At 40.5% G+C, this 121117-nt stretch overlaps 2 protein-coding genes across 5 annotated transcripts; both read left to right on the top strand.

The window, feature by feature from the left end:
• The first annotated feature begins 9474 nt into the window (after nucleotides 1–9474).
• AGL (amylo-alpha-1,6-glucosidase and 4-alpha-glucanotransferase) lies at nucleotides 9475–67363 on the top strand. Of its 4 annotated transcripts, none has more exons than XM_074961273.1 (34): nucleotides 9475–9524; nucleotides 9952–10101; nucleotides 13993–14203; nucleotides 15603–15769; nucleotides 16248–16451; nucleotides 20854–21035; nucleotides 21263–21374; nucleotides 22107–22227; nucleotides 22457–22559; nucleotides 22662–22759; nucleotides 24336–24475; nucleotides 27009–27196; nucleotides 29985–30108; nucleotides 30722–30885; nucleotides 31478–31579; nucleotides 31847–32002; nucleotides 32082–32232; nucleotides 34580–34704; nucleotides 34802–34914; nucleotides 35075–35209; nucleotides 36268–36398; nucleotides 37863–37999; nucleotides 41330–41463; nucleotides 42651–42826; nucleotides 45132–45234; nucleotides 47207–47432; nucleotides 48011–48122; nucleotides 48445–48580; nucleotides 53543–53655; nucleotides 59048–59259; nucleotides 59780–59877; nucleotides 60498–60585; nucleotides 60682–60815; nucleotides 62887–67362. In XM_074961273.1, exons 2-34 carry the CDS (start codon nucleotides 10020–10022, stop codon nucleotides 63002–63004), a joined length of 4596 nt encoding a protein of 1531 aa, XP_074817374.1. In that variant the 5' UTR covers nucleotides 9475–9524; nucleotides 9952–10019; the 3' UTR covers nucleotides 63005–67362. The 4 variants fall into 4 exon arrangements, with proteins under 4 accessions (XP_074817374.1, XP_074817375.1, XP_074817372.1 ...); XM_074961274.1 differs by lacking the exon at nucleotides 29985–30108 and adding an exon at nucleotides 29492–29615 and having other exon boundaries at nucleotides 9485–9606; nucleotides 62887–67363; XM_074961271.1 differs by having other exon boundaries at nucleotides 9485–9606.
• A 4945-nt stretch (nucleotides 67364–72308) lies between these two features.
• On the top strand, nucleotides 72309–110886 carry LOC141992327 (putative ferric-chelate reductase 1). Its single transcript, XM_074961270.1, has 16 exons — nucleotides 72309–72359; nucleotides 79110–79308; nucleotides 80265–80401; nucleotides 81826–81917; nucleotides 82363–82447; nucleotides 87653–87838; nucleotides 90334–90435; nucleotides 91964–92105; nucleotides 94818–94931; nucleotides 98732–98844; nucleotides 102096–102182; nucleotides 103536–103633; nucleotides 105830–105888; nucleotides 108320–108457; nucleotides 108556–108581; nucleotides 109610–110886. The coding sequence occupies exons 2-16, from the start codon at nucleotides 79110–79112 to the stop codon at nucleotides 109697–109699; spliced, it is 1668 nt and encodes a 555-aa protein (XP_074817371.1). The 5' UTR covers nucleotides 72309–72359; the 3' UTR covers nucleotides 109700–110886.
• Nucleotides 110887–121117: the final 10231 nt, after the last annotated feature.

The raw sequence follows: 121117 nt of genomic DNA, 5'->3' as shown, positions 1-121117 counted from the left end.
CTTTGCATTTGAAATGCCCAGTAAAGTTTGAGAAGAGAGTTAACACATAACTAAGATCAGCTGGCAATCAACAATTGAGAACCAGTTTCTCAAAAATACTCATAAGGGCAAGTTATTGAAGATAAGTGCATAAAAAAAAATTGGAGTTTCTACACCAAGCCATTCCTGGGACGTGAAGTTCTAACAAATGTTAAACCACAGTAACAAAAACCTTAGAATCATAGAATCATAGAATCATAGAATATCAGGGTTGGAAGGGACCCCAGAAGGTCATCTAGTCCAACCCCCTGCTCGAAGCAGGACCAATTCCCAATTAAATCATCCCAGCCAGGGCTTTGTCAAGCCTGACCTTAAAAACCTCTAAGGAAGGAGATTCTACCACCTCCCTAGGTAACGCATTCCAGTGTTTCACCACCCTCTTAGTGAAAAAGTTTTTCCTAATATCCAATCTAAACCTCCCCCATTGCAACTTGAGACCATTACTCCTCGTTCTGTCATCTGCTACCATTGAGAACAGTCTAGAGCCATCCTCTTTGGAACCCCCTTTCAGGTAGTTGAAAGCAGCTATCAAATCCCCCCTCATTCTTCTCTTCTGCAGACTAAACAATCCCAGCTCCCTCAGCCTCTCCTCATAAGTCATGTGCTCTAGACCCCTAATCATTTTTGTTGCCCTTCGCTGGACTCTCTCCAATTTATCCACATCCTTCTTGTAGTGTGGGGCCCAAAACTGGACACAGTACTCCAGATGAGGCCTCACCAGTGTCGAATAGAGGGGAACGATCACGTCCCTCGATCTGCTCGCTATGCCCCTACTTATACATCCCAAAATGCCATTGGCCTTCTTGGCAACAAGGGCACACTGCTGACTCATATCCAGCTTCTCGTCCACTGTCACCCCTAGGTCCTTTTCCGCAGAACTGCTGCCTAGCCATTCGGTCCTTCCATTCTTCAAATGTCTGAAACTCTATAAAGCACCTCACCCAACTCACTGAAAATTTAGCAATGTCAGTTCTTTAAAGGCATGATATCACAAGGGATTTGTTTTGAGGAAGTCAGATGAGGAAGAGGTCAAAACTGAGTTTATAATTTAAAGCTAGTTACATTCTTAACGATGTACAGCCTACTCTCCCACTACAACATATGCAATGTCCCATTTTTGGCACCCTGTAGATAGACTGTTCAAAATATTGTGGTCTGAATTCTGCCTGCATTGACACCCTCTACAACCTCATTGACTTCAGTCGGGCAGAATGTCATATATCAGGGCAGATTTTGCCCCTACCTGCACATGTTGTACTTTCTGGTGAACAATCATGTGTCCATAGGATAGAATAGTAGCAGGACTATTTAATTATTTAGTTTGTGAATTCCATTAAGAGCTACACAGATTAAATTAAAGGATCTTTTATTTTTATTGGCCATTTTTTTCACTATGTTTTTACCATAAATTGGCTCAGTGATCCTAAGGCTCTTGTAGAAATGTGATGGCAAAGCTACAAGAATCACTGGCATATTTTCAACATTTCTTTTGGAGGAAGAAGTTCATATGGCTAAAGTACAATTCAGTATAGTGAAATAATACCTGAATTCCTTCCAAAACAGGGCTTTTAAAAAATCTCAAGGATTGGCATATCTGACAAGTATGCATAGGAACCAAAAGAGCAGAAATTCTGGGAGAGGCCCTGAACATATTACATCAAAATACCATATTTCACTTTGTACGTGAAAACCGGTGCTGTATGATATGTAAATAAGAAAGAAAACAGGATAGTTTTTTGGCATTTTTACACTTTTTCAGTAAGTTAAATTGTGCAGGTAAGAATATCATGGATATATTTTAAAAGGTATCAACCCACACTTTTTAAAACTCTGTTTGCCATCCCACCACATTCCCCTAAGAATATCATAGCAAAATTAGTCAAACTGATGCTGTCAGCTGAAGCTCAAACAAATATGTCTTCAGCAAATGTGCTGAAAACTATAATAATTATACTTAGTATTTACTCATTACATGACCAAAGCTGAACAACCATAACCTAATTAAACTCCCAACTTCCTTGTGAAGTAATTATTCTCATCCAGATTTTATATGGAGAAACTGAAGCAAACAGGTAGCATGACTTGCCCAAAGCCACACAAACAATGGCAGAGCTGGGATTAGAAAAAGCCGCTTTGATCTAAATGTTTCTAACAACGTGTAAGGTTCAGATTTCAAAGGTCAAAGAGCTATTATCAGGTGCCCAGAGCAAAAGGCCCTTACTTGTATTAGCATACCATCACTCAGGATCCAGATCTCTACGTATCATCTGATAACTCACCTAAATGTATGCAGTGTTGTTGTAGCTCCCCTAAATGGCTTTTTTACACCATCAAACCATGACTCCTTGCCTGCATTATTAATTGTGCCTACCTGACTGTTTCAATCTACCTAGCTGTTTAGAAGGAAGCTGAAGATCTTTGTGACCCTTTTAGAACAATATAGGCTAGAGGGCATAACCCTGGTGTCCTGGACAACGATAGGTTTCAGAGTAGCAGCTGTTAGCCTTTATCCACAAAAAGAAAAGGAGTACTTGTGGCACCTTAGAGACTAACAAATTTATTTGAGCATAAGCTTTCGTGAACCAAGTACTCCTTTTCTTTCTTCTGGCCAATGATGTCTTTCTCAATTGTAGGTTCTGTCCAAAGGCTACTTGTGAACTTTCACTGAACAAATGACTGTCTAATGATGGCAGTGTTTGCTTTCAGCCACTGCACTGCTGGAATCTAACTCATTAGTTTGTAAAGTGATTTGAAGCAACTCAAGTATGAAGGTTCTGTTCTATGGAGAGTGCCCTGAGACACCACTTCTGTTTCACTGTACTTTAGATAATACTGAAATTCTTTTAAAACTAGTTTCAAATAAGTAAATCAAATGCCTATTTCTTGAAATAGTAAATCCCATATTAAATGTGAGTAAGTGTGATGGGGTGTATTCCTCACACTGGCCCTGAAAGGGTACATGAGGTCAGGCAGGCCTAATTAACCAATTAAGCAGCCAGTTGGGGAGAGATATAGGCTACAAAGAGGCCACTAATTAGAAACAGGCTGAGCTGCACAGGAACAGACAGTGCCCGTATAAAGCCCAGGAGCCACCAGTAGTGGGGGTTTTAGGAGAGGAGTCTGTCTCTTTTTCTTAAGAGGTAGGTGAGTGGAATAGCAAACCTAAAAAAGAAGGGGAGCTAGTTATGTAGGAAGATACCCAGGTGAATAGCAGCAAATGCTAAGATAGTACAGTCTTGGGATCCAGGGTAGGAACCCAGTGTAAAGGACGGGTCTCTGTTCCCCCTACCAGCCCCTGGGTAGTGGCACAGGGCATTGGAGATATCAGCCAGGCAGCTGCTCTGGAAGGACTGTGGTATCTCTGGAATGGAGGAACTTAGTGACCTGGCCAGAGGACCAAGACATTACACAGTCTTCATCTGAGAGGAAGCCATGAGACAGGAGGCTGATCAGGAGAATGAAAATGACATAGCAAATGTGGTTCAGGTGAATTTATTTGTTATGTACACATGACAAAATCTGCCATAGCATACAACCCTCTGTCTCACATATACAGGTACATGAGAGAGGGAGAGAGAGAGAGAGAGAGAGCGCGTGCGAGCAATGGGATTTAGTTTATGCACTTCAAAAGCTACCATATCAATGTGCTGTAATTAAAAGATCCAGCCTAGTTAGCTAAATTTTTCACCATTTTAGACTACCCTACATTAATATAAAGCTTAATTTTTATTTTCCCTTTATTTTGTATGCTAAATAAGCTTGATTTCTTTAGGATTGGAAGTGTTTACTGCAATGCTAAGGGATAATCACAGCAGAGATTAACAGTGAAGGTACTATGTTCTAGGTGCTCAATAAAGGCAAAGGAAACTTTGAGACCCTTGCCCCCAAAAACGTTGTAAACCAGTCAGGGTGTATGTGTGTGGCATGCAGAAGCTGCTATGGTTGACACCAGGAGAAACACTAGATATGTTGGTTGGCAAAGTATGTTGAAAGACTACATCCTGTAGATGCTGTGAAAGGTTTCAAGGGAATATGTCTTAACACCGATTAACTAGTAGCATGTATCAAAATAAGTCAAATTACATGCAATGTGAGTCTACATCAACCTCTACATAGACTCCACAAAAGGATTTCATTTCAGCCTAATTCTCATGGTAACCTGGACAATTAAGGCCAAATAATGTCTTTAGATACAAGCATGCAAGGGAGATTTTCTAATAGCCCAAGGCAGTGGCTCTCAACTGGGAGTATGTATAGTTTTACAACAGGCTACATAAAAAGCACTAGCGAAGTCACTAAAACTAAAATTTCATGTTGACAATGACTTGTCTATACTGCTCGATATACTACACAGTGAAATATAAGTACAATATTTATATTCCTATTTATAATATGATAAATGAAAAAGTAAGCAAGTTTTCAGTAACAAGTGCTGAGACACTTTTGCATTTTTATGTCTGATTTTGTAAGAAAGTAGTTTTTAAGTGAGGAGTGTTGTATGCAGGACAAATTAGACTCCTGAGAGGGGTACAGTAATCTGGAAAGGTTGAGAGCCACTGGCCTAAGGGATTTAGGAGAACAAATCCTGTAGATTTATTAATTTGTATTATTACAACACCTAAGAGCCCTAATCATGCATCAGGATCCTACTATACTAGATATCATACAAACCCAAACAGAGTTCCTTCCCTAAAGATCAGACAATTGCAAATATAAGATGAGATAACAGACTACTGGGGGTACACAGAGAAAAAAGAGACCGTATTTGTTGGCATGATTGTGGTCTCAACACTCCAGCATCATAACAGTTGTGGGCATCATGGTAAAGGAGTTTTAAGGAGGGATCTGAAAGAGAACAATAAAGTGGTTTTATAGATGATTACAGGGAGTACCTCCCAAACATGAAACACAGCGGGAGAGAGAGAGAGCACAAATGCTTGTTTGAAAATTTAATAAGTAGGTGATGGAGAATTGCATCATGAGCCAATCAGAAACATAAGTCAGCCTCTCTATATTGAAGGACTGATGATAGGTAGGATGGGGATAGGTCAAAAATGAATTAAGTAGCTTATGTTTGATATGGTAGAGAAGAGGGAGCCAGTGGACAGATGCAGACAGGGGTGTGATATGGTCAAAGCAATCGCTCAGAAGAATGATCTTTGCAGAAGCATTCTGAATGTGTATGAGCAGGGGAAGATTATATTTATCAAGGCCAGAGGGGAAGATGTTGCAGTAATCAAGACACAAGCTGATGAGAGCCTGGACAAGAGTTTTAGCTGTGTCGATGGATAGGAAATCTTCTTCTCTTATAGATGCAATGCAAAAAGAATCTGCACATAGGCGCCGACTTCCACTGGCACCGGTGGGTGCTCGACTGCTCCCCCCCCAGCCCCATCCTGACTGGACCCCTCCTGCTCCCATTCCAACCCCTTCCCCAAATCCCTGCCCCGGCCCCACCTCTTCCCCTGAGTGTGCTATGTTCCCGCTCCTCCCCCCTCCCTTCTGGAGCTTGCTACAGCTGTTTGGTGGTGGCAAGTGCTGGGAGGTAGGCTGAGGAGCGGGGATGCGGCATGCTCAGGGGAGGAGGTGGAGGAGGAGATGAGGTGTGGTGGGGCAGGGAGCTTGGCTGCTGGTGGGTGCAGAGCACCCACTAATTTTTCCCTGTGGGTGCTCCAGCACCCAAGCACCTATGGAGTCGGCTCCTATTGTTGGATCATATTAAAGAAGTTCTGTATTAAAATCACAAATGAGTTTGATTCCCCATAGTTTAAGTTCCAGGGTATTACTAATTAAGAGGTCTCTTGGTTTTTGGTACTGTTTCTCTCCCTCTGTGTGAAACTTGCAAGCTGCTAATTGTGTTAGTACATTCTAAGACAGAGTCTGTTCTCAAAGCAATTCTTTGTAACAACAACTACTCACACAGAGAGAGACTCAAAGCAATACTCTGTAACAATAGAAACAGCACCCAGAGACTCCCCGCCCTTTTGTTGTATTCATCTCGCTTTGTTAACATTTGTGATTAAAATAGAGATAGAGGATGTATGTGGATGGATGCTTGGTGTGGATAATAACTGAATGATCAGGGAGGTGCCAGCCTAAGAATCCAGTATCCATCGGCTGAAGAAGGCGTCAAGTGGAAATAACCAGAGGACCCCCCGGAGGGCAGACTGGAATCCACCCAACAGCCTCAAGAATGGGAAAACCAAAGAACAAGATAACATCTAGCAGCACGGAGCCGTCAGGAATGTGCCATCTGCTGATTGATTCAGCAACAGCATGATGAAGCAATTCCCATAGACTGGCATAGGAAGAAATTCCTATAAAAATGGACTCTGGAAAGTGAGAACTTTGGGGTCTGATTCTGCAAACCAACTTCCAGGAGCATCAGATGAGCATCTGACAAGGCCCTGCTCCCTCCTCATGTCCAGGCCACCTGACCAGTGGCTTGGCATGAGCAACTCTAAGGCTGGTAACTATGATAACAACCTTGCAGAACCTCTGTGTGTGTGTGTTTGTATGAATGAATGCGTAAATAAATATGAGATTGAATGGAATGTTATAGCTATAACTAACTGCTTACTATGATTCTTTCTGTATTCACAATAAATGTGGTATTTTGCCTTTTCCCCTTTAATAAGATCCTGCTGGTTTTTATTTGATTGGTATAACACTATGAATCTGCAAGAGTTAGACACAGTCTGGATATGAGAACTTGCAGACAAGTCTGTGCCAAAGAGGACACCCAGGTTATGGGCTTGAGTGACAGTCATGATGAGGTAGCGGGAAGGTTGGGGGGGGCGATATTTGGTGAGAGTACTGTTTTAGCCACATTGAACTTCAACTATTAGACATGCACTGGGAGATGTCAGAGAGGTCAAGATTTATAGTCCTAAGCCCCGTACAGGCTTGGAAAAATCTTCCCCAGCAATTCCTGTTGACTTCTAACGTGACAAAAGGTGTACCCAAGGGAAGAATCTGGTTCTGTATTATTCATGTAAGATTACAATCACTGGAATCTTGCATTAAGTAACTCCCACTTTATATTTGGATTTTATTTTAAATGTATTACGGATGTGGACTATGGGGGCCAATCTTGCAAAATGGATTTTGGAATTTGAGGATGGCCATCACCTTTCAGAAGATGCTTGTCATTTTTGCAGAATCAGACCCACAATGACTTTTGCTGTATGTCCAGTAATGGCTAGCTGCTTTGCCTTCTCTCATTCACTGAAAATGTGCTAGATGAACAGGGTAGTTTCTCCATCAGTATATCTTTCCAGATGCTGTATTACTAAGATTTTTTCAATTTGAAAAATGTGTTTGAAATCATAGAATATCAGGGTTGGAAGGGATCTCGGGAGGTCATCTAGTCCAACCCCCTGCTCGAAGAAGGACCAATCCCCAAATAAATCATCCCAGCCAGGGCTTTGTCAATACTGACCTTAAAAACCTCTAAGGAAGGAGATTCCACCACAAATGTGATCTGCTTATCTCTTAATCTTTTTGAGGATTCAAAATGTTTCTCCTATCCTCTTGTATGATTTCCTTCTGCTCTTTTAGGGGTGCTTATGTATGGAAAAAAGTTGCTCTAATAGTGGTTTTATAAATTAATAAAATCTTTAAAATACATTCATAATTTAAAAGCTTTTTAAGAGACTTTTTAAAAAAAATAAGGAAAAAATATTAAATATAATGTACAAACTTAGGAGTCTTTGTGAACTTTAGGAGAAAAGTTAAAAGATAAATATATTTAACTAATAGGATACCAGTTTTTAGTTTGTTACAAAAATAAACATTTGAATAATGGAATTAAGAATGTGAATGAATTCTAAAAATATGCTTATTTACACTCTCTCTCTCCCAACAGAGAAACCTTTACTTTCCTGTAGTGGTGAAAGCATGCATACACCACTCTAACTGCTTTAAATACTACAAAAACAGCTGATTGTTCTGCTGCTTTGTGTGTCTGTGAGGTACACAGTGGCTGTAGAAGAAGAGGAAGAAACCTTTCAACAAATATCTAAATTTTCTACTCTCACTAGCTTTTTTCTTATTGCTCACTTCACTCAGCAATATGCTGCCTGTGCAAACATAAAAAGCAATAAACAGCCAGACAGGGACTGTAAATTGAGAAGTAGGATTTTTTTATAGTACTAGGCAATGAAAATAGACTGACCTTCCCTAGCTGCAAGATTGACCTTTTCGGTGGTGTCAGTTAATGATGGATCAGTGGTGAGATGCTTGTAGCAACTGTTCTGACTATTTTGTTGTTGCAATATTAGGCTGCTAAGGCAGTGGTCAGAGAGGCTAGGTGACCATATTTCAGATTACAGTATTCTTCATAAGAAAACCAAGAAACTGAAGATATATACAGATCATAATACTGTAGAGTAATTGTCTTCACAGAAGAAGAGTTGTGCAGTTTCCAAAGGAAAGACTATGTATTGTACATGTAATAGACATTTTAAGGTTTCTTTCCTTCCTTACTTTTTGGCTCAATATTGATCCTTATACTTTAATCTTATTCATTGGTGGTATATACACCAGCTGACATATCACCTTTTTACAGTAGAGTATAGCAGAAGAATTGGAACCTATGGATGGTTTTGTCCACTGGAAGCATGGCACAGTGTGACTATTTACCACAGCTTCTTTCCACTGTCATCTTATCTGTGTGTATTGTATAATGCCCCTTTTTCTGCTGAAAGAGCTTGTGGAGAATTGGTGGTCCACAGACCATTGAATGATTAGGCCCGTGGTAAGAGACAACTCTGTGTCATGTGGTTTTGAAACAGGTTTAAAAAAATTGTCAATTTAAATGTGTCCATTTTGCTATTACAATGGACAGATAATATTACCAGAAACGTTTCTTTAATCACATCTCCTCCATAATCTGTGGTGAGTGCATTAATTAGTATATTATTCTTCCACCTAGAACAATATGTTAAATTCATTGCCACCGTAGCAGTTACCAGCGAAGTAGCCCTTCGAAAAACTGAACAACAGTAAAACTACCTACCCCCGATCTCTGAAAGCTTTTAGGGTACAGGGGGCTTGGAGGGAATTACGCAGGGTGGAAGAAGACAGAAACGTGGAATGGGTACAGCGGCTAGGGCAGACAGATGACTAGAACTGTAGGGTTGGGGTCACTTCTCCTGGAGCGGTGAGTGGAAGCTGAGGGGCCCTGGCTTGACCTGTGAGATCTCCTCCCTGCCGAACTGCTGGGCGCTGGCAGGACCGCCACAGGCCTTTGCTTTTAAATAAATACAGTAGCCGAGTGCGCAGCCTTTAAAATTCTCCCTTGCAAATGCCAGCAACGCTCCAGCCACCCCTGCCCCGTGCAACCCCCTCTCCTGCAGCCGCTGCTCCAGGCCTCTCGCGGGAGCTCCGCCGCCCCCTCGCCCCGTCAGCGTCAGGCCGCGGCGGAACCAATAAAGTTGTCGCGAGGCGGGCGGCGCTGGGCGGTGCGTGCCGCTGCCGGGGAGGTGAGTATCCGCCCGGCCCGTAGCAGCCGGAGAAGCCCCTGGTGCCTCCACCTGGCCAGGCTCTTGGCGCGGAGCAGCCGCCGTGAGTAGCCCCGCGCCCGGCAGCTATTTATATAGCCCCTGGGGTGGGACGCGCTGCCAGGCTGCGCCACCGCCCCCCGCGGGCCCGGGGCCCAGGGCGCATTGTTCGGGGAGACTGACAGGCGCAGCCGCCCCTCCGCCTGCGCGGGCGGCGCGTCCCGCGGCCGCCGCTGTCTGCTTGCGGCTCGGCCCTGCGCGGCGGGACTGGACTCCCAGCTCCCGGGGCTGCCTCCCCACGGGCGCTCTGCAGGCTGGGGCAATGTAAGTCTGGCTCCCGCGGGGCTGGGACTCCTTCCTGCTTTCCTGGCTGTTGACTTGTGGGGGGGTTGTTTGTTTGTTTTTGTAGGGGTCGCGCCTGTATTTCCGACAATAAGTGTCCCCCCTTGAAAGAGGGCAAGTCGCCAGGCAGCAAAAATGCCCCCCAGTAACCAGATTCGAGTTCTGCTTCTCAGCGCCATGGAAAAGCTGGAGAAGACCCTCTTCAGGCTTGAGCAAGGTCAGTGCTGACATGTAACGGGGCTGCTCTGCGCAGCGCTGGTTCGTAACTGAACCGAGAGTCTAGGCAGAGGGTAGGTAAGAGACCACCGAAATTCATTCATGAAAACGATCGTGGAGAGCTGTAGTTTTTTCTCTCACCCATCTCTCTCACACACTCACAGTGTGTTCAGGTTAGTTGCTGTCCTCTGCTATTGTAGTGCTCTTTTTATGTTGTTGATTGTTTGTATGGTGATAGCTTTAGAGACCACAATCATGGATCAGTGTGGATTGTAAAACACTTTCAGGCCAAAAGTCAAATTGCATAAAAAAAGCAAAATCACTATTCCAGTTAAATATGAGCCTAGTTTAAGACAGTACCTGAAGGATGGTATAACTATAGCACTCCCATATCCATTGCTGCTTCAGTCCCTGTCTTTGCTATTTATAAAAGTGTTCGCAATCCAACTTTTTTTGTGTAGTACTAAATCTGTTATGTACAAATCCCATATCTTAGTCGTAGGGATATGAACTATATTGATGTTGTCAATACTTTTTTGGGGTTACAGGTAAGATTTGGAAAGACATGTTTGTGTGCTAAATGTATTTCAGCAATGCTGTAATTTGCAATTATTTCTCATGTTCGTAAATACTTGGAACTATTTTTATTTTTAAGTATACCCATCAACCTGTGAAAGGTATATTTGGACCAGTATCCTCTTGGTCAGCAATCTCAGCCCATAAACTGTTCAAGATGAAAATGTTATCTGATATCTTTATTCTTTCTTGCATACTTTTTTTTTTTAAGGGGCAACCGTAAAAGTTTTAACTTTCACCAGGAAGATTTAAAAAATATTGTCCACGAATGGTTGATTTATGAATTTACAGTACTTTCAAAATACTTTCAGAACAGCACAACCTTTTTTACCCTTCTCTAAAACTAGAAGTCTGCTTAAATACTTTGATTTCAGAAATCATCCGATGAAGTGAGCTGTAGCTCACGAAAGCTCGTGCTCAAATAAATTGGTTAGTCTCTAAGGTGCCACAAGTACTCCTTTTCTTTTTGCGAATACAGACTAACACGGCTGTTACTCTGAAACCTTTGATTTCAGAATTTGCTGAATGATTAGTATGTGAATTTACCAGAAACTTTTATCATTAATGAAGAAAGTGCAGAGTCAGTTCTGACCTCCTTATTAATTTTTCTTCAGGCTATGTAAGCTTTGTTTGGAGGCTGCTGAATATTTGAAAACCATACATTTCAAATTGCCTAAATTGATAGCTACTCTCTCCCTCAACTAGCTAATTTAGGCAAAGCATTCCTGGTATCATTACTGTTACTATAGGGAATAAGATATCTAAGGCATATAACCCTGTAGCCTGATCTAATTTTAGCAGACTCAATAAGAAAATGTCAAGACTATAGTGGGGAGAAATTGCCTGAACTTTTTGAGGGCACGTCTTCACTAGCAATGTTAAAGCACTGCCGCGGCAGCTCTCCCAGCGCTATAAAAAACCACCTCTATGAGGGGAATAGCTACCAGTGCTGGGAGCACGGCTCCTAGTGCTGGTGCACTGTCTACGGTGGCACTTTACTGCACTGAAATGTGCAGCGCTCAGGGGGGTGTTTTTTCACACCCCTGAGCAAGAAAGTTGCAGCACTGTAAAATGCCAGTGTAGACAAGCCCTAAGAGTGATTTTTTTGTGTGCAATTTTTGCAACCAAGTTAGCTAGGTTTTTAATTGATAGGTACCCAAATCCTGAAACTATTGTTAAGCCTTTGCACTATTATGTGCTTGGAGGTGGGGTTTTTTTTTCTCTTTTATGTTTAGTGGATGATAGGGTAAGTAACATACTATAAACTTCATTGGCATGGGCTATTTAAATGTCCTTGGATAGCTGGAATCTGATATTTGGTCGTGCTAGCACAATTCCATTCGTTGAGCAACTTTTTTATTCAATCAGGATAGTGTATTCAGCTGTTTTAACTTTTTTACATGTTACAGCACAATTTTAAACTCTTTTTCTAATACATGGTTGGTTTATCTATTCTTTATACTACATGTAGAACTTTCTTACCAGGAAGACAAGACAGCCAAGAGTATTTTGCTTTTTAACTGAAGAATGGATAAAAAAGTCATGGATTCCAAGATTCTGATCCTGCAGTTGACTGTCCATTGAAGTCACTGTGGCCCTCCGGGGGTGCATGGCTGTGTGTGGGTGTAGGCAGTTGCAAGATTGAGGCCTCAATCAGTAATGGTTGTTGCCTTGCAAGCGCTTAAGTATCTGTCCAATTTTACTCGTGTGAGCAGACCAGGCTTTTAAGGCCCTGATACTACAATCCGATTCATTTAGGCACATACTTGCACTGAGACCTGTTGGCTTAAATGAAATTCCATGTGGACAAGTGTTCACCTGAGTGGATTAGATTTTAGGATTGGGGGACACATGTTTCCGTTGTAGGGTATTAAGGCTTCAATCTTGCAGTTTACAATTTGTGGATGAGCGCTGCACCCAGGCAGAGTCCAATGGAAGTCAGTGGGGTCCATGCAAATATAGCTGTCCAAGCTGTAAATTGCAGGAGTGGGGCCTCAGTCTGTAACTTCATTTATATCTTCAAACAATGTAAAGGTTTTTGGATTTGTTTAATTGAACATTCCATGAAATGTAAAAATAACTAAAATATTTTCATTTTCAAGTTTGGTCTTCTATTTTTCACAAATACCTATCTTCCCAATTCAATTAAATTTAAAAATATGAGTGTCAACTTAGAACCTCGTCAGTTTAGAAAAAAAAAAATGATAGAAAATAAATTCAGGTGCTACATATTCCCAAGTTCCTGTGCCAGTGTATGTGGTCTGAGAGTCATATTTTCCTGTTGTGCTTTTATATTTGAGAATTATTTTCTTTCTCTGTTGCTATGGGTATGTCTTCACTACCCGCCGGATCAGTGGGCAGCGATCGATCCAGCGGGGATCGATTTATCGCATCTAGTTTAGACATGATAAATCGATCCGCAAGCGCTCTCCCATCTACTCCTGTACTCGAGCGCCGCGAGAGGCGCAGGCAGAGTCAACGGGGGGAGCGGCAGCCGTCGACTCACCGCGGTGAAGACACCGCGGTAAGTCAATCTAAGTACGTCGACTTCAGCTACGTTATTAACTTAGCTGAAGTTGCGTAACTTAGATCAATTTCCCCCCTCCCGCCGCCCCATGTAGACCAGGGCTATGTGAAAGATTCACATAAATATGAGAAACTGACTAGGCAGCAAATGTTTCCAAGTGCACAGAGAGAAACAGACTAGAGAAAAATAGCATTCTTCCCCACTGTGTCAACTATAGTGTCATTTATAGTCTTTTCCCCCCATGTGTTAATTATAGTAATGTTGGGTGTTACACATAACAAAAATAGGTAAAATATGGGTTTTCAGTTGACATTTATATTAAATAAAAAATGTGTACCATCTCTATATATTATGTATTAAAAATGAGGTGACTGTTTAGATAGTAATACTCCTGTCACCTCACAATTCTTCTAAAACTGCAATAAATAAATTTTTCCAGGTATTTTTAGTTACTGTATTGTATTTGAACAGAAATAGAAATAAAGTGCTCTGAAGAGGGATACATAATTAGTTTCCCATTTCCTATTTCAGGGTTCTGGTTGGTTTTGAATGGTAACACTAGCAGAGACGTAGAAATAATTATTATAGCATCATTATCTGTTGATGAGAAATGCCAGTAAAATAAAAACATTCTCTTAACTTTACACCCAATGCACCTATTTAGAATTACAGTACCCATCTATTAACTTAATATCTTCATATTGTAAATCACAATAATAAACCAAAGATTTAGTCTTTAATTTTAATAAATGAGATTATTTTTTTAAACCCATTCTCTTTTCTGTTGAGGTTTTGAACTGCAATTCCGACTGGGCCCAACATTACAAGGCAAGCATGTTACAGTGTACACTAATTACCCAGCTTCTGGAGAATTATTCAATCGCCGCAAGTTCAGGGCACTATCATGGCACAACCCAACAGGAAGAGAAGATGATTCTGACAAATATTGTAAACTGGATCTCCAAATTTCTGGATCATACCAGTATTATTTCAGTCATGAGTAAGTGGAACTTTTTACATATGAAATACTACAATCTTCCCCTCACTACTCCATGTATCTCAGTCTTGACCTAGAAGGATAACTATGAGGTGTAAGACGATAATTCAGTTTCCATTTCAGTGCAGTCATTGGCTTCTGCAGAGGACTGCCCACAAAGGCTGCAAGATGTGGTTTTTGATGCTGCAGTGTTTTGGGGAGTACTCGGAACAAATTTAATCTTCTATTTGTTTATGAATTTTGGAAAGGCAATCCATGCCTGCAAGGTTTCAAAGTCATCAGCATTCTAATGGTAATTAATTAATAGACTTGGAAGGTTATGAGAGATCAGACATTAAAATAAGTAGTCTTTCTTGCATATCTTCATGTTTTGTTCCACTCAGTTCTGACATATAGCTGCTACCAGAGCTAGAAACCATTATGTTCAAAACCTATGTAATAACCCATTCATCTCTAACTTCAGTGATTTTTTTGTTTGAGGTCTTGAGACAGTGTAAGAATAAAAGTAAGATGGTAATAAGAATTCAGTTTTTTTTTATAAAGTCTAATGCAATCAATCAATCTGTAGTGTATTGTACCTCACCTATTACCGTTGTTTAAGAGCTGATAGTTTTGGGACCATTGTGGCTGGTCAGGACCATAAAAATCTTCCGGGTTCTCAGCCTGGACCAGTGATCAGAGGAAAAATTTTGATCCCAGTTTATAATTTTCACCATCAGCAATACTTCCTCTAAGGATCATGTTTTGAGAATACTTGTGTTCATTCTATTAAATTGCTTAGTAGAGGAATTTCTTGTAGATTATAGTCAGAGTACCTACAAAAACAATGGTAGCTGTTCTGATACATGCTTTTTAAAGTTTTATTATAAAACTTGCATTCTTACTTTTTTCCCATTTAATCATTAGCCTTGGTGTTGCACAAGAATAAGATTCAGGCACAGTTCTTCAAGGTGCTAAATTAAATCAATGTGGGGGTTAAGAATACTCAGCAACTCATAGGTTCAGTCACTGTTTTTTGACCCCAATTCTTCACTTCAATCCGTGCAGGCTGATTCTCATATCTGCACAAAGCCCCATTGAAATCCATGGGACTTCAACCAGTCCTAAAGGTCTACTTGCATGGATCCAACTGCAGGACTGAGGTCTTTTGTATGTTCTTTCTCCAGAAAAAGGCCTTGTTGTAAATTTCACAGGTAGAACATGAAGTAAATTTGAGTCTAAATGCATCCATAAATTGGGGAAATGGTGGGAACAACTCTGCGTTTGAAAGATCGATAACTGTTTTGTGGCTAAAATGGAATGATTTTAAACTACCAGATTGTGGATTGGCTTCTGGTGTTAGAAATGGCTGGTGCAATGGGCATTTGCTTTTCCAGTGGTTAATAGACTCAATTTATTCTAGAAATGAGAAAAGTGGTGGAGGTTACATAGTTGTGGACCCTATTTTGCGTGTTGGAGCTGATAATCATGTATTGCATTTGGACTGTGTTACGCTCCAGACATTCCTAGCTAAGTGTCTGGGACCATTTGAGGAATGGGAAGATCGTCTTAAAGTTGCAAAAGAATCAGGTAATAACCACATACTCTGTAAAGGTCACTTTTAAGGGACACAGCTTACATTTATACTGGTTAAGTTCTACTAGTATGTGTTACACCGTTCATATATCTTTTTTAGTTTGCATTTTAAGTTATGAAAATAGTTATGAAACTGAATTCAATGCTAAACATATAATAGCGCAAACCAGTCTGATTACTAAAATATTTGCTTTGAGAGACAAGTATTTGGGAATCACCTTTAAAAATGTGATATAAATTTTTAGATTGTTTTTGTTTCACATAGATGTGAAGTTTTGTAGACTTGATTAAAATGGGGGACAGGAGATGGGGATAGAGAATGGTTTAAATCTTACCCTAAAACTTTTCTTAGTTATTTGAAAAGTTTTGTTTTCAGTACATACTGTGATAAATGGTATAATCATAGAATTTCCTCATCTTCATTGTAACATTTTTCTTGTATTAACAAATGGTTTCCTTGTCATTTTTGTAGGTTACAACATGATTCATTTTACACCATTGCAAAAACTTGGATTATCTAGATCATGCTACTCTCTGGCTGATCAGTTAGAAGTAAATCCTGACTTTTCAAGCCCAAACAAAAAGTGTACTTGGAGCAATGTAGGAAATCTAGTGGAAAAAATGAAAAATGAATGGAATATGCTTTGTATAACAGATGTAGTCTACAATCATACTGGTATGATTTTTGTTACACTATCTTGATGCTTTCTGTTGCCAACTCAGTAATGCTGCCAAAGCTAATCTGGTTATTCCACTAGTCCATTTTTTTTTCTTGAATAGACCTTTTAAAAGGCTTTTTAAGGAGCTTCTTCTTCATCTGCCTTCTGAACCCTTTAAGTCTAGGGCATCTCTTGTGTCTGTCAGGGAGAGTTGTCTATTAAGATGGCAAAATGAGAATTCTTTATCTGTGCTTAAAGCACCAAAAATCTAAGGACATCCTCATAGAAACAATGTATCTATCGAACACCAATATGCATGTCTATATTTTCATACTAACTGTAATTATTTATACCGCAGGGCATTGCTCAGGCATAAATTCACTGGATTACACTGTGTAACAAGTGTGATGTTCTTCACTGTTTTAAAAAAAACACACCAACTTAAGGATACTATTATTAGAGGGAGGAAGAAAGGAAAGCGGTAGTGGGGGTGAATGGGGCTGATGGGAAGAGAAGGTATGGAACAGGTCCATATAATACTTTTAAAAGAAGAGAGGTTAAAGGAATATGTTCTCGACACTAGTAACAGGATCAATTTTGTATCCCAATAATTAAGTCTAATTGTTCCACATAATAGTGCAAAAATAGATCATATGTTCTCAGTCTTCCAGTTTCTTTTATAGTGTACTCTGTAGAGCTGCTATTCGTAGCTCAGTGCACCCCTCTATTTTTGGAACTTTTGATGCTTTTGGGTGTTGGAGTGCTATTTACTTAGACATCAAAGACGCTTTTAAAATCCATTTCTTTGACTCATTGAGCAATGATTTGAGGATTTCTCCTAACAAAAACAGATTAGGAATAAGATGGTTATTTAAAAGAGTAAGATGAATTCTATCATATACATTCTCCCAGATCCCATGAAAGACTGTACATTTCCACAATGTACCAAGGAAAACCCTTTACCCACACACCCACTCCTGTGCCCGTTTCCAAAGGTCATGTGTGTCCTTGGTACCAACTCTGTATATTTTATTTTTTGTAGGAGTCTAATATCTAAATACAGTTCAGCATGTAATATTTCTATGGTACTATTAGTGTGGCCTATGGTATTTTTATAGCTAAATAATAGATGGTCCCTACTTCAATGGCTGTAAAATGGAAGAGCTGAAGCCTGCAAACTTAGTCACATGATTAAGAGCTATTCACATGAACACGTGTTTGGAAAACAAGGACCCAAGTTTGGACATTACATAAGTCATAACAGCAAGCAGTGTAGGAGTGGTAGGCCAAGAAGAGGCAAGTGAGGACAGCCATTAAAAACTTTGCTTGGTTAGATATACATGCATTTTAAAAGGTTCCATGATTTTATTTTGTTTGCTGCTGATAAACTAATATAGGTGGTGGTTCTTTTTTTATTTAAGTTGGTGAAAAAGATTTCAGTTGGAATATTTTAATTCTAAGCCGCTTCTGGGAAGCGTCTTAATCGTTATTTGACTAATCAAAATAATTTGATAGAATATTTGGCCATTTGCATATTCAAAAAAAGCAGGCTTAGTTTTATGCAGTACTCTCAAACAACTGAATGTCTGATAACAGGATCAGCAATAAAATGATTAAACATGTTAGTGTCATAATCCTTTCTTTAAATGAAATGTAGCTCTGTGTAAAGCAAACAAAACTTGCAGTTTATTTCTTTTGAGCTAGCTAGCCTTGCAGACAAGCACTCCTGGCCTCGTCTGGTATTCTTGCTACAATAAGCTTTTTTACAAATATAGATTAAAAACTTGGGCTCTGAGTCTACAAATTCTCATGCATGTGTGTAACTTTACTCACATGAGTAAAGTTATGCATTTGTGTGTTTGCAGGGCTGGGGCCTTATAATGTCCCCACAACACCAGATGAGAATTTGCTATATTTTAACATCTGTAACTACAGTTCCTGCACCATTCTCTAGCTACCAGCCCTGCTTTATCTCTTCTGTCTTCTTTCTCTGCCCAGCGTGTATGTGCATTGCAGTTTAGGGAAATTTCTCCCATATCCCTATAGCCAGAACTATTTTAATCAGTCTTCAGTAGCACTTTAATTTATGTGGTAAATCAAACTAGTCATCAGAGTCAACACTTATTTGAGATGAAAGGGAAAAAGTCTGAGTGCTATTGTTTGTGCATCTGGCTGCACACTCAAAAAGACAACACTGCATTAATTTCAGTTCTGAATCTTCACAACAGAATGGGCTAGTAAACTTCTTCCTTCCTCTTTTCTTCCTTCCTTCCTTTTTTAAAATGAAGCTAATATTATGGTGAATATATTATTTGCTGAAAATCCCTACATCTGTGAATTTCTCTAATCAGATATACATATATTTTCAGTCTGTTGCATTTCACAAAGCAAGAACAGTTTGTCAAGCGTAATGCTGTGTGTCTAGTGTTTCTCTAGAAATAAGTTTCTCACTAAATTCCAATTATTGAGAGGATTAATCTTCAAAGCAATTCCTTTATCACAATGATTAGAAATATTTTCATCTCCTCTCTGTAGGCTAGAATGGCAATTTCTCAGAATCAAGTGAAAAGTTGTCATTTTGCTGCCTTATATTTTGTTGGAAAGAATCAATCAACCATTTCTGAGGCCAAAGGAGAAGTCTTTCTTAGAAGCATCTATCGTTCTTTTTGCTCATCTACGCAGAATAGGATAACTTTGCTTTTTAAAGAAAAAAATATTTTTCATACAGATGTCTGAGGTAGCATATGCATGTTGAATAATTCCCCATACAAAATATTTACAAGTGAAGCTTTTAAAAGCCCAAGGTAATGTTGCTTTGTTCCTTTCAGTTGAGCAGGCTGCTTTTAGTTGTGGATGGCAGAGTTCCATATTTATAAAGGTCGAACAGTCAAAGCCAAATTCTAAATGATATTGAGCTGCAATGGTAGAGGTCACTTTGAACAAGAGAGACCTATACATACTATAGGGTGAGCAGTAGTACTGTTTCTTTTCCTTTGATATAAAAGATCCCCCTCCACTCCCCTGCAAAAAACCCCAACAAACCCCCAAAAACAGTTGGTAGTTTTTATTAATCAGCCCATGTTGTTTGTGGTTCCATTGTGATGTAGGGGATTTTTGACTCTTTCTTAATATTTATTCCGCTGTTTTACCAAGGTTGGAAATTACTTGTGGATAGTAACTGACACAATCCTTTTTTCCTCTTTCTTTGAGTTAGGTACCACATTTGCTTTACTTCAGTCTCTCATGCCTCCGCTAAAACAATTCAGTGCTAAGAAAATGCACATCTAAAAGTTGTGTAAGAATTATATAGAGGTGAAACCAATAGTGTTGAATGAAATTGCTCCCAGAAAAACCCCATGGAATTTAATAGTGATCATTTTTGTTTGGTTGTTGAGCCATTCTGTAGCAGTTCTAATGCTCTATTATATTACATAGACTAGTTCAAAAGATCCCATGAAAATAATAATTTTCTATTAAACTCTGTCTACGACTTTTCCATGAGGAAAGAGAAATGAAGTAATGGGAGTTAGATGCTTTCTTGTCTTCTTTCATATTCCCCAAGTGATTTATAATCTCTTCCACCATTCAGGGGTACCCACTATTACTACAGGCATAGCCTTGTGTATAGTGCAGTGAGTTGCACTCAGTTTCTGTGATCAGGGCTCCTTGATTTCTGTATTGTGTTCATTTTTAATTTTATTTAAAACAAACATCAGTATTTTTCTCTGTGCTGCCACAGAATGCTACTGCATAGCTTTGTCTTAGGAAACAGGAGTGAAGATAAAAGGGGTCTTACGTGAACCGTCATTCAGCTTGCTGCATGCACCAGAGGGAAGGATGTGCTTATTACTCCGTATCAGGGCTTTGTAATGAAGATCTATGATTTGCCTCCCTTCCCATCACTACATCTGGTCCAGTGGGCTGATAAGTTTATTTACAGCATAGGGTCATATATAAATCCTCCACTCTGGGTTCACCTCTCCTCTACCCTCCCAGGCATCCAAATCACTGCTCTGAAAGGTTCTGTTTCTTTGGAACATTTTGTATCTTTAGGCCATTTTTAGCACCATACTTGGTGAGAAATGATATTCTTGACCGTAAACATATTAAGGGGCTATTCTGAGAGAAATAATGCCCAGCAACCAGTGTGTGTTGTTTTGCAACAAAAAATGTAAAATTCTCTCTGCTATACTAGAAGTGATACCTGTTTGTCTATTGACTTTCTATAGTCCTATCAAAGACGTTAGTGGAATGCAAGCTTTCACATGGCCTGATTCTGCATTGGCTGAAGTCAGCCCTTCCATTGGAAAAGGAACTGATTTTACCTCCTGTGCTATCCTAATGTTTTGGTCTTAAGATGTTTGTATAAAAGTTCAACTTGTTTAATTATTCTTTTTTTTTCTCCTCTTCTTAAATAAGCTGCTAACAGCGAATGGATTAGGGTGCATCCAGAATGTGGTTATAATCTTGTAAATTCTCCGCACCTGAAACCAGCCTGGATCTTAGACAGGGCTCTCTGGCATTTAAGCTGTAGTGTGGCTGAAGGGAAATACAGAGATAAGGGGCTGCCTCCTTCAATTGAAAATGACCATCACCTGAATGTAAGTAAATGAGAAATATAGCATTTCACTTTTGTAATAATAATCAGTGAAACTGGATGAAGAAATATTTAGTTATCTATACTGTGGTAGTGCCTAAAATGTGCTGATGTTTTTTAAACATATAGGAAGACAGTTCCTGCCCTGAAGAGCTTATTTTTTAATGTCAACATTTAATAGTTTTATAGGACTTGTGTATTGTAAAAGTAACTTTTCTTTCTTTTTTACAGAGTATCCGTAAAATAATTTGGGAGGATATTTATCCCAAGATAAAACTATGGGAATTTTTCCAAGTAGATGTTAACAAAGCTGTGCAGCAATTTAAAATCCTTCTGACTCAAGGTAAAAACATGCCTGTTAAACTGAAGTATAAGGATTACTTATGTGTATCTGCTGTTGGGCAAACCTTGTATGTAAACGATAAACACAGTGGGGTGAGGAGGAAAAAAACAATGTTGGAAGTCTTAACTTAGATGATGTGTTGAAGGCAGTAGTTTGCCCAGCTCATTCATCTACAAAAAAGTTTTTGGTAGAAAAGTAGCAATTGAAAAAGTTAATTCATGCTAGACCATGGAAAATTAGATATATAATTCTTCTGAAATATTTTTATTGTAATATGGAGAATATCTAAAATAGTACAACATATGAGACAGGTTAGTAGTAGTTAGTGGACAGTATTGCAAGAAACCCACAGAGTATAGTGGGTTTTGTTTTTGTTGGTGTGTGGGGGAGGTTTTTTGGTGGTCTGTTTGGTTTGCCTCTGAGCATGCATTCATCTTGAACACTATCAATTCTGACAAACTTTATTTTTGTATCTTTCATCAATATGCGCAATTTGCAAGTACTTTAAAAACTACTTTGTCTAAGAATTGAGCTAAAATCCTGACCCGGCTGAAGTCAATGGGTGTTTTTGCAATTAACTTGAGTAGACCTGATTTTTCTCCCTTATTGTCTATATTTCAGTTTCTAGGTAAACTGGAACAGCAAAAACTGTATTCTTTGTTTTTAAGATTTATTCTGTGTGGTTTTAAACTTCCACCCTACAACATTTTGTGTTTAAATGTTTTTCTTCAGGTAACAGGAAAACTAAATCTGATCCAAACCAACATCTTCAAATAATTCAGGATCCTGAATATAAGCGACTTGGCTGTACTGTAGATATGAATATTGCATTGGCAACATTCATACCACATAGGTACTGTAATATTGGGTTTGTACAAGAGAAACTGAACCTTAACTTTAAACTGAAAAATCTAGTCTGGTGGTATGTTCTGGGTGGGGGAGGGAATTAGAATTTTCATTCCTCAATATTTGAGTTACCTTTGATTATAAATATATATATTTTTTAAATTTAGGAGCTTTAGACAGGTGTATAATGATATCTGAACCTAATGGCTTTTAATTGCTGTTTTTCTCTTGTTTAGCAACGGGCCAGCTGCAATACAAGAATGCTGTAACTGGTTCCAAAAGAGAATTGAAGAATTAAATGCTGAGCAGTTCCGGCAAACTAACTACCATCAAGAGCAGGTCTTATTAATGCTGCATTTAAGTGTTGAATTCTTGCTTTCTGTTATAAATCATAATTTATTCTATTTTATTGAACTAACATTTATATTAATGTACTTCCAGGCAGTCACTTGTCTTCTGGAGACTGTGGTTTATGAGAGACTGGCTGACCATGGTCCTAAACAGGGTCCTGTTAGCAGAAAATACCCTTTAGTTACCAGGTATTATGCCTTTGTCTTCCTTTCAAAAACCCATTTAAAAATTTTCTTTGTTGGATTGACTAGAACTTCCAGATTTGATGTTACATACAATATTATCGGCCTGATTCTTATCATCTTTAAGGCCACGTCTATAAGGAACTGATCACTGACGTGAACTTCAGCAGTCCTGCTGAGCACCTTGCAAGATTGGACCTTTACACTGATATAAGTTAGGAGTAACTGCTCCTTAGGTCAGTGGAGTAACAACTGTGTAAGAAGAGAAGAATCAGGCCTTATATCTTAGAAACCAAACTATGTGGAACTTATTTTAATTGAGGAAGTATGAATTTGGAACTTCAGCTTTACTTCAGCGAGGGTTAGTGTTTCTTTTGTAAACTGCTTGTGTAAGTTGCACTTATGCCTATGGAGAAGAGACATCTCTGGTGAGGTGAATGCAAAATTCTGTAAAACTAAACTTCAAAATAAAGCTCACCTTCTTATCATAATAACATGGGATGCCTTCCTTATAGTAGTTGGCTTCATGGCTACTCTAATTTTAAGACTAAAATCTTCTGTTTTGAACTACTGGCCTGCAAAATTTCATTTTCACATTCTGAGCTACAGTGTAAGCCTTTGCAGCTCTTTCCCTATCTTTCTCCTCCTCCCTTACCCACACAGATGGACAAATGGTCACTTAGTAAGACTAAACACTGATAATGCTTTGTTAGCAACTTTGTTAGCAAAGACTGAACTTGATAAGAATTTTGGATAAAATCCTACCCCCAAAAAAGTGAACATCAGATGACTCTATAGAACACAGTATAGTGTTCAGGACTCTATTGAAATCCAAGGGATTTTGCATGGTGTTCATATAGTGCTCATCTTGGCGGAGCAGGAAAAATTATACCACGCTGCACTTGCCAGGTCAGCTGCATAGTGGAGTTTTGCAAGGGTGTGAAGTGCAGCCTGAGGGAAATCGGATGCGCAGGGGATCCTTTGTGTGGAACTGTTAGAATCTCTGCACTAGTGTGGAAGCAGTGCACTACTCAGTAAAGAGGATATGATGACCCAAAATCTCTACTTATTGAGCATAATTTGGAATATGGAATAAAACTTAAATGGAACTATTTATATGCATTAAAATTAAGGATATGCATGAGTGTTTGCAGGATTGGGATCTTAAACCCAGATTTTTTGAAAGGTATTCAGGCATTGCTGTGCTCAGTGGTGCAATCCATAACTGATTTAGGTATCTAAATCTAATTTTCAAAAGAGAGTTAGGCATTTAGGAGCCTAAATTCCATTGTAGGTGTTTACAGCCATACTTTTAAAAATGTGGGCCTTAGTCTTCAAAATATCAGTGAACTATCACATTTCAGCAGCTTATCTTGTCATCCCAAGTTATCCAGCTATGTTGCAAAACAGAAAACAGCCCTTCATTTATGTTCTAGCAATAGCAGATACTTTTTACAATGAATAAAAGCTAGGCGGTCTTGCAACTTATTGGTTGATATAAGGCAGGAGGTATTTCAATTGTCTTCAAAAATTAAGACAAACTAAAATGCACTTTAAAATTAAGTATTTGTGCAATCTTTAGATACTTTACTTACCCATTTAAAGAGATGACCTTGGAAGAGGAAGAATCTCTGATGCATCAGCCTGATAAAGCTTGTCATTTCTTGGCTCATAACGGTTGGGTAATGGGAGACGATCCTCTGAGAAACTTTGCTGAACCAGGTTTGTGAACTGAACTTCAAATCACTTTATAAACAAAGCAAAAAGGGCATTTTTCTGTGTCTATCTCAACACAGTTCCAAATTTTAATTGAAAATTGTGCCAGTATATAGTATTTGTGTTCCAATTCAGCATGCTAGTGACACTAAAAATACTTCAGGATTTAGAGAGAGAGTCTTTCAATGTAGATAACTTTTCATTCTCTGAGTGCTGTTGACTGTTATCTTTCCATGTTTATAGCAACCACTGGTAGTACCTACTATAGTTTAAGCTGTAAAACACTTTGCTTTCTGAATAAGTAAAAATGGACTTACGTTGTGATCATGATTTTTCTGAGACATTCACTTTTTTTAAATGAAATTTTCTATGTTTAGTCTCTCTCTACTTGAAGGGATGCAATTTAAGTTTAAATGCATCTTTCCTGGCGTTTGAGTTAGGAGAACTGAACATAATATTTTTCCCTGCTTTTTTATTCTGACTGCATTTTTCTATATAGATAGCTCAAATACATCTGAAGTCTGAGGGCCAGATCCTCAATTTTGCCTTTAAGGTACCCCCACCCCACGATTGTCTTAAATTCTCAGATCACCTATAGCTTTTATTTTATTTGGGGAAAACTCAGAGCAGTGGAAGTTTTGTCTAGTGTGATGGAGTTTTAATTCCAATTCAGGAACCAAACTGTATCTTCACCTGCACAGCCTGGTCTCTGGTCTTGGATTTTCTTATTCCATACCCCCTCTAGACTGGAAGTTTTGCTAATGACTAAACTGAGAACATTCATGTTGTTGGTAAAGGAAGAGAAGGGAAGCTCCGTAAATCTAGCCTGTGGACAACATCACAGCATCTGTTCGCTCATAAAGTGAGACTCATAAATTTACTGAAAACCTGTCAGAGCTCTGCCAATAGGTACTTTCAGTATGTGGCTCTTAATTGTTGCAGAATAATTGACTTCCATTTTTTCTGTATATATTCTCTTTAAGTAAAAGTCAAGGCATAGCTGAAGATAATACATGTTTGCCCAGTGTGGAATTAATTCTTTTTTAGTCATCCTTCAGTTGGCTGACCTTTCGTGTTGGCAAATATACATGTATTTGGCTAGTGCAGTTGTCTCCCATTGTCTAGTTTTCACTAAATGGGTGAAATCTTGGCCCCATTTGAAATCAGTAGGAGTTTTAACATTGAATTTGGTGCCAGGATTTCACCCGGGTGTTTGAAGACACTTGTATCTCAATATATGACAGTCCTTTGTATTCTCCATTTAAATCAGTTTGCCTTAAGGGGCCACTAACCACATGACTTGCACACTTCCATTGATCAAACATTGTGTGGTGATGCACAGGTAACTGCGATGCAGGCTACCAGTGTGTCGTAGCTCTCCTTTTTCTGTGATCGCAGTGAACAGGTGTTCACAACTTGCCAAGGCCCAAATGTTTGGAGTGAAAAATAGCAGGAGAGGTTTGAAGTCATGCAGGATTAGTTTCTCAAGTGTGTGCAGAAAGTTTTCCTTATGTTTCATGATTCAACCTTTTTTACTTCGCTAACTGAGTAGAACGGTGAGAATAAGAAGACGTCATTGTAGAATCAAAGCAATCATCAGACCATCAGAAAGCCTTATTTCAAATGACTCTGCATTTGACGAGCAATATGTTCCTTAGGCATGATTGTAAGCAATTACCAACTGTGGCTTGACAGCCGATGCTGAAAATCGAAGTAGCTTCTGCAGCCTTCTTGGATGTCTTCAATAGATCATAAACACCTTTTTCCTGGTCTGACTCTGACAAAATACTTTTAATAAAATCTTCCAGGGCTGTGCCTTGTTAAAATAGTAGAAAATCTCATGTTTTGTGGTGCAGTGGAGTGGAGCATCATTTGCAGATAAATTGTGATTTTAAAATTTATACGGATCACCTCTAAAAGACTGCAGTAAGTGAATAAATGAAACAAACAGATTAGGAGTACAATTTTCAGAGTCAACTCAGTGACTTAGGTGCTTTTTCAAAATGTAACCCTAGATTAATAGGAATAGAAACTGCTGCTAAAATTGATTAAATTTTAAAATTGAGGCTGTTTATATTATACACATAGATGCCAGTACGAACCTGTTCACTATGAATATTTTCTGTCAGTATTTGAATTATTGTTTTGTAGATAACTGAAAACATGGAAAAGATTGTAGAGAAAGGGAGACCTTTCATTGAGTTTGAAGTGCTGTTAATTTTAATGCATAGTACACTGTTTTCTTTTATTCCATTCTTTCATTCAGCCATTGTTGTACCTTATTTGAGATTTAAAATACAAATTGGTTTACTGATATTAATATAGTTCTATAAACAGAGATCTTAAATACACCTTTAGAATAATCTGATATGGGGAACTGTAATTTAGCATACAGTACATAATTTGGGAGTTGATATGGTATAGTTAGGAATCTTGTTTTAATCTTTTTTTTTTAACTTCTTTAGTCATAAACTCAATGTGTCACATGCACTTGCTCCCAGTGGTGTATTGTAGCTAAATGAATTTCTTTTCTTTACAGGTTCAAATGTTTACCTAAGAAGAGAACTTATTTGCTGGGGAGACAGTGCCAAACTGCGCTATGGAAATAAACCAGAAGACTGCCCTTACCTGTGGGCACATATGAAAAAATACACTGAAATTACTGCCAAATATTTCCATGGAGTACGTCTTGACAACTGTCACTCAACTCCTCTTCATGTAGCTGAGGTGGGGAAAAAATAGGCATTTTTTATGATAAAGTTGTTTTTGTCTGTGAAATAAGATTTACAGTGCTGTTTGTGATGGAAGCCTGTGTATGTCCGCATAGCAAAAGTTGCTCATGCATTAGCCTATCCGAGCTAGTTTGAACCCAGGTAATGCAGATAATAATAGCAGTGAAGGCCAGCACAGGATTCACAACAGGCTAGTGAACTGAGTGCTAGGCTTGAACTACCTGTGCTGAAGCCTGTGCTTGTATTGTCTTCGCTGTTGTTGTTCATTGTGCTAGCTGGGTTCAAGTGTTGTAGAGCTATACCCTGTGTATCTCCTGTCACAGAGCTTTGTCAGAGAATATTGTTTTAGGTGTGGTATGAAATTCCTTGAATGTTAAGTCTATTTTTTTTCTACTTTCCGATGAGTGCCTTCTCTCCTCAAGACAAAATCACTCTTAAACAATATAGGCTACTCATATCTAACTCATTGCAATTGGTGTCGTCCTTTGTGAATTAATATTTTGGGCATTTGCATCTAATTTTGTTTTAGATTACTATGGAAAATATTTTTTTCAAAGCTCTGTCTGATCAAGCATAGTGTGAGTGACTATCCAACTAGCTCTCCAAGATACATCTTTTTTTTCCAATTTAAGTCCAGTTAATGAATATTTACACAATAGTTATTTTTCTGATGACTGTATCAAATCAACTTATAATTGCAGATCTATAAGTGTTTTCTGCATTGGGGAAACAAAATATTGATTCACTTAAACCAGTTCTAAACGCCCTGGGAGCCATAGTGCAGACAAGCTTCCCACAGCTAGACCTGCTGTTACTACCATTTTAATTAGATCCGCTTTTCAGCAGGTTTAACTGAACTGCTCATAAAAGAGGGCATAGCCATGAGACTCTTGTCTAAGGGTATGTCTACACTTAAAATACTACAATGGCACGGCTGCGCCACTGTAGCATTCCTCTGTAGACACTGCCTACATCAACAGGAGGGTTCTCCCATCAGTGTAGTTAAGCCACCTCCAAGAGGCAGTAGCTAGGTCAACAGGAGAAGTCTTCCGTCACCTAGTGCTATCTAGTCAGAGTATTAGGTTGAGTTAACAGCACCGCTCAGGGATGTGAAATTTTTCACACCCCTGAGCAATATAGTTACACTGAACTAATTTTTCTAGCATAGACCACGCCTAACTCTGGTTTAGCTGAAATGGCAGTAGAACTGATGAGAATGTGTTTGTTTTTGTTTTTGGTTTTGTTTTTTTTTTTTTGCACATTTCCCCAGAGTAGACATGGATATATCAAGACCAGGTCTGAGTGTCACAAATATCATTTTTCATCAACATCACCAGCAACAGTGGGTGTAAATGACCGTGAATTTGTTTTCAGCAGCTTTTCATAGTTACTATATTATTGATAATGCTAATGTTTCCTATAATGTAAACTCTTGTTGCCGACCTAAACTGTGTTTCATCATAGCCTTTCACAACTGGTAAAGTATAACCTACAACAGTATAGTTTGAAAGGGTTATTTTTAAGTGTTCTGCTTGTTTTTTCTTTTTTACCTTAGGACTTTTCTACACAAACAGCTGCATCAATATAACAAAATTAGTTTCTAAATCAATTTAGTTAAGCAGATGCAACCCCTTTGTGTGACATGCTTAGATCTTAATGCAGTTTCTTATTAAATTAAGCAAAACTAATATGAGGCCCTCTTAAACTGATTTCAGAGTATCCAAAGACAGGTGTTGCACAGATTTAAATCAGTTTTTAGAAATTATTTTAATCAGTACAGTTTCTAGCTGTAGACTGGGCCTTAGAAATATGAAGTCTCATTTTCTCTGCTTTTGGTTCTTGAAGGTGCAGAGGACTAGAATGGGAACTTTCTCACCCTTAATTTAAGTATTGGTGTTGTGTCTTAAACAGAGATCTTTCTTCCCAACTGTTCGTTCATGCAGTTGAGTTTAAAAGGTATTGACAAAAACAAGCAAAAAAACCCCAAAGTTTGAAGTAGTTTGACTAAAAATCCTGTGAGTTTTTTCAAATTATTCAGGAGGCTTTCCAAATAATCTTTATCAAAACCATACCAGATCTTGTAAATGTTCACAAGCACACCGTGGTGGTCTAGCTTTTTTGCGATAAGTTCTGTATATTTATTGAATTCAGTATATTTTTGTTTTCTTGAACAAAATTGTTTAATAACTCAATTATTTGGTTAGCATGCATAATAATATATTATGGTATATGCCTAGGTTTCAAGGGGTTTTTGATGAAGATAATTAAAAACAATTATTATGATCTATAGGAGATGCTAGCAGCAGCTAGGTCAGTCAGACCTAATCTTTATGTGATAGCTGAACTCTTCACGGGGAGTGAGCATATTGACAATGTCTTTGTCAACCGCCTGGGAATTACCAGTCTTATTAGAGGTACTATAGACACCTGAAAGCCATATAGGATTGCTATATATGGTTCAAAGTTTTTTAATGTGAAACTAACATTGGTTTGTTTTTTATTCTTCTTGTATCTTTGTCCTTTGCAAATTCAAACATCTTTCCCGCTTCCTTTTTCTTTTAACTCCTCCATCTGTTGTATCCTTCTATTCCTGATTTGGCTTTTTCAATTTGTTAACTTTTGTATAATTGAACTTGTTTGGATTCTTCGTATTTTGGCTTTCCATTTTGTCTCTGCTGCATGGCACTTCCCTGCTGCCCAATCCATGCCTAGCCTTGTATCCTTTCTTTTTTTCTGTTCTGCCTTTTCCTTTTCTGTGGCTTCCTTGGCTGTGCTTTTTGCAGTACATGCTGGACACAGCTAGAAAACTGCGTGCAGATTTGTATGTAGTGGCTGAGCTGTTCACAGGAAGTGAGGAGTTGGACAATATTTTTGTGACTAGATTGGGCCTTAGCTCCTTAATAAGAGGTAGGCTTGCTATGTGTGTGGTTCCCCATCACCTCTCTGACACTGCATGTATGGTGTGCCATTTATGAAGAAAATGTCATATATTAGAACTGCACAATTTATCATATTTCATATATTTAACAAGTGCTCAAAGATGCATTTAATAGTATGGTTTGTTTTATATTTATCTATTTAAGTATGTTGTTGCATCTTAGATGGAGAGATGCATCCTAGGTGTAAGGTGTCTAAAAAGAATGGTTATATGTCAGTCCGGAGGGGTGGGAGTATTTGTGGCATAGCTTTCCCGTACTTCCTGCCGATTGGTTTTGTTTTTTTTAAGTAGTTGATCACCTCCTCTGAAGCCTGGTAGACCTTGAAAAGGGGATCCTAACATTTTAAATGTTTTTCCCCTCTTCCACCCTAACACATGATGATAAACTACATAGTGGATGCCCTCAAATTATGGACACGCTGCCTATAATTAAAGTTTCATGTTCTATTAATATTATTCATTAATATCTTTGATTATTTAACATGCCAAATGTAAAACCATTTATTATAGTCTCCCTATTGGATAACCTTTAGTTATGGTAGTAATTCTCCTATAAACACTCATGTAAGTTTTGTTCTGTAGAGGCAATGAGTGCATATAACAGTCATGAAGAGGGAAGATTAGTTTACCGCTTTGGAGGAGAACCAGTTGGGTCTTTTGTTCAGCCACGTTTGAGACCTTTAATGCCAGCTATTGCACATGCACTGTTTATGGATGTTACACATGATAATGAATGTCCTATTCAGGTGAGCACTTAAATTATGTTAGATTTTCATGTTAAATACATATTTTTTGTACTGTGATTCAGTCATGCCAATTCATAAGGATTATGTAAAATGGAATTACTTTTGAATGGTGTTTCGGAAAGTCATGATGGTAGTTAAAAGGTTGCATGAAATAAGTGGAATTGTACAGTAGTTCCCACTGCCTTTCAACCCTCTGTCCCTTTTGGGAGAGAAGCATAAAAGCTACTAAATATGTCCTGTTTTTACTCTTGCATGTCCAGCTATTATGAACCTAGTAATGTTTGCCTGTTCTCTCAAACTTACCCACTCTATCCTTCCCAGGATAATAATGGGAGGATCAGAGGAAGATTGGTGGGGGTTGGGATGACATTGTTAGGAGCTCTGCTCTTTTAAGCTTTGTGATGATTTTGTTTGCTTGTTTATCTTAAATAAAAGCCTGTAGAAGTTTTAATCTGTGATTACGGTGTGATAAGCACATCAATAAACAATGAGTTCTTCTGTAAAACAGGTATTTCTATGTATCTAAGTGTTTGGAAGGAAATAAGATGATGAGAGACTAGGTTCATTTGTCTGTTTTTATTCTTCTCAATAGCACCGATCTGAGTATGATGCTCTTCCCAGCTCAGTGATTGTTTCCATGGCATGCTGTGCTACCGGAAGCACCAAAGGCTATGATGAGCTAGTACCACACCAGGTCTGTCTCTCCTCTTTAAAACTTCAGTTGACTCAGTTAAAAATAAAAAAATCACTACTATAATACTGGAACACACATTAAAGTGTATACAATAACTTGGGTGATTTACTCATTTAAAATTCCAAGTAGATAGCTTATTAGCTATTTCACTATATCAGTGAATAATAAATTTGTAATATCGGATAAGTGTGTGTGTAAGTAAAATATGGCATTTCCAATTATTTTTCAGAATAGTTCATGTATGGCTAAAGTTCAATTTATTTGCAGATTTCTGTAGTCTCTGAAGAGAGGTTTTATGCCAAATGGAATCCAGCAGCGACACCCTCCACTCCTGGTGAAGTTAATTTCCAAACTGGAATTATAGCAGGAAGGCTGGCCATGAACAGGCTACACCAAGAGCTGGGAGCCAAAGGCTTCATTCAGGCAAGAAATTGAAGTAAAATGTTTCACTCGTTTAAATTTTTTTCAGAATAAGAATGTGTGTTTAATTTGTGTTTTGTAGGTGTATGTGGATCAAGTTGATGAGGATATAGTAGCAGTGACTAGGCATTGTCCTAACACACACCAATCTGTAGTGGCTGTGTCTCGTACTGCTTTCAGAGATCCTAAAACTTCCTCCTACAGCAAAGAAGTGCCTCAAATGTGCATCCCAGGTATTCAAACCTGTTTTTGAAGAGTTGACCATATCAAGGAAATTAAAGCTTAAAGCTGAAACTGAGTGATTGACAGAGTCCATACTCGCCATGTTGATTCTAATTTCTTGAAGGTTATGTGATTAGTATGCAACATTAGGTACCTTTTATATGCTTTAATATCTATGCATCACAACTAGTTAAAGGGACGCCAACTGAAAATAACTTTTGACTTTAAAAAAAAAATACAGTAACTCCTCACTTAATGTTGTAGTTATGTTCCTGAAAAATGCGACTTTAAGCGAAAAGATGTTAAGCGAATCCAATTTCCCCATAAGAATTAATGTGAATGGGGGGGTTAGGTTCCAGGGAAACTTTTTTCACCAGACAAAAAACTATACACATACAGTATAAGTTTTAAACAAACAATTTAATACTGTACACAGCAATGATGATTCTGAAGTTTGGTTGAGGTGGTGAAGTAAGAGGGTAGGATATTTCCTAGGGAATGCCTTACTGCTAAATGATGAACTAGCATTCGGCTGAGCCCTCAAGGGTTAACACATTGTTGTTAATGTAGCCTCACTCTACAAGGCAGCACGAATGGGAGCATGGCAGACAGCATGGCAGACAGAGAGAGAGAGATGTGGATTGCCCCTTTAAGTACACTGACACCATTCTAAGTACATTACCTTTAAAAAGATCAGGAAGTTGAGACAGCAGCTGCAGAGAGCTTGGGCCAGCAAGCTCTCTCCGTCCTGAGCCCTGTCCTGTCTCCACCCTGCTCTATATGGAGAAGGGGTAACAGGGAGCGGGGGGAGGGGGATACCCTGACATTAGCCCCCTCCTTGCCCTCCTCCCCTGCACAGCAAGCAGAAGGATCTGGGGAGCAGCTCCAAGGCAGAGGGCAGGAGCAGCATATGGCAGTGCGGGGGAGGGACAGCTGAACTGCCAGCAACTGATAGCCTGCTGGGCAGCTGCTGTCCAGGGAACTTAGAGGAGCAGGGAGCTGATGGGGGGGCTGTCGGTCCACCCTGGTTCCAAGCCCCCACCAGCTCGCTCCAACGGTCTGCTCTTCCTGCAAGCAGTGGACAAAGCAGGCAGCTGCCAAACATCGTTATAAGGGAGCATTGCGCAACTTTAAACGACCATGTTCCTTAATTGATCAGCAACGAAACAACGTTAACCGGGATGACTTTAAGTGAGGAGTTACTGTATGTCATCTGCCCCAATATCCCCATGGAAATACTGTGGTTTCATTTCCTCTCTTGCTGTTTGCGAATGAGCCACATAAATGGGAAGCTAATTAACTCTAGCAGAACACCACTGGAAGTGACTGTATGAAAAGTGTCTGTTTTTCTTTTTTGTCCGTATACAGCAATCTTAATATCTTATTTTACAGTATTCTTAAGTGTTACTAGTAGTTATAGGTAAAGAATTTCAGATGTGTGGGTTTAAGTTGGTTGAGAGTGATAGTTTAAAAAGAAGCATCAAAGTGAGAGAGAACTGGCACAATAAATTGTACATATGTATTTTTGCAGGGCCATAAGACTGACAGTGTAGACATCATTAGATAATTGAGCATTCTGCATTGAAGTCAATATTTGATCTGAGTTGGCTGTAACATTTCTGAAGAAGCCATTGCAATTTTTTGTATTAACCTTTAGTAAGGACCCAAGCCTGCAAACATTTCTTCACTTGCTTGACTTTTCTCACATGGTAGTCCCACTGAAGTCAATGGAACTGCTAAAATGCTTAAAGTTAAGCACATGTCTAAGTGGTTGCAGCATTGAGGGCTTAGTTTTTAGATCATTGGATGGATAGAGCAAATAAGGTCTTGAATGTCAATGTGGTTGCTCTGGTATTTAAAAACTGATGTGCTCCGTTTAAAATAAGATCTGTGACTGCTGTTTGGGAAGTGGTGCAGAGCTTTGCCTAATTCAGAGCCCCCAAATAGTCACATCTAGCAAGTCACCTGTTGGGTTTAATGGTGCAGGGTCAAGCCCTTATTTGTAATCCATGACTGATATCCCCATAACTCATTGTGAGTTAGGAAAGTTCTATCTTAGATTACACCATGGCCAATAAGTGTGTAGTAAACATGTTGTTTAATCAATCAAGATTGAGTGACTGTAATGTATAGAACAGTAAAATATAGATAAATTCCCTTTCAGATCTGTCAAATGTATTTAGTAATTTAACTGTGCAATTGACATGCATTTTCTATAGTTAAACTCAAATCTTGTTTAATTTGTGTTTCAAGCAAGATTTAAACTTATTTTAAAACCAAGAATGCCATATATATTCGCTATCAATATTTTTGTGTGTATGTATTTTGAGTTATGATGTGTGATTTAACTGTTTATAGGCAAAATTGAAGAGGTAGTGCTTGAGGCTAGAACTATTGAGAGAAATGTTAGTCCTTATAAAAAAGATGAGCATTTTATCAACGGATTACCTAATTACACAGTAGAGATCAGAGAACACATCCAGGTAACTACAATCTTTTCTCTATACTAGCAGATGCAACAATTTATCAGAGAAGGAAAACTGAATTCATTATAGTTTCAACTATTTCTTCTTTTCTAAGATCAGAGAAAGTAAAATTATAAAGCAAGCTGGAACTGCCGTAAAAGGTCCCAATGAATTTGTTCAAGAAATAGAATTTGAAAACTTAACACCGGGAAGCGTGATAATATTCAGGTATATGATGATGATGATCAACTCACTAAATGTGTGTCAATTGGCTGCACTAGATTAAAGGCAATGGAGGGGTGGGTTTTTTCAGTCTGTTAGTTCCGTTACTTCAAAAAATAGTAGGTGGAGGTGTTAACTTCTACAATTTGTGCATTGATATTTATAGAGTTAGTCTCGACCCAAAGGCACGAGAGGCTGTCGGTGTACTCCGTAATCACCTGATCCAGTTCAGTCCTCATTTTAAATCTGGAAGTCTTCCTGATGACCATTCAGCACCTATATTAAAAAATCTTTTTTCTTCGTAAGTATACCTTGTTAGAGTACATACAGTAGAGAGAGGGCTGGATTAGAGGCAGAGATCAGCCTGCAAATGCTAACGAGTGACAATTCTTTGCCAAATTCTGGGTCTGTCTTGGTTAATGTATGAACAACTATGTTTAGCCATCTTATTGCTTTATACAGAAAATAGTGGTTCAGACTTTAAAAGCTGCTCACCTCTTTCACATGAGTAGTTCTCAGAGTAGCAGCCGTGTTAGTCTGTATTCGCAAAAAGAAAAGGAGGACTTGTGGCACCTTAGAGACTAACCAATTTATTTGAGCATAAGCTTTCGTGAGCTACAGCTCACTTCATCGGATGCATTTGATGAAGTGAGCTGTAGCTCACGAAAGCTTATGCTCAAATAAATTGGTTAGTCTCTAAGGTGCCACAAGTACTCCTTTTCTTTTTATGAGTAGTTCTGTGGGTTTGCTGCTGGCAGTAGATTTTATGCCAGGAAATTTTACATCCTGCAGCAAGGTGTTCAGATGACTTTGTTGTCAACATACTATGTAGGTTACCAGTTCCATCTAAATGACTTTCTTAAAAGAAACTCACATAGCAATCCAAAAACCAGTGGATACTACATTATGCTTTTGTGGAGAAAAGATGTATCACTTTTAGTTGAATAATGTTGAAATCTGTGATCATTTACTTAGTATTTTCTGTACTTATCTGCAATGATAAAAAGAGATCTCGTGTATAGTTAACATTGTGGAAAGAAATAAGCTAATTTTAAATCTTGTACAAGAAGGGAGGTTTTTTGTTTTTGTTTTTTTCTTTTTAAAGGGAGCCCATAGTTACTCTTAAATCTATTCCATGGTTCCTAAATAAGTGGCCAGATTTTTAAAGTCAGTGATAGCTGCAAGGTGCATGGCACCCTTGAAAATCAGGCCCTGTTTTCAGGAGCCTAAACATGGAGTCTAACTGTAAGCATCCCTTTTTAAAAATAGCTTGGCCTAGACCAAAACCAGAATTCTTCATGAAATTGATGTCCGTTATATAGTTAGTTATCAATGTTGGGGTTTTTTTCCCTTTCCCAGTATTGCATCTAAATTAACCTTGGCTGATTTGAATCAAATACTGTATCGGTGTGATGCTGAGGAACAAGAGGATGGTGGAGGATGTTACAACATACCAAACTGGTCGCCCCTTAAATATGCAGGCTTGCAAGGTAACAATTCATGCGTGCTTTTTTGGGTGGAGGGAAAAAAGGAGAATGGATCATCTCAATCTAGATCTAAAACAGAGGTGGGCAAACTATGGCCCGCGGGCCACATCCAGCCCATGGCACCCTCCTGCCCAGCCCCTGATCTCCTGGCCCGGGAGGCTAGCCGCTGGCCCCTGCCCTGCTGTTTCCCCCTCTCCCGCAGCCTCAGCACACAGTGCCACCAGCACAATGCTCTGGGCAGCCGGGCAGTGTAGCTGCAGAGCTGCGGCCTGACCCAGTGCAGCGGTAGCACCACCAGCCACCAATGCTCCAGGCAGTGCAGTAAGGGAGCAGGGGGTGTTGGATGGAGGGCAGGGGAGTTGGGGGGTGGGAGGGGAGTGGTCAGGGGATGGGGGTGTGGATAGGGGTCGGGGCGGTCAGAGGGCAGGGTACAGGGAGGTTGGATGGGGCAAGGGTCCCAGGGGGCAAGTCAGGAATGGGATGGGGGGTTGGATGGAGCAACAGGAGGTAGTCAGGGGTGGGGTGGCCAGGGGCCTGGGAGCTCAGGGTGGTGGATGGGGTAGGAGTTCTGGGGGGGCCGTCAGGGGCTGGGGAGGGGGGTTGGATGAGGGCAGGAGTCCCCGGGGAGCTGTCGGGGGGCAAGAAGCGGTGGGATCGGATAGGAGGCAGGGGCTGGGCCACACCTGGCTATTTGGGGAGACACAGCCTCCCCAACCGGCCCTCCATACAATTTTGGAAACCTGATGTGGCCCTCAGGCCAAAAGGTTTGCCCGCCCCTGATCTCAAATAGTGTTAGATTTTGTGCACTGTTTGCTTTTCAAATAGAAGAGAACAAGTTGCTTCTGCTTGGTCTATACAGTATGTGCTTGAAAGAGAGTAGCAAGCAAATGGAGGCAAGATACTGAATCAAGAAACATCTCTTAATATTGGGGTAGAGGATGAGTTTAAATATTTAATTTTACATTAAAACTGTGGTAATCTGACCTTTGGGAATACTTTAAAACATGTTTAAATAAGTACACCTCCAGTCACAAATGACCTTACCTAAAACCCACAAATATTACCTGTTACATGAAGTGTCAGTAATAGCTGTCATTTTAACATCTGAATGCCATTGTGTGACGTATTTTATAACTATCTGAGTTGGATTTTAAACCGTAAAGAAGCATGGACTCAGTGATTACACAGTATTTGTCTCAAACTTACTGTAAGTCCACTGAGCCATAGCAGGTGGGTTGGGTCCCTTCTCATTGTACAATCAAGCTAGAGCTTTAGCCTTTAGAAAGGCTCTCTAGCCTTTAGAACACACGAAGAAAAGTTACATCAGGTTAAAAAATGTATAACTGGTCCAGCTCTGGTTCATAATTTTTCAGATCTGCAGTGTTGGATTTACTCCTGGAAACTGGAATTGCAGGTTGTGATAATCATGTGGCCAGTAATATAGTGTGCTGTTTGTTTTATTTTCAGGATTAATGTCAGTGATGGCAGACATTAGACCAAAGAATGATTTGGGTCATCCTTTTTGTGGTAATTTGAGATCTGGGGATTGGATGATTGACTACGTCAGTGACCGTCTAATTTCACGTTCAGGAGCCTGTGCAGAAGTAAGTAAATCTATTAAGTGTTTATCATCTATAAGGATGGAACCTTTTGGTCTACTTCACAAACCTCTGCCACTTGAGCACATGGAATAACTAATAGCAGTAGTAGGTTGTCATCCTCTTTATTGCCCAACACTAGAGGGGGTGAAAAACACACTCTGCCAGTGGGTTTCACAGATACTCGAGGACCGCAGAGGAATGATGAGCCCCAAGAATTTTGGGTTCCAGTCCAGGCTCTAGAAAAGAGCATGCTCTTGTGGTGACAGCCCCTTCTGCACCACTACAAGATTGACTCGTCCCGATCCCTCCCCCTTCTGACCCATCCCCTCCAATCTTTCCCCATCCTAGCCTTAGTCTCTCTTTGCCTACCCAATCCTAGTCTCCAACCCTCAGGTTTCTTGTGCCAGTCTATTTCCCCTTGCATTCCCGGCCCTTCATCCGATGTGTCTCTCCTCTGCCCCACCACACTGACTCCCAATCCCAGGCTTCTCACCCAATTAGGCCCAGTCTCTTTGCTCAGTCAGTCCAGTTCTCTCCTCAAACCCCAGCTCCTTGTCAGATTTGTTTCCCCATTACTCTGACCTTGATCCTCCCCGCAGCTCATTCACCAATCTGAGTTTCCTCTCCTGAACGCTATTTCCCTGACTGGCTCTCGTTGGTGTCCTTGACCAATCAGCCCCCCCCAGTCACAGTTTCTCTCCTCCCTCCCAGTCTTCAGTCCCAGTTCCACCAGGCTGCTTGTCCCAATCTACTCCCTTTGGCTCTTCCCCCAGTTCGTTTCTTGTCCCCTCTGCATTTGATTCAGTCAGCGTCTTCCTCTGCCATGTTGCCTGGGCACCAGCAGGTGGATCATAGAAGTGAAGGACTGGAAGAGACCTCAGTAGGTCATCTAGTCCAGTCCCCTGCACTCAAGGCAGGACTACGTAATAACAAGACAATTCCTGACAGTTGTGTCTGACCTGTTCTTAAAAACCTCAAATGATGGAGATTCCACAACCTCCCTCGGCAATTTGTGCTAAAGTATACAGACAGGAAGCTTTTTCTAATGTCCAACCTAACCCTCCCTTGCTGCAATTTAAATCCATTGCTTCTTGTCCTATCCTCAGAGGTTAAGGAGAACAATTTTTCACCGTTTTCCTTGTAACAACCTTTTATGTACTTGAAAACTGTTGTATCCCCCCCTCAGTCTTCTCTTCTCTTTAGACTAAACCCAACTTTTTCAATCTTTCCTCATAGGCATAGGCGCCAACTTTTCCTGGTGCCGGTGGGTGCTTGCCCCTGCCCCGCCCCCATTCCAGCCCCTTCCCCAAAGTCCCTGCCCCAACTCCGCCCACTCCCTGCCCCTATTGGACTCCTTCCCCAAATCCCCGGCCTCTTCCCCGAGGGCGCCGTGTTCCCCCTCCTTCCTCCCAGTGCTTATTGCCGCGAAACAGCTGGGAGCTAGGGGGAGAAGCAGGGACGTGGCGTGCTCAGGGGAGGAGGCAGAGTGGCGGGGGCAGGGTGGAGAGCTGCTGGTGGGTGCAGAGCACCCACCAATTTTTCCCCATGGGTGCTCCAGCCCCGGAGCACCCACGGAGTCGGCGCCCATGCTCATAGGTCATATTTTCTAGACCTTTAATCATTTTTGTTGCTCTTCTCTGGACTTTCTACAGTTTGTCCACATCTTTCCTGAAATGTGGTGCCCAGAACTGGACACAATACTCCATCTGAGGCCTTATCAGCACAGAGTAGAGTGGAAGAATTACTTTTCATGTCTTGCTTTCAGCACTCCTGCTAATACATCTCAGAATGATGATCACTTTTTTTGCAACTGTTATTCCATTGACTCATATTTAGCTTGTGATCCACTATGACCTCCAGATCCCTTTCCACAGTACTCCATGACTCCCTAGGAAATTCCCATTGTTGTATGTGTGCAATGGATTGTTCCTTCCTAAATGGAGTCCTTTGCATTTGTCATTATTGAATTTTATCCTATTTACTTCAGACCATTTCTCCAGTTTGTCCAGGTCATTTTGATTTTTAACCCTATCTTCCAAAGCACTTGTAACTCCTCCCAGCTTGGTATCATCCACAAACTTTTTAAGTGTACTCTCTGACATTTATCTAAATAATTTATGAAGATATTGAACAGAACCATAACCAGGACCGATCCCTGCAAAACCCCACTCGATATGCCCTTCCAGCTTGACACTGAAACACTGATGACTGCTCTCTGGAAATGGTTTTCTAACCAGTTATGTGCCCACCTTATAGTCGCTCCATCTAGGTTATATTTTCCTAGTTTCTTTATGAGCAGATCATGCAAGATAATGTCAAAAGCCTTACGAAAGTCAAGATATGCCACATCTATCACTTCCCCCCCATACATATGGCTTGTTACTCTACCAAAGAAAGTCATTGGGTTGGTATGACATGATTTGTTCTTGACAACTCCATGTTAACTTACTTATCGCCTTATTATCTTCTAGGTGTTTACAAATTGGTTGATTATTTGCTTTATAATCTTTCTGGATACTGAAGTTAAACTGATTTCATTGAGAGCACTGGAGAGAGAAACTTCCTTCTTTTGGTTCTAGTACCCTGACCTGACCCAGAGCAGCAATTACAAGGAAAGTGAACCTCTCTACACCTGCTGTGGAACATTCTCAGTCACTCTATGAGCTGATGAATGCGCAGTTTGGTCAGTACTAGGACCTGTGAGGGGCCAGAGCATGCCTCATTGAGGATGCACTGCTAAATTCTTAGTCTCTAGTGAGCATGTGCAAACTGAGATTTTTTTTTTCCAGAGGCTTATAACTTGGCCAAATTTGGGCAGTTTTTCACAGGAACAGCAAAGGGCACATCCCTGACAGAAAGGCCACTCCCTGCCAAATTTCAAGTCCCTGCTCCAAAGCACAGAGTCTCTAAAGTCTCAAATAAAAGGTGTCCAAATTTTTTTTTTTTTAAAAATGTTACAAAACAACATTTTTTCCTAGCCTCAGTCTTTGAAACAGCTGAACCATTTTGGCTGAAACTTTCAAAAAAAAATTTCTTTCTGAGGTAGACATGTGGCATTGAAAACTTCAGTGTGAATGGTTAAAGTGTGGCAAAATTACAAGCAACTGAAAGTAGGATGTATATCGGGAAGTTTCTGCCAACTGGAATAGGTGGTGCTACCAGTCCTGCCTATATTACAAAAAATATAATAGGGGCCTAAAAAGTGTAGGCAAACTGTAACAGGAATTCTACCCGTTTTCCAGTGCAAAATGCGATTGCCAAAGTATTAATTCCCTGAAAGTAGCCTTTGCTGCATTTAGGAGTTGTTAACTTACAAAAATGTTATTCTAATAGGTCGGTAAATGGTTGAAGGCCATATTTGTCTACCTAAAGCAGATTCCACGTTACCTTATCCCGTGTTACTTTGATGCCATATTAGTGGGTGCATACACAACTCTTCTAGATCTGGCATGGAGTCAAATGTCTAGGTATGTCTAATAGTGTTGAAAGAAATGTATGTGTATGTTTACATTATGTTGTATTATCATTTGTGCATTAGGATAGTCATTTATACACTTTACATATGCTTAAAAGGCACTAAAAGTTTTCTGGCCAAAATTTTGTCTTCCTTGAAACTGCAACAATCTGATTAATAAGGAGAGCACCTTTTATTGTATTCTGATCTTCCAATCCATTGCAAATGTTAAATGCACAAAGCAGTGTCTTCTGTTAGGTCTATCTCAGCGGCCTAACGCATTCCTAAACTATATGGCTGCCTGCATAACAGTACTGATGTACAAGAAGATACACTGGCATAAGGCAAAAATATTCATGTTGGCCAATGGAAAAGCATAAAGCTGATAGAAGGTGCATATAGTTTTCACTAAGGGAAAATTATAAACATTGGACTAGAAGGTAAATAATTTATTGTTGCTCCAGTACTTGGATTTACAGCTAATGCTGGCAGTGCAGTAATAGGGAATGAGACATTAAACCAGGGTCCGTCTTCCAGTCTTCGAAGGCTGCCTTCATTTTTTTGTAATTGTCCCTTTTCTCGTTTTTTGTTTCTATTCTTGTTTTAAACATGGCTAATATTACTTTCCTTTAAAAATAGATATCAAAACTGTGCCAACATGGACAAGGTATCTGATACTGGTGTTTTTTGGGTTGGGGAAGGAGGTAGTTTGTTGTACTAGTCCAGCATGTAGACCCAGGCACAAATTAATAAAGATCATTTAATGCATCATCTTTTTAAATATAGTAATTGAATTTTAAAATACTTGTGCAGAGTTGAGATTTTTCTTTGCTTTGAGATCAACTAGGTAATAAAATACCCGAATGTTTTATCGTCTCCTTTCAATATAAATCATTTTTAAAAAATTAATATAAAAGTAAAGGCAATGATTTGGAAGGGAAGAAAAAAAGGGGGAGGGGGGAACCTGAAATTAGGTGCTCAAATTTATCTTTAGGCACCTAAATAAATGGCCTGATTTTTAAGTGCTATGAACTCAGCAGCTCCCATTGGCATTAATAATTTGACTTAATCTTAGGAACTCACTTTTGAAAATCATTACAGTATTTTGCAACTGGAGCACCCTTATGGGTGAACTTTAAACAATGAAGTTGTTGAATTTGAAATTATTTTTTTTTCTCAATTCAACTACTTTGATTACAGCTTTGTTCAGAATGGATCAACATTTGTTAAACACCTTTCCTTGGGTTCAGTTCAGATGTGTGGGATAGGAAAATATCCTTCTCTGCCAAATCTGTCTCCTGCTTTACATGATGTCCCCTATAGGATGAATGAAATCACAAAAGAGACAGAACAGTGCTGTGTTTCCTTAGCAGCTGGTAAGTAAGGGCTCATTCGATGATTGTTGAAGCAGGTTGTCTTACAAAACCATGCAACTACTTAGAAATGTGTAGACAGCAAGATCAATGTGCCGGGACTGTAATGTTTAAAGACCAAATAAAAAATACTGTTTCTTTCTGTCAGTAGCTGTTTACTTCACCCTTCCACTGTCTTATTCTGCTCTATTTAATGTGAAGGTTTTGTTTGTGTCTGAGAGAAGCATAACCAGGCAATGTTTCTGCTATTGCTGTAGAAGGAAGACTTGTGAAGAATTTCACTTTTGCTATATCTTGAACTATATAAGCAACCTGAGCTATTCTGTCATATTCTGAGACCTTTTGAGCTCCAGAATTATGTTATCTCTTTCCCTGTAACTCTTCAGTAATTGAAATACATTGTGGAACACTTCCCGCAAGACTTTTGGTTTATCACTTTAACTATGTTTTTGTTTTCCTCAACTGTCCCCTCTTGAACTTTTTTTAACCTCTATTGAACTAAAAACATTCTCACCAATTTGTTCGCTTTTGTTATTTAAAAAATTGCCACACTTGATCTTGATCTTCAAATGGTCACTAATTCCACCAAATATCTAGAGAACTTTTCCCCAGCTGAACATGAAATAAAAATGGAAACTCTTGGTAAAATAGCTTCTTAAATTGTCATGCAGAAATTGCAGGTCTGTGACAAAAATAAATTAGAACTTGAGCATGGCAGAATCCAGCATTCAGCTCCAGAAAACTCATTCAACAAGACAGTAACCCTTGTTTTAGGAGAAGATAGTAATTATGTGGCTTCCAAACGAATTAGGTTAGTTAACTGCCTAGAAAGTAATTGAGAGAGAGGGCCTGGGTTGAATGGCAGAGGCAGATTGTTTAGTGCAATTTCTCCTAAATTGAGATTAACTGTTTCTGGTTTTGGATCACTCTTTGCTGTAGTTATAAGCAGTCTTTAAAAATATATGTGTTCAGAAGAATAAAGCATAGAGTAGTATGTGAGATTTTTTGAATGAACTTAACTTGCAAATTTCCAGATATATTTGTCTGTCTAGTATATTTTAGAATCTGTCTAAAATCTGAATAGTTTCTAAATATAAAGACAGTTCTTCTGGGAAATATTTTTGCCTTTGTTTCTTTCAATAAAAGTTTCACCTCTGTTATAAGTGTTTTGGATTATTTTTTTACATCTCTACATTTTATAGGTTTTAAATCTTATTGAAATGGGTTTTTCTTCCTTCTAGAAAGACAAGTAATGAAAGATTTTTTTTTCTAATTAAGTAAAACAAAAGTATGAACATTATACTTTTAAGACTTAAAATGCTTTGTTTCTAGCAAAGATATATTCAGAACTTTGTATCCTGCTTCTTGCTGACCTTAATTCTGTAGCAAGCTCCCATGATTTCTGTGGCAAACAATCCCTGAATTGTTAGGTGAACTGAAAATTCCATGTCAGCATGATTCTACCCAAGTATTCTTTCATTCGCTTTTGAAATGCGGGGGCTCTAGGTGCATGCAGCAAAGGGAACATTTTTCCCCACCTCCAGCATCTAGTAGGACAGTTGTAGAAAGCATGGGACTCTGCATGTAATGAAATTATACATAGTGTATATTTTTGTAATGTTCTACAGGTGAACTTTCTTTAAAGAATTTTTGATCCTGAGTAGTTTACACACACATTTAGAGTGCATTTTTTAGAAAGTGAGCACATGCTGTACAGTGTATACTGTGTGTCATAAATAAGGCTACGTTTTAGTCACAGGTATTTTTAGTAAAAGTCATGGGCAGTAAACAAAAATTCATGGCCCATGACCTGTCCATGACTTTTATTATATACCCCTAACTAAAACGTGGACTGAGGGCTGTGGGTGCTCTCTGGGAGGGGTGGTCCAGGGGCGATGCGAGGCTGGCAGGGGCTCCCTACCCCGTGTGTCTCTGCAGCTCTGTGGTGGCAGAGGGGCCAGGGAATCCATGCGCTGCTCGTGCCACAAGCACTGGCTGCGTAGCTCCCACTGGCCAGGAACCGCAGCCAGTGGGAGCTGCAGGGATGAGGCCTGCAGGCGTGGGCAGCGCCCGAAGCCCCTTGGTCCCTCTGCCTAGGAGTGGCAGGATCATGCCAGTGGGAGCTGGGGAGCCCCACTCTTCCCCGAGGTAAGCAGCCCCCATGCATCCCCTAGCCTGGAGCCCTCTCCCCCACACCCTGGGCCAGCAGCAGCAGTTTGGGTGGGTGGGTGTGAGTGTGTGTGTGTACATGTGTAGAATCTTCATATTAAACAGTCTAATGACTTAGTTCATCATGTTTACTCTTTAGGTTTACCACATTTTTCATCTGGCATTTTCCGCTGCTGGGGAAGGGATACCTTTATTGCACTGAGAGGTCTAATGTTGCTTACTGGGCGTTATTTAGAAGCAAGGTAAGAAAGAATGTATAAGTATTAATCCATCTTGAAAGGTTTCTCCCTTTCTATGTATAACTGGAAGAAAGAGGTACTTTTTTTCTGAAACAATTAAAATGCTCTCTTATTTACTGTGGCCCCAGGCCATTTTTGAATTCTCATCAGATAGAACTACAAAATTACTTATCATGTATCTCAGTTGTTTTAAATGTTGGTGTGAAGCACCTATTCCATTTTTTTTTATATGCATAACTTTTTTCTCCAGCACATTATAGTGCTCATACTAAGTTTGAATGAAATGTGTCTGCTATAGGTTTTTATTTCAATATAAAATACTTTTTATCAGTATTGGAGAGCGGTAGGTTTGAGAATCTCTTTGCAATCACATTTGAGGTGTGGGGAGGTGTCTGTTGTGTTTTGTGATGACCACTAATATAGCTATCAAAGCTGGAAGTCAGTGGTTTGTGGATCATTGCAAACTAAATTTTGTATGTGTGATGTAAGTCTAAAACCTAACAAATAAACATAGGAAGTTTGTGTAAGATTTGCGGGCATGCCCTTTTCACTAGTCAATTTTAATTTTTTTGCCATGAAATGTTGGTGCTGAAGTGAGCTGAAAATGAAAGTATGGATTTCTCAAATTTAACTCATTCTTAGTGAAAACTTGTGTATGTATTTACTTTATATTTGCATAACCAAAAACCAATGAAAGGGTCAAGTAACTACTGGCTTCACCCTGCAGTCCTTTCTTAAACCCTATTCTTACAAAGGGATCCACAATCTGCTAGTATGGTCCCTTATACCAGCCTGTAGTTCCTCTTAAAGACAATAGGATTCCTGTGACGACATTCAGTACTACAGACTCTTACATTACTGGATTATGCCTTTTAGGTAAAACTCCCACTAAAGTCAGTGGAGGTTTTGCCTGATGTAAGGAGCCTGAGACTGATCCCTGTAAAGAGAAATTCTCTGATATATATGAAATTTTCTTCGCCCATTGCCTCCTTTCCCTTTTTGAAAGGATCAGAAGACAATACCACTTGAGAGTATCACACACAGGATCAGGCATTCTTTTTGAACTTTGCAAAGGAACTTGGTTTTATTCAGTTATGAGATTCCTAATCTCCTGTTTTTTTTACAAATACAGGAAAAATATGTTTAGGATCAAGCACTCAATATTAACTTTAAAGTAGATCTAAAATGCGGCTGAAATGTTAAGCATTCCAAAACACAGTTCTGTTTAGAACTCTTTGCTATATAATGGAGGTATTGAGTTCTGCTAGTATCTTTTTTTTTTTTTAAGGAATGTGGTTGAACATTGAGGACCAGACCTTGAGGTCTTTACTCAGTTTTTACTCCATCAAATGCCTGTTGACTGACTGACAATAACAATAGTGTAAAAACTGGGTAAAACTTCAGGTCCTTAGATAATATACATATTTTGGTTGTAATTCATATTTTTGTGAATTATCATCAAATAAGGAATGCATGTAAGAATGAACATGCATATGTCACTCTTGACGCCTATTGCCTGGCTACTAGGGCCTGATCCAAACCTATTGAAGTTGCTGGGAGTCTCTGCGTTGATTTCAATGGACTTTGGATCAGGACATTACTTTCACAACATGTTGAAAGTAAAGCAACTTTTCTGTATTGGCACGAATGTCTCATTACCTTTTCTGCGCAAAAAAAAAAAAAGAGAGAAATAAAAAGAAAAGGTTGAGCATATATTTTAAATATATCCTTCCACATTTGCAGTGGTCAGCATTACTGAGTATGTGGGGGCTTATTTTTTAAAAAGCTTGTATTGTGTAATCACCTTTTGTACCATGAAACACCAGAATGTTGACATTTGCCATTCAATCCTAATTTGTTCCCCAACATATCTTGGTATAAAAATATATTGTATTTTTTAGGTTACTACTTGGAACTTTCAGTACCTTGAAAACCAATTCAGTGTATCAGATTTTTTTATTTTATTTTTTTAAAGGAACATAATTTTAGCATTTGCTAGTACCCTGAGACATGGTCTTATTCCCAATCTGCTTGGCCAAGGGACCCATGCCAGATTCAATTGCCGTGATGCTGTGTGGTGGTGGCTTCAATGTATACAGGATTACTGTAAAATTGTTCCAAATGGCACAGACATTCTCAAGTGTCCAGTTTCCAGAATGTATACTACAGATGACTCTCCTGCTCAGCCTGCAGGCACACTGGTAAAGATCATTTCTAATAAACTATTTATATACTACAAACATAATTGTAAGTAAATGAAATCCTAAAAAACCAAAAGAATCCCTGTTCGGCATGTTGTTCTCCTACTTAAAGAAATGTTTTTGCAGAGGTCAGCTTTTACTGGGGACAGCATTTGTAGTATTTTCAGGGACCATGTTTGCTTATTAATGGAGGGCTTCATGGAAGATTTTATAGCTGTAAAATCTTCCAGCTGTCATTTATGGTGGAATGTGCAGTAAAACAGGGATGTTCCACTTTTTGGTTGTTTGCCAAACGGTTGGATGACTCCTATCAAGCACGCATTGGATGGAGGAGAATAAAACTTTTTGAAACAAGGGGAAAAAATGTCACCAGTTTTATTTCTAGCTTTCTCCATTTTTTTTCAACATTTGAAATTTCAGATTTAAAAAAAAAAAGAACTGGCCAACTCTAATTGACTGGATTCCTGTTGGATTTCATATAAAGTATAGTAATCTGAAAAGTTGAAGTACTCGGTATCTGGATATTTCATACAACCTTTGTCTTTCTCCCTTGTCACACAAACAAACAAACAAACCAGGATCAACCACTGTATGAAGTAATACAGGAAGCTATGCAACAACATATGCAAGGCATAGAATTCCGAGAAAGGAATGCTGGTCCACAGTTAGATCGAAATATGAGGGATGAAGGTAAATAACATGAGTTACTTAACTTGCTCATATATAGATCACTTATAGTGAAGTTCAAATGTGAGTAAAATTGTTGTACAGATTTTTTTTAGTTAAACTAATTTCTGCAAAACTTTTTACATTTAGTGCCTCTAACAATGTAGTGTTTATAAATATACATATGTTAACACTTTAATTTCAGCTATTCTAACATGAGTACTGTGTAAATAATATCACATCCATAACAAAAGCATTCGTGGTGGTTCTAGGAAGACCTTCACCTTTTTCTTTCTATGGTTCTTTAGAAACAAGCTGACTTCATTCTGATTTTCTTGCTGGGTAGGTTTTAATGTGACTGCAGGTGTCGACCATGAAACTGGTTTTGTCTTTGGAGGGAACCGCTTTAATTGTGGCACATGGATGGATAAAATGGGAGAAAGTGATAGAGCTCGCAACAAAGGAATTCCAGCTACTCCAAGGTACAACCTTTAAGTGTATTATGTAACTTTAGAATAAGTCAAAGTTTAGCCTCTTGCATAGCGAGATCCTTGCTCTTGGTGTCTGTGCCACCAGTAATAAAACATGAAGAGTGATATGTGAAATATTCTGAACTCTTCCGAATTCTATTTGACTATTATAAAACATTAACAGAAACCTTCTGTGTACAATGCAGATTCAGAGGAAAAGATCATTGCAAAACATATTATCTGTTGACATACTCAGTTCAATATGCTATTCAAATATAATAACTCTTCATGTCTGATGTAAATTACACTGCTGTAGCACTAAATAATTTAAAAAGTTAACTGATTAGATGCTGTTGAGAAAATACCCAGTAATATTCTCTGTTGATGCGTGTTGGGGGATTTGAGTACTACCATATGTAAAACTTTAAATATTTGCAAAGGTTTCTTTCTTATCCTCCTTCCCTAATGCTAACATTAAAATGTTGTCAGTGAAAGCTCTGTATTCTGCTGAGATCTATTCAATTTTAGATAGATGAAACATTTTTTTTTAAAAATGTTACTATATGCCTGTAAACTGGTGCAGGCTCTCTGGCTTTGACCCAGGACAGGAGAAATAAGTTGGTTGCTCAAATCAGTTTCAGTTGTGAGAGTGAATCCAAAGGAAAGGCATTTGAACTATTATTGCAAAGCTTTCAGTGTCTTTCTACAAAATTGAATACCATGTCTGTTTGGTGGTTCTTTGAGTGCTTGCTCATGTCCATTACACTGTCGGTGTGTGTGCTCGCCACATGCACCGGTGCCAGAAATTTTTCCCTCCGTAGGATCCGTGGGAGACTGGCTCTGGCGCCCTCTGGAGTGGCATGCGTATGGTTCGGTATAAGGAGTGCCACTGGCTCCCCACTCCCTCAGTTCCTTCTTACCGCCAGTGACTGTGCTGGAATGTCTCCTTGCTTTGGCAAGATTTCCTGTCTCTACTGTGTCTAGTAGTGAATTTGTTGTATATAGTTGTTTAAAGTTGTATAGTTTAATAATTCCCTTAGCGTTAAGTTAGAAATTAGTTGCGTGAGGGACTCAGCCTAGGGACGGGGCATGCCCCGGTCCCCAGGCTTCAAACCTTGTGACTGTTGCAAAAAGCCCATGATCCCCATAGAAGCTGTCTAAAGTGTTTAGGGTAAACCCACATGAGCGACAAGTGTCGCATTTGCAAGATCTTCAGGCCATGGACCAAAAAGGAGTGGGACATTTGTCTCCGAGTGCTCCTTACGGAGTCGGCCCTCGCACTGTCCTCAGAGCTGATGAGATTGGACTCTGCTCCAAGCACTGCGGCCTCTGTGCAGAACGCGATACTGGCACCGACCTCTGACTGGCACAGTCCCCATCCTCAGTACCAGCTAAAAAGCAAAGGCCGGGAGAGGGTGTTCTCCTATGTCCCATAAAGGGAAGGAGAGAGATGGAAGAGAGCAAAGACCTGTGCGGGGCAGCTCTTCACCTCCGGACAATGGCCAGGCTCGGACTCCCACAGAGCTGTCGAGCCCACTTCAAGACCCGCCCCCTCACCCCGGGAAGCGGCAGAGGCACTTGGCACCTGGCAGTGCCGTCTACACTGGAGGCCTTTCAGGCCACTAAGGACATCTGTCCCTTTCGGTGCTGGTCACTCCGGCCACTGAGGTGCCCCATTCAAGGGGTAAACCTGTCTTGGGACCCTTCCAGTTGTCTCTATCACTGCAGCACCATTCCTCACTGGGTACCCTGCCAGCACTCACCTGAACAGTGCCACCAGCCCCCAGATGTGGGTCAGCTCACCTGCATAACAAGCAGGCATTTTGAGGATGTGTTCGAGGGTGACCTTCCAGCCTGTGGCATGGATTCTGCTCCTCTGTAATTTTCCGTTTGTCACCCTTCCTGCCTGCCTGAGCCACTATAACATCGGACCAGTGGGTCCTCAGCACAGTGTCAGGGGAATATACCCTCCGGTTTATTTCTATCCCACCCTTCCTTCTTCAGGGACCCTTCTCATGAGCATCTGCTCGCTCAAGAGGTTCAGGGCCTTCTGCAGGTGGGAGCCATGGAGGAAGTCCCTGTGCATTTGAGGGGAAAACGGTTTTAGTCCCGCTATTTTTTTATCCCAAAAGCCAAGCGGGGGGGGGGGGTCTACACCCCATCGTTGACCTGCGGAGCCTCAATAAGTATCTTAAGAAACTGAAGTTTCACATAGTTTCCTTGGTCTCTATCATTCCTTCCCTGGATCTGGGAGACTGGTATGCTGCCCTCAACCTGAAAGATACTTACTTACTTTCACACATCAATATTTCACAGACACAGATGGTTCCTATGTTTCGTAGTTGGGACTACCCACTACCAATTTGCACTCCTCCCTTTTGGCCTAGCAACGGTGCCGAGGATGTTTATGAAATGCATGTCAGTGGTGGAGACCTACCTTAGACGTCGGGGTATCCATATTTACCTGTACCTCGACAACTGGCTCATCAAGGGCTGCTCCAGGGTCTGTGTTCAGAGCAGCATTGAGACGTTGCTTTTCAGGCTCTCAGCCTGTTGATAAACAAAAATCAACATTGATCCTGGTCCAACGGATAGATTTTTATCAGAGCGGTGCTTGACTCTGTCTGAGCGAGAGCATTCCTGCCAGACACCAGGTTCAGGGCAATGCCAGATCTGATTTGCCAGCATCACCGCCCATCCACTCACCACGGTCAAGGTGTGGCTTATACTATGGGGGTACATGGCAGCATGCACCTATGTCGTCTGACCTGCGAGACTCAGGCTGCATCCCATCCAGTTGTGGCTGGCATTGGTCTGCTCCCCAGCCAGACATCACCTAGACAAGGTCATCACGATCCCCCTGGGGGGACTTACCTCTATGTTTCTCAGGTGATCCGACCCAATTCTTGTGTTGGAAGGTGTGCTGTTCGTGACCCCGCGACCCATGGTCTCCCTGATTTCAGATGCATCCAACCTCAGTTGGGGAGCGCATCTCGGTACACTGGGGATTCAAGGGTTATGGGAGCTCAGAGCCATCTGCCTGACTTGCGGTGTCTTCCTTCCCTAGCTGTCCAGTTGAGTGGTGCAGGTGTTGACAGACAACACGGCATCTAAGTTCTATGTCAACAGGCGGAGGGAGCTCGATTTGTCGGCCATCTGTTGGACTTCTGTATCCAGTGGGCAATCCACCTGGAAGCCACCTTCCCGGCATCCAGAACGTGCTGGCAGATCACCTCAGCAGGTCCTTCTTCTCTCGCCATGAGTGGTCCCTTCACTCAGAAGTCATCAGAATACTCTTTCAGAAGTGGGGAGCTCCCTGAGTGGATCTCTTTGCCACCAGACAGAACAGAAAGCGTCATGAGTTTGTTCTCCAAGGCCTCAGCAGAGGCTCACTATCCGATGCCTTTCTCCTGTCTTGGTCAGGAGACCTGATGTTCATCTTTCTACCACTTCCAATCATGAGCAAAGTTCTCTTGAAAATCAAGATGGACAAGGCACGGGTCATTATGATCGCCCCAGCATGACTTCACCAGCATTGGTTCGGCGTGCTCATGGACCTGTCCGTTGTAGCCCCGTGGCCACTTCCCAGCCGCCCGGACCTACTCTTGCAGGATCACTGTCGACTCCTGCACCCAAACCTCGCGTCTCGCCACCTTACAGCTTGGATGCTGTGTGGCTGAATCCAGAGGAACAAGCTTGCTCTAGTCAGGTACAGCAGGTTTTTTTGGAGAGTAGAAAGCCTTCCACCAGAACAACTTACCTGGCGAAGTGGAAGCATTTCTCCTGCTGGGCATGGGAGTGGAATATCTCCCCGACACAGTCATCTCTGCAGTCGATCCTGGATTACATGCTTCATTTAAAGCATCGGGGTCTCTCGTCTTCCCTTTGATCAGGGTGCACCTGGCAGCCTTATCGGCCTTCCATCATCACATCCATGGTAGATCGGTGTTCTTGCATGAGATGTCTATCAGGTTCCTGAAAGGCCTTGGAAGACTTTCTGCCGATCCGGGACCCAGATCCCCAATGGGACCGTGACCTGGTCCTCTCCAGGCTCACAGGTCCACCCTTTGAGCCTATGGCTTCTTGTTCCCTTTCTCATTTGTTGTGGAAGGTTGCATTCCTTGTAGCTATTACCTCGGCGAGACATGTCTCTGAAATTAAAGCCCTCACTTTGGAGCCCCCATTCACGGTATTCTACAAGGACAAGGTCCAGCTGTGGCCCCATCCGGCCTTGCTGCCAAAGGTGGTGTCACACTTCCATGTCAACCAGGATATTTTCTTTCCCGTGTTCTGTCTAAAGCCTCACAGGACCAATGAGGAGAGGCGACTACACCACTCTAGATGTCAGGCGCACCCTGGCTTTCTACCTGGAGCGCATCAAACCCTTCCGCAGATCGACCCTTGCTGAGTTAGATGGATGCCATTTGAGTAGCTCTCTTCTTCCCAGAGAATCATGTTGGACATTTTGTTTATCATCTTCAGGCCTGTGTGATGAGACTATTGCCCTTCCCATCCCACCTTATTTTAATATGTACATGAGGCCACTAGGAGAGAACCGTAAGTGATATGATGCTGTCACTATTTGGATGACTGGCAACTAAATCTCCTTTTTGCCCACAATAGTCACTTGTGTTTCTAGTTTCTTGGCAGAAATTGAAAATTGAAGTATTCAATCAGAGCAAGTTGGGTTGGGCTCATCACAGATGCTGGGAGGTAATGGAAAGTGTTTGGGGAGGGCATCAGGAATGGTGTCTGCCTCTGTGTATGGATTTGTCAAGAAGTTTCACTTTCTAGAGCATCAAATGTGATTTTTAAACTGAAAGTAATGAGTGTTCGTTGTTTTTTTTAGAGGTTTGAATACATTCACGGGGGGAAAAAATCCTCAAATGTTGGTATCTGCATAAAAAGTCTGTGACCTAATATCTTCCTTTAAGTTTCTTCTTAAAAGCAGTAGCTGTTCTTTTTTCATCTTAGAGATGGATCTGCTGTGGAAATTGTTGGCCTATGTAAGTCAACTATTCGTTGGCTGCTGGAGTTGTCAAAGAAAAAAGTGTTTCCTTATCAGGGAGTCACCATAAAAAGGCATGGTAAGCAGGTTTATCTCACAAATGTGTGATCAGTGTAGAACCATGATAATTGAATCAGTGGACCAGGATCAATATTGTCTTGCAATCTGTCTACCTTGTGAACATTTTAATAAATATTATGTTTGGGGAATGGGTGTTCATAAAATTCAGGATAAGGCTAATTGTTGTTTTGCATCTAAGTAGCAAAATCTGTGCAAAGCCCACAAAACACACTTTTTTGTAGAGTATCTAACTAAACCTCACTAGCCCAACTTTGCGCTTCTGTGGGGTATTGATATGGCTATGAATTCACTTGTTCGTTTGAGCTGATTATGACAGGAGTTATAAGACCTCTTAACCCTTAAGTGAAAGATTAATTTTTAGTTTTGTACTGTATGGTCGTCTTATGATGATTTCTGGGGAGAATTCAGTACATATTACTGAGATTGAATATATAAGCTGTTTAAAATCTCTTAACCTTGGGAAGCAACTGTGTTAACTGTTCCTTTATGCAGTACTATACCCCAGCCCCAAACCCAGTCCCAGACCTGCCGTGGCCGGGGGAGAGGCATCCCTCTCCCGGCCCCAACCCAGCCCCGGACCTGCTATAGCAGCAGGAGAGGCGCCCCAGACCTGCCGTGGCCGGGGGAGAGGCGCCCCAGACCTGCCACGGGTGGGGGAGAGGCACCTCTCCCCTATCAGCCTAGTTGCTGCTGTGGGGAGAGAGAGCTAGGGGAAATCCTCTCTCCCTGCTGTAGCCCCAGGACAGCCTCCATGCCAAGCCCCTCATCTCTGGCACCACCTCAGAGCCTGCAGCTACAGCCTTCACTCCCACACCTCAACCCTCTGCTCCAGCCCTAAGCCCCCTCCCACACTCCAAACCCCTCAGCTCCACTCCCGCCACATGAATTTTGTTATGTGCACCAATATGGAGGTGATGTGTCACCCATCACCTCCATATTGGTGCAAATAACAAAAGTCATTCCGCACATGTGTAAGGAAAAATTAGAGGAAACACTGGTTACATTCCTATGTCCACCCAAAGACTTGTGCCTCCATTTTGTATTTATTTTTGGAATGGCTCTTAGATACGCAGTGTTTTTGCAAATGATTATATGTAGTACATGTAGAAAAAGATCAGCTGTTAAGTGGGATTGTACAGGTTTAAGTCAGTACAGAATTTAAATCATAACATTTGATTTCTAATGTTAGTGTTTTATATACTCTTTTTTAAGAGACTCTAAAAATGATAGTGCAATTAGATATTTGTTTAATACATTGCTTAAAGGAAGAAAAGTCCTAGCTTTTGGCAGATACAGCAAAAAGCAAGTTGGTTTGTTCAGCAACAAGGGGAACAGAAAATAAATGGCTATCGATGTCCCAAAAGCAACCAGAGTAGATAGGGTAACACTAGAAGTAAGTCATTTTACATGTCTAGGGAGTAAGAAGTCCAGTGATGGTGGCACCATGCTAGATGTCAAGCAATGAATATTAAGAGCAGAAGGCAACTTTAATAAACTTTTGAAAAGATTTGGAAAAGTAGTATGATTGCCACTAACAGAAAAATACAAATGTTTAATGCTGGCTTCATGTCTGTCCTCCTTTATGGAGCAGAGTCATGGAAATCTACAATAGAAATTGATAAGATTAACTGCTTTCTCAGACATTTACTTTAATATATCTTCAGAGTTCAGTGAAAAGAGTTTCTTGCAACACTGAATTTGTTCTCCTTAGAATTTCTAATGTAAAGTATCAGACGTGGTAAGAAGACAATGATGGGGATATTTAGGAAACGCTTTAAGGATGTCACCAACACAACTTCCATGTCAAGTGATAATATGGACACTATTTGGAAAGAGAAGAGGGCAATTTAGAGAAATGTTACATGGAACAAGGGCGAGAGAAGCCAAATCCATCAACATGACTCTCAGAAGCCTGAATAGGCCAATGAAGATTAAATTAAATGGCGGAAACTGGTGGATGCCCTATGCACCTAAGATAGCAGGAGGATAAAGAAAAGATATTTGAAGGAGAACAGTGAAGTGGCTTTACAGATGATTACAGGGAGCTCCTCCCAGGCATAAAGGGCAGCATGGGAGAAAGCATAAAAATACTTCTTTGAAAATTTTCTATAATTTCAGAGTTATCTGCCAATGATGGTGTTTCAGTCACATTATGTATGTCACATAGCCACAATATATCACCTGCAGCAAAAAGGGAAAAAAATCTCCATCATCCAGAAACAACCATAGATAAGTTTGTGATAAGAACCAGAAGATTACTAAAAGAGGTAATTGATGAAAAAATTTCCCAGTTTGTTTATGCAACAAACTCTCCTTTCCATATGATTGAGAACCCACACTTCGTTAACATGGTTCAGTCATTCAGACCAGGATACAGTCCACCCAACAGAGCAGATGTCGCAGGCAAATTGCTAGATGAAGTGTATGAAAGAGAAATTTGAGCAGTGTGCAAAAGGTCTAGAGGGTAAAATTTGTTAACCTGAGTCTTGATGTGTGGAGCAATGTCCACAATGATACTTTTGTATGTGCTTGTGTGACAACAAAATAAGGGAATGTCTTCCTTACAGAAACAATTGATACATCAGGAAATGCACACACAGCAGAATACTTAAAAGAAGTAGCAGTAAAAGCTATAACAAACTGTGGGGGGGGAAAAATCAAATGTCTAGTACGCGCTTGGTCACTGACAATGCTGCAAATGTATCCAAGATGAGAAGAAATTATTTAGAAGAGAGTGAAGAGAGTCCCAAGCTAATAACATACAGTTGCAGTGCTCATTTGATGCACCTCCTAGCCAAAGTCTTCAGTGTTCCAGAAATAGAGGTGAATGTTGTTGAAATTGCAAAATACTTTGCAGCAGCTGCTCTGAAAAAAGTGGGAGGAACCAAGCTAACTCTCCCACAAGACATGTGATGGAACTTAGTAGTGGACCGTTTTGAGCACTATATCAAGAACTGGCCTAATCTGATGACAGTTTGAGAACAAAATCGTGAAAAAATAGATGGCACTGTCACAGCCAAAGTTCTCAACTTTGGGCTTAAGAGAAAAACACATGCTGAGTACCCTGAAGCCTATTTCTGTAGCCTTGAACACAATGCAGGGAAATAGCTGTTTTATTGCTGATGCTGTTGAAATTTGGAAGGAACCGAGTGAGATCTTAAAAAGAGAAATATGCAATGATAGAGTTAAATTACAAGCATTAAAAAAATGAATGGGACAAGCACTATCTCCAGCTCATTTTCTTGCAAATATTCTCAATACTCGGTACCAGGGTCAAACATTAACTGCTGAAGAAGAGGCGTTGGCTATAACATGGACATCCAGCAATCATCCCTCCATAATGCCAACTATAATAATCTTCAGAGCTAAGGGTGAACCATTCAAGAAATATGTGTTTGCTGATGATGTTTTAAAGAAAGTCACACTAGTGAACTGGTGGAAGTCACTTGAGCACTTGGATTCAGAGACTGTTGAAGTGATAATCTCACTTTTAACAGCAGTAGCTTCTTCTGCCAGTGTAGAAAGAATATTTTCTTCCTTTGGACTACTTCATTCCAAATTGAGAAAGCGATTGGGACCTGAAAAAGCAGGAAAGCTTGTTTTTCTTTTCCAGATTATGAACAAACAGGAAAATGAAGGTGAAGATGACCTAGTTAGCTGCAGAAGCCAATATTTTAAGTTTCTCATGTTGACCTGGCTGACAGTCGATTTAACTTTTGTTTTTTGTTTTTTTTTAAACATTTTAAACTAGTTTTAGTTAAAAACAATTTTAACAAAAACAAACCTGATTTTAAAAAACTTGAATGTTTAACTAAATTCAAAAATTCACATGCTTCTTTTGTTAAAATATTATGTTTGCTGTTGAAGAAAAAAAATCTAGACCTACATAACATTGTTTTAATTTAAATAAAACAATTTAAATGTCTGGTGATGTTCTCCTCCTAATACAGCATGGCAAGAAAATCCTCCAAATATTAATGATTAACCTGTTGAATTGGAGCTAGTTCACTTCCCAATGACTTCATAAATATCTGCTTCAATTACCTTTGTTAAATGAAATAACCAAACAATCATTCATTTTCTGATATACCTGTAAAATTAATCTGAAAAGTTTTCAAAATAAATCACTTAAAAATGTATAGTGTTTACCTTCTAAAAATGGAACCTACATCTCTCTTGAGTTTTGAAGAATATGTATTAAGGTTATAACAACCAACAAGAATGCACTTTTATGTAGAAATCCATGATTTAAATCGAGTCTTCCTGACTAGTGATTTAAATCATGATTTAAATCAATTTGATTTAAATCAAATGCACCCTGCTAATCTATTGTTTAGTCAGTTTGCGGTGGGTACCAGTCAGCACTGAAAGGCTTTAAAAGGGATATCTGTGGAGAATAGGAACACCTTTTAGCTTCATTGAACTGAGCTTTTTAGAGGGATAAGGGTGGGAAAATGATAAATACTTAACCTTAAGGAGTCTCTCAAATATTGACAGGTATCTATGCTAGTTGTTGTAAAAGTAGTAGTCTGCTGCCCTGTCAAAATGTGTCCTGAAAAACTACAGATTTATTTACAGAGCAGTTTAACAATTGTTATATATAACAGAGGCTACTACTATTAGTTTTCACCTAAGAAGAAAACCCAACCTAAAAAACCAAGCAGATCTGATGAATTCATAGTTGGTCTATGTTTAAATCACATCCCAGAGGAAGGACAGACTAGGCATAAACAGATATATAAAACAAGATCTTCTACATCTCATTTTTCAGCAAAAAATACAACATTTACTCCCTCCCAACCCCTGGCCTTGGATTCACTTAGCTCTTGTCCATCTTGATGCAACAGTTTAAAAAAAACTGAACTGTATTTTTTAAATTCTATTTAAAAACTAGTTCATAATAACAGTTTAAACACTATTTTCTGGTTAGTCTGGATGAGGCATAATATGTGCTAGACTGCAACCTAACTAGTAGAGCCTAGTTTAACTACACCATTTCTTAAAATGGCTACTCTCCATCCAGACTAACCAGGCAAACCCTTTGGGCCTGAACCAGTATTAAGCCATGTTTTAAAATCTACTCCCCTAATACTGTTTTATTCCCAATATTGATGAGATTTCAGTTCACACTATCTTGGGAAAAGAATTTCCCATGCCAGCTCTTGAATCTAGATAGCCTGCATATCCTTGAAAGCATTTTGGGGGCCATTGGCATAACCTTCAGTTTTCACCTTTATAGTAATCTACACATTGTTATAATGGCCATTTTATCAGCAGCTGTAGAAGTCTCTTAAGACTTCAAGTATGCAATAGTCAATAATATTTACAAAACTAAGGAGAGGAGTAGATTTATTGCCAGAAAACAAATCCTGTATATTAACATTTTTCAGGAAAAAAGGAAACCATCACATATGATGAGTGGAACAGGAAGATTCAAGGGCACTTTGAAAAGCTGTTCTTTGTTTCTGAGAACCCAGGAGATCCTAGTGAAAAACATCCAAATCTGGTTCACAAGCGTGGCATATACAAGGACAGCTATGGAGCTTCAAGTCCATGGTGCGACTACCAGCTCAGGCCAAATTTTAGTATAGCAATGGTTGTGGTGAGTGGAAAAACATGTTCAAAGTCACAGCTCCTTTAACTATTTTGATTGAATTGAACTAAACTTGCATGAGGGGGTTCATTTGCATGGGGTAAACCAGGAATTACTTGGAATACACTTGTATCTTTAATAGAGTAGTGGATTTTTCTTTAATAAACTTTCAGCATCGGCCCATCTAGAACCTCTTCCAAAGGACTAACCTAATTATGTTTGGGCCTGCTAACCAATGTGTCATTAGGATAAATATAAAAAGGCACTTCCTATATTGAAGATGTTTGCAGGATGCTAATTGAAAATTGCCATTTTTTGTTTGTTTTTTGTTTTGTTTAATCTCTTTATGGAATTTGTGAGAAATCCTGATACATTTTAAATCTATTATAAAGGGCTGTAGCGCTCTCTCTGTGAGCATATTGAAAAGTAATAGAAATGTTTGACGTGAACTATGCAGTTTGTTGATTTCATAAAACAATACTGTTTTTTAAATGCAAAGTTCATTGGTTAAATCTGTTAATTGTGCCAGGCCCCTGAGATATTCAGTCCTGAGAAAGCTTGGAAAGCGCTTGAGATAGCAGAGGAAAAGCTGCTTGGTCCACTGGGCATGAAAACATTGGATCCAGAGTAAGCATATTAGAGATCGTTGTGTAGTATGCATAGTTTTAATCATGCAACAAGACTAACAGTAAGAAGTTCACTATGATACGGTTCGTTAAGAATACCTCAAGAACTTCACTAGCTAATTACAGTATATAATATATTTATTTTAGTCAAGATTATTTAGCTGTTCTAAATCCAGTTCAGATTCATTTAGTTATTTACAAAAGTACCATTTTATTCACTATCTTGCTCCCTTTAGAAGCTGGTCATTAAATTTTCAAAAACTTCTAATAAAACTGGCTAGTATTAGTTTGAAAAAAGGCAGCACATAGAACTTTGAGCATAAGTTATGACAGAATTGTGACCAAAATACTATAGTTATGGACTGAACATAAGTTCTATACTTATAGCTCTGTAGTTCATTGTATTAATACAATAGGCCTTGCATAAACTAACCACTGAAGAATATTAATGCTATAATCTTGTTAGGGCCAAGATATAATGGTCCTTCCTTACTGTGCCCTTGTGCCGTGCTGAGTACAATCTAACCATGTGAATTCATATTATTTTGAGTTATTTCTCTAATGCATTGCATATATTTTATTTAACTTGTTGCTTTGTCTAAATCCTGTACTTCCTTACAGTGATATGGTTTACTGTGGAGTATATGATAATGCCCTGGACAGTGACAACTACAATGTTGCCAAAGGTTTTAATTACCATCAAGGACCTGTAAGCGCTAAAATTCCTGAGTTTCACATTAAATTAAAATTTGTTGATATCTCAAATTGATAGCTAACATACTATCTCTTACATCTTTTTGTTTAGGAATGGCTCTGGCCTATTGGATATTTCCTTCGTGCAAAGTTGTACTTTTCCAGGTTAATTGGTCCAGAGATGTACGCAAAGACTGTGTTTTTGATTAAAAATGTTCTTTCTCGCCATTATGTTCATCTTGAGAGGTAGGTCATCATACAGTTAAAATATTAATCCAAACTAGTGGTGTCCAATATATTGCATTCCATGTAAAAGATGTAAGACACACACAAATTTTCTTCAAAAAATGAGTTTGAGCATTTAAGACCTACAGAAAAGCACCAGTGATTTGGTGTTTTCTGAGTGTAAAAGTCACCACTATGCAGAGTGCCATTTAAGTCCTACAGCAGCCTTCAACATAGGCTAAACATTACTGCTTTTTTTTTTAACCTCTGAAATATTTAATATCTGCCCTATCACAAAGTGAGTGAACAATTTTAAAATCAGTCATGGAGAAGAATAAATAGAAAATATTTATTAAGAGAAAACAGACCACTTACAAAAAATGTGGTGCAGAAGAAAAAATATGGATGTGTACTTTCAAAAATGCTAAATATCAATATTTTTCAAGAGTCTGATGATGCAATCAGTTTGAGGGCTGATCGCAACAGGTTAAATAATGTAAGGAAATAACCGTTAAATTGTATAAAATGGGATTACATAACTTCTGAAGTTGACTGGGTAGGTCACATGAATGTGCCAATTAATCATTACTATAGAACTGCATTTCAGAAACTAATCACTTCACTGCACAATGGAAATATTACTTCATTAAGAAAACAGAGGCATTTACTCCCTTACAGTGCATATGGCCTTCCCTAATCTCCCCCACCCCTTGCCTTTTGTTCTCTTGTCCACTGTTGAGTCTTCCCTGTTCTTCCTGCAATATTTTTTCTCTATACACTTGTTCTTCTCCACTGTAATTCTGAATAATTCCCATTTTCACCCTTCCCAAAGCATTTCTAGATAAACAGAGATCCTTCAATATGCAACCCACCCAGTTCAATGGGTGGGAGACTTGATTGGACCTGCAACATTCTGGACAGCTTTAGAATAAAAGGAGAGAGTGTTCTGCCTCCCATTGTGTGCTCTGCCACCCATTGGCCAGCCAAAGGGAGATGGGAGCCAGCTGACTCCTTGTTCGCCAGCATTATCAATTTAAACCCTTGCATGGGGTTTCTCAGGCCTCTAACTCAATTTTATTTGAACCCACTCTTCCTTCCTTTGGTTATATAGAAGCGTATAGTAGTATAAGAACTGCGTTTGAGGATGCTGTGGGTCTGACCAATTGCCTGTGTTAGGGAGAAGGAAGCAATTTTTCACATTGGGACCAAATTAGCTGAGGCCTAGCAGGTTTTTTTCATAGCATGATGGCAGTTAGGTTACATAGGAATAGCACCTGAGAAATCTAATATTAGGAATTTGTAGGAATGGTTAATTCATCATAGCTTTCGGCTGGTATCCATTGCAGATGAAAGGCCATCCTCAGCCTCAAAATACAATGACCAAACAAAAAGTAAAATTGGTAGTGCCGAAACTTGTGGCCTTGGGATGTCTGTGATTGGCAATCTGTAGTTTTATTTTCCTGTGTTATCTTTAATGTCTAATAGCAGCTCTCAACATTTCCCTTGTGTTCCCAGATACTTTGTTTCATTCAGTTAATGAAAAACTGAAGGTAGAAATGAAAAATATAAGTTTATTTAAAACAACTAGACTTACCATTTAATTTGGAAATCTTAAAATGGCTTGAAATACAATTTCATAAATAGCATGGATTAAAAAAAACCAGTCGGGCTGGTAAGAACCTTATGCGCATGCACAAAATCATGCTGATTGCATTATTTCAGTATTATTACTTTCAAAAAGTAATGAAGTTGCACTGCAAAGATACCTGTACTTCTCAGGTTATTGAAGGCTACCCTGCATGGAGTCTCAGGAAGCTCCTGCAACATACACATGTTTTAGTATTACGATGTATATTGTCATATGTTAATGCTCTCTTATTTTTATTTCACCACTTTAATGCTTTTGTAATATTTTCATTGTGTTTGGTATTTCTTCTTTTGTATACTTGGCTTAATTGACTCATACTTTAAAAACATGTTAGAAGTATAATCATAAAAGAGATGTTCTTTTAATTTGTTATGAAATATAGCATTAATCATATTTTACGCTGGGATTTTTAATTTTTATTTATTTATTTATTTTTTGGGCCAGGTCATCCTGGAAGGGGCTTCCAGAGCTGACCAATGAAAATGGGCAATATTGTCCATTCAGCTGTGAATCACAAGCCTGGTCAATTGCTGTTATCCTTGAGGTTCTTTATGACTTGTAAAAGTTGGCTTTGATTGCTCGGTAAAATTTGCTACGCACTTGTATTCAAAAAGTACAAATGAAAAGTTTGCTCATACTATAGTGAAAATGTTTTGCACAGTCATTTAAATAACTATGGTCTGATTTTTTCAAAGGTGCTTAGTATCTGTATCTCCCATTTACGGAAGAGGTATTTAAGGGTGCTGCTCAGCACTTCTGAAAATGAAGTCATTAGTATGAAAATATATACACACATACACTTGATACAGAAAAACTTATAAAGCAGCAACTTGGAGAATGTACACAAATGCATTTAAAATAGCTTTTGATTTGTACACATACTAAATTAAACTATATCCCCGTATAGCAAGATGTTAGAAGAATAGTCTGGTTCCAAATTAGAATATGAATGCCAAGTGGTTCCAAAAATCTGAGTTTAAACTCATGGGGTTCTTTTTTCCATATTTTCTGTTAGTCAATAGATGCTATGCACTCTCATCATGGGGGAGAATAGATTGTACTGTAGGTAGTATGATGTGTTTTCTGCTGCAGTCGTGCATTTCATAGATTGCACTTTCATTAGTGTTTTGTCCCTCTGTGTTGAACTGTGTGACTTTTCCTAACAATTTCTTCTCTTCCATGTTCAATTGAACACTCCATTAAAAAAATAAAGTTTTCACTCTTTACAGATAATGGTAGTAAATTAATATCTTCACAAACTTTAAATGAAATTTGAGGACAGTAATTCTGAGCAATGACGTGGATGTATCCTGTGTGAGATACTTAATAGGTTATTTTTTGTGTTGTGGGCCATATGGCCAAATTTTATTTCTTTAATTTAATTTGGCTTAAAATAACGTACATCTGTCACAAATGTGTTTTACCAGTAGGAAACCAGAAGAAACACTTTATCATGCAATGTCCTGTACGTATATCAGGATCCAGGAGCCTACAGAGTTGGGTGCTGACTTAAGGATGAATTTGAAAGAATTGTAAATTTATTTCAGTCCTTGCTTCAAGTAATCTTCTTCACTGGGAGTGAAATTCTGGCTCTACTGAAGTCAACTGAAAAACTCCTTTTGACTTCAACAGGGTCAGGGTTTCACTCCAGTTGCAGAAAGGGGGCAGTCTGATTCCAAAGTCTCTCGATGCGTTGCTAATAAGAGCAAGGGTGCTGACAGCTGCCTGTTGCTTTTCTTCCCTTGAATGTTACTTCCATAAGAGTATTTGTTCTGTAATATATAGACACACAAATACCTTTACCTGATCTCAACCCAACCTTTTCAAAAATTGGGGTGTGTGGGTGGGGTGGGAAATGTATCCATTTGAATCTTCCGCTGGTCCTTAAAGTAATGAATAGACAACAGTTAGATTGACCAGTAATGTCCTCAACATCACAGAAGGAAGTACAGCACTGCATTATAGAAGAAATGGACTGACAATACAGATTGAAAATACAAACCTGCCCTACTTATTATTATTCTGCCATTCATATATATTTTACAGTCATGTTTTAAAATTTGCCCAACGCATTTAAAATTTGGTGTTGGCACATACCTACCTACTTCATGAGAATATACAGTTATAGGTATATTTAAGAACAAACTGCTGAGAGAAGCATTTCGGCAAGTGGACTAAAGATAAAAGTCCAGTGCAGTTTTATTTGTGATGGATTTCAGAGATTTATTTTATAGAAGCCAGAGTTTAGTTTTGTTCAGGTTATCATTTAAATTTATGGTACTTCATTGGTTACAGTTGCACTACTCAGATCACTTGGTCATATTCACTTTTTTTTAATCTAACCACTGTTTTTTATGTGTGACACGTGGTAGTTTGGATACATGAGGTAATATCATGCTTTCCCCATATAGAGTTTTTAGTTGAATAGAACTCATAGTTTAGTAATATAGGTCACTCTGTAGTATTAGTGTGTTCTTAAATTTTTATATAATTGACTTTCCTTAATATGGGTTCAAATAATTGGAAGTGATGCTTAAAGGAAATTTATCTTGTTCAGATTTTCTTTTGTGCTTCGGTTGTGAGCTGTTTGAAATGGATTCCTTAGGAAACTTTGTCATCTAGCCTGACAGATTTGCATAAGAGATGAGACAAAAACATAAGTTGAAAGGAAAATGATTCATTGTTCTGTTTAAAGAATAGCTAATTCTTTATACCTTTAGTAATCAGGATTTCAAAATTAGGAGCCAGATTATTTTGGTTCTTGAGTACAGTTTTTTGACTAACTGTATTTGTTGAAAAGTCAGCAACAACCCAGTAAAGGAAAATTTATATGCCTTCATAAATCAGCATGCCATTTTACATGTTTCTGTGTGCATTTGAGAAAATTCAGACAGTTTTATTTTTGAAACATTTAATAATGATACATAAGGAACATAAGAAGTTACTGCTTTCCCATAAAATTATGGGTTTATTTCTAGCTTAGCTATTCATTACTGTGGTTAAAATTGGAAAGTGTACAGTGGGTTAACTTGGGTGAGGGGGAGGTGGGATTTATTCAGTAAAGCTATCTTGAAATTGGAAAGAAGTTTGAAGAGCTATGATTGTTCTATATAGATTGGGATTATATTGACTGCAATAACAATCTCTAAATGTAAGAAATATTCAGGAGAAATTTTGCTTAAAAACTTTCCATTTTATCAAGGCTAACTTTAAAAAGTTTTGTGAATTGCACTGTTGACGTGAACATAATACACATTTCTCATTGCTAGTTTATTTTTAACTTACTTAAAATATTTAAAAAGAGAAATTACAGAGATGTACACAGATATATATATTATGCTAATTATGAATTTTGCGAATAGATGCGTGTTTAAAATGCTACTTCTGCACTGATTAACTGAATGTAATTCTAGTGACATACCTACTTTTAAGAATAAAGTAGGTAAAATTCTATATTATGGGCTGGTTTTGCCCATGGAAACAAGAAAATTTAGATTTTAAATTACTACTCACCCCTTCTAGCTTTGATCTCAAACACTTTCAATGCTTTTGGTCAGACTGGACAATTTAAGAATAAAGTGAGGAAGTCATAGGCAACATTTCTTGAATTTTCCTCTGAACACATTTAAAATAGCTAGTTTATGACTTACATTTAATTTTGGAGGGTGGAGGGAAGAGAGAAGAACTGTTGATCTAATATTTTATTTTGTATGTTGGGCTTCAGCACCAAGTAAACCTGTATACAACCAAGTTACAAACACCTTTAAAAATAGTTGGCTGTAATTTAGAAACGTTGACTGATCCTGAACCATAGTGATACTAACACCATGGTATAATATACTGTAAAACTTAATCACTCAAACTCATGGTCAGTAAAATTCTTATTTTTGTAGGTAAACTGAGTGGGAACTCTGTACCTCTGCCATGTATCAATCTGTTTCTTGGTCTGTATGCTATAGAGCAGAAACTACTAGCATTGCTTCACCAGATCTTTTTTTGTCAATTCAAGTAATGTGCATTATTTCTAATGTTTTCATTCATTTAATGGGTTTTTATTGATCAAAAATGGATAATTTTGAGAATCTTTAAAACAAGGACTCATTCTAGTACTGCATGTTGTAATATAAAATGAAAAAACTGAGTCTAGCATAGCAACTACTGAATTTAGAAAAATGTAATTCATTTGTCTGTGAACAGCATAAAATAAAAGTATTTAACAAAGTTGTGTTTTTCTTTCTTTGTCACTGTAGTTCCCCAACAGTAAGTTTTAAATCTTAAACTGTTAATGGCAAATCTTTTTTACAATTGTTGCTGCTGTTTGCAAATCCTGAAATCCTCTTACTTAACAGAAATGAACTGCTTATTGCCATTGTTTAAGCTGAAGATATAAAGCATCATTCTGTAGTTTACTTTTTTCACACATAGCTAGATATTTATATGTAGCTAATGATGACTCATGATGCCTATGTGCTTAAGTGCTTTAAGTCTGAATCCAAATATCTAAGTTGAAACAACACTATTACAAATTACCAAAAAAACAATGAGGATAGCAGTCTGTAACATACCCTGTTGTAAAACTCTTTAATGGACACATCTTCACCATGTAACTTGTTGTGTGAAGTCTCAAATGGTCAATGAAGTGTTCAACTTCAAGTTCTTTTGCCAAGGAAGAAAATATCCAGTCACATAAGCTTTTGATCTAAAGAAAAGAAGATTTCCACTAAAATGAAGTGTAGAAATTGTGTAGTTGGTCGAAACTAATTTCACTTTCGATTTTTAATTCAGATGAACCTTCTGAGGTCTTTCCCTGAAACTAAGCAAGATTACTATAAGGTAATTAAGCTAAATTGGGAGACAGTTTTCTTTATAATTTATATCATAACTTCTGCTAGAATGTGAGAATCCAGGAAGTATTGTACAAATAGACTTGTACCAATAGTCAAATCATATTACTGTGTATGAATCGGTGTCCGGTTACAGATAGTTTTGAAAAAGAACACAATTATTAACTCGTCTTTTCATATGTAGAAACTTTGGATTCAAATCCTAAATCACAAATAAATGGAAATAAGACTACATGAAACATGTGCCATTGGTTTGTTAGCTTGCATTTCAGCCTTATTTCTGAGCCCATCACAAAGATGATTTTCCAAAACTTTGTGAGGTAAAAGTCACGATCTCCATTTAGTAAGCTCTAAAAGAGAAGTGGAGAAGCAAATGGAGCCAGAATCCCTTTTTAAGGTTGATGAGAACCTCACAGTTTTGGTTCCTGACTGAAACTAAATATCAAGAGGACTTTTTTTTTTTTTGAGTTATCTATGCAGACTTAATTGAAACGCCTTTAGGCATTGTCCAGTAAATGTACTTCCCTTCTTGAATATTTCCCAAACCGTGAACTGTATCCTGACAGAGGCTGTGCAGTGGTTTATTTAACTATACTTCTCAGTTCTTCTGAAAGATAGCACAAATGATCATTTGCTTCTGAGAGTATTTACCTGTCACTTTTTTTGGGGGGTGGAGGGGGGTATAAGGAGACCATGAACATATTACAGCCTGCAAAGGGGTTCTGTGGGAAACTCTTTTCTTGCTCTTTTTGCAGGATCTGTGGCTAGGCTGAGTAGAATTACTTTTGCAGCACTGAGTGTTTTCAAAATTCCAGTCATCCATTCATAAGTGGTCCCTTTCTTACATTATTCCTTGCATGTGACCTCTGTTTAAACTGCAAAGTGATATTTATGAAACACCATTTTCCAACAGATATACTGTAGGTCTGTAGTGAATGCATTAATAAAAAATTATTATATGAAACTGTCAGTACATAGGAATACGTTAAGGCTGCCATAACCTTATTCTTATCCCCATTACTCTTGCCTTTGCAGCATGCTTATATTTTGACTTTACGATGTATCTGTTAACATTGTTTCACTACAAAGGTACACAATAAAATATCAATTTTAGTTGATCGGTTTCTATTAAGACAAAGATTTTCACAAGAGAGGGATCTTAGATGTTCTCTCAGGGAGAGAAAGCACAGCTAATTACACCTATTGCAGTAGTCAGTGGGTGTGGAGATACACAAAACATATTTCATCATGGAAAACAAAGTACTAATTCTCGTTTGAGTTTATGGTATAAGTGTGTAATTGCATGAGCATTTAAAGCAGGGGTGGGCAAACTTTTTGGCCTGAATCTCACATCTGGGTGGGGAAATTGCATGCTGGGCCATTAATGTAGGGCAGGGGAAGGGGGTGGGGTGTGGGAGGGGGTGCGGTGTGCAGGAAGGGGCTCACGGTTAGGGGTGGGGCAGAGGAGGGGGTGCAGAGTGCAGGAGGGGGCTCAGGGCAGGAGTGCAAGGAGGGGTGCTGAGTGCGCTCAGGGCAGGGGGTTGGGGTGCAGGAGGGGTGCGGCAGGGAGTTGGAGTGTGGGGTGCAGGAGGGGTTTGGGCTCTGGCCTGGCGCTGCTTACCTTGAGTGGGTCCAGGGTGGCAGTGGGGCTAAGGCAGGCTCCCTGCCTGCCCGCCCTGGTCCTGTGCTGCTCCTGGAAGTGGCCAGCACCATGTCCCTGCAGCCCTTGGGGGAGGGGCAGAGGGTTGTGCATGCTGCCCTTGCCTGCAGGTACCTCCCCCGAAGCTCCCATTGGCCGTGGTTCCCCGTTCCTGGCCAATGGGAGCTGCGGGGGTCAGTGCCTGCAGGCGAGGGCTGAGTGGAGCCCTCTGCTCCCCTCCCTTCCCTCAGGGGCCGCAGGGACTTTGTGCTGGCCGCTTCTGGGGCGGTGTGGGGCCCGCAGCACCACAGGGGTGGCAATCCCGTAGGCCAGATCCAAAGGCCCTGACGGGCCGGATGCAGCCCGCGGGCCATAGTTTGCCCACCCCTGATTTAAAGTGAACAACAGAGTGGCATATTTCACATTGCTTACTAACAGAATATTTAAACCAAAAAGGTCTCTGGTGGTAAATTTCATGATTTCACCGATATAAATCTGAAATGTCATTGTGTTGTAATTTTAGGGGTCCTGACCCAAAAAGGAATTGTGGGTGGGGGGTCGCAAGGTTATTGTGGGGGGAGGTGCGGAACTGATACTCTTCTGCATTGCTGCTGCTGGTGGTAGCGCTGCCTTCAGAGCTGAGCAGCTGGAGAGGGGGAGCTGCTGGCCAGGAGCCCAGCTCTGAAGGCAGAGCCATTGCCAGCAGCAGTGCAGAAGTAAGGGTAGCATGGTATGGTATGCTGCCCAGTTCTGAAGTCAGTGCAGAAGTAAGGGCGGCAAGACTTTGGACCCTCCCCCCCCCCATAATAACCTTGTGGACCTCCTGCAACTCCCCTTTGGGTCAGGACCCCCAATTTGAGAAACACTGGTCTCCCTCAGTGAAATCTGTATAGTCTAGGATAAAAGTACCCAAAAGACCAGATTTCACGGTCCATGATGTGTTTTTCATGGCCGTGAATTTGGTAGGGCCCTACTCATGCCCCATTCTTGTATATTATGCTCTCAGGGGAGGCAGCAGCCATTCTGTTGTGGTTGTTGCCCCACTCTCCCACTTGAATAATCAAGGTATAGTTTGAGCTGTTTCTAAAATGCTGTGGGTCTGACCAAACGCTAGTTTTCAGTATAGCTGTACTGCCAAAGACCCTTAGTGTAGATTCAGCTTATACCAGCAGCAGGAATTGTTTCACTGGTGTAGTTAAACTATCTCCCCAACTGTCATAAGCTATGCCAGCAAAAAGATTCCTGCTGCTATAAGCTGTGCCAATATAAGGATTTTTGCCAACATACCTCTGAGTTCGGAGTGTGATTTCTCCCTCCCGCCACCTCTCCAGTGACATTGCTCAGCCACTAAAACTTTGTAGGGTTGACCTGGCCTTAGCATTGGGCTCAATCCTTGGGGTTAGGCTGAAAGGCCAACCCTGAAGATGTGCTTTTTGACAGGGAGACTGTTTTAACAGCACAGTGGACCTAAATATATGTAATAGTAGATCTCAAAGTACAGGTACCCCTTCAAAGAAGGTATCCTTACCCACATTTTACAGATAGTGGTAATGCTTGCAGGGTTTTTTTTTGGGGGGGGGGGGGGAAAGAGGGTGTTGTTAGTATACCCTAAAATTGTGGCCTTCACATTGAAACACAGACATGGGAATGGATTTTATTCCCCTTCATGTCCTATAAGGGAAATTTCATACTGTGGATAGTTTTGACTTATGTAGAGCCTGCCTCAATATCTCATGGTTTTTATTTGGACTCTTCCCCTTCACTGTGAATTCATAAAGGTGATTTTTTTAAAATCCTTTCTAACTGTGTTGAAGCAATTGGTTTAAGCAGACTGAGTTTGCCAGTACAATGTACAAAGTGTCACTAATGGAGCAGATAGAAACTGGAAATCCTTTTCCTTGGGAAATTCTGAAATTTCAGAACAATATTTCCAAATTGGAATGAAATCTCAAAGTTTTGTTTTGAAAAAGTCAGTGATGCTGTTAGACCTTTCTGAAACTTTTCTTGAGTCTCCCTGTGTTACCCTAGACTCTCAACAGGTGTGCAGGGAAACCTTGCCTAGTTCTTATCAGGTTTTCACAAAATTGTCACAGTCCAGTGGAATGCTTACCCTTTTAAATATCTACCATCAGAACACTGTCTATCCAGCTCTTGTCATCAAGTTATTGTAGGCTATATCTTGATTAACAGCAGTACTCCTAAACCTTTTGCAAGCTTCTAGCAATCTGAAAATAGGTGCCTGAAAAATCTGGCATAGTCAATAGCTATTAATCAACTATTCTATTTTGAAGTGTTTACCTATTACCTTAATAGTATTTGATAAAAGTACTTGGCTCAGATGGAGCAAAGAGGGGAACTAGGGTCCGACCAAAGATCATTTTTGTATAGTCTAGCTCCTGCTAAGTTTGTAATAAACATCAAAATAATTGCTAGCTTTAGTATTGAGCAATTTTGAGCACATAACTCTTCTAACAAATGTGTTTTGACAAGTTAAAAAAGAATGACCTTTCTCATCATTGGTTCCTATTGTCTAGCCTCTACTGGAGGGATAGCTGGGTGGTTTGAGCCTCCTTAACCCAGGGTTGTGAGTTCAATCCTTGAGGGGGCCATTTAGGGATCTGGGGCAAAAATTGGGGATTGGTCCTGTGCAGGGGGTTGGACTAGGTGACCTTCTGAGGTCCCTTCCAACCCTGATATTCTATGATCCTCCAGGTTGCACATTGTCCTTTTGGTGTCAGGTTAGCTGAGGGTGTTTTCCCTTTTGTTTGTATTGCATTAGTACGTGGCAGCCCGTCCCTTCCTTTACATCCCCGGCTTGGTTACCTGGCGGAAGGGGAGGGGTTCTCCCCTGCCCTCTGGAACCAACGCAGCAGGTGCCCGGTCTGGCTGGAGGCCAGGGCGTCTGCACCAGCACTGTGGTTTCCCCACTAGCTCTTACCCCTGGGGGTGGTTCTACGCGGGGGCGGTGCAGGAGAGTTTTCTCCCACGGTGGGGGAGGACTGGTTCTCCCCCTCCCGTCCTATCAGGTTAAAGGCTTTGCCCCCCAAGCGGCGGGCTCTGGTACACATTTGCCCCTGCGGCCAGCAGCCCGGCGTTCCCGCCTCCCCGGGCCTGGGCTCGGGTAAGCCGCGCTGCTCTGCACCCTTCGCCGCACGCTGCCCTGGGCTGGCTGCTGGGGAAGTCCTAGCGCCGCACCCTGAGGCTCCTTGCGGCCCCAGCGGCCGAGCGGGGCAGTGTATCTCCGGCTGGAATGCGGCTCCGCCGGCTCAGGCCACGCCCTGGGGCCCCTCGTCTGTCCTCCCCAGACGGGCGGTGCCAGTCTGCAGGCCGCGGCAACCGAGGGGAGAGACGCAGCCAGCCAGGGGCAGGGGTAAGAGACGCGGTGCGCGGGGACAGCCCCGGGCAGGAGAGGGGCTGGTGGCGGCAACCCGAAGGTTAGTGCCAGTCCAGCACCCTGGGGGGCTGCTAAGGACCCAGTGGGGTGGGTCTGTCTGTCCGTCCCTCACAGCTGTGGTGTCTGAGGGCTGCTGAAGCGTTAAAGAGCAGCACAGATCTGAGTGGGGAGCGGTCCAGTTCATCCCTCTGGCTTCGCATCCAGACCGGCCGGTGTGAACGCAAGCCCATGAACCAGTGTAGGTCTGAGCACCCGTTGTGTGTTTGGGCAGCAGCAGCGGGCTGGGGGCTTGTCAGCCAGAGACGCATTTCGCTGCAATCAACCTGAGCTGCCTTTGAGGTCTGTGAGGAAAGCAGGTGAAGCTTGCCCTGTTTAAACCTCGAGGATGGGGAGCTGGGTTTGTCTTGCGTTGTGATGCCAGCTTCAGAGCTTGTGGGCTTTTCCTTTGAAAGCTTGAGAGCTCTATCCTGGGAGGTCCTGAGTGGCTCTTGGAAGGTGAGGGCGCTCCTTACTCCTTGACTTTAGTGGGACTTGAGTGTGCCTGATACCTCAGAATCAGGCCTGTACTCACTAAGTTAAAATTGAAGTATGTGGGTAGGTTGGTTGAGTCTCCAGAGGTTTGTATCAAAGTGCAGTTGTGTGCATCAGCAATCAAAGGAATAAACTCTTCTCAACGTGGCAAAGTCCACTTCTAATGGGGATAAAGAAATTAATTTTAAAACACTACTTGGATGTAAGGTACAGGTGCTTCAGGCTAATTATAACTTCTATATTGTTCACTTTACTAACAAGGCAAGTTCAAGGACACAACAGAACAGGCAAGCAAACTTGCTGATAGCAAATGGGAAAATCACTGTGGGAGCAATGCTGAGAGGGGAAAACTGGACTTCTGAACAACTTTGGTTGTTGGTGGATTGACCCTAAGAGCTGTTTTGACACTGTCTCTTCATGGGTCACTTGCAGTTTTGCAAATCCATGCATGGCTCTGTTTCTACCCTGGAAAACGATCCCCCAGTCTCACAGGCCTTGGGAGGCAGGGCAATCCTCGCCTACAGACAGCCCCCCAACCTGAAGCAAATACTGACTAGCAACTACACATCACACCACAGAAACACTAGCTCAGGAACCAACCCCTGTAACAAACCCTGTTGCCTTCTCTGTCCCCATATCTACTCTAGCGAAACCATCATATCCAACCACACCAGCCACACCATCAGGCTCATTCACCTGCACATCTACTAACGTGATATGTGTCAGCAATGCCCCTCTGCCATGTACATTGGCCAAACTGGACAGTCTCTACATAAAAGGATAAATGGACACAAATGAGACATCAGGAATGGTAACATTACAAAAGCCAGTAGGAGAACACTTCAATCTCCCTGGACACTCTACAACAGATTTAAAAGTAGCCATTCTTCAACAAAAAAAGTTCAAAAACAGACTTCAAAGAGAAACTGCTGAGCTATAATTCTTTTGCAAACTTAACCATCAATTTGGGCTTGAATAGGGATTGGGAGTGGTTGGCTCACTACAAAAGCAATTTCCCCTCTCTTGGTATTGACACCTCCTCATCAGTTATTGGGAGTGGACCACATCCACCCTGACCTAATTGGCCTTCAACACTGGTTCTCCACTTGTAAGTTAACTACCTTCTCTTCATGTGCCAATATATATTTATGCCTGTTTCTGTAATTTTCACTCCATGCATCTGCAGAAGTGGGTTTTTAACCCACGAAAGCTTATGCCCGAATAAACCTATTAGTCTTTAAGGTGCCACCGGACTCCTCGTTGTTTTTGTGGATACAGACTAACACAGCTACCCCTCTGATACTCTGTTTCTTTTGAAAGATGAAAATGGAGAGGGCTTGTGGCAGGGATGCCCTTTCAGATTTGGATGGAGGGAGACTTTAATCATGATTCCAGGGCATATTTAGGCACTTGAAAACTCTAGTTTTTTGGCAGATAACTTAGCAGTTAGTTGACAGGAGCACTGTATCTAATTCCTATATAAACAAAAGAAAATTAAACATTAGACCCACTCTAATACTACCATCTAATACTGACATCTTGTGGCAAGTCACTTAAGGGACACTGGTTAGATTTAAAATTTTAATGTATATTCTTACTTTGTTAATAACTCTGGGGGGAGAGAGAGGCCCCATCAGGACTCCTTGGCTCTATCTCAGCTCTGGTAGGGGAGTGGGGTCTAGTGAGTTACAGAACAGGTAATCATCAAGTGATTCATCCCCTGTTGCCCATGCCCAGCTTCTGGCAAACAGAGGCTAGGGACACGCAAAACATGGTGTTGCATCCCTGCCCACCCTGGCTAATAGCCATTGATGGACCTATCCTCCATGAACTTATCTAGTTCTTATTGGAACCCTGTTATAGTCTTGGCCTTCACAACATCCCCTGGCAAAAAGCTCCACAGGTTGACTGCGAAAAAATATTTTTTGTTTTAAATCTGCTGCCTATTAATTTCATTGGGTGACCCCTGGTTTTTGGGTTATGTGACGGAGTAAATAACATTTCCCTACTCAATTTTTCCATTCCATTCATGATTTTATAGACCTCTATCATATCCCCCTCCTTAGTCATCTCTTTTCCAAGCTGAAAAGTCTGTCTATTTAATCTCTCCTCATGCGGAAGGTGTTCTGTACCCCTAATCATTTGTGTTGCCCTTCTCTGTACCTTTTCCAAATTCAATATATCTTTTTTTGAGATGAGGTGACCAAGTCTGCATGCAGTATTCAATATGTTGGTGTACCATGGATTTATATAGAGGCAATATATGATATTTTCTGTCTTATTATCTGTCCCTTTCCTAATGATTCCTAATATTCTGTTAGCTTTTTTGATTGCCACTGCACATTGAGCAGATATTTTCAGAGAACTATCCACAATGACTCCAAGATCTCTTTCTTGAGTAGTAACAGCTAATTTAGACCCCATCATTTTATATGTATAGTTGGGATTATGTTTTCCAATGTGCATTACTTTGCATTTATCAACATTGAATTTCATCTGCCATTGTGTTGCCCAGTCACCCAGTTGTGTGAGATCCCTTTGTAACTCTTTGCAGTCAATTTTGGATTAAACTATTTTGAGTAATTTTTTATCATCTGCACATTTTGCCAATTCATTGTTTACTCCTTTTTCCAGATCATTTATGAATAGGGTGACCACATGTCCCGTTTTTAAAGGGACAGTCCCATATTTAAGCCCTCCTGTAGGTGTCCCAACTTTTTCTTAAAAACAGGCAACTTGTCCCGTATTTACTGTCCCGCCCCCTCTCCCCCCCCATCAGTACTGGAGCATCCTGCTGCTGGCAGGGCCGGTGTAACCACTAGGTGAACTAGGCGGCCGCCTAGGGCCCCAAGATTTGGGGGCGCCAAAAAGCGGTGCCCCCAAATATTTTTTTACACTATTGGTCCAGGAGGGGGATGCTGTGGCTGGCAGTGGCAGGGGAAACAGTGCAGCCAGCAGCACCTCCCCCTGCTCCCAGGGGGCTGCCAGCCAGGGTGACACAGCCAGACACACACCAACACCTTCCTGCCTCCCAGAGAGACTGACGCAGTCTGGTGCTGCAGCTCCTGCTTTGAGCCAGCCTCTCCCTCTTCACCCCCGGTATCTCCTCCTCCCCTGCCCCGAGCAGCGCCCAGCCCAGGACTCACCGCTCTGTGTCTCTGCCCAGGCTCAGAGCAGCCCCCGCTCCAGCCATGCCCCGCACAGGGGAAGCAGCCCGCTGGTAGTGCTCCCCCTGCCACAGGGGTGCCAGCCCCTCTGACCCGTGCCTTGCAGCCAGGGGGGACTTTTGAGTGATGAGACGGCTGAGTCGCCAGCTGGCTTTGTCTCTCTTGGGGATCTTGTGGATCGCTGCTCTCCTCTTCTTCTTGGGGGCGAGGAGGAGACTAGAGGTGGCAGGACCCGAAGGACAGACGCCAAAGGTAACGAGCACCCGCTTCTCTTCGGGGACTGGTGGCTGGGGTCCAGCCCGGATCGGCGCAAGGGGGCTTTGCAAGAGCAATGTGGTGTGCCCAGCTGTCCCGCAGGCTAGAGCCCCTGCAAGTGGCCGCAGGGAAATGCCCCAAGCACACGTGCAGCTTTGAGAACAGTCACATGTGGGAGAACCACTTGGTTCAGTGCCCTCCCCCTGTGCTCATGCTGTATGCCAGGCTTGGGGAACTGGGTGCCAACTTCTTTGCAACAGTTTCCCAGTGAAGTCCTTTAGGCTCTTACTTCCCTTAGAGAAGGCAACCAAACCAGGGCATGATGCAACTGAGAGCATCATCACCAGTGGCTTACATTTATCCATTAAACTCCTGCCACCATCTCTTCCTGTCCAAAGGAGCTGGAGGAGCAAACAGGATTGTACGGCAGCCTAGCGATAGACGAAAGGCAAGCAGCGTTTGCTGTGATGGGACTGGAGATTAGTTTGCTGGTTTCCTTGCAATCTGCAGGAGTTTTGCGTGAATAAGACCTGAAGTGCTCAGCATCTCTGAAAATCAGGCCCAGAATGACACTGACACCTCTGCCCTGGGCCAGAGCTCTCTGAGTAAGGGGCTTCAGCAGCGATTGGCGTGGGGCAGAGTAAAGCAACCAGGACGGTCATGATGGAGGCTGGAACTCTGTCCTCGACTCACACCTATGGGAAACAGGCCTTCAGATACCCCTCCCGCCTGCATTGAACTTTCCAGCCCAGGAGCAAGGAACCATTTCACACCTTAGCGCTGTGGGGAGCTGAAGCCCAGAACGGGGAAGTCACTTGCCTGAAGTCATCCAGTGAGTTGGTGCCACGGTGGAGAATAGAAGCCAGATCCCAACTCCCAGCTCTGTGCTCTGATCCCCAAAACAGCCCTTTCCAGATCCATTGGGAGGCGGGGGGGAGAGACTGTAGCCACGTGCAGGAGACTCAAGGCCATTTATTTTCATTAAATATGTAGACTAAATAATTAAATTAATAAATTTTCAAGCCGAATGTGTATTAATTCTAATGAACAATGCCACATTATGCAGTATTCTTTTTTGAAAGTTTATAATAAGTGATGATCTGGGGGGTGCAAGGTGGAAGTTTCACCTAGGGCGCAAAATAGCCTTGCACCGGCCCTGACCACAGGAAGGGAACCTCATGGGACAGGAGACCCTGGAACAGGTTAAAAAGGGGATAACTGTTGGGGGATAAAGGGGACTACACTGTGGCACTGTAAATAAAAGCACAAGGGTGAAACACTGGAAGAAGGTGTGAGGAAACTTATTTTGCCAGCCTGGGCACAGGGGAGAGAAGGAGGAAACCTGTGCAGACCCTGTGACAAGAATTCACATTTTCTAATGAAAAGCAGTTCTAGAGAGCGGGTAAGACATTGTAGTCTAGAGAAGCATTACTGGCACCTGAGAGAGAGTTAAAATTTGCAGGTTGAATCTAGAACAGAGGTGAAATTGAGCAGGACTCTGGTATTTGGAAACCTGGGAGGAACATCAGCATATGTTGTTCTAATTTTTTGGGAAGAGGAAGGATAAGGCAATCTAGAGCTAGTGAAATACATTTGAGAATGAAGATCTTAGGCTGCCAGGAGAGACATAGTGGGAAGAAAAGCAAGGGAGACAAAATTTGACAAACCGTGTTCTTATACAGCTGCCATCATAAGCTAAATAGGCCCATTTAAATTGTGGTGGACAGTATCCTAGAGAAATGGAGCCTTACAGAAAAGAGCATTAATAAATCATTTATATTTTTAAATTAAGTACAAACACTGTCTTAAATTCCCTAATAATTTTAGACACTGAGACAATAATTGGATCGGGAGTTTCAGGACTGTGGTAAAAATATGCAGATCTATGAAGGGAAAGTTGAAGAGTAATCCTATATTACTCTTCAGTAACTGGTCATGCTATCTGTTGTTTTAGTGCACAACAACATGCTCGATAGGATCATTATACCTTTGTTTTAAAATTTCTGCTTCCATGAGCCATGAATAAAATACTGCAGCCAATGTTTGTTTTGCAGAGAATACATGCACATACAATTTAAATTACTTAGCACTGTGAGAAGATTTTATTTTTTAATTCAGTTTTCTCTTTAGATAATATCTTCGCAAAATTGAAAAGGGAAGGAAGCAGTCTTTTCAAAGACACTGTGGTCTGCGCTGGAATTAAGCTGTTACACTACTTGATGTTTTGTTATCTGTTCCCCTGGTGGGGCTGATTTAACTACAAGTGTGTCCTTTTTTCTTTAAAACCACTTCACTTAGGACTGCTTACAGAATATTGGTTGGTTTGTTTTTTCTGTAGAATATGTCTCTGATCAAACTGATGGACCAATTATAGTATTCAGTGGTTGTTTGAGAAAGTGGATATAGACTGAAGAGTGTTACCAGGCCTACTTTAGAAATGAGATATCTAGTTGGTGTAAAGGTCTTGCTTCAACAAGTTTATATTCGTATTATTATTGTAATTATATTCCTTTCTAGAATAATGATTTTCATCTTTTAAAAATATTGTCCTATATAAATCACATCTTGTGAGTTGGAAGTGTTTCCAGGTTTGTCCTATTTAGGTATGATCAGACGTCTGAACCCACCTAGGAGTGAACAATTGATAAAATTTTATTATGTTGGGTTTTTTGCTTAATATGAAACTCTTAACGACTTCCAATAAAAGCAAGTGGACCAGACCCCACAAGTCATGCACATGCAAAATTCCTATGCATTTCAGTTCGACTATTGGTGTGCAAGTAGATTTTCAGCAAGTACCTTTGGGGTTTTTTTAATTGTTTGCTTCTTCCCTACAGATGGAAGACTGGGTTTACTGTCTCTTTCTTTTTTGTGCGGTGTTTTCTGCAAGGGTCCTTGGTTTTCCAGATGGAAAAATCAGCCCAGCTTGTGATTCCATGTTACCTACTCATGGTAACTCTGTTTCACAAACTACCTCAGCACCTTACAGGATCTCCATATCCAGCACTTCATTTGACCCAGGAAACAAGATCACAGGTAAATTAGAACTTTGAATAATTTGGAATGTCTGGATGGGATGTAAATGAATGTAAAATTTTTAAAGAAATATCAAAGAGGCTCATTATTTTAGCTCACTGATTGTGGCCATTTCAGTTATATTACATTGCACTGTGCAGAACCAGAATACCATTATGGTTTTTACAGTGTCTTGTGCTCTCCCCCAGCAGTCTAGCCTTCAGAATTCCAACAACATGGGACAAGACTGAGCCCTGTTCACAGGGGAGAAACCTCCTACAAGCCTCTGGTTCATCTTTGTTTGATTTAGCCATGTGTCCTATTTTATTGCTTTGGTTTTAGATATGTTTAAAATGTGCCTTGCATGGTCTTCAGGTGCTTTTACTTTAGTTATGTAAATACACATAGCTCTCTTTCTGCCTTTAGATATCGTTCTTTGTATTTATAGATCACAAAATTACAAACATTCCGCTTGCAGGAAATCTGCTGTTGTACGTAACTGATAATACAGAATTAAGGGGTCGAATCCTCAGTCTGCAATTCTTATTTTCTTCATTATCAAGGTTCATATGTTCAGAACGCAATACACATTTTCACAAACGATACACAATTCCGCTAGCATCAAACCATCCCTCTCTCTGGTAAGAGGTGTGGAAGCAAGCCATACTATTTCTTAGAAAGGTTATTCTTAGTGATACGAAGCTGAATGATGCTATAACTGGTTATTACTTTCACTGTCTTATGTTGTATGCAGTGCTGTTGTAGCCATGTCAATCCCAGGATATTAGAGAGACAAGGTTGGTGAGGTAATATCTTTGGACCAATTTCTGTTGGTGAGAGAGATAAGCTTTTGAGTTTATACCAAGGTCTTCTTCAGGTCATCATTCTTACTAGACAATCTCATGAAAGAGAGTGAGTGACAGTAGCTAATATTTAAATTGACTATTTTAAGTAACTTCCATATCTTTTTCCCTCAGTGACTCTACAAGCAATTGACAATTCCAGTTTTAAAGGATTTTTACTGCAGGCCCGAGCAGTCAGAGGAGATGGTATTGTTGGTACTTTTCAAATCATAGATCCAAACACGCAAGGTATTTTGTGTAACCAAATTCAGGTATGCAGTCACATTTTAAACTAGTTTGTTGAACTCATAAGCTAGTTTTCCTTGCATTGTGTAAAAGATATGATAAATATTGTCTTTTTGCATTACAGGTGACACTAAACGTGATATGGAGGCAGCTTCATGCTTTCTAAAGTGTTTAATTCTGCTAAATCACTTTAAAAATAAAAGATGTATGCTAGTTTTTCTGTGATGTAGACTAACACCTGTGAGAGTAATAACAAATAGGGCTGGTTGGAAAAGGTAACAGTTTTTGTGGGAAATACTTTTTAATCGTTTTCAAAATATTTCAAAATTTTAAAACAGAAATTTCAGTTTTTGAAAAGCAGAAAAGTTTCTGGGTTTGAGTGCTCCCCTACCCCCTTTTTTGTTTCCCCTATAAGAGGAAAAAAGGGGACACGGGAGAAAACAAACTAACAAAAAAAACTGATTGGGGGGATTGAAAATGAAACCAAAGTAAAAAATGATTTGATTTTAAACACAACTAATTTTTTTTCATCAAATTCTTTTGGAATTTGCCTTTGAAAAGCCTTTTGTCATTGTTGAAAAAACTTGACCCATGGAGTTTTTCAGGAATAATTACTCCATGTGTAGACAAGCCCTGAGAACTGCATCTTGGGCATCCAGATTTGTGTGTCAGTGATTTCTGCATCAAATGTGCCTAGTTTGTTCTAACGGCCAGCTTTGCAAATCATCTGGGCCCAGAGAGCCAAGAGGAGTGGGGTTTTTTATGTCTTGTTTCAGAGTGAGTGTAAACAATTGCATATTAAAATCATGTGTGTTTTTTCCTATTTCTGTGAAAAAGCACAATTACTAGGTATGTAGCTAGTGTTGTTTTCTAGCACTGTGGCCTCTGTCCAGATTCAAAGTACTTCTTTGACCTTAGCTACCAGGCCTAGGTCTTACATCATTAATGGAAAGTGTACCCCTGTGATTCCACCTGCTAATCTTTGATTTCAGGCAATTGCAATTGAAAGCGTTTAAAGATTATCTTCAAGGAGAAAGCAGTTTGGGTTAGATATTTTTACTGTCAAAGGAGGAGATAAATGTTTGGAAGCCACTGTAGGATTCTTGCCCCTCTGGCCACTGGACAGGGGACTTTGTATTTTACTTTCCAGCCCAATAGCTTCTGGTCACTCAGCAATATAATGGTATCAGAGGAAACTGCCTGCCCTCTCATTTCCAGGGTGATTTAAATTATCTTTGCTGCTGTTGATGCCTGGGAAGAACATTGTACTGTTCAAAGGGAATAGTTGGCTCAGAATGAAAGTATGAGTGGAAGCTCTAAAAGTCAGCCAGCTTGAACCAGTTAATATCCTGGATCACTGCTTCAGTGAGAGGAGGACCTCATGATATTTCAGGGGGAAAAGTACATTACTTTCTTTCATTCGAGCATTCGGCTTGGTTTTTAATTGCAGAATTCTGCAATGAGTCACACAAATCGCAACAGCAAGCAAAATGTAACAGCAATTTGGGTAGCACCACCAGGCACAGGAAATGTACAATTCAGGTACGTTTTTGATTCCTAATATACTAACATTTCATAAAGAAATTTAATTTGCAGAAGGAATAAAATCTGTTAGATTTTGCAAAGGACTTATCCTTAGCAATATTGTAATGACAGTGATTTGAGATTTTCCCATAATTTTTAGTACCTCCTGGCCTTTGTTTCATTTCTAATACTTTTAAGATATGCTGGCAAGATGAGGTTTCATGTTTAGTTTTGTCTTATCATAAGTAGTTACTGAACAGTGCTTTCCCAAACAATGGACACCCTTAAGATTAAATCCCACTTCCATCTCTAAAGGTAAATGCCTCTATCTATTTGAAAAAGTCAGGATTGATTACTGCCAGCAAGATGTCTGATATATCTAGAAACGTTACTGGTGCCTTATCAGAACATTTCCCAAAATAATGCTTCAAAACGATGTGTGTGGTGTTTGTTTTGTTTTCAGAGCAACTGTTGTTCAGAGTTTGAGTGTTTTCTGGGCTGATGTCAGAAGTCAAACTCTTGTGTCTTCCAGCTCCCCCGTTGACTCAGTAAGTTGTTTCATTTTGATATGATTGTGAATATATTGTTTCACAAATATACATAATAGCGAGTCAAATGAATGAATTTGGGGCAATTTTTCCAGGAAACTTTTGGTGAGAGGTTTATTAGAGCTGAACTCCTAAGATTATTATGTTTTCTAATCAAATGAACTAAATTTAAACTTAGATGTTTAATTTGCTTTTAGTCCATTTTAAATACCTTTATGATAGTGATGGTGATTTCACTTAATTGTAAATATAACTATTGTAGCTGTTGCCTCTTGGGCAAAATCTGCAATAGCTGGTCTTAGAATAGCAAAGAAGGGGAATAGAAAAGATGTTGTAGGCCAGGATTGAGGTGATTTGATAGAACTACACCGGGAAAGATTGTATAGCCTCTGTCTGAACCAGACCTGTCTTAAACCAATGCAATTAGCTTTTCATGTACAGAAACCCTCCTGTCTACCCTCATGGCATTCCTTCAGATTTCTGTTGCTGTCACAGTACACCTGCCTAGGAGTGGCACAGATGGTGTTTCCAGGGAAAGTACCCTAGAGGGTCTATTCTTTAAACTGCTGCCTTAATACTCAGATCTGATGTGCGGAACCTCCAGTCCATTTCTACCAATGCCATCCATTCAATGTGGAACTAGATCAGTGGGCCCTGCTAAAGACTCTTCTGTCTCTACTCTCTCTCTAATCCTCAGAAGGCAATCAAACATATAGGACCTAGTGTGACCATATAGTCACACTATTTGAATTTTAAAGCTTCAAGTTATTTGTCTCCATTGCTTTTTTTTTTCTAGTGCAGCATGTCCTGGGTCATTGTGAAGGGAGAGGTTTGCATCTCACCACTGATATGCGGACCGGGGTTCAAGCCACTGACTACATGTTAGCAGCAGCAGCGCAGGCAACAGGTCTGCCCTCAGTCAGCAGCATACCTCACTGTCGGGGCGTGAGTTTGGAAAGCCCCACACTTGCAGGGACATGGAGAACCTGTGTGGTCTCTCAGAGGAGTGGCTAAGGCCCTTTGCTCTCTCTGCTGAGGTTTTGGCAGCAAACAGTGAATTAAATATCGCAAAGGCAGTGCATGATTGTGGTTTCCACCGTGTTTCTTGCCTTGCTCTCTGCCTCAGTCTGGTTTGTAAGGGAATTTCTGAAAGGGGATGCCCAGTCCAGGGATTGCTCTCAACAACCAGGAAGATCTGCAGCCACATCAGCCAATTCTGAGCAGTGTGCCACAGCCTTACACAGCCGCAGGCTCACTCTTTCTGCCAGGCCACCAGACGAAGCAGGAGGTGGTGACCAGATGGAATTCCATCTTTTACCTGCTGGAATGTCTGTATGGGCAGAGAGAAAAGCTGTGCTAAAGGTGGGGAGTCATCACAGTCTGGGAGCAGCTGTTTTGGTAAGACCGTGCTTCAAGTGGCCTGGCTCAATTTGTATTTACTTATTTATTTTTGGCCGAGGCACTGACCCCTGGTGACCTCCCCTGACCTCTAAGCACTGAGAAGCTGTGCAAGTGTTGTACATCCATGGGCCCACACAAGCACAGACAGACATCAGCTTCCACTTGTCACCCTTCCACTGACTGCTCTAGAAGCTAATCAACATCCAATGGCATTTTGGTGAGGCTCTAAAGCTGGTCAGAGGGAGTGATGTGGGAATGAGCCAAGAAATTTCCTTGCTCTGCCTGCTGGAGAGAGAACTGACTCATGGAGAACCTCTTCCATCAACAGAGCAACAGGGGAGTTGTGCTGTCTGCTCTTCTGGGTAATTGCCATCTCCAACCCATCAGGGAGAAGAAGCACTATTTGATGGCAACATGTCTCAACCCCTGATTGAAAGCACCATGGCTTCCTCCATCTAAGATAAAAGGGAGGCTGAGGCAGCCATACCCTACTTTAAAAATCACCTGGGAAGCATGAGTGCTGAAGTCATTGCTTGTGGCTCTCCAAAACATGGGCCACAGCATCCTCCCCACCAGGAGGCTCAGACACTCTTCACTGCCAGCAGTGAAGAGGGATGTGCGACCAGAATTGCATCCGCTGGCTGTTGCCCACCTCTCCTATCCACCATCACGCTGGCATTTGGAGTGCCTCTTTAGTGCACCGAGCAGTACAATTTCTGACAGGTACACGTCTCTCCACAGGGAAGGAGGAGAGGCTATCATTCATCCAAGTGAATAGAAACTGGCTTCCCCAGAAGCACACCGTGATGGGAAGATCCTGAGGCCACAGCAGGAGAGGAGAAGGACACTGCTGAGAGCCTAGCCTCTTATTTGTGTCTAGACCCAAACCCTTCCCTTGTGAAATGATGCAAGTGGAGGGACTTACTTCAGTGTCCACGTTGGGACTTGCAGAATGGGCACATAACAACACAGTCAGACACCAGTCTCAGTACCATCATGTGGAATGTCATTTATTTTATATACTGCATCCTCACACAGAAAGAGAAAGGGACCAGCCTGCCAGCTGTACATATAGAGGAATGAGAGACAGATTGTATCAAGAGCCTCGGGGAAGTGTGCTTGCAGAGCACCTGCTGTCAGTGGTGCTGGAACAGTTTTTGGAGTAGGGGTGCTGAGCTGCACCCCTCTTACCCCTGTCTGTGCCCCTTACCACCCCCTTGAGCTGGGGTCGGGAGCAGAGATGCAGACAGAGGTAAGGTGGCGGAGGCTGGGGCCACAGCTGGGGGGCGGGGTGCGGAGCCCTAGGCATGGGGCCAATGGCCAGGACCCCAGGACTGGCGGCCAGGACCCCAGGCATGGGGCCAGCGGCTGTCTGGGACCCTGGAGCCAGTGGATGGGACCCTGCATGTGGGCCAGTGGCTGGGACCCTGGGGCCAGCAGCAGAGTCCCTGGGTGCAGGACCTGCGGCCAAGCGGGACCCCGGGGTCTGCGGCCAAGCGGGACCCCGGGGTCTGCGGCCAAGCGGGACCCAAGGCCAGCAGCGGAGCCCCCGAGCAGCAGCGGGGCTGGCGACTGGGACCCTGGGTGGCAGGAGTGCAGGGCCAGTAGTTGGGACACCGGGCGCAAAACCTGGGGGTGCTGCAGCAGTCCCCTGCACCCTTACTTCCCGCGCCTATGCCTGCTGTACCTCTCTGATCGTCTTCCTTTGTTATACAGTTTACGGGAAATTTAAAAAAATACCTTTTTGGGGGGTTGGGGTGGTGTGTGAACCCAAACTCCTTTTCCTCCACTTTACATTATTTAAAAAACAAAGTGAATGTGAAAACCACACATGGGTGGGGTCCCACTAGATTAGATTTGTTAATTAGTCAGTGGGTGAACAAGTCAGCACTTTTTTTTTTTCTTTTTTTTTTAATTTCTCTCACACCTGCTCTGGCACTGGTTTCAGTGTAGAAACCCCAGAGTAGGTGGGTGAAGTGTACTGGGAGGATTTTGGATCACCTGTCTGAGGCCATGATCAATAGTAGAATTTATGGTTAAATTTCCCATTTGTTGTTTTAGAAATCAATTTCCTAAATAAAACAAAAGTGTGTTTAAAATGAGAAGTTGGCTCCAGAATTGTTTCATTAAGTTGTTTTTAGGAGCATAATGAAGGAGTGGTGATCAGGGATTGGGAACACCCGCCCTCACGCTCCAAAGCAGGAGGAAAAGACTCTAAGCAAAGTGTAGCAGTTGTGAGTGTCAGTAATATCACACGCGCAATGCAAGTGAATACAGTATGCAGTCAGGAGTCAGCAGCAGCATCATACAGTGTTAGGAAGCAGGAAAGAGGCCCCTGCAAGGGGCTAAATGAGCCATGTGGCAGCAGTGTTTATGCATGGAGGCCACACAGAGCTGTAAGGTGTGTGGCTAAGAGCCATTTTTATGCTCTTGTAAGGGAGGGCAATTATGTTGGGGAAGGTGTTCTAGGCCCCGTGTTGCCAACTCTCATGATTTTGTCATGAGTCTCATGATAATTGTTTTCTTTAAAGCCCCAGTTCTAACGATTTCAGCCTTCATTAGAAAAAGTAGGCTTCCAGCTCTTGGCTCTGGAGAAATGTGATCCCAGTGCACCCTAAAGACTCAAAAAGCAGAAGGAAAATAAAGAACTCAGAATCTATCATTGTTTATGTGATCTCCTGATTTTAAAGCCAATCTCATGATTTTGGGTGAGCCTGACTCATGGCTTTTGGACATTTGGGGTTGACAATGCTGCTGCTAGGCCCCAAAGAGCAGACAAATAGAACTAACGTGAATATTCACATTACCATTGAACAACTTTTTATGTTTATACTTTTTAAAATAAGAAATAAAAATTAAGGGAGGGGAGAACCATCTCTCCTGGATCCATTAGCCTTCCTCCTTTAAAGGAGGACTAGAACCATCCCCTTCTACTAGGACAGAGGGTAGATGGGTTCCAGAGGATGGAGCTTGGCTTAACAGCCAGTCTGTAGGCTCTGCCTTCTATTTCAGAAATCCCTTCCATCCTGCAGGCATTGGGCATGGAGGTGCTGTTGGGTTACGGATAGAATGTAGGAACCTGTGAAGGAGCAATCATCTCCCATCAGGCATGTCCCCAGGTAGCAGTTAAGGGAACATCCTGTAGATGCAGGACAGCTGCAAATATCCAATAAGCAGTGGCAGAGCAACTGGCAGCATCTCTGAACAGGGTGTGGTGGGGTAGCTGGTGCCGTGGCTACCTCTGTAAAATGCCACAGAGGCCCTATGATGAAGACATCAAGGCAAATAAAGACTGCCTAAAAACAAGTCTTGCTGGGGCAAGTGGAGTTCGGTAGGCAGCTCACCTAGGAGCAGGGAAACTCCAGTTTCAAACCAAGCGTGTCAGGCTTGAACAGCCAACCTGGAAAGCTTGTCCAATAGATATGGTCACACCAACCCTCAGTAAAGAAGTGGCAAGGAAGAAGAAGAGGATAAAAAAGAGGAAAATGTTCCAAACAGCTGCAGAGTTGCTGGCCATCCAAAAGCCAGCATCTCCCCAGAGTTACAACAACAAAATATCTGAGATACACAGTTACTCCCTATTCTAAGCATAGGGAGATATGGTGGTATCAAATGTTCTTTAAGGTGGCAACAGTTCTACATATAGATCCACCTATTTTATTTCTCCTAACAGGTGAAGAGTTGAAAGTGAGGTTTTGTTTTGGTAAATAGGAGACCGTAGCTTCATTTAGATAATATTGCCTAATTAATATTGGTAAATTTAACTTACAATCTAATAGTTTTTCATGCTGTTGTAAATTACAGACCTCTGGACGTGAAGGCTGTGGCACACAGAAGTTCTGTTTCAGCAGTCCCACTGGGTGTAGTCTGGATGATCCAAACTGTTATTTCATGTCTTCTGAGTCACTAGATGGTGATGCTTTTAAATTTGAAATGAGCGGCTTTTCTGATGGATATATAGCCATTGGGTTTTCTGATGATACACAAATGGTAAGATACTATCACTGAATACGCTATTGGAACAAGAACAAAGTTCTGTTTTGCAAACTGCGGAAACTCAACAATGAACTATTCAGTGATTACAGTAGAGAGACAGGAGAGACCTGTAGAGCAGGACAGTTCCATTATTTTTAGCAAACCTAGTAAGAGTGTTGATTATTCACAGATTCCAAGGACAGAATGGACCTATCTGATCATCTCTTCTGACCTCCTGTATAACACAGGCCATAGAACTTCCTTAAATTAATTCCTAGAGCATATTGTTTAGAAAAACATCACATCTTGATTTAAAAGAATGATGAAGGATCCACCATGACACTTGGTAAATTGTTCCAGTGGTTAGTTAACCTAAAATTTACACTTTATTTCCAGTCTCAATTTGTCTAGCTTCAACTTCCAGCCATTGGATTGTGTCAGACTGATAGACCTATAATTACTGGGGTTATACTATTTACCCTTTTTAAATATTGGCACAACACCAGATTTCTTCCAGTCTTCTGGAACTTCCCAATGATCCAAGACTTACTGAAAATCAACATTAATGGTCCAGCAAGGTTCTCATCCAACTCTTTTAAAACTCTTGGGTTTGAGTTATCTGGGCATGCTGATTTTAACTTTAGTAGCTGCTGTTTAGCATCCTCCTTAGATACCAATGGAATGGAAAGAGTTATTGTTATCATCATCTAATATAACTGCATGATCTATTCTTTCCCCAAATACAGAACAGAAATGTTTATTGAACACTTCTGCCTTTTCTGCATTATTAATGATAACTCTACCATTTCCATCTAGCAATGGGCAAATATCATTGTTAGGGTTCTTTTTGTTCCTAATTCACTTACGAAACACCTTATTATCCTTCATTCTACTGGCTACCTATTTCTGTGTCCCTTTTTCCCTTTTCAGTGTTGTATAATTCCTTGCTTCTGATTTATATTCATTACTATCTAATTCCCCTTTCTTCCATTTGTTATAGATCTTATAGCTGACTTCACTTCACCTCTAAACAAGACAATTTCCAATTATCATTTACCTTTTTCTGTTAACATTCTTCCTCCTAGCTGATTTGGCCCATAATTGCTTTCAACTTTGTGAAATTGGCCTTTTTAAAGTACCAAGTATATATATTATTGGTCTGTACTTTATTCTTTTTGCATATTATTAATGTAATCAACTTATGATCACTTGTACCGATGCTACCATTAATTTTTAATTCTGTGATCAGTTCCTCTTTGTGTCATTGTAAGGTCCCCCATGTTGGATGCATCACTTTTTTTTGAGTTAGGAAATTATCTATAATATTTCAAAATTCTAAGAAATCATGAAGCACCATAGCACATTACCTGAATAGCAAACACTGTTATAATATTACAGTTCTGTGCACCGCAGAGACAAATTCCAGTTAATTGGCATTGTTTATGAGATTTCATTTTTCTTGATATTTTTCAGCTCCATAGTTATATTTCTGTCACCCGATTCAGCACTTACACTCTGAAGTCAATTTGAATGGGGTATCAGTCTGAGTCCATACAGAATTTGGCCTTTATACGTAACTGGTATCTGACTATTAGGGAACTTGATTGCCACTGTGCTTGTTGTGTGCTGATATGGCATGACATCCTTTAAGTAATACATCCCAATAATCTTTTTTTTTTCTTTTTTTGTTAAAGTATAGTGTTATGGACATCTGCAACTCAAATCGCTGCAGGACAAGATTTTCAAAAATAGGAATCTAAAGTTATGCTCCTAAATAAGACTCCAATTTAGCAAAGCACATAAGTTAACATGCTCAAATGTTTTGCTAAATCATGTTCTGAGTAGACAAATTTTCAGAAATTCTGAGCTGTCTCCCATTGAATTCATTGTGTGCTTGGTCATTTATATAAGTACCAACATATGGATTTAGGAACCTAACTTTATGCTCTCATGGTTTAAAATCTGGCCTTGATCAATACATTGCATTTTTAACACAGACGTGAAAAGTGGTGGGAAAAAATCTAAAAACATATTTTAGGCATTTTTTCCCCCAAATGAAAAGCTGATGATGTAGATCCTCCAGGTACACTGACTGACTTTAGTTACAGTGATCTTTTAAAGCACAGGTGCCTTTAGATTGGGATGAAAAGTTATTTGTAAAAGAAGATCATTGTTGCAGTGGCTTCTTTAGAGCCAGAGTGGAAAAAAGGCTTGTGTGATGAGAGTGGCACATGTTGTACACATGCTCTAACTATTGCTCCTTTGCAAGAAACTGAATGGAAGATTATATTTAAGGTGCAAAGCGACTGGACATTATGCCAGTTGTCTCTAATGTAGAGATACGCTCAAATATCAGTAGGGTTTTGATATTATTATTATTATGGTGCTCAGTTCTGTAGTCTTGGTGCACCTGAAACTCCCATCAAAGTTTGTGTGAGATTTCCCTGTGTAAGATCTGCATGCAGCTTTACTCAGTCACCACTGACCTGGGCAAAACTCTGCTTTTCCAGGGGAATGACGACATTTATATCTGTGGTAAGAATGCAACAGGACAAATAGAAGTTCAACGTGCCTTTTCAACTGGACGAACTATTCCCAACATTTTGTCTCTGGTAATTTAATTCCAGATTATGTTGTATGTATGTGTAGAATAATGTTTCATATTTTTTACTGTTGCATGCGTTTTATTCCAGAGTTGTTGCTGAGCTACAGTATCAGTGCTGAATTCCAGACAGGATGATAAGATCACCAAACTGTGAACTATAGTATTGAAAGCTAGCAATATAATTTTGCTCTGAACAGAGTTTATCCCTTAAAATTGATTTGGACCATCTACATATTTTCATTCACATTAGCTTTTCTCCTGGCTCTGCTCTGATTTGGTATTAGCAAAGACTAATAGCTAGACAGAGACCAAGATAGACAGGAGAGGGGAAAAAAGTGGATCAGCCACTGATTTATGCAGTAAAACTTAAATCAAGTAATATACTGCTAAACATTTAACCAATCAAAAATGTAAGCCTTGTAAACAGAACCAGGTTGTTTATGCCTCCTGCAGCAGTATGGGAAAAAATACAGTTTAAAAAAAATTAAGACAAGAATATAAATGTTGGTTTTATTTTTTAAGTACTTATACCAGAAAAAAAATTATTAGCAAAGGAATAATCAATAGATCTTCTGGAATATGCTACATCAGAGATTTCCTGCTTTTGTATATCAGTTATGAATATCTACTATTACCTATACCCTAGTTGACCCCACTGATTTCATTCTAGTTACTCCTAATTTACATTGATATGAGTGTCCCGGGGAATGAGACCCTAAGCCAGTGGTGGGCAGCCCGCAGGCCGCATGTGGCCCATCAGGGTAATCCACTAGCAGGCCATGAGACAGTTTGTTTACATTGACTGTCCGCAGGCATAGCCGCCCACAGCTCCCATTGGCCACGGTTCGCCAGTCCCAACCAATGGGAGCTGTGGGAAGCAGTGGCCAGGACGTCCCTGCGGCCTGCGTCACTTCCCACAGCTCCCATTGGCCGGGACTGGGGAACCACGGCCACTGGGAGCTGCAGGCGGCCGTGCCTGCGGACGGTCAATGTAAACAAAGTGTCTTGCTGCCCACAGTGGATTACCCTGATGGGCCACGTGCGGACCACAGGTTGCCCACCATTGCCCTAAGGTCTGATGTCATAGTTAACACACTGGGGAAGAGCAATTTACATATTTTATTTGTGTCAAGTTAAAGAAATGACAGATTTTAACTAAATGATCATCTAGTTTTCGGTCTAACCCTGCACACATTTATGCATGTGAATACCTGCTCACGTGAGGAATCCCATATTCACATGGGTATTTCCAATGAAGAGAATGGGATTTCTCCCTTTGACTAAAATTTCTCAGATGCATGTTTTCAGAATCAGGCCCTTATTGAGCACTAGTAAAGAAAAACTAAAAACCCGGCATTGCTGAATCACTGTTTACTTAAAGTTGTAACGTGGTGCAAATCCATAAATGACTCTTTACTAATAGCCCATAATTTTGTAATGCTATTTCTGCTGAACAATTTACAAATTCTGTCATTTGTTTGTTGCTGTATGATGAATGTTCTATGTAATGATAATTACAGATATTCTGGCTTTAGGGTGATGTTCAGAGCATAATGACTTCCTTTAACAATGGAATCATCAACTGCTCTTTCATTACAAGAAATCCCATATCGACTCAGTCAAAAGCTGCCAGCAATTTGTACTTCATATTTCTGGCCCAGGGACCATCATCAGCTGGTGAGTGTTACTGTATCATGCAAGGTCCAAATGGAAGAGTAACAATTGCGGAGGTGTGCACACATATACATACACACACACACACATACACATATATATTTTGTGGAGGAGAGGAGGCACAGAGAATGAGAGGTTTGAAATGTGAGCAGGATAACAGATCTTTTATGGTCTGAGAAGATAACATGCTGACGTGATGGCAGTAGCTTGATATATGTGAAGCTTACGCTATTGGAAAGAAATATATTCTCGGTGTATTTGTGTTTTTTTATTATTGCTTGTAAAAGAGCAGCACAAAGAGGCTCCCTCCGAGACAATAGGCATTGTACAGACAGTCTCTGCATCAAAGAGCTTACGGTCTAAATCAGGGGTCAGCAACCTTTCAGAAATGGTGTGCCGAGTCTTCATTTATTCACTCTAATTTAAGGTTTCGCCTGCCAGTAATACATTTTAACGTTTTTAGAAGGTCTCTTTCTATAAGTCTATAATATATAACTAAACTATTGTTGTATGTAAAGTAAATAAGGTTTTTAAAATGTTTAAGAAGCTTCATTTAAAATTAAAATGCAGAGACCCCCGGACCGGTGGCCAGGACCCGGGCAGTGTGAGTGCCACTGAAAATCAGCTCACATGCCGCCTTTGGTACGCGTGCCATAGTTTGCCTACCCATGGTCTAAATAAACAAGACAAAGGGTGGGAGAGGAAGTAGAATTTGGTGGCTTACCCAAGGTCAAACAGGTTTCAGAGTGGTAGCCTTTTTAGTCTGTATCAGCAAAAAGAATGAGGAGTACTTGTGGCACCTTAGAGACTAACAAATTTATTTGAGCATAAGCTTTTGTGGGCTAAAACCCATTGCATGCATCCAATGAAGTGGGTTTTAGCCCACGAAAGCTTATGCTCAAATAAATTTGTTAGTCTCTAAGGTGCCACAAGTACTCCTCATTCTTTTTCCAAGGTTACACAGGAAATCAGTGGCACAGCTAGAATCGAACCCAGAACTCTTGAGTCCCATTCCAGGGGCGTACATACTGAGTCATGCTACTGGGTTAAAATATGTACAAAAATATAAAGAAATATTGGCCCAACCCTTTCCTGCACTCCAGCGACTTTGTGCCACTCAGGCAATGCAAAGCAATTGGAAGGCTGGCTTAGCTGGCTCCACTCAGCAATCCTCTTGGGTACAGGAAAATCCATGGGTGGGTTAGAGCTCCCATAGTGACTCTGTGCTCCCTTCCTCTTTAACCCCTGGCATGTAGGGGTCATGGCTGGGGAAAGGAGCCCTGCACTTCTATTATCCCAGCTATTAGAACGTCCCTTTTAGACCATGCACAGGTAGGTGTAGCTTAAAAAGGGCTCAGAGGCTGCCATGTTGAGGGGACAATGGCACTAGGACAGGACAGAAATAGGGGGTGTAAAGGAGGCTTTAAGGCATCGATTTTGTGCCCACCTTCCTGAGCTGTGCTAAATACTGGCATGGTTCAGGATTTCGCTCATTCTGTTGCCATCATGACTAACGCAGCCTATTAAAATATTTGTGCTGAGGATTGGGGAAATGTTTGTTGCAGTCTGTATAAGCTTTGCCACTGTGCACTTATCTGTTTGGTGCAGTGATGTGCACTTCAGGGGATGTGATTTCTAAAGCATACTAACGTGTTGCACACTCACTTGTCTGTGTAGACCCTGCTGGTGTGCACTAAAAGTTTCCTAATGCACTTTAACATAGTGCTGTTTGAAACACTACTACATCAAAGTGCCCTAGGGAAAATTCAGTGCACAATAGCAGGGACTACATGGACAAATTAATGCCCAACACATTAGTGCGCTTCAGTAATCACACCCCTGTAGTGCACATTACCCCACCATGTAGACACACCCTAAGATTCCAACTCTGCAGGTGAATCAGCCAACATGGATCCTTTTGCCTTCCTGTAGTTCTATTAAATCTCTCATTTTTGTATTAAAATAAAAAGTAATTTTGTAGTTAAATCCCAAGAAACAGTGACAAATTAGAACAAATGACATTGCATTTGTGGAAGAAACTGTGACTCCAAAAGATCACTACAGACATTTATTTGGCCACCCTAAATCAACTTTAAATCCAGTCCAAAGTACTTTAGTTTGAATATGAATTTAGGGTCTGATCCTGCAGTGTGGCCAGTGCCCTAGTCTACAATGGTATTTTCAGGGGTTCAGCACCTCTGAAAATTAAGCTATTTGTTTAATTCCATAAATATGGATTTAGAAGCCTAACTTTAAGCATCCAAGTTTGTAAATGTTGGTCTAAGCGTTCTATATGCAAAGAACAAATGATAAAATGGTTAACAATTCTGATAGCATGGGCTACATGTTCTGCAAATGCCAGAGATGATGATAAGTGTATGAATAATATTTATTATTTGGAAGTAGCAAATCTGAGGTGAACCCGTAGACATGAAGCTGATTTCTGGCTCTCCTAGCGTTCTGTGGACAAACATTCAAAAGAAAATCTAAACCTGAAACAAAAAGCCTCATCTTGAGGGATTTGTTGGAGGAGACATGCCAAAATAAAAATATTAAGCTGCTGTGACACACATTCTTGGTTCCTAGGATGTGCCAGCATGTATTCGGGCAAATTCAATACTTACTGCTTACTCTTGGCCAGTGAATAACCTTTTTATTTCTTCATTTGTTTTAAAGAGCCCAATAGCTTGAATAATGGTTGCTTAATGTTTGCAGGACAGATACGGAAGCATCTTAGGACACCTTTTATCACTCCTCAGAAAGTGAACATTTCAAGCTATGAAGCAGTAGGTGGCACCAGTTCTACACCTTCTATTATTAAGGCTCACGGTAAGAATATTTTAAAGAAAGTAACTGGATGAATCAACTATCCATCCCTTCCTTGTAAGGGGGAAAGTGTATGTTTTTATAGATATGCTCACACTCGCATCCTTTCATATGAAATAAGGCTCCTATTTCTAGTCCTGCAGATTCAAATCATATTGGACTTTAAAGTCTTTTTTTTTATGTGTAGAAAATCGGTCACTGGTGCTGGACTGAATTTTACCCATTTTAGAGGGATGGAGTGGAGAGAATTCCACATTTGGGAGAAGGAGGACATCAAACAGCTGCCATTTTTTAAAGTTGCTCAGTGGATTGGACTGCTAGAATAAGTTCTAGAGTAGATGGATTACTGAGTTGGGCGGAAGAGGGTAGGAGAGGAAGCCAAAGGTGCACAATGCATTTATTTATTATATTGTTCTGCAACTGAGCATATGATTCTCTAATTTATCACATGGGTATTTATCTCCACATGTCTGGGGTGGGGTGGATATACACTGCACACACACACGTAGTGAACCAGATCCTCAGCAGGTGTAAATTAGCATGGCTTTATTGAAGGTCTGTTTCTATATTATGTGAAGAAATTATCTTCTGCAGCTGACACAGTAAAAAAGGCTAAATAATAACAAAATAAATTTGAGCAGGAACTCATACAGGAAACTTAGATGAAAATTCATATTATACAGTTGATAATCCTCTGTATCAGTTATGAGTTATTTTACAGTGATCTAGAAAATTTGAAAATTGATTTTCCACCACACAACAGATGACCTTTAATTTTCCAAATCTCATTCATAATCTGATCTTTCTTGTGTGATCTTTCAAAAATAGCATGATAGTTTTACTTCCAGGAGAAGTATTTTGTAATATAGAGCCCAGTAGTTTTTAAAGGGTGTATATAATACACTTCCAGTATGTTTCAAGGAAGCTCAAGTGCAATCATTAAGGCTAAAAAAGATTAATCTTCAACTAAAAGATACAGAATAGAAATAGATTTTGGAATATCTAAAATCCGTATATTTGAACATTTGCTTTCTCTGGTTTATGCTCCACAGAGAGCTTTGATCTTGACAACTGGGATTTCTCTGTACAGAATATCTTCAATATATTACAAAATATGACAATAACAGATTTACAACAAAGGATACCTAAGTGTTTCCTAGGAATGGCACAGTTCTAGACATTAACTATACAGCTGGATTAAAACTCAGGAAAATTTATATGGTTCTTGCATGATAATTTACCTGGTCATATTAATCACCTAGATTTTTGTTATTAAATCTTTCTTCATTTTTACAGAGTAACAAAGACACACATTTTGTGACATTGTCAGGTAAAAATCACTGCTGTGTGTGTCTAGTGTAGGAAAGAAGATGGCTATAAAGAGAGAGGCTTAGAAAAGAAGAGAGTACCAGGGAGAGGCGAGAGATCCCCCTACAGAGACTCAGGGTATGTCTACACTACCCACCGGATTGGCAGGCAGCGACCGATCCGGCAGGGATCGATTTATCGCAGCTAGTCTGGACGCGATAAATCGATCCCCAAGCACTCTCCCGTCAACTCCTATACTCCACCGCCGCGAGAGGCGCAGGCAGAGTCGACGGGGGAGCGGCAGCAGTCAACTCACTGCGATGAAGACACCATGGTAAGTCGATCTAAGTACATCGACTTCAGCTACGTTATTCACATAGCTGAAGTTGCGTAACTTAGATCGATCCTCCCATTGTGTAGACCAGGGTTCAGGTCTCAGGGAGAGAGAGAGATAGAAGAAATGTATAATGACCCAGTAGGTGACTCATTTATCAACTACACTTGTTACTCCTGGGGGCATCTGTGCCAAAAAATTAAAAATTCTTCAAATTTTATTTGTCAAAATAATGCTACGTAATATTTATCTTGGTAATTTATTTCAAAATACCTGTCAACAAGTATGTCTGTAACAATAGAGACACACAAGACTCCTCATAAGAAATGGAAAGGGAGGTGGATATTTTTTGCTGATTTTAAAATTAAATAGGCAGCTAGTTTTGTTTTTAAAATTATTATGAAGAGCAAGTTTAAGCTTTGTTGTAATGTGCGTTGTTTGCCTGGACTGCTCAAGACCTGAATGCTTGTGTAGGAGGAACACTTTGAGTTGGCTTCTTAAATACCTTCATGCTGTTTCAAACCTGATACTCCTTGATGAAACATAGAAGCCTTGTCTTATAACAGGCTTATTCAAAGTGATATAAGCTACGAACTTAAGATCTTGGAAGAGTGTTGCCATTTTCATAATGTAATAAAAATACTGTAATGATAAATCATTAATAATAAATAGTGTGTCATGAGCATGTCATAAAAACAAATTTTATATTTCCAAGATCATTGCTTTTATAATTTATACTCAGGTAAAGGAGAAAATCCCAGGAAATATTCATTTTTAGGAGGGGGTTCATGAGACTTGACATTTTCGTGAAAGGGATTCACAGGTTGTTAAAGTTTGGGAACCACTGCTCTAGCTCCCTCTCCTTCCCCCCAGCAGTGTCTTCTATGTGTGAGCTGGGCTCTGCTGGATCCAGTGGCCCCTAGTGGCAGCCAGCAGCACTGCAGCCCATTTCTGTGGGGGAAAGGAAATTCTGCATGCACGTTAATTTCTGCAAAATTCTGCACAGTGGCGCAGAATTCCCCCAGGAGTGAAGACTTGAATATAAAATAGAATTGCATAGCGAAGTCTGTAACTAAAAGAAAGTGCATCAATCCTGCAACTTTTTGAGTTCTTGCCATTATTTGTATGAGTTTTTCAAGGGCTGCAATTTCTGATAAGTTTTATACCAGTCCCTGACTTCTAGAGACGAACTGTGTTTCCACCTTTGCAAAATAAGCCATTTGGCTACAAATGCAGCCTGAAGGAACTAGAGTTTTTGACAATTTGTAAAGCCTCATTTTTATCTGCCTCTGACCTAGGGCTGGTCTACGCAAACATTTCATTTACTCCAAGCTGGGGTGAGACACTGGCTGCACTAGCCTGCTGCAGTGTAACTGTTTGTATGCATGCTGCTGATGTGAACTAACAGTCTGCCTATGCGCTTTGATTTAGTCCTGTGTCAAAGAATACTAGATCAAAGTGCTCTAATGAATTTTTAACATCCATCCCCAGGGTACACAAAGTTACACTGTAGCAGGTTAGTGAGGGCTAGAGTCAAACCACAGCTTTCTGCAGTCTAATTGTTTGTGTAGGCAATCCCTAGTATGAGAGTTTCAGTGTTAAAGGAATATTATTAACATTTAACATAAAGTTTGTTCTGTTACACACCTCTCTCTAACAGCCTTAATAATACTGTTATGTTATTGCTTGAAGAAACAGAAATGTGGGACTTCCCTCTTAGCAATTAAAAACAAGTGTTTATTATTTAGTTTGAAAGAAAGAGAGGGAGAGAGAGAGAATGTTAGCACATTAGCTTAATTACACTAAAAGAAAGAATCCTTTAGGGATCAATCTTGGAAAGACCTGATTAGCCTGGCCTCTATCCAACAAAGTACTTTAAACACTTGGGCAGTCTCACTGAAGTCAATGGAATTATCTACATGCTTCTAGTTAAGCACATTCTTGAGTGTTTTGCTGGATTGTGGCCAGAGTGCTCAGCACCTTGTAGGATCAGGCTTGAAGTGCAGCATTATAGTGCTAACACAAATACACTTGCCTTTGTTTTCTGCTTGCTTAGTACTGCCTGAAGGTGTGATTTTGATTGTTTTTAATTAGGAGTGGATTGGAATTACTGTTCAGAATTTGAACATATCCTCTATTCATTGTCTTGGTTTTTCATAAGGGGCCCTGATGCTGATTGCCTGGATGACCACAGGAAGTATAGGAATGATATTTGCTAGGTATTTGAAGAATGCCATCAGAAAAAGTCTCCTTGGCAAAGATATTTGGTTTCAGGTATGTAAATAAATGGAACAAAAACTATCAATGACTATAACAGCATCACTGGCAAAATGAAATGATACAATGGGCAAACAAGTGAAAAGAAAAACTCTAAGATTGTTTTCTCTATTTCTTCTATGATTTTGCAGTGAAAATGGAGAAACCGTTTCTAAACAATAACTGATCAAAGGGAAGTATGTGTACACACACACTCACAAAATGCATAGGTCATCCCATTTATTAGAAAAAACATCTGGAACTTTTATATCCAGTAACTGGTTATGAAAAATGACTATATTAACAAAAATCAGGGTTGGTAGCACTCAAAACAAAGTAGAAGATTCACTACCCTACAAAGAGACTAAATGTGTAGCAAATATTATTCATTATGAACAGTTTGACCAGCTCTAATGTTTGAAGAGAGTATTTAAACAATGTTGAATACTACCGAACATCACAATCATATGCATGACATTATTTTGGTTAACAACAAGAAGGAGAAAATGAGATCAATACGCTTTAGGAAATAAAAGGCCAACACAGGAAAGTTCTTGCATGATGTAAAGAATGCCAGTTTACACCTCTTGCTCTCCTCTTTTTTGTAGGGTTTATTCCAGGGTAAGGAAAAGGCATGTCAATAGTGTGAGGGGGTAGAGCTGGATGACAGTGCACTCTAGCAGCTCTGTGGCTGCTCTAATTTTTTTTTGCTGGGGAACCTTTTTTGCACCCATATGCTCTCAGGGTCAGAGAAGGTATAACAGGGTAGCTTAAGAGCCACCTTTGACTCCCTTTCCTGCAGTTGTGTCAAACTTGGATCTAAGAAGTTGTAAAATAATCATTAACGAAAACTTTGTTTGAATTTCCACACTATTGATAAATTTAAAAGGGTCATCTTAGACACCACATGACTTGTAATGCCTCATCACAAACATGGAAGTTAAGAACAAGCTCTGAATTTATTGCCTTAATTTGATGGTTTGACCACAGCTATTAGCTGAATTGTTATAAGTTCTTTTGTATTTCATGTGTCTAAGTTATGGCTATTCACAACTGTTCAATGGAGGGTATTGCTATCAAAAGATTGTCATGCAGTTCTATGGGAAGTCCCATTGAAAGTATCCTCCTCGGTGCAATAGACCTCTGTGTAGTAAAATTAGTACACAATGACTGTGCTGCCTGGAGTGTTCAGAGTGATGCACTTACTTGACATGGTTCGCAAGAAGCTGTTATCCTGGAGGATCTCTTAATACCAGGGGTGTTGGTCAGACGCTTGACCACTGAATGTATTTATTTGACGTTCATGGTAGATTCAGATTCTTGAGAATGGAAGCTTTCATTAAAAAAATAAGTTCATAACCTGGGATTTTTCAAAGGAGTCTATGGAACTCCCAGCCCAAGTCCATGTGGTTGAGAAGATAGTCTTCCCAATGCAGAACAATGTAGTGCTGTTCTAGTCAGCCTGAAATGGCAGCTAAGACAGGCATGAACTGCCCTATTTATTTAACTTATGTTGTTTCTGAAGCTTAACAATGGCACTTAAGCCCATATTTTTCAAATGTAGCCATGCCATCTCATGCCTACTTTGCACATGTAGTTACCATGATTGTCATAGAAATTTAGCGATTGCACACCCAAGTGGTCAGTTGTCATCAGTGGGAGATCTGCCGTGAATCAAGGCCAATATATCACCCTAAATTTGTAGGCTCTTGCTGTGGAGCACAGTTAAACATAATTCAGCCTTTTTTGTATAATGAATTTGACACTCCCATTCTATGTGATATTACTGTGTATTGGAGCCAAATTTTTCCCTTTTTTGGAAAATGGTGCGGACAGAAATATGCTTATTTTCATGCAATTGACATAGCAGTCAAAAAGTGTTTCTCTGGTTAGAAAACCATACACATCTTGAAACCATAAAGGTGCCCAGTGCATTGCTTGGGGTATATATGTATGACATGGTGTGAACAGGGAGATGAGGATGATAATTTGAACATTGTATAGAAGCATCATTAGCTATGTTTTTTGCTGAGTAGACTGAATTGCCTCAGAACCTGATATGCTAACCAAGGATGTTGTTGTTACATAGTGCTATCAGCAGATGGAGACAGAGAATATATAAAATTTACAAAGAGTACCATAGCAGCTGAACTGTACCCCATTCCTCCCTGTCTCCCGGCAGCTGGGGATCTCACCAGGTGGACTAAGCTGTTTGGTTTCTCACACTACAGTTTTCAGTTTCACAGAGCTCACTTAAAGCAAAATGTTCTAATTAGGGCCTAGATGGTACAACCCTTACTCACCCAGGAAAGCTCCAACCCAGATGGTCCCAGTGACTTCAGCATGAGGGCGTACAATCCGTGGGGCCCTTGGTACCTAAAGTTAGACATCTTGGGGCAGTTCTTCAGCTGGTGAAAATTATCAGAGCTCCACTGAAATCAAACAAGCTGCGACAATTTACACCAGCTATGGATCTACCGCGTAATTACTGACCCAGTTTTCAGAGGTTCAGAATTGATCTTCCACAACTCCCATTGATGGGAAAATGTTGACCTTAGTTTTGAATGTAACATACTCCACGGCATAGCATTTTATTTTCTCCTTTCCCCTTTGCTCGTAATGGAAAGTGAGCTGACCATTTTTGGTATCTTTACTTCCTCCTCCGAGGCAAAATTCTTTCCTTTTGCTTTATGTAGATTTCTGAAATTATTAATTAACTAAATGTAAGCCCTTGGTTTGATAAGAAGTATTTTAGTTACAGCTATTTTGGGATAGGCGGGTGAACGCAAGAATTCCATTTCTGCTACTTAATCATGTGACCTGCTGTATGGTAGAGTTTTCTAGAAATTCAAATATTGGTAATAAAGAGTTAATTCATTGACCTGTAGATAGACATTTTTCAAACTGTTTATAAAGTAGCTACTTGTCAAACACTAACCAATACGCTGTCTTCTAGTGGTGCCCTTAAAAAATGAAAGAGATTCTATGTTCAGATAAAACACACATTTATGTGAAGCTGAATGAATCAATGGATAATCAAAGGCAAAAATAGAATAATATTTTTCATCACTTTAAGTGAACCTTTACCAACTTTGTCTCTAACCATACATATTAAGATCTTACAAATTTCCAATATCTAACAAACTGTGCACTTTTTCAGTTGTATACTAACATAATAATTCTTCAACTTGTACTATTGCAACAAGACAACAAACACATTAATATATACTGTGGATGAGTTTAATAACCTGCAATTTGTTTTTACTTAGATTCATTTGTCTCTGATGGTGATAACCATCGCAGAAACAATAACTGCTTTCGTACTGGCCTTTGTAGCAGCAATGGGATGGGCTAGTGTAAGTTTTACCCAGTTTCTCCCCACCAACTTTCTTCGTTCACACATTATAGAAAACGTTTTCTTCTCATTTTGTGCCTTCAAATGTAAATACAGACCTGAGTGTTTCACTAAAGACCTTCCAGTGTATAACCCACTGCTGTTAGATTGTTGTGCCCTTTTGCTAGTTTAAGAAAATTGTTCATATGCAATATAATCTCTCATGTCATTCATATTCTAGACACAATACATCCTGCATTTTGGCAGGAGGTTAGACAGATGACCCTCGTAATACCTTCTAACCCTATGATTCTGTGATCCCCTTTATTTATTTCTTGCCATTATGATGTACTGAGTAGCTGATGAAGTAATTTCTCTACCTGTTCTGTCTTCAATATTTCACCTCTTATCTCTCCTTGTTTGTTTCACGTCTCAGCTATATACATGCCATCTTTCCCTATCCTGGAAAGCTGCTTACCTTATTCTTGTCAGAGATCAGCCTGAATCAGAGGCCTAGAGCCAAACCCTCTGAATCCCTGAAACTCTCGGAAAGTTTGTGTCCAAATGTCACATCTGTGATAGGGCTATGTACGTAATTACTCTGAATCAGAACTTCTCACAACCTTGGGAAGCTTCAGATCTGGAATCCAGGTTGTGTAATTCATGTTGCAGTTACAGGTCCTGATCCTGCAAAGGGATTACGTCACTCCTTACTGCTGAGCAGAGTGCCACTGATGGCAATGGGACTGCTGTGGGAGTAAGGATGTGCACATGCAGATCACTTTACAGGATCAGGGCCATATAGCTACTTACCTAACTTCCTGTCTGTAATGTTTTTTTATCTCGCCACGTAACATACCGTAACACATGACCCTATTTTTACTTTTTCCTGTCAAAACACAGTTTTTCTTTAACAAAAAATGCTGCTCAGCATAATCAGTATTACCTAAAGTTTGAAGGGAAAGGGTTAGGATAAGACGTTCTGATTGTTGTTCTGATTATTATTGTTCTTACTTACATTATCAATCTGCTTTGTTTCCCCATCTTTGTGGGGGAGAGTGGAACTTATTTCAATACTTTACATAATGTGGAGCTAAAACTATAGATTTCTGCAAGGAAAAATAAATTTAAAGATTCATTACTATACGCTGGCCCTCTGATGGATTTATAGTAAAATTTAAGGGTCAGATTCTACTTCCAATTGGACCAGAATAAATCTGGAGTGACTTCTTTGACTTCAGTGGAGTCATTCCGGGTCTATTCTGGTATAACTGAGAGCATGATTCAGCCCTAAGCTGTCAAGAAACATCTTTAAAAGCAGCGATGAAGAAACCAAATCCCAGACATCAATGCTATGTGCTGTTCTCTTCCACAGGATGCAGAAGCCCATGCTGTCATCGGATGCATTGTCATGATTCTTTCTTTCTTTCAACCAGTGATAGCTTTTTTTCGGCCTTCTCCTCAAAGTAAAAGGTATGTACATCTAAGAATGGACTTTTAAACCTGGGTCATTTTATAAAAAAGACTTACAAGGTTGTTATTCTGTTGGTCTATCACGTTGGAGCACATATTGTATGTAGGATTTTTGAAGCCAAATCATGAGGGGATGATTTGCTGGAAGCTAGTTGGAGCAAAGAAGTGTGCCACAGCATGAGGAGACAGTCCTTTGAATCCACCTGCTCACTTCTAGGATTTACACAGGGCTTCTTTGCAACAAAATAGAAATAAGTGTAGTCACTATGGCGTGTAGTCCCTATGGCTTCCACTCACTTTTAAAGGTGACGTACATAAGGGTTTTGTATGGTTGGGGTTTGGTGGGTGTTTTCTGCTACTTTTTGCTATTAGAAATTCAGATCCAGTCTATGCTGGAAGACTGAATGGAGAACGAGTGGAATGCTGCTATCACAAGAGTCAATGAGGGAAGGGGAAGGGATTTTCACTGAGACTGTTTAAAACACTTATTGTTTGGTTTTGTGAAGACCTGTAGAACTCAACGACTAATTCACTATTCTGGAGAAAAAGAGACTGTGTTAAAGATGCAACAACCCAACCCTTTTCATATACAGCTGGAGGTCCTCCAGCAAACAAGGGGGGCAAGCTAGACTTAGCACATGGTAAACGAACAAAATAACCCTAAAAGCCAAGCAGCAGAAACAAATACTAAGTCTTACCAGCCTTCTTTTTATATTAAAAAGAAGGGAAAGGAAATCAGTCCAATTAAAAAAAAATCCTCCCCTGCTCCACCCATGGTCTGTGTGGTGGCAGTAAGATACTTCCCCCTATTTGGGGATGATCTTCCTCTCCGCCACACTGTCTGGTGAGCGCAGCTTGTCCCATTCTGTGTACCTTTCTGCTCCTCCATGCCAGCTTGCTGATCAATATCAGAAGGCCCTCCCTGCCCCCCACCCCCTTCCAATGTGGCCAGAGTCTCAATATGAGCAGGGGATTAAGGTGGGTCTGACTCTCCCTTACCCTTCTACATGACCAGGTAAGAGCTATGGCAACATAACCCCTAAACTCAGATTGCTACTACAGTAGCCTCTCCCTAGAACAAGTGGTGCACATGATCTGCACATGGCCGCCTTCTGACAAATCCAACCCATGCAGAATTAACAAGCTATTGCATGACTGATGATTGCTTCTAGATGTTAGGAAAGCAGCTTACCCAAGATTTTGAAGTCACTGTTTTAAGCAATGCTAATGGGTGGTAGCTGAAGTAGTCATCGGTGTACCTACCTTTTGGATACAAAGTCATATTAGTTTTCATTTAGACCAAAGAGCTCTGTGAGCCTTCTCAGTTTTAGGATCTGCAACAACTTATTTCTTATCCATAAAAGATTTTGACAAGTGTGTTGATTGACTCGTTCACTTCAAACCACAAGTTGGAATGATAGCTCAGATTCATCAGGTCTTGTATTTTCACTTACAAAAAATTGACATCTCACTTCATTGCATTAGGTCTCTTTCAGTCCACACTTGCTAATACATGTTTCTACTACAGATGAGTCAGAACCAAAACTCCATATTCAGATACCCTTGAAATTTGGGGAGTGTTTAATTTTTTTTCATCCACTTGAGAGAACAATGAGTCTTGGGAAGTTTAAGGGTCACAACAAGTAAGTTGTGATGGATTTATCAGACCCTGGTCATTCTCGACCAATACCTAGCAGGTAAGAACTCTAATTTGGAATCGGATTGTAAAAGGCAAGTGTGCAATCTTTGGGAGGTAAAGAGAAAGAGCGTGAGTGTATCCTGGAGGATGAGGAGGGCAGCAGGAGGAAACTGCAAAAAGTGGAAGGTGAGAGGATCTTGAAAAGGTTACTTCTTGTATACAGCATAACAAGCATTCAGTAACAGACTGCAAAATTTTTTTTTTTTTTTTTAATGAGAAGTGCCTTTTGCAGTTCTCTACAGGGAAATCCCTCCTATGTGAGCCATCTGCCATTTCTTTCCTGGGGTTCAGTTGAAAAATGATCTAAAGATATCTAACACCCTTAAGAACCTACAGTATTTCCCTGCGGGATTTATTATCTCTTCAGTTTTTCAAAACTCTTGTCTGGCATATTATTCATTGTCTGTGTTTTTCATTGTGAAGTAAAATTTTACTACATCACACTGCTGTCACAGAAATGATGTGTTAAATATTGTTCTTTTATATTGTACCAACAGGAGATTTATTTTTAACTGGTTTCACGCTCTAAATGCTTTCATCATAAAGGTCCTGGCTGGTGAGTTGTTGTTTTAATATTTAAATAATGTGCTTATACCTACTACAGAGTCCCCTTTGGCATGCCCATATATTCAGACTAGAACTATTAAACTGAGTTTACAATTCCATTTTTAATATTATTCATCTTATTGATCAATTTTTCAGAGGAGGCAGATCTGGGAGTTGGGATAAGGACTGGCTGAAAAAATTTAATCAAAACTGTGTTTGACAAAAAATTGTTTTTTGATTAAATTACTTTTTTGTGAAAAGTATCTGCTTCCTACTGAAAATTTTTCATTTAAAAACTTTGAAAGTTTTCAGTTGTCAGTTTTGGCTAAAATATGAAATAATTCAATTGAGAAATGCTACCGCAGTTCTCATCAGAGTTGTAGTTCAGTTACTTGATGTCCCCATTTTCCTCTTTCAGCCAAGCTCCCAAACTTGACTGCATCTCCCATGGTACACAACAGACATGGGACTCCACTGATACATCAAGACGAGAGATTTTGGTGCATCATGGGAGATGCAGTCTGACCAAAGAATCCTGTCTGGAGAGGAGAATGGGGACATGAAGAACTTAAACTACAACTTCAATGAGGTGTGCCTTGCCAAATTAAACTATTGTAGTTTTCAGCCAGTTTTCAGTTTTTCACCAGTAGGTCAAAACTATTAGTGGAAAATTTCAACGAAAACAATTTTTGTCATTTACATTGACATTTTCCGGGGGTGGGGGGAATGTCAATTTGTTGGGATTCCTGCGTTCTATTCCCAGCTCTCCCACCAATTTGCTGTGTTACCTTGAGCAAGTGTCTTAATTTCTCTGTTCTCAGTTGCCCCATTGCAAATTGCTTAAAATATTACAAAGAGCCTGATTCAGAGTCCACTGAGGTCAGTTAAAAGACAATGGGTGCTGTATCAAGCCCTTACTTCACAAGTATTTAAACTTAATTAGCATTGAAAGGTCTTCCGATGTAAAGTGCAATAATAGTGAAAAATATGATGATGACGATGATGATAATTATGACTTATAATTAATGTGGATTCTTGTGTTATCTAAAGTTAATTCTTAACATTTTCTATTTTATTTGCCTTAATTATATTTTGAACATACAGGTAACAACGGACTGATTCAACTTGAGTCATGAATTTTTAAGCACAAAAAACACAGCAAAAGTAAAGAAACTATAACACCTTAAATGTTTTTAGAACATTAACTGAATTCATGTTTTACCAAATATTGCATTGACATGAAACTGGAGCACATGGATACTTTTAAATATGGAAGTGGTTACTTTTCTAACAATAACCAGTACACGTCATCCTCACAAGGCCATTACTGGGAGTCAGGAGTGGTAGGGAGTGCCATGAACTGGAAATAGAAGAGTCATTATTATGTGTGTGTGGCAGGGGGGCCTTTGTGGCAGGAAGCACCCATCCTTCTCCCCATGCCCTGGCTCCACATGCTGCACCCAGAGCACTTAGGGGGCTTGAACATAACTTCAAGTGCTTTAGGCATCCAATCACATGGACTAGGGTAGTGAGTGCAGGCTTGCTGAGACAGCATTTATTTTTGGTCAGTTTCCATTTTTGTTCCTCTCCTCATCGCTCTGGTTCCAATTCCCAAGCCACTCGGCATTTGTTTTCTGCTGACATCAGCAATGCTGATGGCACCATATCCAAACTGTCAAGCCAAAAGTGCCAAGTTGGCCTGGCAGACGCAGTCTAAGAGAGGAGTCCTCTCTACTGCTGATGTCCCCCGGTGGGGATTCCAGGTACTGCTGCTCCCTCTGCTGGTGCTGCTACTCTTGCCCTACTAAGGAAGAAGGGTGGCGAGAAGAGAACAGAATCCCCAACCACTTTGCTATCCGGCCCTGTTTCAGAAAAGTGCTTAAGCACAAACATAAGTTTAAGCACATGTTAAGTTCCAATCAAGCATTTAAAGTTAAGTACAAATCCTGAATAGGGATGGTCATTAGCAAGTGCTTAAGTGCTTTCCTGAATAAAGAAGAGACTCCCATCAGCTCTTCTCTCTTTCTTCCAAGTGCAGTGCCCTGCCACTGAGACCCGACTTGTGGCATTCGCTTACCAAGCCCTCACCAATCTCCATAGGATCAAAGCACTGAGGTCAGGAGCTAACTATCTGCTTTCACGGCATATCATCTTGGCTGACACACAGGGAATTAAATGGGGGGCGGGGGCAGGAGTTTCTACAGCTTGAGCTGTACCTGATTCATATCCTCCGTAGATTGGGCACAGAGGATCTGTAAAACACACCTACTAGTGGGTTACATCACCATTATTAATGCTGCTTTCCGAGCTTCTGAATAGTATTTGCAGATCAAACAATCACACTTTAAAAAATGAAACTGTCTATTGAAATTGTGAATGAAATCCAGAATGATCAATGGTTTTATATCAAGTGTGTGTTGCTTTGTGTTGTTGTTCTTTAGTTGCTGTCATATTTCTCGGACTGCAGATGCTTGACCCCTCTCCCAGCCGATGGATGGTCAAAACTATGGGAGGATTTGTAGGTTGGGAGGCATTAGTGTACATAATGCTTGATGCAAATGCTTGGTTGAAAAAGAAAGGTAAAGATCAGCCACAGTTCATATGAAGAAATGTTTTTCTTTTAGCAAAGGCAAGAAGTAAAATGAAGACTCATAATTTTCTTGGTTATATTTTTCAGCGAAATATGAAGATCCACATAGGAAGGTAATGTTGATATCACACATTTTAAAACATTAATAAGGTGTAAAATATTTTATTTTTCATACCGCTGAAAATACGTTTTGCATCACTATGGGATGTGATTTTGTCAGATCTCTTGAGTTAACTGGAGTAAAGCTGAGTCAATACTCAAATAGGAAACCACCACACAAAACCCAGGGTGATGCAGGAAGATGCATTCATAGATTTGTATTTTTTTTTTTTTAAGGCCTGATCATCAATTACGATCATCTAGTTTAGCTTCCTACGTCAGGCCCTTAGTGCATATTTTCAAAAGACCTTCAATCTTGATTTAAAGACTTCAAGTGATGTAGAATCCTTCACATCACTTGGTAAGTTGTTCCATTGGTTAAGTACAATCACTGTTACAAATTTACACCTTATTTTCAGTCTTAATGTGTCTAGCTTTACATTTCAACCACTGGATCTTGTTATATTTTGTCTGCTAGACTAAAGAGCATTCTACTATTGGAAATATTTTCCATGTAGGTACTTCTAGACTGCGGTCAGTTCACCTCTTAACTTTTCTCTTTGGGTTGAGTTTTCAATTGGTGGCAGTGAAGTGGCACTGAATAAGTGACAGTGATGAGAGATGGGGACACTGTTACTGGAGGTGCTCTCTTTCAGATGAAAGGCAAACTGATGTGATCCCAAAACATCCCCTGAAACTTTTTGCAAGTGTAGAGTTCCTAACCCCAGTACCCTGGTCAAATTCTAATTTGGATAATTACAATCTCATTACCTGTATTTAAAACCCTCAAGCATTTTCAATTAGACACACGGCTTCTGCTCTTTTCTCTTTTCCCAGTCTTCTTCAGAGTGACTCCTTCTCTAAATTCCTTCTAGTGTTGCCAAGTGTGTATTGCACTTATATCAATTCTATTATCAACAGATAGAAAACTGATACAGCTGCTTAGTATGTACTTGGGCTGTTACTAAAACTGATGTACAAATAGAATTTAATTTTATATTTTCTTTTAATAGCTCTTTTTTAATGTCTTTATCCTTTCTAGATAAAAAATGAAATGGTTCTATTTTTAATATATACATGTGGAAACCTGGCATTTTTAATAGCACTGCTTGTTGGAATTGGAAAATCCTAAAATGGACGGAATTTATCTTGGAGGAATGAAGATTATTCCTATCTTGAGATGCTTCTAGAGTAAATACAAAGAAACAATGAACACTGAATAGATGTTTTAGCAAGTTTTTAATTTTGTTTTATAAATATTTTAGGTTCTCTAATTGACACATTATCATTTTCTACACAATAATTGAGAATAATTTTTATAAGTGAGATTCCATCAGCTACTTATTGGAGATGTTCTACACGGTATAGTATGATGCAGATAATTCTTTCTGACATATGAAAGGTAAAAAGGCAACATATAAATGCTAGGTGTTCAGTTGTTTCATATTACACTCCTTTCTAACCTTTGTCGATGGTTTCCATCTTTAACAAAAGAGGATTTGTTTGCGTAGAGAAAAGAAAGTTGAGGACCTGATTTTCATATGACTAATTTAGACGGAGAACTGCACAGGCAAATCTCTGTGCTCACCGGGAGTCCTGTTGACTTCAGGATTTCAGTGAGGCTCAGTGCAGGCTCAGGGGTCCATTTGCAAGGTTCTCAGTGCAAGGTCAGGGCCACAGAGTATGTCTACACAGGAGCTGGAAGGTGTAATTCCAGCTCAAGAAGATATACCCATGCTGTCTCTGATAGAGCTAGCACTCAAAAAAACAGAAGCGTCATCATGGCAGCACAAGCAGCAGGACAAGCTAGCCACACCGAATACATACGTATCGTCTTCGACAGGATCGTACTCAGGGCAGCTAGCTCATGCCGCTCTCGTGCCACAGTGGCCATACTTCTTTTTTTAGCATGTTAGCTTAATCAGAGCTAGCTTAGCTATGTCTCCTTGACCTGGAATTTATACCTTCCAGCTCCTGTGCAGACATATTCCCAGACTACTGTAGGCTTCTGTTCCCATTGATGTCAACCAAAAAACTCCCTCTGACCTACATGGTGCAGGATCCGATCTACAGTCAGTGCCTGGCCATGTTCATGCTTGTTCAGATCTAATGGGTATTTCTAATATAATTCCCTGTTTTCAAATGCTCATAACTTTATTTTTTAGTCTGAAAATAGGAACACAATGAAACTTTAAAATTCAGCTATGTTTTGAAAATCTTAAAGGTCCCAGAACCAATGGTGTACTCTATATAAGCTTCTTTTTTTATTAATTATATTTGATTGTAGTTTTTATAATGCAATGTACATATGACAAATAATAAAGCAGGTCTCAAAACAGGCTAACTAGTCCATAACCTTCAGTTGTGTACAGCCATATTATGTAGTCATCTACTGGATAGGATGTATGTAGGGCCCAAATTCTGCTCACCTGACTCCTATGAATGGTCCCACTGAAGTTCAGTGGGATTTGGCCCATGGTGGATACTTTTGAATTTTTGTTGAAATATATTTATAACACTTAAGATATTTAAAAACAGTTATCAAAAGAATGACACAATGTACCCTACACTTAGAAGAACCCATTGATTATGGTGCAATAGACCTTCGGATGAAAAATGGCTTTATGGGATTTATAGGACTGCAGCTTTTACTCAATAATATATTATCCCTTTTGTCACTGCTGAGATAATAAAGCCATATCGCTGCATACAACTGTTTTATGCAGTGTTGTTGTAGCCATGTTGGTCCCAGGATATTAGAGACACAAGGTGGGTGAGATATTATCCTTTATTGGACCAACTTCTGTTGATGAAAGAGACAAGCTTTTGAGTTTACACAGAGCTCTGGGTAAGTACCTGAAGAAGAGCTCTGTGTAAGATTGAAAGCTTGTCTCTCACCAACAGAAGTTGGTCCAATAAAAGAAATTACCTCCCTCATCTTGTGTCTCTACTACGGCATTACTTTTGTAGCCAAACAGTAGGTTTGTGGTGTTATCCAAATATCTAAAGAACAAGTTTATAATGTGTAGTTCTTTAAAAACAAAAACACCCTACTTCTCATTTCCATGCCAAGGAAACATGAATTTTTAAATGATCCCAAATGATGTTGCTTTATGCCTACAATAAGGGGAAAGGAATAGAATTATGAAGGTTACAGGCATCTTACTTCTTGGATTTTAGGACTCTTTCCACTAACCCAAAGCTGAATTGAACATAGCTGATCCCAAACCTGAGTTCTCAGGAATGCTAAATTATGGGACGTGCACATTCTCACCCACTTCTTTCTTACCTGAAACACAGAATTATATTCGGTTTTTTTCTTTTGAGAACTCTGTTACTGTTTTGGAAGAAGTACAGATCATGATTTTTCTACATATCCAGTAATCTGGCCTACAGTTACACGGTTTAGATGTATTGGTCATGCCCCCCATCTCAGACTTATGGCTACCATTATAGTTGCTGTTACTGGTTTTTTCCCATCCAGTTGTGGTACTTTATTTGAATGAATGGTTGCAATAACCCATGCTGAGTCACACCTACTCATGGTCCAGACTGTGTATGTCACCATTGTTTGATCCTTTGAAAATAAAGGGAAATATAATAAAAGTGTCGACACATCCTTAGATGTAGGCTGTGCAAACACTACTATTATATTGTTATAGCCAATGTGGTAATGAAATGTATTTTCTGGAGTTATTGCAATGGTTCCCAAAACCCCTGGTCTGTGAACCATGGAGGGTCAACAGCATACTTGGTGGTTGCGAGCTGGTCACTTTGGTGTTAGCTCTCCAACTTGTTTCCAGCTGCTAACTCTAATTAAAAGATGCATTTGTTATTTTCCTAATACTGTTTTTCAGTATAAGCTATTGCTGTGGTTACATTATGTAGTCATGAATGGGAGTGGAGGTGTCCACAAACAATCTTTCTTTCATAGTGCAGATCACATCAGAGTTTGATCCATTGACTTGGTGTATTAGATTAATAGTTGGTATGAAGTTCTCCGTAAAAGGGTTTCACAAGCTTACCTCAGAATCAAGATGACCTGACCACAGCAGTCATCAAGAGGCTCATTCAGACTACTGGGTGGAGTGCTTGTTACTTGTATTAATAGCCAAACCTACTGGCAAAAATATGTACAAAGGCCTTTATGTTGTATGATTTTGACTATGCTACATTTCTTGCCAAAACAATCCCCCCTTTTGCTACCACCGTTTGAGTTCCCTTAATGACAGCCCTGTTACATACATCATGTTATCTAGACCTGCTTTGAATGGCATTAGATCAGAGGTTGGCAAACTATAGCCCACGGGCCACATCTGGCCCACGGGACCATCCTGCCCAGCCCTTGAGCTCTCGGCCAGGGAGGCTAGATCCTGGCCCCTCTCCTGCTGTCCCCCCTCCCCTGTAGTTGTGCTGCCGCGTGGGTAGCATGGCTTCCGCCCACCCATTTCCCAGGCTTTCCGATAAGCCTGTCCTGCTGCTCTGAGCAGCATGGTAAGGGGGCGAGGAGTCGGGGGGGTGGGTAGGTAAGGGGCAAGAGGTCCCGGGGGACAGTCAGGGGACAGGGAGCAGGGGGCGGTTGGATGGGGCACGGGTTCGGGGGGCAGTCAAGGGACAGGGAGCAGGGGCAGTTGGATAGGTATGGGAGTCTCGGGGGGCCTGTCAGGGGGCAGGAGTGTGGCTAGGGGTCAGGGCAGTCAGGGGACAGGGATCGGGGGGGGTTGGATGGGGGTGGGGTCCCAGGGGTGGTTAGGGGTGGAGGGTCCCGGGATGGGGCAGTCAGGGGACAAGGAGCGGGGGGGTTGGATGGGTCGGAGGTTCTGAGGGGGACAGTCAGGGGGCAGGAAGTGGGAGGGGGCGGATAGGGGGCAGGGGCCAGGCTGTTTGCGGAGGCACAGCCTTCCCTACCTGGGCCTCCATGCAGTTTTGCAACCCCGATGTGGCCTTCGGGCCAAAAAGTTTGCTCACCCCTGCATTAGATGATATGATGATATAATGGCAGTTCCTTATTTACACTAGTTCAAGTCCACTAGTCATAGCAACAGTAGGAAATTCAGGGGAAAAAGGTTAGTGCAGGCAGTGCCTTAAAGACTGACATGGGTCCTTCTTTGTCAGCAAGAGGACCTAGGTGAACCAGCACTGACCCAGGAGAACTGGGCAAACAAACTCACACAACTCATCCATGGCCCTCTGTGAAAATTAAGTGCTAGGCCAGATGGTTTCCCTAGCATGTGTGTATTTGGTGGTGACTGAGATACAGACAAGTAAGACACAGGATCAAAAATGTTGGAAGCAGGACCCAGACCCAGAATCAAATTGTGAAGCTGCTGCTGAAGGGCTGGGATATAGAGGTTTTGGCTGGATTAGTAAGTAGAACAGCTGGTGTGCAGATTTGCTGCTGTTTGCCATCTTTGTGCAGGGTGAACAGAATGTGTGTTCATACTGTTGTTTTGTTTTTTTTTAAATAAGAGGAAATATCCTGTGTCTGGGCATCACTTATCGATCTCTACCCTAAATAACAGACCCATTGTAAAGTTCCACCTTCTACCCTTGAAAATGAGAGAGTGATTATTTTATTTGTATTATTAGCATTTCTAAGGTGCTTACTGTCATAGTCTCAGGATAACTGCATGTGTATCCCCCCCTCCTCCATGGTCCAGTCCACAAATGCCTGTCATCCAGCCATCACCTGTCTCTGGGTAGGGACCCTTGTCCTATTCCCTTCTGACTGGCTGCATAGTACCTTGCCTTACACTGTGATGTCCACAGATCGGCAGTCTGCCTTACAGCTAGTGCCTGTGCATTGCTTTCTATCTCTAAGGCCTATGACCAGTGTATTACCAGCAGTCAGGAGTTACTAAGCAAGCACATTTATTCTTAAGGTAAAAGCATTACACAGAAAACATAAGAAAAACAATAAGCAGATTTAAACACACACTCAACATAGCAAGAGTCGACCATCAGTCTTATGGGGCCCGAGTAGACCAAAGTCTTTCCAACCCTTCCACAAGAGTTGTGGTCCCCCTTCAACAGACGGTCCTGTCCATTTTTTTGGATCAGAAAGAAGGTCCTGAGTCAATTTAACTCCAGCTTTTTTATATCAAAATCCTTTTCTTTTTCTGTGGGTCTCTGGAAGACCCAATTTAAAACCAGTTTATGCAAGCCTTCCCAGGGATGGTACCTCTCTAGAGAGGATTACAACCTAAGCAATTCACCTTAATCATCCCCCACTGTTTTTGGTTCCTAGAGAAGCTGTGGTAACCCTCCCCTGTGGAACTGTATACAATCCGTGGCCCACAATGATACATAAACCATTCATAAAGTGAATGCAATACAGTCCCCAAAGATATTGCACAGGGTTGCGATATCTGTCACACCTATATCAATGTATGGAGGTACCATTACATAGCTTTAGAAAAACAACACTTCCTTACGGGGAGGGAAGCAACAAATAATTATCATTGGGGTGTGTAGCATCCAGCCTTGAGTCTACAAATATTAATCAGAAAATGGAAAGAAATTGTCGCTTGAGCAACCCTTCTGAGAATGCCAGAGTTCACTCTGGAACACAGGACCTCAAGTGTGTAATGGAATGCAATTAACTTGTGCCAGTTTCTGTCTTTATTATCTCATTATGTACAGCTCGTACACACAGCCCTCACACGATGTTTGTAAAACTCCTACAGCATGAGGATGCTGTAACCTAGTTTTCAGATCTTGCCCTGCTGCTTTCTCTTCCCTCCCCTATGGAGAGCTTTTCACTCCCCCACTCAAAGGTTAGCAACATCTGGCTGCCTCTGTCTTCACTCTTCCAAAAGGAATCTGCCGCTGGGCTGACTCTTCTCTCGTGCTGAGGACAGTAACAGCACTCAGCCATCTCCTCCTCCCTCTCCTCTGGCTAAACAGTGGAGGAGAGAGAGAGATTATTACCTGTGGAATGCAGCAGATCAAACCTACTGGTTTGGTGATAATTGCTGCATGCTAAGGAGGCTAGCACTAAAAGTTCCCTAGTGTGTGTTGCTGTAGTACTGCTTGAAACAGGGCACCACCCTCCTGAATCTTCTGCAGTACTTTCCCCTTTCTCTGCATTATTATTAATGTATTTGAGTAGTGCCCCAAAGGCCCACGCAGGATTGGAGTCCTGTTGTGCTAGACATTGTACAAAAACGCAGGTAGATATGGTCTTTGCCCAAAGAACTTACAATCTGAGAAACCAAACATCATAATGTATTTATTTAGATTTTAAATGATAAAAAGACACCTATCTAAGACTCAAGGCACCCAAACACATTCATTAATTATATGATGCAATTAATCCTAGTGTTATTCAAATAATAATGCCAACAGGAACCCTGCCAGCCAGACACCTACAGAAATTCCCTTCTGCCCATTCATCCTGGTGGGGAGCACACCCTCAACTCTCTCCAAAAACCCTATCAGTTAGGTGTCTTTTGGAGTATGCCCAAATTCGGCCTACTTCAGAACAAGGGAGGTAGTTTGTTCCAGAATCTCACAGCCCTCATAGCAACTATGAAGGACTGTTCATGTTTATATAAAAAGTGTACATGTGCATCCCACACACAAGTCTCTCCAACATTTTCTGGTGGATTTCTTGTAGGAATGATAAGTATCTTGGGCATAGGGCTGCCAGATGCCCGGTTTGTGACTGGAATGCCTAGTTGAAAAGGGACCTGGCGGCTCTGGTCAGCACTGCTGACGGGGCCATTAAAAGTCTGGTCATCGGTGTAGCAGGGCTAAGGCAGGGTCCAAGCGGCTCCCAGAAGCAGCAGCATGTATCCCCTCCGGCTCCTATGCAAAGGGGCTCTGCACTCTGCCCCCGCCCCATGCACCAGCTCCGAAGCTCCCATTGGCCAGGAACCTTTGGTTGCTCTGCAGAAGGGTCTACTCCAGATGGCCTGGCACTCCTGCGGCCTCTCTGCAGGAGCTACCAACATAAGACTGCTCACTTGCGCTACCCACCCTGGCTGGACTGAGCTGTTCCCTTTTGAACTGTGCCTCTAAGGTGAGAATGTGCAGTAGGTGTGGTTGGGTGGGGCCTTTGGGGGCCAGAGATGCTCTTTAACCCACGGTTCCCTGGGATGGGGCTTAAACACCCCCATCACATCTGTGAAATATGCATTTCATGTTTCCTGTATTATTTTACTTGTATTGACCACCAGAAAATGGCCTAATAACTGCAAGAGGGTAAGAGCAAAAGGAATTACAATCTTCAAACTAGGAGAGCAGTGAGTTTGCCTCATTAGAGTCTGAAAATTGGGAAGAGAGGAGGAAGCCTGAGAAAGAAGCAGAGTAAAAAGTTTCCTCCAAATCAACTGTTGTTTCAAGTCTCCACATTGGTAAGTATTAATTTGTCTTACCCCAAGGTCACTGGTGAATACTCTTTGATTAAATACATTATTAGACAGGGAGTCAGACAAGCCTTAACCTAAATTACTGTAAAACGGACAGCCCAATCAACTTAATATGTGAAGTGTCTCATTGCCTCAGTCCATTAATTTATTTTAATTTGATGTGTTGGTTTGATCATGATTAGATCTAATTAGAAAATGGGTGTCTCTTCACAATTTTTTTGACTTGTTGAAAAAGAAACTTGATGGCTGAAAACCAAAAGTTTGGGCCTGAAAGTTTTCAGTTATTGCCAAAAAAAAATTTATAGTCTTCATTTTTTAAACAAAATATTTTAGTTAAAAAACAGTTTTAGTTTAAAAATGTGTTGTTAAAAAACTATTTAGGTGGAAATTTTTCACCCAGCCCTATAGTCAGGATCTTATTCTTGTGTAGACCAACTTTGGGATGTAGTTGACATTATTCCTTTTTCCAGACAGTGATCAACAGCAGCATTTTATTGAAGACCCAGAGGTGGTTTAAGCTCTTCTCCACCTTCTCTAGGGATGGTTGGAACTTTAAGAAATTTTGCATTTTGGAAAGTTAAAAAATGTATGAATTTCTCTCTCTCCATCCTTAAAAGAGGAAGCAAACTTCAACGATGGGTGAGAATCCTCCAACTCATAACATACTAAAACAAGCAATTTGCAGTGTCATCGTAGCTGTGTTGCTCTCAGAATATGAGAGAGACAGGGTGGGTGGACCAACTTCAGTTGGTGGAAGGTACAAGCATTTGAGGTACACAGAGCTCTGGGGAAGGAAGCAGAGTGGCTGAGCTAAATACAAGATGATACATATTGTTAAGTAGAAGGGGTAACACATATTGGAACTTGGAGGCAGTCTCTTGAAATGAAATGGGCAATTGGGGTCTATGCATAATATCTAACCCCCAATTTCCCACTTCAGGTGACCACCTCCAACATGTGTTACCCCTTCTGCTTCACAATCTGTCCCACCTCGCATTTAGCTCAAACAGTTTCCTTCACCAGACCAGAAGAAAAGCTCTGTGTAGCTCAGTAAAAGGTATTACCTAACCTACTTTGTCTCTCTCTTCAAAACAAGTCATGACTTTAATTAGATGATGAATTGTTAATGTTTCTCCCATCCCTAACTTTATGCCAAGCAGAACAAACATGTTAGAAGAAAACTGCATTAGCACAGAGACTAAATGGTCTCTCTAGATTCTTAATATCTCTGTCATGTGTTTTAGAGTAAGTCTTTGACTATTTTTTCTGGTCCTATTTTTCAGTGTGTCCCACTGAAAACTGTTTCCTTGAGGATACTGAAACTAGAGAGGTTTAACCATATCCACTGGAAATAATCAGAATAATATAGTGGTTAGGCTTCTTCTAGAAACCTTCATTTATGAACTGGCCCTTTCCAGAAGCTATCGTTTTTTGCTAAATAAACATATTAGCATGCCAAGGCTGGAATGTTTCTCTTACAGAAGGAACAACATAAAGTATTCATTTATATTTATGGTTTACTCAGTCCTTGTCTCTTATGTTTCCAGCTGTTCAGCTATCCAAATGGGCCACTTAAAAGGGAGCAACACAGTGGACAGAAAAGGGAAATGGACAGCAGCCTGAGTTAATTCCATGAAACAGAGGGCTCACTGTTTGGCTATATGATTTACAAGGAGTCTGTGTACTCTATATGGGGAATACGTGTGATTTGGCAGGTAGGAATGGTGGAAAGAAACAAGAGTTTAAGAAAAACATAGATCTCAGCAATGCAACATAACACAATTTTATTCTGTATAGCCATGCAACCCTGTATTCCAAAGAATTTTGCAGAGTTAAATATAACAAGATTAAATAATAAATAAGGGCCAAGGGAAGAGGAGAAATACACAAGAAACATGTTTTTTCAGGTAAGAATTGAAAAATTGAAGCTGGTCAATAAGGTGGACTTATAAAGTTGATTAAATTAAAACAACAGATTTTTATGGGCAATCTGCAGAAAAGTCCTGTGTGAAATTGTGTAGAATCTTTCTAAGTGAATACAGTTATAAGCTGAAATAGGAAAGGTTAAACAATACAACATCACTTGTTCATTCATTATTATTTCAGTGCAGCTTTTACTACATTGTGTAAGTTTGCTGTATCTTCAACAAACATTGGTATGGCTAAACATCTAATCAAACTGCATAATTCGCAGATTTTTCTTTAACACAAGTGCATACACACACTCCTGTTCTACTTCACTAAGAAAGCTTTTTGACTTTTTATAGAGGTCACTGAAGGAACTGTATAAGGGGTTCCTTGTTTAGTAACTGGTAACATCACATAATGCTTTCCATTAACATATTTGAAATATTTGTATAGAGCTTCATTTAAATCAATGGGGCTATTTGTGGAGTATGGTAATATTTAACCTGAAAATGGATGGCTCAGTCTGGCCCATAGTATTCTTCGGGGGGCTGGGGGAGAGCCATTTTTATGTCAGATCAATACAGAATCAGCCAGGCAATGAGCTCCATGCATGACCAAATCTTATTTTATAATGATCTTAATATCAAATTATAGTGGTCCTTGGAAGGTCACACAGCCCATGCAGCTGATTCTATTTCACACACACAAGAAGCATATATTTCTTCTAATGGATACTGCTATCGTTCAGCCATTCTACTTAATTTTCCAGCTCACAACAGGAGGAAGATCCAACCACGAATGTCAAGGTGTGAGACTGACTAATTACAAGGGCCAGATTTTCAAAGGTATTTAGTCATCCAAATATGTAACTAAGAACCTCCCTGGATTTTCAAAAGAGCCTAAGCAGGTTCATTAATTTCCATGGCAATTAGGTGCTGAACCAATTTAAGTGCTTTTGAAAATCCAAGTAGGCACCTAAATCCCTTTAGCAATCTGGCCCCAACCCATCAGGGAAAGTTAATTTATTTTGAGTAATGTACTTTTAACCTGCAGTTATTAATATTCAGAGAAGGTTTGTATGTGTATGAGGCCTGGTCTACACTACAGAGTTAGGTCGAAGGAAACTGCCTTAAGTTGACCTGTTAATGTATGTGTCTACACTACCGGGGTCCTTTACACCGACCTAAATCACCTCTAATGTCACCTTCTGTAATCCACCTCTGGGAGAGGCGCAGCCCTTAATTTGATTTGCATGATTTGACTGCGACACAGATGCAGTGTTGTATAATTTGACTTAATTGGCCTCCAGGTGGTGTCCCACAATGCTAATCTGTGACCACTCTGGAGATTATTTTCAGAGATTATTTGCACTGCAGCTAAGTACACATGAAACAGACCCTCCCCTGCTAACGCCCCGGGAATTTTTGATTTCCCATTTCCTGTTTGATCAGCATTGGGAATGTGCCAGCTTGAGCACAGCTGATCATGGAGACTACACACCCCAAATGTGCTTCCGCCTGGTCTGCACAGGAGCTGGTGGAGCTCATCGTTGTGTGGGTAGAAGGTCTGTGCAGGCAGAGCTCTGATCCAGCAGAAGAAATGCTGACATCTGTGCAAAGATTGCTCGTGGAATGGGGGTGAAGGGCTACACAAGGGACACACAGCGGTGCCATGTGAAAATAAAAGAACATCACCAAGTGTACCAGAAGGCAAGGGAGGTGAACAGTGATTCTGGTGCTGAACCCCACACATGCTGGTTCTACAACAAGCTGCATGTGATTCTCGGGGTGACCCTACCAGTACCCCCACAAACAACATGGACACCTCACAGGTGTGTGAGTCTAGGGACAACAGGGAGGACGATATGGTGGATGAGGAGTAGGAGAATGGGAGACAGGGGAGCAGTGAATCCATTCTCCCCAAGAGCCAGGAAATATTTTAACCCTGGAGCCCTGTGGGTCACAGGACATCACAGTGGCCAACTATGATGCTGGGGAAGACACCTCTGGTGAGTATACAGTTACAGTCAGAGTCCAGTTAAACTTCAACAGGCACACATATGCAGTGGTATTCCATGTTTTCTGTGAAGAAAAAGCAAGGCACTGTGGTTCTCTGCTTACAAGAGGCCACTCCAGCGATGCAGAGGGTGCCCCCCAGAAAAGACTGTTTATGTGGACTGGGATAGCCCCGGGACTTCTCCATGGATATCTCTAGGAAACTTTCATGGAGGTACTCTGCAATCCTTTGCAGAAGGTTTCTGGGCAGACTTT

Source organism: Natator depressus, chromosome 8, assembly GCF_965152275.1.
Source record: "Natator depressus isolate rNatDep1 chromosome 8, rNatDep2.hap1, whole genome shotgun sequence".
In the NCBI taxonomy this organism is placed as follows: Eukaryota; Metazoa; Chordata; order Testudines; family Cheloniidae; genus Natator; species Natator depressus.
The sequence above is the reverse complement of the archived record's forward strand: the minus strand, read 5'-3'. Positions and strand labels throughout refer to the sequence as shown.

Coding starts and splice junctions, on each gene's coding strand:
- AGL (XM_074961274.1), top strand. CDS start 10,020: ATGCCCCCCAGTAACCAGATTCGAGTTCTGCTTCTCAGCGCCATGGAA. Junction 45,235..47,206: donor GGGCGTTATTTAGAAGCAAG/GTAAGAAAGAAT, acceptor ATTTTTTTAAAG/GAACATAATTTTAGCATTTG. Junction 48,123..48,444: donor TCGAAATATGAGGGATGAAG/GTAAATAACATG, acceptor CTTGCTGGGTAG/GTTTTAATGTGACTGCAGGT.
- LOC141992327 (XM_074961270.1), top strand. CDS start 79,110: ATGGAAGACTGGGTTTACTGTCTCTTTCTTTTTTGTGCGGTGTTTTCT. Junction 87,839..90,333: donor TTTCTGATGATACACAAATG/GTAAGATACTAT, acceptor CTGCTTTTCCAG/GGGAATGACGACATTTATAT. Junction 94,932..98,731: donor TTCTATTATTAAGGCTCACG/GTAAGAATATTT, acceptor GTTTTTCATAAG/GGGCCCTGATGCTGATTGCC.